Source organism: Rhinichthys klamathensis, unplaced genomic scaffold (genome assembly GCF_029890125.1).
Source record: "Rhinichthys klamathensis goyatoka isolate OS25496 unplaced genomic scaffold, OSU_Roscu_1.1 h1tg000093l_1, whole genome shotgun sequence".
In the NCBI taxonomy this organism is placed as follows: domain Eukaryota; kingdom Metazoa; phylum Chordata; class Actinopteri; order Cypriniformes; family Leuciscidae; genus Rhinichthys; species Rhinichthys klamathensis.
In genome coordinates, this window is record NW_026606632.1 from 2802945 (window position 1) to 2924840 (window position 121896).

The 121896-nt window shown below is 40.5% G+C and overlaps 1 protein-coding gene across 1 annotated transcript; it reads right to left on the reverse strand.

Annotated features, from left to right (window-relative positions):
* Window positions 1–23747: 23747 nt before the first annotated feature.
* On the reverse strand, window positions 23748–117340 carry kcnj3a (potassium inwardly rectifying channel subfamily J member 3a). Its single transcript, XM_056252240.1, has 4 exons — window positions 117271–117340; window positions 114241–114909; window positions 112489–112705; window positions 23748–24765 (listed from the first exon to the last, which is right to left on the reverse strand). The coding sequence occupies exons 2-4, from the start codon at window positions 114901–114903 to the stop codon at window positions 24173–24175; spliced, it is 1473 nt and encodes a 490-aa protein (XP_056108215.1). The 5' UTR covers window positions 114904–114909; window positions 117271–117340; the 3' UTR covers window positions 23748–24172.
* Window positions 117341–121896: the final 4556 nt, after the last annotated feature.

The window sequence follows — 121896 nt, forward strand, 5'->3', positions numbered from 1 at the left end:
CTTTGTTCCCTTTCGAGGGAACTCGAACTGCGTCGACTACGACACTTTGGGGAACGCCCTTAGCGTAATGCATCTGAAGTATGAATGAAACTAATCCAATCCTGATTGGTGCTGCGTCATGACGTAATGTGACGGCATACACGGAAGCTACAAAGGGACGCCGGCACACAACAGAGTTAGCTTTTTGCTCTTCAGCAAGCGCTCTGTGTCAAACTGTCCTATTTGGTGTTGTTTGTCCCATAAGAATTGTCCTAAATAATTGCAATATAGAATCTAGTGGCTCGGATCTCACGTTTGCCGAGGCAGCGCGTAGATTACGGGTCTACTCACTCAGCAATAAAGATTCTTTGACTGATCTCGCGTTTGCCGAGGCAGTGCGTAGATTAAGTGTCAAGTGTCAATTTAAGTGTTAATTTAACACTCATATTTTAACACACTTGAGTCTGGAGCCATATAAACTCCCAGGAGAGTTCATTTAACACTGGAGGTTTTGCTGTGTGATGAGATGCGCTCCAGTTCACGTGCAAACTGTAAAAAAATCCAACTCTAATGATTATCTTTTAGTTAACTGGACAATAAAATGCAAAAAAAAAAAAATTTGGCTTAACCAGTGAAAAGAAATTGGTTCAACAATCGTTGGACCAACCTAGTATTAATTGTATTTCATATTAGTAGTATTAACAAGCATACAAGTTGGGTTGGAGGTTGGTGCATGTGCACTGTATTGACCACAAAGTTGGCGCATGTGCACAGACTGGACGACGGAGCCATTCTGAGCATCTGTTTCGAGACCTATGGACATGTACGGCGCTAGGGAGGCTTCAGCACCCCCAAGAAAGAAGCACCCCGATAGCACCCCCAAAAATAATTTCTGGAAGCAAATGTATTCAAGCTGTATTCTATGGAAGCCCTGAACTGCATGCTGAAGGGAAAAAAAAGAAAACTTATCTTGTTATGTGGAGGTATTAAATCGTTATTTCTACATAATATCTCATTATTTCGACATAATATCTCGTTATTTCGACATAATATCTGTTATTTTGACAAATCTCGTTATTTCAATAACTCATTATTTCGACATAATAAGGGGACATTCTAATCTGCATTAAGCCACATTAAGCGTTCTTATAATGGTTTTCTATGGGAGGAAAATGCTTAACGTGTAATTAAACGCGTTGCGTTCATATTCTTTTTTTTGTACATAGTATATAGCCTACTTTACTGTGATTTTTGTATCATGATGATTAATAAATGCATGCACAATTATCCATGAACTTGATAAATTCTTCAGATATGTTTTACTATGCACAAACAAATGTCTTTCAACTTATGTGTGCAAAATTCTGAATTAAATGAAAATGCAGCAATTTGTACAAATAGAGTCTATAGGCCTACTATACGTGTTGTAGCCATTAAATAAGCACATTTAGTTTCATATTTGTTAAAATATAATGGGTTTTTTTTCATCTTGTTGATTATGAAAAGTAAACAGCATGAGTAAGATAGGATGCGCAATATATAGGGAGACATGGAGTGGGTCAGACATGATTTTGACCACTTCATTAAGTTTTGTTTTGTAGAAAGCCTATCTTTAAAGTGAATTTCCTTTTGTATAAATTGTATCTTAATTTTAATATTTTTTTCATCAACCAATTGCCTGGATTTAATTAATAAGAAGACAATATAATCATGACATGGAGGCGCCGGCGCATCACTTGCATTATGTGAGGAGACTTAATGATTAAATGTATTGTTTTGGCTAATTCTCAAATCAAGTTTAAGTTAAAAGAAGTAATCTGACTACATTTTATTTACACAAAGATTTTACTTAAACTTTAGACCGTTCAAAAGTTTTAGATCTGTAAGTCTTTTTTCTTTTAAAGAAGTCTCTTCTGCTCACCAAGGCTGCATGCATTTGATCTAAAATACAGCAAAAACAGTGATATTGTGAAATATTTTTACAATTTAAAAGAAATGTTTTCTATTTAAATAGATTTTCAAATGCAATTGTTACGGAATCAGACTCACAAGACAGGGATGAAGCAAACTGGAATTTTATTGGAACAACAACTGAGCTGGTTGAACTGGAAGCAGGTGAGTGGTAAGTGCAATGCTGAATTGGAGAGTGAGATGCTGGCAGTGAATGGAATGCATCTTCTGACAGGGATGCTGATGGATCAATGAAGGCATGGAAGGATGGAATACAGGATCGCTGGAGACTTTGGAGACAAGGAGGAAGGACGAGAAACTGGAAGAATCACACTGAGGAGACTGGAGACAAGACAGTGGGGAATGGAAAGTAGTCCTCTTTATACAAACGAGACCAGACGGTGAACTGTGGTGAAGTGTGCGTTTATTTAGTGGTAGAGATTAGGGTGATGATGAGGTGCAGGTGTGTGTGATTAGAACTCAGGTGAGGGAACGCGCTGTGATTGGCTGTGAGGGAGCCTGACAGATCTGTAACAGCAATTTATTCCTGTGATCAAAGCTGGATTTTCAGCAACATTACTCAAGTCTACAGTGTCACATGATCCTTCAGAAATCATTCTAATATGATTTGCTGCTCAATAAACATTTCTGATGATTATCAATGTTGAAAACGGTTGTGTAAAAAAAACAATTCAGGATTCTTTGATGAACTGAAAGTTCAAAAGAACAACATTTATCTGAAATCGAAAGATTTTGTAACATAAATGTAAATCTTCTTTGCTTTCACTTTTGATCAATATAAGGCATCCTTTAAAGGCATCCTAATTTCTTTTAAAAAAAAACATTGAACGGTAGTGAATAATGTTACAATAGATTTCTATTTCAGATAAATGCTGTTCTTTTGAACTTTCTATTCAACAAAGAATCCTGAAAAAAAATTACACAACTGTTTTCAACATTCATAATAATTCAAAATGTTTCTTGAGCATCAAATGAGCATATGAGAATGATTTCTGAAGGATCATGTACAACTGAAGACTGGAGAAATTATTTACATCACATGAATAAATTGCATTTTAAAAATGAATCCAAATAGAAGTCTGGAAAGAGTCCAACGAATATCAATAAAAACATACTCATCCGAAATTGTATCCACGGCTGGATCAAGTCGCTATTCAAAATGCAAACGTTCATCGTCAGAGTCCCACTCTTCTTCTGAGGAAAATATGATCTCTTCGTCACTGTCCAGAACGAGCTGATGAGCTTCCTCACCTGTTTATTTTCTTTATTTTATAAAAACACAAGGATTTGTTGTTATTGTGAGTGTACACACATAAAAGTAGACCCTTTATAGTTTATAATGTTGTATAATGACTTATTTGTATGGCCAAAAATTACGGAGTATTTTAAGTTGTGCACGCGGTCATGAGGAAAAAATCTAGCAGAATGCGCTTCAGGCTCAGAGGGTTAAGCAAAAGTAAAAGTTTCTCAAAATAAAAAGAATCCAGTTAAGTACAGATAGCCTTCTTGAAAAATGTACTTAAGAACAGAAACTAAGTAAAAATACTTTGTTACTGTCCACCACTGGACATGGGTCAAAGCAAATAAAGCACAGGCTTTCTTCTTCCTGAATGGCGCAAACATGTTGATCACGTCACTGATGCCTCAGTGGGCGGTGCAAGCGCAATCAGCCAATAAATTGGTGTGATTCTATATGGGGTTCAAACAATCATAACACCTGGAGGGTGTTCCCCTTAGCATCACATTTTGTTTACACATCACATTTTAGTATTGGTGCTCGGAACCTTAACCAAAGTGGCACTATTTATGAGCCGTACACCGAGCCGTGCAGTGAAAAAGTGCTATAGAATACATGAACATGAAAAAATGCTACATAATTTGATAAATGTAAATAAGATTTTTAAGTTTTTATTTAAGAATCTGTACATTTGTGATGTGTATGTGCTTGAGTTAATGTGTTTGTGTGTGAATAGCTTCATGTGCACTCAATACGGATACAAAATGTGTGGGAGTGTGTGTATGTGACAAGACTTAGGGACGCAGGTGCACCCCATCTGTACACTCCACAGCAAAGAGTGCAGCTGCTGTGAATCAAATATTCTCCCTCATCTCTGCAGCCTAACTCAGACTAATCACATGTACGTCAGAGCGGCCACACAGAGGTGCTCTCACAAGGGACAGGATGAGGAGAAGAGAGAGATGAAGAGAAGGATGAAAGGGGGGGATGAAAGCAAAGAAGGAAGTGTGGATAGAATGTACTAAAAGAACAATAGAAGAGAAGATTAATGAAAGACTAATGATTGATAATTATTTAATAAGATCTGTTACCCATACATTCTGTGATGCCTCTATATTAAAAAATGAAGTGCCATTTCTGAAAACATCATCTATATTGTATACCCAAAGATGTTGCTTGTTCTGAGCTTTCAGAAAATAACAGGTACGTCTCTGGTACTTTTGAGATTTCTTTTTCAAATCAACAATGACATGTTCCACAAACAGGGTACAAAATATTAAACTGAAAAATGTATCTTTTTTGTATATTTTTTACAAAGTGTCAGTGAAAGGAAGTACTTAAACTATAAATAAAATGTTGTTTCTCAACCAGAAGAGGTCAGTCTAATTATACTTATATTGGCTCTTTTATTTAATGTTTATTTTTATATATATATTGCCAACATCTGGAACATTATGTATGCGTAAAGTTTGAAACCCTGAGTTATGTAATTTCATAATTTTCTAGCAATAAGCATCAAATAAACAAGAAATAATGTATAATAAAAGTAAACAAAACAGTTAACAAACAGTACAATTTGTGTAAAATTTTGAATATTTAATAAGATTATTTACTTTGTAATGGAAGTTTGGGAAATCATGGGAAATCATGCTACAGGACAGCAAGATACAACAACAGAAGAAGCTTTAGGGAAAGTGCCAGACATCTGTCTGCTTGTTGAGTCTTGAGCCAAACACTTGTGTTTCTAATTGAATGAGATAATTGAATAGCATTTTTTCGAAGAAAAGACTACTCTTGATACAACATTTGACATGATATTGCATTTCAGCAGAGCACCTTATTCAGCAGATACCATATGGGTAGTTTAACTTTATATCTCTTTCTCAAGGACAGACAGAACAAAACCAAATATGTGAGAGATACTATTTGGAACATACCACAGCTCGAGTAGATTAGAAAATTTAAATCCATGCAAGTTACACTCGGCAGTCAACAACACAACAAAACAGCCACACTCAGCAACTAACACAAAAGTCAACACTCTAAATTTAACCTTGGACAGTTCGAGCTGCTCTTGCTGAAATGAGGAATAGAGCTTTTGTGACTGCAAAACAAATGTCTGACATATTAAACTATTAGTACAAAGAAACTGTATGTGAGAACATTTTAATGAAATAGAGCAGCTTTTGGATGGAGTTAATTTACATTAATTATTTGTTTAAAATTCTGTTTATTTTGTTGATTGTTGCATGCATAATGGTAGTCATTGCCCCAGCAGAGACATCTTAATGATTTGATGTAGTAAAGCCTCCAACAATTATGTGCCACCTTTACATTAATGAACAATATAAATCTGCATTGCATTTCAAAATTTGGATGACTAGTAAATTCCTATTACTTAATTCTGAAAAAAACAGAGTTTCTAATGATTGGACCAAAAACCTCCGCACGTACTAACCTAGAATACTGTCTAACAATTGATGGCTGCTCTGTCAAGTCTTCGTCTTTGGTTAAAGGGGTCATATAATGCCATTTTTGTATAAGCTAGTATGATTCTATAGGGTCTAAATTAAAAGTTTGTAATATACTTTAATTAAAAATTCTCATTAGTATTGTAAGAAAACACTTATTTTACTTGGTCAAAAACATCTCTGTTTTCACCACGCCGTTTCAGTGCATATGACTTTAAATGATAATGAGCTTTGCTCACCCCGCCCCTCTGTTCTGTGCGTACACAGTGTGTAACACAATAACACAATAACCATAACGCGTTGTTCAGTATAAACGTGGGATTATGAATTATATTGAGAACATCATACATAGAAAACATGCCGTAATGTACCCTAAGTGTAAACAGACGCATTCATTGTGAAGCGTGCAGCTAGCGATTTGCAAAGATTAATATAAATATTAATATAAAGTTTAATAAAACGTTACACTCACTTCAGTTGTTCTAGAGGTTCAGCAGGAACACGAATAGCTGGTACCGATCCTTTTTTCATGAGCAGCTTCTTAGCAAATCCAGCTTTATACTGACCCTCCTCGTTTATAAAGCAGTCTGGTGAGAAATGATTCGCGCAAACATGAAAGCATTGACGTTGCTCGTGGGGAATATTCCCAAACTCACCCACTGCGTCTTCAGCGGTTCGGATTTAGGAACATTAAAATGACTGCTGTGTTCGTTATTACACCCAAGAACAGAACACCACAATCGCTTAGACGCCATTCTGCTCATAGACAGTGCTCCAGCATATCAACAATGACCGCGCCGGTCCGCGCAGACTATGATTGACAGCTCCCTCACGAGCGAGGGCGGGTCTGTGTTGAAACGTTGCTGTCGTTTGCTGTCAATCAACAATCGTGGGAGGGGCTTCCGAGTGTGTGACGTCACAAGCTCGAACGGCTTGATTTGAGACAGGGGAAAACATATCAGGAGATTAAAACAAAAACACTGGATGAATTTTTATCATTTTATGATGGTTGTGTACAGGCACTGCCAACACACATTTCAGTACAATCAACTTGTAAAAGTGCATGTACCATTATATGACCCCTTTAAGAACCTGGGTGTGCTCTTTGATACCAATCTTTCATTTGAAAGCCACGTTTCTAGCATCTGTAAAACGTACTCGGTTACTAACGTAACCTCGGTTCACTCTAGAGAGGGAACAAGTACTGCGTAATAGCTTACGCTAGGGGAAAACCTCTTTTCCACGAGATATTGAAGCCAAAAATTATCCTTAATTTTTTATTAATGTAAAACGCTTTGCAGCAGCAAGCAGACACAGGCGATACAGCTCGCGCGCCTATTGGCTGCTCTTGCGGCAAATGCAGCAGCCTATCGAGAGAGACTCTGCGTGACGTAATGACCAATGGGGGCAACTCGCGCCCATATCGTCACGTCCCGCCAGAAAGGGCGTGGTCTCACTCTATAAATATGCTCGTTAGGCTGGTACAAGCTGGTTTTCATCGCCGAAGCGAACCAGAGCGTATTCCAAGCACGGCAAGATACGCAGTACTCGTTCCCTCTCTAGAGAGAACCGAGGTTACGTTAGTAACCGAGTACGTTCTCTTACGAGAGTATCTCTCGTACTGCGTAATAGCTTACGCTAGGGGAACACAATGCAACACGCCGTGCGTACAGGGATCCAACACCAAAGTCCCAGGGGCCGAAGCCCAGGGCTCATATAGTGCATAATCACCATAAACTCACATAGAGTGGAGGAAGAGAGGCTGGAAGCGTCATTCCTTATAAAATAGCACCCAGCGGGGCTATCATATGACAATAAAACGCGCAGCCAGGGTGAAAGCTTTCAGCCTGATCTGGGTGGCCATACGTGTGTCAACACTCATGGGGCTGCAGTAAACTCAGCATCTGGGCCGCACAGCGGGGCAGATGGCACTGAATTTTTTTGACCGCCAAAAGCTTAGCTTGTAAGGCGGGTACCTCCAGGTTATAGTATTTCATAAATGTAGACGGCGAGGCCCAGCCCGCGGCCGTACAGATATCTTGCAGGGAAACCCCGCTAGACCATGCCCACGAAGAGGCCACGCCTCTCGTGGAGTGCGCTCTGACACCCAAGGGGCACTGCAGGCCCTTTGCAGTGTAAGCGAGCGCAATGGCATCCACTATCCATCTGGATAGGCTCTGTTTTGAGGCGGCAAGTCCCTTGGAGCGCCCGCCAAACAAAACGAAAAGCTGCTCAGTCTGTCTGAAAACAGACGAGCGCGACACATAAGCTCTTAATGCCCTGACGGGGCAAAGGAGACTCGCGTCCTCCTCCTCATTGAGAACCGGAAGGGCGGACAGGGAAATTACCTGGGCCCTAAACGGTGTATTGAGGGATTTCGGCACATACCCGTGCTTAGGTTTGAGAATGACCTTCGAGTCATTAGGCCCAAACTCCATACATGACGCGCTTACTGAAAGCGCCTGCAAGTCCCCTATGCGCTTCACTGAAGCGAGAGCCATGAGAAACACTGTTTTGAACGAAAGGTGTTTCATGTCCACCAGCTGGATTGGCTCGAACGGGGCGCCTTTCATGGCCTCCAGGACCGTGGAAAGGTCCCAAGTCGGGACTGAAGGGGGCCTGGGAGGGTTTAGCCTCCGAGCTCCCCTAAGGAAACGCACGACTAAGTCATTCTTCCCCAGCGACTGGCCAGACACCGGTTTTGCAAACGTTGCTATGGCCGCCACATAAACTTTGAGCGTGGATGGGGTCCTGCCCTTATCCAGTAGCTCTTGAAGGAAGGAAAGCACTTCCGAAACCCCGCATTCCACAGGTGAAAAACTCTGGGCTTGACACCATGCAGAGAAAACAGACCATTTCGAGGAGTAGAGCCGCCTGGTAGACGGAGCTCTAGCCTGCGCGATCGTGTTTAACACTCCTTCTGGGAGGCTAGCGGGTACCCGTTGATGGCCCATGCGTGCAGGGACCACAGCTCCGGGCGAGGGTGCCAAATCGAGCCCTCCGCCTGAGAGAGGAGGTCTCTCCTCAATGGTACAGGCCATGGGGCAGTGCTGGTCAGCTGCATCAGGGCAGGGAACCACGTCTGGTTTGTCCAGAGCGAAGCTACGAGCAGCACTGGGCATCCGTTTTCCCTGATTCGTTCCAACACCTGAGGCAGGAGCGAGACAGGAGGAAAAGCATATAGGGGGCAGCGGGGCCAAACATGAGCCAGCGTGTCCTTGCTTTTCGAGAAAGACTTCGGGCAATGAGCGTTTTCGTGGGACGCAAATAGGTCCACCTGTGCTCTGCCGAATGTTTTCCACAGCAGCTGGACCGTCTGCGGGTGCAGCGACCACTCCCCTGCTGGAACATTGTTCCTGGACAGTCTGTCTGGTCCCACATTCAGGTGACCAGGCACGTGCGCTGCTCTCAGTGAGAGCAGGTTGTGCTAAGCCCAGACCAGGAGGCGTTCCGTCAGCCTGTGAAGGTTTCGTGACCTGACGCCGCCCTGGCGATTTATGTATGCCACCACTGACATGTTGTCCGACCGGACCAAGACGTGGTGGCCTGTTACCTGGGGACAAAAACGCCGTAGCGCTTTGTCGACTGCTATCATCTCCAAGCAGTTTATGTGAAGGAGCTTTTCCCGTTCTGACCACAGTCCAGCTAGCGGTCTGCCCTCGAGCAGCGCTCCCCACACCGAGGTGGAGGCGTCCGTAGACACCACCTTCACACTCGAAGCGGTCCCAAGACTCACACCTGACTGATACCAGTCGGTTATTTTCCAAGGTTCCAGAGCTGAAACACACTGTAGGTCAACCCTGAGGCGAAACAGACCCGCTGTCCATGCCCTGGGTGGAACCCGCGCTTTCAGCCACATCTGCAGTAGGCGCATGCGAAGCAAGCCCAACTGGAGTACAGAGGCCGCTGAGGCCATCAGCCCCAGCATTTTCTGAAACCTTTTGAGCGGAACTATCGAGCCGTGGCGGAAGGATTTCGCGACGCGCTGAATATTTAGTCCGCGATCTGGTGACAGGCGTGCCGTCATGGATAGCGAGTCTAACACTGTTCCCAGAAAGGAAATTTTCTGACTGGGAGACAGTGAGCTCTTCGCCCAATTGACTGTGTGGCCCAGCTCCTCGAGGTGCTCGAGTAATGCGGCCCTGTGTTCTATGAGCTCCGATCGTGATCGAGCTAGAATCGGCCAATCGTCCAAGTAGTTCAGGACTCGCATGGCCTGAATTCTCAGGGGTGCGAGCGCCGCGTCCATGCACTTCGTGAATGTACGAGGTGCTAGGGACAGGCCGAACGGCAGGACTGTGTATTGATATGCCTGGCCCTCGAAAGCGAATCTCAAGAATCGCCTGTGATGGGACGCTATTTGTATTTGGAAATAGGCGTCTTTCAGATCTATTGACATAAACCAGTTCCCGTGGTGCACTTGCGCGAGGATTTTCCTGGTCGTAAGCATTCTGAACTGGCGTTTCACAAGCGCTCTGTTCAGCTGTCGCAGATCTAAAATGGGTCTGAGACCTCCATCTTTTTTCGGTACCAGAAAATATCTGCTGTGTAGGCCCCCTTTGCTCTGAGCTTGAGATAAAGGTTCTATAGCACCTTTGCTCAGTAGTTTCGCTATCTCGGCTCGAAGTAGATGAGATACACCGTCGTCTCGACGCGCGCCGTATAACGGCGGGGACGTCGAGCGAACTGTAGCGAATAGCCTCTTTTTATAGTGTTCAGCACCCATTCTGATACCCCAGGAAGCTGTGCCCACACTTTCGCGTGAATAGCTAGGGGTAGAATGAGATCTGGGCTCTGGCCGAGACATAGTGACGGCAAGGGAGCTCCGGCGTGCTGTAACGCAGACACTGTGTTTACAGTGTGTGAGGCGGGGGCGCGCCGATCTCGGCGGGCAGCCTGGCCGCGCTTAAAACCCTTATAGCAGTTTGCTGAGGGAGAGAGAGCGGGGTGAGCCCCGTGGGGCTTAACATGTCTGTGAGTGAATGTGGGCGCAGGACAGCGGGCACATTTACTGCACTGAAAAACACCGTCGGCCTGAGCTGACTGAATGCGTGTTGGTTTCGTTTTTACAGAACCCGTGGGACATGTGGTGTGTAGTGTTTGTGGGCACTGAGACGTAGGCACATTCACTACATTTAGTGCACAATCGACATGAGGCGATTTTGTTTGTGCGAGCCCTGCAACTTTGCGGGCTGTGTTTGTGTGTAGAAATGAGCCCTGGGTTGTGGGCATTTTCAATACACTCATAACACCATCGGCTGTGGCCGGAATACCAGAAAATACACCGTTTATGTGATTTATCTGGGTCGCCGTGGAAACAGCATTTGTGTGCAGGCAAGCGGGCATGGTACTGGCTTGCTTACTGCAAAATACACTGGAACAGTCACATTTTCTGGAACTGAACGAGCGAAAATTTCAGTGGAAGCCTGGCCACGGCGAGACTGAAACACCGTCGATTTCCTAGGAGGCTAGGAAGACTTGTGTTGGTTTCGTTTTACAGAAACCGTGGTAGTGTTTGTGGGCACTGGGTTGTGGGCACATTCACTACATTTAATGCACAATTGACATGCGTCGATTTCATTTGTGCGAGCCCTGTACCGTGGCGGGCTGTGTTTGTGTGTAGAAATTAACACTGGGCTGTGAGCATTTTATTACACTTATAACACCATCGGCTGTGGCCGGAAAACCAGAAATACAATGATTACATGATTTTTCTGGGTCGCCGTGGAAACGGCCTTTATGTGCAGGCAAGCGGGCCGTGGAACCAGCTTGTTTACTGCAAAATACACTGGAACAGTCGCATTTTCTGGAACTGAACGAGCGAAAAGTTTCGGTGGAAGTCTGGCCGCGGCGAGACTAAATTTTTATCTGCTGCGAGAGCCGGGATCTAACACAGGTCTCTCGCGCGAAGGCAGATAAGAGAGCGTCATCACAGTTTTGTGTGTGTCGGCGTTTGTATGCAGGTGTGCGTGTTACACAACAGGCTCATTGCTGCAATAATGACATTTTCAGCCGCTCAAACTAGGAGCTGAGAAATGTTTGAGAAATGGAGATTAGTCCGGCCTCGGCGGGGACTAAAACACACTCTTTTCTCATTTGCCGGTGACGCACGCCCATGGGGGGCGGGGTAGATTTCTTATAACGTAAAGAAAGCTAGCCGCGGTTTTAGGGCTCGCGGTCTTGATGCTGGCCCGTTTCCCTGACGACTCGCGCGGCAGTTGCGCGGGCGCCTCCCAGTCGAGGCCGATGCTTTCCAAGGCCTGAGAGAGCAGACGCATCAGCTCAGTCTCAATGCCGGCTCTCTTACCAGTGGTTTGGCGGGAAACGCTAGCGGAGGGGAGGTCCACGGAGCTCGCCCAATCCTCGCTATCAGATGCCAGAAGAGAACAAGCCTCGCTGGGTTCGTCGAACTCGTGGACGGACGCGGAGGCAGGCGGCGGCCGTTGTCCGTCAGTGAGCGACTCGAGCGAAGCCGGCGAAGCTGGTGGGCGAACCGGCGAGCTTTGGCGGGCTGGAGAGACCTCGGGAGTGCGCTGGACGCGGCGCTTCTTGCGGCGCGGCACCACGGCGGGCTGTGGTGAAGGCTCGGAGAATGATGCCAGGCGAGTCCTCAGAGTCACCATAGGCAAAAGCTCGCAATGAGGGCATCCGCCGTCAGCGAGCGCGATGGCCGCGTGATCCTCACCCAGGCAGGACACACAGATGACGTGACGGTCCCCGTCGCTGAGTGGGGCGCGGCACGAGCCACAGGATGGTATCTTTAAAAAGACGCAGCTCTTTTGTGATGAGAAGTGTGAGTCGCATCAAGTAAGCGAGCAAACACTCTTAGCAGAGTAAGGATACAAAGTGATATAAAAGGATATAGAACGCTGGAAAGCGCAGCAGGTACGGCAGTTGAAGGCGGCGAGGCCAGCGACTCCAGAGCTCGTCCCGCTGAAAAGCTTGCTTCGACGGCGCGGCTTCTCACTCCGGATCCAGCGATGCGTGTGCTTAGCTGAAGAGATGAAAATCAGCTTGTACCAGCCTAACGAGCATATTTATAGAGTGAGACCACGCCCTTTCTGGCGGGACGTGACAATATGGGCGCGAGCAGTGTTGGGGTAGTTACTCAAAAAAGGTAATTAGTTACTAGTTACTAGTTACTTCTGTAAATTGTAATGAGATTACTTTACTAGTTACTGCGTTTGAAAAGTAACTTCACTACTTATTACTTTACTTTCCCGTTTCTTAATTTATGGACAAATATCATAGCCCTATCATCACTTAGCCTGTCTACACAGTGTTTATTGTATAAATATATACAAAATGGCATGTAAAACTATATGAAAGAACAATATCCCTGTCTGCACAAGGAAATATATCTCACTGTAAAATCCACAAACAACAGGATAAAGGAGGCTATGGTGCGGTCATTTTAAAATGGGGTCAACACACAAGTTTTAAAACACAGGCTTTGGGAAACATGAGAATAAACTCTTCTCCTGAGAACAAAACAAGCTTTTTATTCGACTCATGGCAATAAAAATAAAGTGGTCAATGAAAAATAATAAAATAAAGGTCACTTTTACATTTTTAATATTAATTTAAAATGCATTTTTCTTGGCGATTCAATAGTCGGCAGGGGAAGCATTCCTCTACAATGAACCCTGCAACAAGCCTGTTCATTTTGTTTTGTGTTACCTGCTGTGCTCCAAGACTTGAGAAGAGTTTTTGTAACAGCGCGCGCGGCGCCGAATCCGAGGATGAACGACTTCAAGAAGCCGAATCTGCCCGAGCATGTAGCCTACGTCTCACCGTGACCGCACCGGCACACAGTTTGCGTGTCTAAATCAGTTGCTTATGTTTACAAAATGAGCCTACAATAGCATAATAAGCATTTTTAATAGAAAGATCCATGTTTTATAAAATGTCCACGAAACTTAATGAAATGTTTAGTGAAATTAGAAACTATTTAAGAGATCGTTGATTTAGTTCTATAGTCTACATACTACATACATGTTTTTATATCCACATTTTGTTCTAATGTCACAAGTAATAATCTCAGGGTTTACTGGATTTTACGTACACGATTCTTTTTGTAGTGTTATTGGTGGTGATGTAGCCTACTAAAATAAACATCGTCACGTGTGGACCTTTCTTCTTCTCACCGTTGATTCCTGATGGTTAAGAGGACAATTACTCGAGTCGCCCCGTCGTTTCACAGAATAGTACAATGGCGAGCGCGCCGAGTATAAACGCCTCGTCCGTTTGGGGAGGTGCGCGTGCAGTCAGCGGAGACTCGCGCTGCAGAGACCCCCTGTCTCCGTCTCCGTCTCCATTTCCCTCTCTCCTTCGCACCGGCAGCTATGTCACTCAAATCGATCTCTATGGCAACGGTGCGCACGCACCACTAGACAGAACTTTACACACAAGCAAACACGGCTTGGGTAACGCAGGAAAGCGCGTTCCTATAGTATAGTAAAGTAGTGTAGTTACCGATATTTTTAGTGTAATGCGTTACTTTACTTCGTTACCCAAAAAAGTAATATCGTTACTGTAATCCGTTACTTTGTAACTCGTTACCCCCAACACTGGGCGCGAGTTGCCCCCATTGGTCATTACGTCACGCAGAGTCTCTCTCGATAGGCTGCTGCATTTTTCGCAAGAGCAGCCAATAGGCGAGCCTGCGAGCTGTATCGCCTGTGTCTGCTTGCTGCTGCAAAGCGTACATTAATAAAAAATTAAGGATAATTTTTGGCTTCAATATCTCGTGGAAAAGAGGTTTTCCCCTAGCGTAAGCTATTACGCAGTACGAGAGATACTCTCGTAAGAGAACCGCATTCTTCCATCTTAAAAATGTATCTAAATTACGACATATGCTTTCAATGAAAAATTGCGGAACAGTTAGTTCATGCATTCATGACATCAAGGCAAGATTATTGTAATGCTCTTATGGGTGGTTGCCCTGCACGCTTAATAAACAAACTACAGCTATTTCAAAACGCAGCAGCTAGAGTTACTAGAACCAGGAAGTATGACCATATTAGCCCGGTTCTGTCAACACTGCATTGGCTCCCTAGTAAACATCGTATAAATTTTAAAATATTGCTGATTACTTACAAAGTACTAAAGGGTTTAGCTCCGCAGTACTTGAGCGAGCTCTTTACGCATTATAGTCCTTCACGTCTATTGCGATCTCAAAACTCTGGCCAGTTGATAATACCTAGAATATCAAAATTGACTGCTGGCGGTAGATCCTTTTCCTATTTAGCACCTAAACTCTGGAACAGTCTTCCTAACATTGTCCAGGAAGCAGACACACTCAGTTTAAATCTAATTCCTTACAATGGATTTGGTAACACTTGAGTCATTACCATCCAAAATCTAACAAAAACCTTACAATGACTTCAGTCAATATTAGGGAGTTATCATGCTTTTCGCTTTAGAATATCCAAATAATTAATAAATCCTTCTGAAGAATTTGGTAATACTTGAGTAATTACTCGTTGGTTATCTTCACTTTAGAATTAATTATACATTATGCATTATTTACATTAATTATTAGTTAATAGGGCTTAATAGTTCTCTGGGAGGTATGAAAAAAATAGTAGTTACTGATTAGCTAATAGTGAACTAGCACATTTATCTGTGCGATATTACTTAGTTAATAGTAGTTACTAGATTGTTAATAGTGTGTTCCTGTGTAGTTAATTATTAATGATGGAACAGTATTCTAAAGTGTTACGTTCTTTCTCATTTTAACTGTTAAATATAACAATATAACTTCTGCATCACCATATATCTGATATTATCTATCACCTTAGTCTGGCACTGCTAGCTCCTAATGTAAATCACTATCGCTAGGACCAATCATTTGAAAACACTGCTATTCTGTTCCTATAAAAACAATAAAGAGGTTCTCCCCACTCAATGACACAACAGGTTCTCCCTACTCAGAGACGCACCACCAAAGAAACCTATTGAAAGTTCCCTGGTTATTAGCAATTCTTTTGTAAGGAACGTGCAAATAGAGACTTTAGCCACGACAGTAAAATGTTTACTGAGAGCCAGAGCACCTGACATCAAAGCAAATTTAAAAGTTCTGGCTAATGCTAAACGTAAATATTCTCAGATTGTTATTCACGTTGCCGCTAATGTTGTCTGACTTTGTCTGTCGAAGATAACTAAAAAGAACATTAACCCTCTGGGGCCTGAGGGGGTTTTGGGGCCCTGGAGAAGTTTTGACATGCCCTGACATGTGTGCTTTTTTCAGTTGCTTATAAACAGGTGGCCGTGAATGCTGCAGTTCCCCCAGAGGTGGCTGTGAATGCTACAGTTCCCCCAGTGGTCCGGTAGTCTCTGTCCCTGAAGCTTCGGATCCGCCCTGGCCCCCTGAAGCTTCGGCTCCGCCCTGGACTCACGCTCCGCCCTGGAGGCCTGCCCGGCCTGCTTCGCCCTGGACGCCTGTCAAGCCTGCTCCACCCTGGCCGCCTGCTCAGCCGGCACCACCCTGGCCCTCAGCCAGGACTCCAGACTCGCCGGAGTCTCCCTGGTCTGTCCCTCCGGCACCGCCCTGGTCCTCAGCCAGGATTCCAGATCCGCCGGAGCCCACCTGGTCTGTCCCTCTGGTTCCACCCTGGCCCTCAGCCAGGAATCCGCCAGGAACCGGATTCAGCCAGGAATCTGGTTCCGCCCTGGCCTCCAGAGTCTCCCTGGTCTGTCCCTCCAGCACCACCCTGGTCCTCAGCCGGGATTCCAGATCTGCCGGAGCCCGTCTGGTCTGTCCCTCCGGTTCCACCCTGGCCTTCTGCCAGGACCCCAGACCCGCCTGAGTCTCCCTGGCTCAACTCTCCCGTCCCTCCCTGGTCACTTCTAAAGACTTTCTGGTCCGTTATGCTGGCACTGACTTGGCTCCCCTCCCTCCCTCCCTCCCTCCCTCGTCTCTGTGTTTTGATCTTCCCGTCGTACCTGTTGGGAAACTGTGTCATTTTCTTGGTAATTAAGAGGATAATTAACTTTTTGATACTATTTGATATTCACACTATTTGAAATATTTAACATTGAATGTATTTTCAAATGTTCTAAATATCACCTATAAAAGCATTTTTCCTTAAATGTGCTTTTCAAAAGAAATGTAAGTCTCTTTAGCTTCCTTTTTTTCCTCTTAATGTTTATGTGAATTTGTATGTCACTGCACTCTCTGTTCAAACTACGTATATATATTTTTAAACTGTGCAAATCAGTATTTCACCTTGTATTTATTTACCTTGATAGTTCAAGTTTTGTTCTTGCCACAAAGCACATGAAGTATTAGAAGTATGAATGAACCTACCATTCACTACTGAAACTTTTCTCTTATCTGTTACTGATTATACCACCTCTAATATCAGATTTTTCCAGTCATAATTATAAGGGGAGTTTTATGTGCAATTTCCAAATCGTCAACTCATATTTATTATAATTCCGATAACATATAAAGGCCACCTTGTAGAAATTACCAGGCACTAAATGCAGTGTTTCCCGAGAATGACCCAGCTCTGAAATCAATATAGCTAATTAACAGACAGTTCATTATTGACTGGTTTTATAGACAGCATTTAATTTGGTATTCGTTCCAGCCTCAATCCTCATTCTTTTCTTCATTGATAATGACTACAGACCTGCAATGGAGAGTCAGAGTGATATAAAAAGACTTCAATAAAAGAGTTAGCTAGAAGAGAAGATGATAGTGAGGGGTTGGTCTGATGGATTGACTCTATTTAGTGCTAGAGCTTATGGCTGAAATGGATCTCAATCCACCTATCATTTATTATACAGCATTGATGATCTTTAAGGGTGCAGGTGTACAACACTCAAATAACACACTTTTTTAAGATGCTGTGGCTAATGGACATAAGTGTAGGGACCTAAATGGCAATCCATGCAAAAACATCTCTTGGGAGAGGTGCTCAGTGAGGATGCATTAACCTGATTTAGACACCACCTCAACACTTTAACCCTCTGGGGTCTGAGGTGTTTTCGGGGTCCTTGAGATGTTTTGGCATGCTCTGACATTTGTGCTTTTTTCAGTTGCTTATAAACATATTAATGGCACAGGTGAAATTACACTCTATATAGCACACACAGGGCTACCATAATATGTGAACAACATGTTAATACATGTTTGTATTTTTGAGAGAATATTGTTTATGCGTGGTTATTGAAAAAACTAAAAACTAAAGTTTCTAATATAAGGCCACAAATAACATACTAAATATTTGTCCACAAGACTTTTGACTAGTGGATGTTGTTGCCTAGAGTTTTTGCTTTGAATTGATCTGAAAATCATTCTGCCTAATCATTCACATAAAATAATAGATTGTTTTAAATTGTGAAAAACATTTTTTTGTTTGCAAAGGCAATATGCGGATGGGCGGAACGGCCCAACCCCCTCATGAATAATTAGGCAGTTCTCACCTGAGCAGACTGCATACTAATGAGCCTTTCATTCAGGGGTGTCACACAAGAAAGAATGCAAGGACAATATATATATATAAATAAATAAATATTTATACACACACACACACACACACACACACACACACACACACACATATATATATATACACACTACCGTTCAAAAGTTTGGGGTCAGTGAGAATTTTATTTTTATTTTTTGGAGGAAAGAAATCAATACTTTTATTTATCAAGGAATAATTCATTTGATCGAAAGTGACAGTAAAGACATTTATAATGTTACAAAAGATTCTAACCCTAACCCTATTCATCAAAGAATCCTAAAAAAAAAAAAAAAAAAAAAGTACAACTGACAGACCAACAACTGTTTCAACATTGATAATAATAATAAATGTTTCTTGAGCATCAAATCCTCATATTGTACTGATTTGTGAAGGATCATTTGACACTGAAGACACTGACACTGGTGATGCTGAAATTCAGCTTTGATCACAGGAATAAATTACACTTTACTATATATTCACACAGAAAACAGCTGATTTACACTGGAGATAATATTTAATACTATAACTGATTTTTGTTGTATTTTTAATCAAATAAGCGCAGCCATGGTTAGCAGAAGAGAATTCTTTTAAAAGTATTTAAAATCGTACCGACCCCAAACTTTTGAACGGTAGTGTGTATATATATATACAAACAATCAAAATATAAATGAAAGCCAAAAGCACATTTTTAGTCACACCTTTTAGCCATCCACATCCCATTTTTAGCCATCCACCGCGGTCAAAATAAACCAGTCGCATTTCAAAGTCGTTCGCGAAACGACCGCCAGGTGGCGCAAAGGGACATTTAGCAAAACGTAAGTGGGGCTAATGTCTGTAGCCTATAAGGATGAAATACTACAAGTTATGGTAATTTCCAAATAAGCCTACAACAAACATTTATAGCCTACTCCATAATTGTTGGTCATACAGATAAGATATAATCTTTTAAAACTGTAAAAGGCTCAAGTATAGGCCTACACTCACAGGCTAAATGAAAAAATCGCTCATGTGAGAAACAGACGTTCGGGTATTTCTCAGTGAGTAAATTCATAGCCGAGCGGTAGAACTTACGGTTCATCATCAAGATGACGCGGGTTCAAATCCCGCACAAACATGGTCTGCTGTATATTTTAGATTTATTTAGATTTGTCTAGCTCTAAAACTCTGTTACACCATACAGTTTTTTTTGCTTATATTTATAAAATACAATTATCATGCATTTCCATTTTACACTATAAGGAACAAAATAGTAGCTATCCAACAGAACGACTTTGCATCTGTATAATAATAGGCTACCAATCGTAATTTCAAAAGCAGTTCTGTAAAAAAATTAATTATATATAGCCTATATATATATATATATATATATATATATATATATATTTTTTTTTTTTCCAGGGCTGCCAACTCTCACGCATTGAGCGTGAGCGTAGGCTACTCACGCAATTTACCCAAATCTCACGCTCTCACGCCACACCCCCGATTTCTCACGCTGAAGTGTCAACCCGGTCGGTCAAATTCCTAAAAGATATAGTTTATCTATAGATCTACCTGTTGAGATCACGAGTGGCTCAGCCACTCGTGATCGACTAGTTATACCGCAAATTAGTTAAAATATCCCGTAATCTATCTAGAGCGAGCGTGCATGCGAGGCAGACCATGCGCGTGCATGGCAGAGAGGTCTGTACAACCTAGAGTTTTTTAAAAACATGGTTTTAAGTAAAGTGTGATTTGCCAGGGGGGACTAGGATTTCCTTCTGGTCTAAACATCCCTGCTTCTGCTGAATTATTTTAACCCCCCCCCCCGTAATTTTTTGGTCATACAGATAAGAGTAGAGTAGGCTTACATCGTTCAAAACTGTAAACTTGTATTCATATAGGCTAACGAGAGGTACAGAGGATCTACTCAAACATGCAATGTAAGCGCTTCCCAATGAGAAAATGACAAGACAAGGGTGAAAATCTCGCTCTATGTAGGCTAAATCGCCCTGAATTAAAATGTAAAAACAGATCAAATAATGTATTTGTCGAAATGTTGTGATATTGTTTCATTTAAGTTCATAATTATTCTATAAATGTTATTTAATTTAGCAGCATTACCACGAAGCACCGTGTTTCGATATTTATTTGAATAATACAAAATAAAATAAAAACTTAATTCACAAATTGCATGCCTTGTAAGGATCCAAAGATCCCTGTAGAATTTAATATTGAGTTGAACATTTTGTTCATGACAACAAATTAACAAGCGTTTTTTCAGGTTATATTTAGTTTTGCTTGGAAAAAGCTGCCCCAAACCAGTTTTATTTCATCAATTATTGAAATAATGAAATATTTAGTAATAAACTTTTATGACAGAAATATCACTAGGCTACATGTAACTTAAATCATTTAATTCCTTCATTATCAACACTGTCTAGAATAGGGATTTAAGTGTGAATTGCGACTTCTCTTTGTGTTAAGTCAGCCTCAGACTCCGATAGCCTGTGGGGGGTTGGAGGGACAGTTGCTGGACAAAGGTGTTAATGTTCCTCTTTCATATGGAGAGTGTCGGATAGCCAGCCTGATGAGCAGGCAAAATTATTGTAAGGATAAATCTGTGTCCAAATGTAGACCCCATATCTTATTAAATTATAAATATTGTAGTTTATTTATTGTAGCCTATTTTAAGTTTTTTTCACACAAAATTTCAATTGAAGTGATTGTAAGGTGAATTCAACAAGGCATGCTGTGTCTTTGAAGCAACAATTAAAGGTTAAATATTTTTTTCGTGATTTGTATGGCTGACACGCAGCGACATATACAGTATTATCAGCTGTATGATGTGTTTTTACCCTGAAATGATTAATTTCGAGAGAGAGACCCGCGCGCGTAGCGAGGGAGACTAAAATAAACTTGTTAAAAAGAGATCCAGCGCGAGAGAGGCAAAGAGAAACGCATGTTTTTAATTTAATCATGTTTCTTTGGACAATTTTCGTTTTGTACTGTTTTAATTGTTTAATTTAGCTGTAATTTCTTTGGCAATACACATTTAAAATGTCGCAAGAATAAGATTAGCCTAGTGTTTCTTATTTTGCATCGCAAAAGAAATAAACTCTAAACCCGATGCAACCCGATGAAAAAATGTAAACCTTGAAATGTTCGAACTTGGTTTCAAACTTAAGTAATTTTAGTGTTCTTTTACATTACACAATAATTTAGCAGACTAAAGACGAGCTTCTTCATTTTCATTTTCTGATGCAATCGGCTGACAATCTTCCTTCATCAGTTTTTGTCGTTTGTGCAGCGGCTGCGGTTCTACAGGAATGTAGCAAATTTATGTTGTAATGATAATTAAACAAAACTCTTGACTTTAAATAAGTAAACAGTTATAAACAGTTACCTATTTAAGCATCAAGGTGGGAAAATATAAACGCTGTAGGACAACATCGGTTAACAACATGTATGCTGCATTGAGATTCGATCTCGGGTCTAATGAAGCTCCTCGAAGCTCGTGTTGATGCGTTAACCACTGAGCTATCGTCTGTACACTGATTAAGTGGTAAAGCCTCATTCATGTAGCCTAAATGTTTTTTATTGCAATGTTTTATGTTGAAATGTTTTCATTATTTATTCAATTACATTTCAGTAGCCTAATTTCAGTATTGTGATTATGAATTATTTTAACTACGTTTCACTTGTTGAATTCTTCGGTGCGGCAGCAGATTACGCATTAGAGAGAATAAACCGGAATAAACGAACACTTTTCAGAGTCTATGATTGTAGCGCCTCTTAGCGGTAAAAGGCAGCAAATACACCACACATTTTACCGCCGCGGTGGAACGGCTGATGTGGGCATTGTCATGGCTTGCCGACATTTGCGTTTGAATAGCGCGCGTCCTCCGTGGGCGTGTCAGATTAACGCGTAATGAAGTGTAATGAGCTGGGAAAAAAAATACTGACAGCACTCTCTTTTCATACAGATTGCATAAACTGAGAATATTTGTTTTTTATATAAATTACTTCATTTAAAAGAAGAGAATTTAAGCTTCATAAAGAAAAACCTCTCGTGCCTGTGTGACAAGTAATCGCGGAGTTACAGTTAATCTTAGGACGCGTTTCAGAATGGACTTCACTGACAGAGAGAACGCAGAACTCGCATCATGTTTGTTTTTCTTTATTTGGTGAAAAGCACAACACTTTGTTTTTATTGTGAGTATCCATAAAAAAAATAGAAACTTAACAGGATCTAATGATGTACAACACTTATATGTAAGATCAAAACCAACCGAGTATTTTGAGTCTCTTTTACACTGATAAGAAAAAAAGCAAGACAATCGCGCCGGCGCGATAGCCGACCCCAGGGGGTTAAAGGATAAGCCAATCAAGACTTCTAATGCTCGGTTCTACTTCACTGATTGCACAGATGCCGAACTTTACATTTAAAATCTGAAAGAACGGCGGCGGTGGGGGGATAAAATTAACCTTCCTTTAAATCCTTTTCAATAAAGGAAGAAGGTGCACTTAAGTCCAGGGTTATTAAAAGTTAAAGAGGCAGAATCAGATTTTTCATTCCTTGATTCTTCACTTGACTTCTTATGAGGAAATAATTTAATAATGTGGATAGTGGGAATTATATTGAGCCCTAAAGTCCCGAAAGCACATCAAAGACTGTCAAGTAATATGCTTTAGAAACTATTTGCTGTAAATGACATTGCAAATGTCCAGTTCTTAAGGTGAAGAGTGTAATTTTTGTGCCACTAGTGACACCAAATTTAGAAGTACAATTTATTAACAAAATATCCTCCACTGATGAAGTGTTCTTTAAAAAAAAAAAAAAACATTTTGTGCAAGCTGGGCACATTTTTTATATGTTATTGATGAAATGAAAAGTACATTCACCGTTGTTGTGCAAGAAAAAAAATGATTAGGTTACAACTGGCACCCCATACGACAGAACCACAGTGTTTAATCTTTTTAGAGAAATCAACCTAAGAATGGCTTATACATACATATGTACCTGGTGTTGGAGGCAGTATTTTAACATTTAAAAATTTGCACACTTTACCTGTAGTGAAATGTGTATTAGATGTCCCAAGTTTAAACAAGACATATGAACAAATTTGTGTTGAAATTCCAGGTAATTTTGCACTGATTTTGGTACTCATCAGCCATTAAATTATTGCTCTGTTACAGTAAAAGGAATAGTTCATCCAAAAATGGAATTTCTGTCCTCGTCTTCTTTCAAACCCATTAATGTGAAGGAGAAAATGTTCAGCTTGGAATATAGTGTACATTCTTTTGGACCTTATTTTTTTTGCAGGTTTCTATTTATTTTCTATCACATACTTCTGTGTTTCTCAAAAGAAAGCAATACGGCTTTCCAACAACCTGAGGGAGAGAAACAAAAGCATTTTGGGGTGAACTATTCTAAATGAGGTGACAGATACCAGCTTTTACCAAATGATTTCCCTATTTTTTTCCTTTTCTGATATTCTCAGTAAATATAAAAGTCATAAAAAGCTCAGTAATGACAAGTCTCAGTAATGTTGTTTCTTCAGTGTTCATCAATAGCTTTACTATTCTTAATAATCACTTATCTAATCATGTTTATATATATATATATGTGTGTGTGCACATGCATTGTAAGATAAGCTTAGTATAGAGGTATTATGGTGAACAACTTAACTGTATGACATGAATAATCGCTAATTAGCCATGTAGGAGGTATTGTCCGATATATCACCATATGGCTTGGAGGAAATAATATTTGCTAACATTTCCTTGGCAAATAAATATGTACAGCTTGTCATGCCATCAGAAGGAGAGAAATATTTTAACATGCAATGGAGGGTGTCATCCATACCAGATTGTGCTTGTAGTAACAACAATCTGAAAGAGTCTCTTTACTGCATATGAACCCACCACAGGAACAGATGTTCTGAATTACATTAACCTACATTAGTATCATAAATGGTGTATCTGTCTATATACACACGCTAAATATCTTGAATTATAAGAGGGCCCATTTGACTGTTGCTAATGAGAAAGTTATTCTATGTGAAACGATCAGAATTCATCTTTCGGAGTTTGGGTGGCAGGTGTCCGTCCATGCGACCTCCTCCCCCAGCCATTCTCTGAAGTTTCGGCGGCAAGTCTGCAACCGATTTGCTGATGGCCTCTGTGGAAATCTTAGTCGCCTTGGTAACCTGCATTTCCTCTGAGACCCCAGGCACAGAACTGATGCGTTGGAGCTTCATGGGCAGTTCGCCAAGGCTGTATGTCATCTCTGATGTGGTGGAGCTCATTCTCAGTAGCTTCCTGGGCAGCCCTTCTCTACCTGTCATTTTCTGTACCTTGGTTGGTAATTTACTGGTGTTCTCTAGATCTTCCAGCAGCTCCAGACAGTCCTGGGAGCTGTTCTTCTCTCTACTGTTGCACAGTGATGGGGCCATGAGTGGAGAGGACATGAGCAATGCCTCATCCTGCTCCTTTGCGCTGTAGGGAGGTGTGGAAACCTCAAATGTAGCGTGGAACTGAGAATAATCCACTTTAAAGAATCCCTCCTCCAGAGAGATGACCGGGAAGAATCTGTGGCCCCAGAGCACCTCGTCCTCCGTGTACGATGTCCGTGCTTGACAAGTCATGCCTTTGAGAGAAGACACATGAAAAGGAACAGATGGAAGAATGAAAGAAATGGTCAGGGATTAATCAATCAGATAGAATTGGGAAAGGCATTGCTTTACTCTGGAGTATCATACACAACTCTCTTGATTAGTACAGTGCTTGGAAGGCATAACTGTATTGATATTCCTCAAAATTTCTGGTTGAGATTGGTTCTAAACTTCTAAACCTATACGTATTAAACACATTAAACATGTGAAGATGACTTGACCCTTGTCTGGAAGATACATTGTGTATAGACATTTTTTCAGTAACAAGTATGTCCTTTTGTGGTTTGACAGCTTTAAGTAAATGCTATAGAAACTGCATAATATAAATCGCCTTTTCTAATCTTTAAGTTTATGCTACTGCACCTAGGGATGCATCGATTAACCACGATTACCCATGATTTAAAACGTCACGGTTAATTTATCGCAAAGGCTCGCCTACACAGAGTGTTTCTGTTGCACAGAACGGGACTGTTGCAACTTGCACAAATCGAAAGCAAAGTTACTCCAGATGGACTCCCGCAAAATAGAATAGGCACTCATAGGCAGAGTTTCTATTTATAACATGCTTTTGCAGTTTGTGCAATGTAGCCAATCACAGACATATGTGTTGATTTCTAAAATGCAATGGCCAATCAGATGCATTTAAGATAGATTCAGTCACAGCTCAAAATGTTTGAGTTTTTGTTTAGTACTGAATTCTGCAAGCTGGTGAATCCTCTTTTTATAACAAAAAAAGTGTGGACATTATGAAAGATTCATTGTGCAGATTCATTGGTTATAAGTGAGCTTTGTGAGACCACAAACAACTGAGATATCAGCTTTTTAAAGGGGTCATCGGATGCCCATTTTCTACAAGTTGGTATGATTCTTTAGGGTCTTCATGTAAAGTTTGTCACATACAATGGTTGTGTAAAACAACACCCTTTTTACCTCCTCAAAAACAGCTCTGTTCACAGCGACCCGTTTCGGTGCATGTCTCTTTAAATGATAATGAGCCACTGCTCACCCCACCCCTCTCTTCCATGGGGGGAGTCACACAAGACACATAGGGTGCTTCTCATTATCCCTCCTCGTCTCCTCGCTCCTCCGTCCTCCGTCCTATGACCCGGAAACCAATCGAGCTCAGCCATCTTGAAGGACATCTCAATTCTCTAATTGCACCGCGAGGAGGCGAGGATCGAGGAGTGAGGAGGCTTCCAGAGGAGCTATGAGCGAGGATACACAGGTGTAACCTTTGCGGAAGAGTTTTATCGACTAAACATGACGCACGTATCAATTCTCCTCCCACTTCACATCTGTCACAATCATTTAAATTTATACTTTACTTTTGTAGTTTACATAAACCACACAACTCACATATTTCAACAAGGTATCTTGCTTTATTATTATTTATTATGAATTTCTTAAATAAACAAACTTTAACAACATAAGGGCAGATGCTTTGAGCACTGCTGATGACGCAATGAAGTGGCGCTCGAGTGATCAAGTATTCCAATGTATAAAAAAGCTTTCATTCAATTCCTCCGTCCTCATTTTTTTCCCTTGCAGCCTTCCCTCGCGTCCTACAGGGGGTGGAGCTGAGACGCGAGGAAAGGAAGCGAGGAAAGGAAACGAGGATGCACAAATGAGAAATGAGAAGCACCCCTGAAGTGCTGCCTTGGCAGCCTCCCTTGGTGGACAGTATACAAATGGCTGAGGGCGGAAATATGCTTTGCGGGACAGTCCATCAGTACGGTGGCCGAGAGAGCTCAACGCGCTGCAACTGAAGAAAACGCATGCAAATAGTAGAAAAAACATGCAAATAGAAAACAACGAGTGCAAATAAAAAAAACCACCTGCAAATTAAGAAAACATCTTCATCAGTTTCACAACACACGTGTGCTCCAAATACTCACAACACACGTGTGCTCCAAATACTCACAACACCACCAAATACATAAACGTGCTGCAAATAACACAGAGCACAACGGAAATGTTTCCAGGGGAACCAAATAAGTGACGAACCCGACTGGGACGTGCTGGCATAGATATCCATAAATCTATGCGTGCTGGTGCTTACAGCTTAAAATTATACTTTATTTATTTGTTTATTTATTTATTTGTTTGTGCAAAACATACAGAGATTACATTTTTTATGACATACAACTTGTATACAATGTACAAAATGTATTAACAATATGTTCAATGTCATCAGAATACAAATGAGAAAAGAACAATGAGCTGGAAACTAAAATAAATAAATAAAAAAGATAAAGAAGAAAAACATGAAGGAAAGATATTTATCTATAGATCAGTTACACTGTACAAATTGTTTCATGTTATTACATTTTCATAAAGAAAAGTTTCGTAAGAAATGTTAGGTAATGTAGGGTCCAACATTTTTAAGTTGAGACACAGATATATAACGCATATTTTAAAAGCTTTTTTTGTAAACTAAAAATAAAAATGTATTTGCATCCGTTATGTTAACAGCATCATATTTCTGTCTTAAGACCAGCTGCGTTGTCATGGGAACATCCCACATTGTCTTTAGTTGCTCCCTTCATCAAGTGCGTTCCACACGGCTGCCTAACAGCACACTAGAGCCTTGCTCACTCCAAAAGGGCTCTGCAATCTGCCCTTCGAAGGGAGTATGGCATAGGGAAGCTCACGAGCAATAAGCACGTCTCAGCCGGGTTCGTCACTTATTTGGTTCCCCTGGAAACATTTCCTTTGTGGTCTGTGTTATTTGCAGCGCGTTTTCTGTATTTGGTTGTGTTGTGAACTTTTGCAGCGCGTTTCCTTATTTGGAGCACACGTGTGTTGTGAAACTGATGAAGATGTTTTTTTTTCATTTGCAGGAGTTTTTTTCTATTTGCACGCATGTTTTTCTATTTGCATGTGTTTTTTCTATTTGCATGCGTTTTTTTCTATTTGCACGCGTTTTTTCTCTATTTGCATGTGTTTGCTTCAGTTGCAGCGCGTTGAGCTGTCTCGGCCACCGTACATCAGTGGTCGTGGGCGGAGCATGAGCAATATGACATCATATTGCTCAGAAAATCCAAACGGCTTGATTATTGAGAGTGTTTAGGCTTTTTGAGGATTAAAAAAAAGGAGTGAATGGATTTTTTCATGGTATGGTGGTTGCCTCCAGACACTGGAAAGACACATTTATATGCAAACACCATATAAAAGTGAATTTTGCATCCGATGACCCCTTTAAGGATTATTAAGGGAGTGCGCTTTGCGCGCATTCTGCCATGCAAAACCATGCAGACTAGAAACCTCTAATGCTTATGCACGACTGCTCTTTGTAGATTTTAGCTCCGCTTTTAATAGGCTTCAGCCGCAGTTACTCCTGGGTAAGCTTGTAAAAAGTAATGTCAACCCTTTTATTATTAAGTGGCTCTTGTCTTTCTTAACCGATCGTACTCAATATGTAAAAGTATACGGAGGTTGAAGATGATAAATTCAATATTTCGTTTTAGTGAAGAAAAAGGAGTGCATGCCTCGAGTCCAGTGAAATTGACTACGATATTGAGAAATCATGTGCAATAACGAAGAACAAAGGAAAAGACCTTGTAGGATGAGAGAAGTAGGAAAACATAAAGTGATAGATATGTGGAGAAGAGATACGTGTGGAACAGAGGTGTGATTTGGGGAATACCTGTTGAGGTTAACGTTGGATGAAATAAAGGCAAATTTGAAAGGAGGAAAGATACACAAAGATTACAGTCCTTTAGAGATGGAATAAATCAAGACCGTAAAAGAATACTGTTGGAGTTTGAGGATGAAATATTCCCAAACAAAGTATGTCTAGGTTACATGACATATAATTTGAGAGAGTATGTCCCTATACCTATGAGGTGCTTTAACTGGCAGAGATTTGGACACACTGCTTCAACTTGTAAAGGGAAAAGAAGGTGTGCTAGATGTGAAGAGGACCATGATTAGGAGAAATGTAGAAAAGAGATTCAACCAAAATATTGTAATTGACCAAAAACAGAAAGGATACAAATAATAGTAAAGGCAGCAGTAAACCATTTGAACTTTACTGAATTATCATGGAAATAAGTGAGAAATGAATTAAGTGCTAAAGCAAGTCAAGAAGCATCTTTTTTTGGCTGATAATATGGTTCTTATATTCAACGCATTCTCACCCCAAGGCGTCACTAAAATGACAATTTCGACCATGCTTCAATATTCGACGCTTTAGGCACCCTTTAGCGTCAGTTACATGACGCGATCCTAGGGTGTCATCTTACTGACGCTTTACCTAAGCGTCAGTTAGATGACGCGGGTAGGTTTAGGTCTGGGGTAGGGTTAGGATTAGATAGCGTCATCTAACTGACGTTAAAGGTAAAGCGTCAGCAAGATGACGCCCTAGGATCGCGTCATGTAACTGACGCTAAAGGGTGCCTAAAGCGTCGAATATTGAAGCATGGTCAAAATGATTCCCAAGGCGTCAGTTTCATGACGCCTAGGGATGAGAATGGGCTGTTATATTACAATTGAATGCAATGGGTTGATTTTATTTAGTTAATTTATTTTAGTGTATTCTGACGCCTGAGGGGAATGGCTGCTAGACGAAGCGATTTAGGGTGGGACAATACATTTACCATTTACGGCTGGTAGAGGGCGGGGCAGCCTTTTGAATACGCCTGACAGAGTCCAAATGTGTGGTAATCCAATCGCTGCAGCCATGAACTATGAGAACGCTCCTCAAGAGTCAGAAATGTCCGGTCAACTAACTAGGGTAAACTAAACCCTAAACCAACTTTTTTTAGTTAATGATCTGTAAGAATGGGGCTTTTTTAGTGCTGATTATTGATTCGAGTAACTTTTTTGACATTTGGGTATAAAGTGTTTTAATTCTACAATATATGGTGTAAAAACGTCTGAGTGCTGCCCTCTTCAGTTTGAACGGTGGCTACTGCAGTTGAATTTTCCTATTGGATGTTTGCAGTGCTTCATGACGTAGGCGGTGAGAGCTGATGTAAGCAGGTTCCAGCTCACCACGCCCTTGGTACGAGCTACCACACCCTTGGCAGTATAAAAACCATCTTGTTTCGTCAAAACCACTGCGAGTCAAGAGTTGGAATTATGAGTATTGAAAACGATCAGGACAGAGTATTTTAGCATCTATTTAGCATAGCATTTATATAGTTATTTAGATTATTTTGTGTAGCCTAGTTAGTAGCATAGTACAGTTAGGATAGCTTCAAGTTAGTGTAGATTTATCTGTATTTAGTACAGTGGTCAGGATGGTAACGGAATAGAGGTGGAAATGGGCTTCTCCACCTGCATGGACTCCACCACCGCGCAGCGGCGTCTTGATGTGAGTGATCATGGATATTTTAATCACAATTTATGGTTAGGCTAAAGTTAATCCTCTGGGGTCGACAAACGCGCCGGCGCATTTTGCTGGATTTTTTCACATAGCGGCAAAATATCAATATGAATTGATATATTGATTCAATCAATGGCTATTGACATCAACTCGACAAAACTCATCAGATGCCGATCGCGATGCGGGAGTTAAGACCGCAGTTTGAGCCAGCGGCTCGAATTGATATGGCCCTGTGTCCACAGACGATTCACCCTCCTCCACTTCATGTGAAAAGAAAGTGAAAGAGAAAAGTCCTCGACTTCAAATGACCGCTCTGTTGCAAAGCTACTTGCGTTACTCCAGTCACTCTCCATTTTAGAGTCTGACAGCAGCTGTCACTGATTTTTATACATTAGTAGTGTTGAGAAATTAATGAATGCATAATAATCCTGATTCGACTTCAGTCTAAAGCGCAAGTTCTGATATTTACGCTACGCCATAACGCACTACGCTACTTCCGACGTCATAAGTTGCGATTTAGGCGTAAGTAGACTGCGTATGGGCGTTTGGCCAGGAGCTAGAATTTTACTTTGTAACGTGTTAAATATGAATATTTTGCTTACACAAACTCATCGCTTTTCTTCAGAAGGCCTTTGTTAACCACCCGGAGCCATGTGGAGTTATTTTATGATGGATGGATGCACTTTTCTTTTTTTTTTTTTGCTTAAACTGATGGTTGCAATCCACTGCCATTATAAAGTTCGGAAGCGTGAGGGTGTTTTTTAATATAACTGATTGTATTCATCTGAAAGGTGAAAGTCATATAACTCTAGGATGGCTTGAGCGTGAGTAAATCATGGGGGAATTTTGATTTTAAAGTGGACTACTCCTTTAATTGTGATTGGTCATGTAATGCAAATGATATTTTTTTCCAAAGCAAGTGTTGTGAAAAAGGCTGGATAATTAGTAGAGTAATTGTCAAACAATCACAAGTTACTTTCAGCTAATTAAGGACAAAAACAGTGAATTCCCGGTTTTATAATTGGTTTTCAGCTCTTTCTCAAACTTCTCAGCACACAGCCCACTTCGTATTGCTTTTAATCAATGCACAAATCCTAAAAGTCTAAAAAAGCCTAAAGTTTGATTTGGTGGGCAAGACAGATATTTGGCTGCTCACCCCTGTCTATGCATCCAGCATAGATCCAGTATCACCTGACATTAATGCAGTGACGACACTCTTGACCATGGGGTCAGTTGCATAAACTGCTAAGACTAGTCTTTCAAGTTTGTCATCCATTTTTTTTCTTTAAGACTGTTAATAACTGTTTCATAAAAACATAGATTGGTTTAATTTGATACTAAAAAGTAAGACTGATTACCCCTAACTAAGGCTGCGTGTCCAGCCTAGCTGTTAGCGCTTGAGAGCGTATTGTCAGCGCAGTGGTTTTTTTTTCCACTTAAGACACTGTGCTTGTTGAAGGGTTGGTCAAAATCCCTTGCCTCTTCAAATACATATATAATCATATATCATTTTGAATGGTTATATACTTCCTTTATAAAAATCAATAATCAAATATATTCATTATCACATAATAATTTTTATATTCTTTGTGCCTGTGAAATTATATTTTCTGGATGCAAGTAACCAGTTTCTTTTAGGTGCATCCCAATCTTACTTTGAGATTGCACGTAGTACACGCAGGACACGAAGGCCACGTAACCCACAAGGCCGTTTGTCTCTTTCTCTGGGATCAGTAGAAAGGTTAGAGGGTCCTAAAGGCAGCGTGGGCACATATGATTCTTCGCTGGACATATGGTCAAGCTATATTGAGCGTTACTATCAAACTTTAATTGTTGTATTAAAATGTATTCTTTCCAGTATATTTCCTTCCTTGGGAGTAAATGCCAGTGATCTGTTTTTCTCCCAAACGAGTGAATGTTTTAGCAGTATGTTTTGGTATACTTAACTGATAATAAGGAGCTCAGACTCTCTTCAGCCTTGATGGGAGCTGTTATTTGCTAGTGTCTGTTATTTGTGTGTGTGTGCGTATGACATTCTATGTAGGTTCTGGACGGTCGGACCAGACACCCCGGCGCCCTTCTCTAACCTGCGAGGCCACCACAGGCCTAAATCCAATGAGTGGACGACAACTATCTTTACTAATGGCGATAGGCACCCCTATCTCCTCACATGTGTTAAATTGTTTAGGCTCTTAATGTTTCTTAGCCAATGAGAATCATTCAACCTGTAAGCAATGACGTAGCTTAGACCTTGGAAATGGTATAACTGCTGTGATCTTTGTAACTGTAAGCGGGGAGGCCTACGAACTCCTGTGTGAGTCTTGAAGCTGACTTCTGCTGATGAAAATGCAAACTATCTTCAGTAAAACTTTTCTTTAATTTTTTATAATTCTGACTCCGGGTCTTCATTCTTCATATCTGGTTCTGGGTCTTTGACTGTATACCCCTTACAGTTATGGTGGAGGATGCGCAGGCAATTATTCTCGGTGACACCCCTGGCAAATCAACAAACAAGGTAGTAAGCTTTTGTTAATTGTTAGGGCTGTCTGACTGGAAGAGATTTTGAAGGAGAGCGGGAGAGCTTCACTCCGATGAGGCGAGTGAAGCTTCACTCCGATGAGGCGAGTGAAGGAGTAAGTTAATTATACTACTGACAGTATAAGAAGTCGCTGAGAGCGTCGTTAAGGGTAACGGCAGCAGACAGCGCAAGCGAAGCGTGCTCTGTGGGGGCCCCGCTGGGCATTACTGGTGTAGCACCACCCCAGCAGAGCACGTCCCTGGGCTAGAGGTCCAGTGGCACCGTAAACCTGCTCAATCTCTTCCATCTCAGATAGGGGATCCCCGAACTTAGTGAAGTGAATCAGGCAGTTAGGGATACTAACAATAATAGGGTTGTTTGCCAGGGATGCATCAGGAACAATTCCGAGAGAAAAATTTAAAAAGTTGTGACCCAAATTGGCATGGACCAGTATATGTAACTGTGATTTTGGAGTATACTTTGCAGTTTCATCACGCAGAAGCCAAGCTGTGTTGTTCAAAGATCGCCGCCTCCATTTCTGCAATAACTTCAGGTGAGTATGAACCATGATTAAGATATGGCAGAAAAATGTAATAACTTAATCAGTAACCTGAAGAGTCCTGAAACAAATAGTGAGTCAGGAAAAGCAAACGCTGTAAGCAGCTGTGCTCTAAAGCCCTCACTTCAAAGAAATTAGCAGAAATGATTAAGTAAATGGTAGTCAGGATTTTGATTCTGATTGGAAATTTAAAAAAAAAACTTGACTGGCTACAAACAAACAAAGAAACTGAAAAATTAAAATGTTTAGCCTCGTATTGCTTACGATGATTACAAGAAGCAAGTGAAAGAAATTCTGGGTCAGGGATAATTTCCCTGGACAAGCGACTAAAGTTAAACAGACACTTTGTGAAAACAACTTAGAATATTTTGCAGCTTATGAAAATTAATGTTCTGCCAATAATAATGATGAAGATTATGATTGGGTTATTATGATTAAATCAGCCACTGGTGGACTGTAAAAGAATACAGAGAACTGCTTAATCAGTAGCTCTGTTTGCATTCCTGAATGGGACACACTGCTTCAAGGGCGTGCAGTAAGTTGGAGCCGTTGAGGCTGACACATGAACCCACCAGATGACAGAGAGTGTTTTAATGGTGGTCATCAGGACCATTTAATACGTAACTCTAAATTCCCACCGAGAAGGTGTTTAAAAATGTGATAAAATGACAACACATTTCTGGTAATAATGTGAGTTTGAAAGTAGATCAGTGTTTAAATGACGATATTAAAGTTGTCGTCTGAGAAAGAACAAGAGATAAAACAAGGTCAAAAGATTGAAGTCTTAAAGTGAATCCTTTTGAAGAAAAGATCTATAATACTAATTTTTAGTGAATTGATGAATACAGGTTGATGTAAAATTAATGACTCCAACAAATGTGAGTTGCAAAATATATCAAAGTAACTTAAAGGATGATTGTGTTGTAATTAAACATTTTAAAAAGGTTTTAGATGATATAGAGAGACTAATCTCACAGATGATTTACAATAACTGCAAAAGTATCACAAGCAGAGAGTGCTTGCCTCGTCAAACTTAGTGTGAATCCTAATTGGAGATTGATAAACTCCAAGAGAAAACTGAAGTCAAATATTAAACTATGGTTGAGAACTTGACAATTAAAATTGAGATTGAGAAATGTGAAACGTTATTGAGAACTAGAATAATTATTTTTATGTAAAACAAATAAGCAGAAGCCGTACTGAATTAACAGTTGCTAAATGCTGATTAAACAAACAGCTTGAAAAGTTGACCATGAAAGAACTAGAAGCTGATGTTTAGTTTTCAAAAGATAAGTTTGTTATTGGCTGTAATGAAACAGTTTGCTTATCTGAATCTGATGTGTGCTGTGGCTGAAACTGCCAGTGCAACAGACTCAATCTGAGTGGAAATTTGTAATGCCTAAATTTCCTGATGTGTGGGCAAAAGACAAATATAAATAATATGTTCATTTGAAACCGTATGTAATATCTGGCAAAGATGCCTTAAGCTGGGATAGAGTTAAAAGATGGTAGATAAAGTTAGACGTTCAGAGTGCAGTGTACCAGTCCCTCCCTCATTCAATGTCTCTCTCTCAGTCAATGTCAGCTAAAAGCTGTTACCTGAGTCGGTGTCATAAGTGATAATAAGCTATTTGTAGTGACATCTTTGATTAGGTTATTTTAGGACCAGTAACTTCTTTGTCTGATCTTAGTCCCCACCATGAAACGGGGGAGGGGCCGACGGAAAAGTACACTGAATGTACGGTTGTGATCTAAATTCACTGAGTATAATCCAAGTAGCTAGGTTGCTGCTTTTAAGATAGTTAATGGATTTAAGTGATTAAATACTGTTGTTTTTGACCTGTCTCCCTATGTGAACACTATTAGGCAATCGGAATGGCTCTGGTGACTCTTGAACGTGCCTTTCCTAAGCTCTAGAAAACAGCTGAGTTCTGTTGAAGCAAACAGCCTGTGATGGGAAAGAGCGGTCACCAGTGGGCACGAGTGGCTACTCAATGACGGGTAAGACCTTCTATTGGCCAGACAGGGGGCAACCCAAGCCAGAGTGGATCACGTAAAGTCACTGGGCATCTCAAGATGGAGGTGTTTATGTGAGAAAGGTATGAGAGTGGAACGGATGACTGTGAGGCCAGCAGCATCCTTTATCGTTAGGGCGGATGCGCTGTGAGGAGTTACAGACAGTCTGACCCCGAAACGTGAGTGTTCCTCTAATACCAATCACCAGAAACCGCATTCATTGTATGGCTTGTTTTTTTTTTATTGTGACAAGCGTCTGCAAATATGCCAGGGGAAAACACCCTGATGGAGATTATAGATAAAGGGCTAACAGGAGTGGGCTTTCAAGAGCCAGCTGAGGCCATGAAGTGATTCCCATTAGTTGTTGTGGAGACAGTAGCAAAACTTTTTATGTACTGGTTTGCCTTATGGGCAAGGAAAATCATAGTGTTGATTTTGAACTAATAGGTCTATGACATAGTTTTAACTCCTGAAGGTCGTTAGACATGGTGGTGGCTAAAGATGAAGACAGCTCTTGTAGATTTGAGAAAAGTCTGGATAACAAGGTGAATGGTCAAAGGTTATTGTAATTAATTTAATATTACATTTTGTCTAAGTTACAGCCTTAGAAGGCTGTTGAAAAAGATTATTTATTTATAGTGAGAGAGACTGCTTGAGCGGAGGAAGGGATGGTAACTGTGTCTGTCTTTCCATTATTGGCCTGCTAGATCAAGCTGAAGCAAAATAATGATAATGAAACAAAACAACCCAGCTGACCTTGTTAAATTCTAATGAACAATGAACAAGACATGCTTTGAAACTGGTTGGGAGACCATGTAAAATTAGGTAGAAGCTACCGGAAAATGGGAAGTTTAAAATCTTATTTAAAATTTAAATCTTTTAGCAATAATATAAAGAAAAATTAATATTGAAAATGAGCAGTTAACATATGTGTGTCTAGGATGAGTGCGTGTGATGGTGACAGCACTTTATGTCTTGTATGTATTAGTTTGGGGTACTATTATTTCCTGATTTTGAGGATATTGTGTCATTAACCTCTGGAATTAGTGTTTTATCATTACAGATGGGTTAAGTGAAATGACCAACTTTAAAAAAGTTGATAATTCTAAGACAATCTGATGAAAAGACAATGCAGAACATGGGACGAGCTTTAATTGGAGTGGTTTTCCAGCTCTGTCTGCTATTGGTAATTATGAATGCTTTTGTCATTTATGATATTGAACTGAATTACTCTCTGGATTAGTATTTTATATAAATTGGAATTGTAAAGAAGATTGCCGTCCATTATGGGGTAAAACTCTTGTCTAAATTCAACTGAGGGTCTAAATTTAAATAGACAACTAGGTGGGATCATAAGGATAAACGTAGGAAAAAAATATATATATATATAGACTTGACGGCAGAGAGACAAAGTGACACATTGGCTAAGTCACTATCCAAATTATCCAGAGTGAGCTCCCTCATTTTTATTGAAAGGCCGGAGGGCGAACAAAGAAGGAGTGAATATAACTTCTAAAAAGAAAAGGTTTTATTTCTCAATCCCTTGAATGTATGTATGACATTAGATGTCTAAGAAAACTACAATGTAATAAAGGTAAAAAGAGAAAGCAGCTATATGGCTGTGGGCTGGGATCTGAGTAACATAATATTTTGGTTTCTGTAAAACTGTAAAGATAAGTGGAACTGAGACAAATACTGTGAGAAGTAGTTATAATGAAAAATAAAGTTGAAGTTAATGATAAGAAAACAAGAGTATTGAAGAATTAATAAAATACCATGATTCCCCTAACGAGGGAACTTTAAGTGTCACTAGGCTGACAGTGGTGAGAGACTCGGATGCAGAAGGAACTGGCATTTAGGGCAAGATGGAAGAAATATAGTAGAAAAAAAAAATGTATGTAATGAAAATACAATTTCTGATAGGATTTATGGAAGTCAAATTAAGTTTAAATGGTATGAAAAAGGTTAGGGTTAGACATTGTATGATTGACAGGGATTCAAGTGATATAAGGATAAGGAATGAACAAAAGCTTTATTAAGCAGAATGGGGAACGATCCTATATTTTAGTGGTAAAATAATGACTGAAATGATGATGTGAATTTGTTTTATTTTATTTCTATTTTTTGAAACAAACAAAAAAGGGTATAAGATGTTATACAATTAAAATGGTACATGCTATGTGACCGTAAACTGAAGGATGATTTCAGTAAAGACTTAAAGTGCTTACATCGATTATTATGGGTCTTAATTATTAATATTTTATTGTTTGTTGTTTATTTTTAGTTAGACAACCATTGTGTTTTGAACCTAAAGGGTCTATAAAAGGGGTAGTGAAAATAATGGATTAACCATCCAACTTTGTTTATAATAAAAGGATTTGGAAATCATAATTTTATAAATAAAAAAAACTAGTGCATATATTCTGGTATTCATGATTATAGACAATGTCTTTATTTAGGATCTGAGTAGTGACTGTGGATCTAGCCCATGCTAGTAGGAATACAGCAATAGTGCTTGCTTATTTAGCCTGGCTTCCAATATGTACTTGTTTCGTAATCAGTTATGTGTTTTATAAAAATTTTAACCTGACTGATAAACTGAGGAAGAATGACATTGATGTCCTGTTGTGAGTGGAAGGTGGGAGAGCCTCTTAATGGGGACTGGAATTTTTAGTATCCAGCATGTCCATGACGAGGTGAAGAGACAAGTGTGACCCATCAGGGGAGCATGCGTCACCACTCCTCCCTTCCGTAGTGACCTCACTGGTTAGACCAGACGTGGCGGTATTGGACCCCACATTGGTCTAAAACGGGGGACTGAAGGGTTGGTCAAAATCCCTTGCCTCTTCAAATACATATATAATCATATATCATTTTGAATGGTTATATACTTCCTTTATAAAAATCAATAATCAAATATATTCATTATCACATAATAATTTTTATATTCTTTGTGCCTGTGAAATTATATTTTCTGGATGCAAGTAACCAGTTTCTTTTAGGTGCATCCCAATCTTACTTTGAGATTGCACGTAGTACACGCAGGACACGAAGGCCACGTAACCCACAAGGCCGTTTGTCTCTTTCTCTGGGATCAGTAGAAAGGTTAGAGGGTCCTAAAGGCAGCGTGGGCACATATGATTCTTCGCTGGACATATGGTCAAGCTATATTGAGCGTTACTATCAAACTTTAATTGTTGTATTAAAATGTATTCTTTCCAGTATATTTCCTTCCTTGGGAGTAAATGCCAGTGATCTGTTTTTCTCCCAAACGAGTGAATGTTTTAGCAGTATGTTTTGGTATACTTAACTGATAATAAGGAGCTCAGACTCTCTTCAGCCTTGATGGGAGCTGTTATTTGCTAGTGTCTGTTATTTGTGTGTGTGTGCGTATGACATTCTATGTAGGTTCTGGACGGTCGGACCAGACACCCCGGCGCCCTTCTCTAACCTGCGAGGCCACCACAGGCCTAAATCCAATGAGTGGACGACAACTATCTTTACTAATGGCGATAGGCACCCCTATCTCCTCACATGTGTTAAATTGTTTAGGCTCTTAATGTTTCTTAGCCAATGAGAATCATTCAACCTGTAAGCAATGACGTAGCTTAGACCTTGGAAATGGTATAACTGCTGTGATCTTTGTAACTGTAAGCGGGGCGGCCTACGAACTCCTGTGTGAGTCTTGAAGCTGACTTCTGCTGATGAAAATGCAAACTATCTTCAGTAAAACTTTTCTTTAATTTTTTATAATTCTGACTCCGGGTCTTCATTCTTCATATCTGGTTCTGGGTCTTTGACTGTATACCCCTTACATTGTTATGATATACTACAGGTCCTTCTCAAAAAATTTGCATATTGTGATAAAGTACATTATTTTCCATAATGTAATGATACAAATTAAACTTTCATATATTTTAGATTCATTGCACACCAACTGAAATATTTCAGGTCTTTTATTGTTTTAAAGGTGCCCTAGAATGTTTTTTTTATTTTATTTTATAATGTTTCCTTGGTGACCCTTATAATGTTAGTATGGTTTTTGGATAAAAAATAATCATAATTTAGAAATAAATGGCATTTTTCCTAGCCTGCTTTTAGCCTCTGATTTGAACACTCTGTTTGAAGGGGCGTGTCTGCTGTGGGATTCAGTGTAACCGCGGCCACTGCTGTGATTGGCTGACATGCTTGCATATGAAATAGCTAGTACGCATTACATGTGAAACACTCTCGAATACGTTTACTACTGCTATTATACGTTTTTACTATAACAGCTATCGAGATTAACAGAGTGTTCAAATCAGAGGCTAAAAGCAGGCTAGGAAAAATGCCATTTATTTCTAAATTATGATTATTTTTTATCCAAAAACCATACTAACATTATAAGGGTCACCAAGGAAACATTATAAAATAAAATAAAAAAAACATTCTAGGGCACCTTTAAAACAATAAAAGACCTGAAATATTTCAGTTGGTGTGCAATGAATCTAAAATATATGAAAGTTTAATTTGTGAGATGTTTTTAAAGTATTTAGATCTATTCCCATCACATAAAATGTTGCCGTGATGAGCATTGAGCAGATGAGTGTGTTGATCGCGAGAATGAAGATCTTATCATTGCAAAGCAGTTTCTGCACTCTCTCTGCTTTCACCAATGCAAACACGATGATGTAAATACAGTAAGAGCTTCGTTGTGCAGTAACGTGCGTCATTGATTTCATAACGAGTTGTCCAGATAAACTCGCGCTGTGTGGAAAGATTGTTCTTTGATCGCTTTCTGTATATAATTTGTTCACAATTTAAATACGATTATTTTCATCCTACTAAAAGAAACGATGTGAAGCTGATATTTTAGTCACTGGCTTGACTTACTGATGCATAAACAGTATTGAACGATTTTGAGAGAAAGATTACCTGTCTGAACTTGAACAATTACACATCAGAAAGTGTTGCTTGGTAGCTCGATCCGAGGCCAGCTCTGTATTGGCCCAAGTTGAGGAAACAGTCGGTGAAAATGTTTGGAAATTTCCAGAGAAAATAAAATTAACCCATTGTTTCTTCAGAGGCTCAGATGAAGGAACTAAAAAATACTTTTGTGTTCATGTGTACATCCACACTGAGCAACTGCCATGCTTCGGCTGCGCAGTTCCGCCTGGCATTGAGGGCTGGCATTATGCAAATATTTGGAGACGTACATATTAATGATCCCGACTATTGCGTCACAGTTGGTATTGTGTGAAGAACCGACCGACCAGGGGTGTTTTTCATAAACGTGAATTAAATGAGAACGCGAAAACAGTCCAGTTTGAGATTCACTCTATGTCATGTCCATGCACTGAACTCTTGTTATTTGACTATACCAAGGTAAATTCAATTTTGAATTATAGGTCACCTTTAATACTGATGATTTTGGCATACAGCTCATGAAAACCCAAAATTCCTGTCTCAAAAAATTAGCATATTTCATCCGACCAATAAAATAAGTGTTTTTAATTTTTTTTAAAAGTCAACCTTCAAATAATTATGTTCAGTTATGCACTCAATAGTCAATACTTGGTCGGGAATCCTTTGGCAGAAATGACTGCTTCAATGCGGCGTGGCATGGAGGCAATCAGCATGTGGCACTGCTGAGGTGTTATGGAGGCCCAGGATGCTTCGATAGCAGCCTTAAACCTCTAGGTGCCACGGTCGAGTTTACTCGACAAGATGAGGCACTGAATAAAACGGCCGATTTTGTCAAATTGGGTGTCAAATTTCGTTCGACCTCCCCTCCACTGGATGGCAGACATGTCATACTTCATCCCCGAATCAAAAAAACGTCATGTTTCTATACAAAATGTTCGAGTTACAGCGCATTGAATCAGTGCGATCAAAAGCGGAGCTAGTGTGCGAGTGAGCCATGTTATCAGATCCTCCTCACAATCGCGGCGACAGTATTGTGGTGGAGACTTTGTCTAATGCCACTGGGTATGTTAGACGAGGTCGAAGTATTCATAGGACAGTTAGGAGGCAACGTGGAGGCAGGGTGGGGAGTCGCAATGACAATGACAGTAGTCCGAGCAGTGCACACTCGGCGCGCGCGCGAGGCAGATCTGGCCGCGCTGCTCATCATCTCACTCATGATCTGTGCGAGTGAGCGTTTGAACAGGTCTTGTCTACTTGTGTTTGTATGTCATATGAATAATATATGTGCCCCATACATGGAATCAGAGTGCCTACTGTATTTAGTAAATGGAAAATCTCTACAGCAAAAGGCAACGACTACATGCATTCGGTTTGTTTCTACCATTTATTAGTAATAATTTACACAGTTTGTTTACTACTTACTATATACCTGAGCATTCAGTATTGTGCAATATAACCTACAGAAGGTGATGGACATTTTGGGGGGAAAGAAGTGCTGCATTTTATCATTAAAACATGACTTTTCATGAAAATTCTATAATCCAAGATTGCCGCCACCATATGACGTCATAATATGCAAATTAGATGGAAAAATATAATCCCTACATAAACTTTGGGTCATCCTTAATATTTCTCTAATTTACAGAAAGTCTCTATCTTTTATCACTTTTAAGATATAGCCTTTTGAAATTGAGATGTCAAAATCGAACGTTTTAGGAAAAAACCTCTGGCGCCTAAAGGGTTAAGCTCATCCAGAGTGTTGGGTCTTGCGTCTCTCAACTTTCTCTTCACAATATCCCACATATTCTCTATGGGGTTCAGGTCAGGAGAGTTGGCAGGCCAATTGAGCACAGTAATACTATGGTCAGTAAACCATTTACCAGTGGTTTTGGCACTGTGAGCAGGTGCCAGGTCGTGCTGAAAAATGAAATCTTCATCTCCATAAAGCTTTTCAGCAGAAGGAAGCATGAAGTGCTCCAAAATCTCCTGATAGCTAGCTGCATTGACCCTGCCCTTGATAAAACACAGTGCACCAACACCAGCAGCTGACATGGCACCCCAGACCATCACTGACTGTGGGTACTTGACACTTGACTTCAGGCATTTTGGCATTTCCTTCTCCCCAGTCTTCCTCCAGACTCTGGCACCTTGATTTCCGAATGACATGCAAAACTGAGCAACAGTCCAGTGCTGCTTCTCTGTAGCCCAGGTCAGGCGCTTCTACCGCTGTTTCTGGTTCAAAAGTGGCTTGACCTGGGGAATGCGGCACCTGTAGCCCATTTCCTGCACACGCCTGTGCACGGTGGCTCTGGATGTTTCTACTCCAGACTCAGTCCACTGCTTCCGCAGGTCCCCCAAGGTCTGGAATCGGTCCTTCTCCACAATCTTCCTTAGGGTCCGGTCACCTCTTCTCGTTGTGCAGCGTTTTTTGCCACACTTTTTCCTTCCCACAGACTTCCCACTGAGGTGCCTTGATACAGCACACTGGGAGCAGCCTATTTGTTCAGAAATTTCTTTCTGTCTTACCCTCTTGCTTGAGGGTGTCAATGATGGCCTTCTGGACAGCAGTCAGGTCGGCAGTCTTACCCATGATTGCGGTTTTGAGTAATGAAACAGGCTGGGAGTTTTTAAAAGCTTCAGGAATCTTTTGCAGGTGTTTAGAGTTAATTAGTTGATTCAGATGATTAGGTTAATAGCTCGTTTAGAGACCCTTTTCATGATATGCTAATTTTTTGAGACAGGAATTTTGGGTTTTCATGAGCTGTATGCCAAAATCATCAGTATTAAAACAATAAAAGACCTGAAATATTTCAGTTGGTGTGCAATGAATCTAAAATATATGAAAGTTTAATTTTTATCATTACATTATGTAAAATAATGAACTTTATCACAATATGCTAATTTTTTGAGAAGGACCTGTATATCTGCGGAAGTGTTACTTGTATCTTTATATTTCACAGATAGTTTGTTTCTGTATTGTTTGTATATAAAAATGTAGATAAAATGTAAAGTATTTGCTCTGGCTCTTGTTTTAAATTATTTTGTTCCGTTATTTTGCTTGTTGGTGTAATCTGTTTACGTTGTACTAGTATAATGTGACAGTAGGTCAGTATGGAATTTGTCCTGCCCCTCTTCCACTGTGATTGGACAGCTGAGTAAAAAGTGACAGTAATGAGCGCTGTGTTTTACCCAAAGTTGAACATTCTTCAACTCTCAGCAATCAGTAAAAAACGCCTCGTTAGGCTCCTGGTGTTTTAAAAACATGGTGCTCTCATTGAAAATAATTGAAAAAATACACTAGCCGCGGGAAAAAAATGCTTTGGTGGAAACTGCTAGCTGGTCATACTAGTTCTTGAGCCACATTCTTGGCTAAGTTTATGCAACTGGCGCCTAGGAGCTGTATACAAACCCCACAAACCCCACAACACCCAGTCTACAATGGCAGCGACAATTCTGTCCACACTGAATGGGTGACGTGGCACATCCATAGTCAATTTGAAAACATTTTATTTTTAATTTATGGCTATGTTGAGCAGAATAAAGCATAAATATAATATAATGATTATTTTAATCATAAAAATCAGGCCTATTGAACAAATCAATAACATTTAGGGGAAAAAAAGTTTGAAATATTGTAAATATAATTTAAGACATTTGATATTTAAGACACTGATATTATTTTTTATATCAGTTGTGCAAATATAAGTGGTCCTTTGCCTCTTATGGAGGAAAAAAAAATTTATATGAAACCTCTCACTAATAATTGCCTGATTCACAATAATCCATAAATTTAATCTTGTCAGCCTCACTTTCTATTGTCTCACAGTGCTTAAGCATTCAGGCACCATCAAGCCAGAACAAATAGAAACAGATTAAGAAAATTAGATTAGCTAAATGTTGCTCTCTCTGTCTCTATGTGTGTTGCATGCTGGCAGTGAGTGAACAGAGTTTGGCATGAGTGAGGTTGTTATGTTGGAGTTTTTCCATTTTTGTTTACCTTTTTGTCATGATTATTTGGGCTGACTTCGATCAGTGAGTGAGGAAAATGGGGACAAATGCGGGTGATTTATTGCAACTGACTATTAGGCTGACATTATTATGGCTGTAAATGCATGCCTGATGCGTCTGTGTCAGTAGAGGATTGCCTGGTGGCTGTGAGTGCTAAAGTCGGTGGCATTAATATCAGATATTCCTCTTGTATGAACAAGGCAATAGTTATTTTCCTATTTTCCTCAAAGCCAAACGGTAAATTATTTAATAGAGAGCAGCTTAATGATCAATGAAATGTTTGTGCCCGTTTTGCCTCTGTCGAGCCCATCAAAGAAGACTGTCTTGTCAAATGAACCCCCATTTGTTCAAAATTAGAAACTCAAGGAAATAGTGCAAAAATCTAGCCTGGGAAAACCCGGACAACTTCCGGCAAATTTAGATTTGCTCTGAAAGTTAGTCTGGCAAAGAGCTCATTCAAGCCCATTTCCAATCCGTCGAAATCGAGGCACCAATCAGAAACGTTGGGGTGGGCTTTACACGATGACGACAGCGCTGGGATTTTGAAGCAGATTTTGTAGCCTACATTACAAAGATGGATGCCGCCGTCGAACATCACTCGTTCGAATCAGCTATCGGTTCTGTTTTAAGCGATTTGAACGTTTCCTTTTTGTTAAAAACCGAGCAAAAAACAACACTCGGAGATGTTTCTCTGCCGCTCTGCATACGCAGGGCCGGCCCGAGGCATAAGCGAACTAAGCAGCTGCTTGGGGCCCCTGGGCCACCAGGGGGCCCCCCAATCGAGTCGAAAAATCGAAATCGATATTTTTTTAGATAACTTAAACAAGTGACATAAATGAATGAATTAATATGAATGAATGAATAATTAAAGACAAAAAAAAAAATCTGATTTCATGATCAATATAGCCTACCTCCCTACAACTGCTGCTGTGTCTGCCAGCGTTTAAGTCATGCGCATAATCTAGACAGACACCTCGCGCGTGCATAGACAAGTCGTGCGCAACTGCGCATAGTCGCGGACTTGCGGTGATGTTAAGGCATGTCACAAAAAAGGACATATCCCTCTGGTGCCGAAAATAGAACGAAGAAAATGACACAGGAGGAGAAAAAAAGAGCAAGATAAAAGTATGTTTGCATGATTACTTACGTTATGTTTTGTGCAGCAATTGACCCATTCCTATCTACGGCAAGCCCCGAGGGGAAATATATATTGCATACACACATATACAACGAGCGCCAGTACATCATTACCGGTATTATAGTAACAAACTTTGTTGGATTCTGTCATGTACAATTTAACAAAGTCTGTTACAATAATAATAAAAAAAAGATTTTGTGGACAGTTACACTGTATTTGTTATGATAAGGTGGAAGCAGGATCCAATTGCAGCACACTTTATTCAATAAACTCAAACTACATAAAGACTCAGGCTAGGGCAGAAGACTCAGGAACAGAACAACCAACATCAATGTTACAACAACAAGAACTCACTAAGACTGGACTGAAACACAGGGCTTAAATACAAGGCCAAACAAGCTAAAAAAGACAACAAGGGGGCGTGGTATACATGAACACAAACGAGGAGCGGGAAAATTGAACAGGACTGAACCAAAAGCACAAAGACAGGGGGAACACAGACAGACATTACAACATAGCCCCCCCTCTATGGGCGGCTCCCAACGCCCATCAAAACTAGAAACATAGTTCGGGAGGGTGGTGGAGCGGAGGCGGTCCCGTGGGAGGGATGGAGGGCCAGGTCCTTGCAGGGAACGGGACCGGGGTCTTGCAATGGCGGGCCTGGGCTATGGAACGTGGGCGGACCTGGGCCATGGAACATGGGCGGAGCAGGCTGCGCAGGCAACCGGGGCAGAGCAGGCGACCAGGGCAGAGTAGACCCCTCGGGCGGCCACGGCGGAGACGTTTTTTCAGGTGGCCATGGTGGCACTGAGAACCTCGGAGAGACCTCCGCGGCCCCCCTAGCAGGTATACTGAACCCCCCCAAAATATTAATGGGGAAATTGACAGGAAAGGGGGGGTCCGGCAGCAAAGAGGGTCTTGGGCTGGGCAGGACCAGCGGTGAAGAGGGCTTAAGACTGGGCAGGACCAACGGCGAAGGAAACTCTGGGCTGGACAGGACTGGCGCAGGATCAGTGGACTCTGGCGCAGGATCAACGGGCCCTGGCGCAGGATCAACGGGCCCTGGCGCAGGATCAACGGGCCCTGGCGCAGGATCAGCGGGCTCTTCCTCGAAGACTGGCTTTGCAGGCGTGACGTGAAGATCTGGGCTGAGTTCATGGGCTGTAGCCGATGTGTTTGCTGCCCACACACACAAAAAAGGCATGGACATCACAATGAGCCCGGTATCTTCCAGAGCAGACTCAAGTGCAGCATGAACAGTCTCTGGCAGGGCGGACAACAAATGCTCAGACTCTGGTGGGCAGGCAACTGGTTCAGGCCTTGGCGAGCAGGCGACGGGCTCGGGACTGGACGAGACCAGCGGTGAGGGCTCTGGCTGGACAGGCTCTGGCTGGACAGTGAGCTGGCAGGGTGCTTCATCAGCCAAGCCCACAGTAAATGCCGAACCGCTCAGCAAAAGGGCCAGGTCGACATACTGCTCAATAGACCCGTTTGGGTCATGCAGTGGCATCAGGTAGCTGAGCGGCTCAGAAAGACCTCCACCAAAAAATATCATTAGGCACAAATCATCCATACCAGACAGGTGAGCCAGCTCCAAAAATTCCCTCACGTAGTCCTCAATCGGTCGGTCTCCTTGGCGGAGACCAATCAGTTGTGCTGCTGGATTCATTTTTGGTGAGTTCTTCTGTTATGATAAGGTGGAAGCAAGGAGGAAGCAGGATCCAATTGCAGCAGACTTTATTTAATAAACTCAAACTACATAAAGACTCAGGCTAGGGCACAAGACTCAGGAACAGAACAACCAACATCAATTTTACAACAACAAGAACTCACAAAGACTGGACTGAAACACAGGGCTTAAATACAAGGCCAAACAAGCTAAACAAGATAACAAGGGGGCGTGGTATACATGAACACAAACGAGGAGCGGGAAAACTGAACAGGACTGAACTAAAAGCACAAAGACAGGGGGAACACAGACAGACATTACAACAGTATTGAGACAGTTGAGAAATAATAATATTTTTACAGTTTTCAACAGTAATTGTCATTGTTGAACCCTTGCTCTTATTATGTTTTTGATTTCTCAGTTTTCTCAAGAGTTAGTAAAAGAGTAAAGAAAAAGTTAAAAAACATTTTTTTATTAGGCTATCTATTTTTTATTAAGTATTTATTTTTGTATTTATACATAACCTCACTGTATTAATTTATAATGTATCATTATTGCGTGACATTTGTGTCAATAATCGTCAAGCACAGGTGACTGGGAGGGGAGGGGCCTCCAAATCAAATTCTCTTAGGGCCCCCAAAAGGCTCGGGCCGGCTCTGTGCATACGTCATCTTCTTCATCGCTCCGATTGGTTTTAGGTCTATCCGCGACGTCCGTTGGTGACGCCCCTCTGGAAATGATTTGTCTATGACGCTTTGCCAGACCATAACTCAGTTACAACTGAGAATGGTCTGGTTTTAACCAGGCTAGCAAAAATCTAGGGAATGATGTGATGTACTCAGAGAATGATTCTGAAGGTAGGACTAAACTTTAATCAGTACAACAGATTAATACTTTTCTTGACAATACAAAAGGACTTCGCAAGCCCAGTATCGAGTCGTATTTTTCAGATTTAAAACTATTTCTGATATCTTGTACTGTAGCTAAGCAGAAGGCAACATTTGATGAGCTTGATAGACCAAAGCGGTACTGCCTTAAGAAGCTTCTCTGTAATGTAAGAAGTACTTTGCATTTGCAAGGTAAAAAGTGATATGGCTTAGATGCATTTTTATTGTTACTTTTTTCTTTTTCTCATGCCATCCTAGATATTTGTCACTTTCAATATCAATGGGTGTCGTGATGCTGTTAATAGGTTTAGTCTTTTTAATTATATTATGATAATGAGGGCAAGTATAGTTCCCTTTCGAGGGGACGAGACGCTGCATTGCTGATGACACTCTGGGGAATCCCTTCAGCGTCAGCACTCCTGAAGCACATGTGCAACTTAGTCCAATCTTGATAGGTGCAATGTCAACCCGTGAAGCTATAGGAGATGGCATCACAGCTGTTGTCAGCTTTCTGATCTTCAGCAAGCGCTCTCTGTCTGTCCGAGTCTTATTTGGTGTTGTTTGTCCCGTAGGAAAAGGGGGACATCATCAATCACCCCATCAAGGTCTGTCAGAAATCTTGGAGTAGTATTTGATGACCAGGTGACCTTCAAAGACCACATCACAAAAGCAACTCGATCATGTAGGTTTGCACTGCACAACATCAGGAAGATCCTCCTAACCGAGCATGCAACACAACTTCTCGTCCAAGCCCTGGTCATTTCTAGGCTGGATTACTGCAATGCTATTCAGGCTGGACTTCCATCATGTGCAATTATACGTCTACAAATGATTCAGAACGCTGCAGCTTGTCGAGCCCAAAAGGGCCCACGTCACACCTTTCTTCATCTCTCTGCACTGGCTACCACTCGCTGCTTGCATCAAGTTCAAGGCATTGACGCTTGCTCACAGATAGACAACAGGCTACCAGAAGCCTATGATCGGTCAATGAGCGATGGCTCGTGGTACCATCACAGAGAGGCACAAAATCACTCTCCAGAACATTCTCATTCACAGTTCCTTGCAGCTGGAATGATCTCCCCTCCCTAATCCGGAATGCCGAATCCCTGACAACATTCAAAAGACATCTGAAAACTCATCTCTTCAATGAGCACTTAACCTCATAAAAAAATTAAAATAAAATAAAAATCTTAAATGGTTTGTGAATAGTGATTTATTGTCAATATGTGAAGGTGGAACTATGGTGTTTAACTGGCGATGTCTGGTGGTCTTTTTTATGATTTTGAGATTTGTTTTGCATATGCACACTAGAGCATTGCATGGGTAGAATATATTGTATTTTAATGGTTTAGTATATGTTTAATTTAAGAGTTTTAAAAATAAGTCTCTCTCTCTCTCTCTCTCTCTCTCTCTCTCTCTCTCTCTCTCTCTCTCTCTCTCTCTCTCTCTCTCTCTCTCTCTCTCTCTCTCTCTCTCTCTCTCTCTCTCTCTCTCTCTCTCTCTCTCTCTGTTGCATGCTGTGAGAGGGTTGAGAGTTGTGTTGGGTGAGACCTGAGCTGTGTCAATTCACCTAGTCTTATTTACGGTTTATGGCTGGTTTTCTTTTCTTCGTTATTTGTTGCATGGTTTAAGTTTGATTTAGATTTAGTTTGATTATTGTTGTAGATATTCCTCAAGGAGAGATGGCATCTCACGAGGAGATGAGATGTCATTGTCCTTGCGCAATGGCTTTAGGTGAGTGCCAGAGGACGGCGTCACATTAGAAGATGTGAAGATGTCATTTCGACTGGCGGGGAAGTAGGACATGAGAATATTGTGTCCGCTTCTCGCATGAATAAAGCCGTTGTTGTGTTCTTGAAAGAACAAAACTTTGTTAATCGTTTAATCAAGAATGGTCTCATTATAAACGACAACTTTGTTCAGGTTACCCCGTTACATGCGCCGACAGCGAAAATTACAGTATCGAATGTTCCACCTTTTATTCCGGAAAACACAGATGCAGATATCGTATCCAGTTCCGGATGTTGGAATAGGAATTAGTACAATTTGGGAAATTTCCCAGTAGTTTCAAAACAATTACGCTAGGCTGTAAATGCCTGTCTCTGAAACACGTCAAATCTTTCAGAAGACAGGTGTTTGTTTCTAGACTCCCCTGAGAACAAGCTGGATGTTTCATTGTTTATTTATTTGTTTATTTGTTTGTTTAAATCAGCATTAAGAAATTCATTCACAGAACACAACAAGTTCATATTTGCTGATTTAAAGAAGGACCTCCCAGAAGCCATGCCGGCTTATAAATAGGGTCCTTCAAGACACATAATCAGCACTAAGAACAACAAAGAATAATCCACCCACCCAATACCCATTCACACCAACAACAACACCATTCACCACAAAATATCCTCCCCCAACCAGCATACATCGCGCATCTCATCCATCCATCAAACAAAATCCAATAATAGGGGTGATCAAACATATGGAGCCTTCAGCCTTGTGGGGTCAATCATGCATAATGTTGTAACAATTTGTGTTTAAAATGCTTTTAAAATACATCAAGAGAAGGTAGTTCCTTTATAAGATTGTCAATCTCATTCCAGATCCCAGGACCCTTACATGCTATAAGCTAGTACACTTCAGCTTTCGCTTTTTCCCTCGTAATAGAGTTCTCCTTCTAGTGTTATCGTCATGAGTAGACGAGGTGACTGGAATGAGATGGCAAAGTTTTGGATGCAATTTATAAACTACGTTATACATAATACAAGCATTTTGCAAACTGTTGCACTCAGCGAGCTTCAAGAGCTTATACCTATAAAAAAGCTTCTATTTGAACGAAATATAATAAATTTAGTTTTAGATACATTTATAGATAATTTGTTATATTTAAACCAACTATCTACTTTAACTAATTCCTAATTAACAAGCTTTTGTAGAATATCAAAATTATGAGACAAAAAAAGATTAGTGTCATCTGCAAAGATAACCTGATGAAAAATATTTGATGAACTTATAATGTCATTTACATACAAAATAAAAAGGAGTGGACCTAATATGGAGCCCTGGGGGACTCCACAAATAATATCTGTGCATTCTGAATAGCTATTGTTTATTTGGACAAATTGCTCCCTATCAGTTAGGCAGCTTTTAAACCAGCAAAGTGCCTTCCCTCGGACAGTGTTGCAATTTCCCAATTAGAATTTCTAAATCAATGGTGTCGAAGGCTTTTGATAAATCTAGAAATACACCAATACCAATCTCACCATTATCTATAGCGTCATTGATTTTTTCGATGAGATCCAGAATTGACAAGCAAGTAGAGCTCTTTAGCATTCCGAGTGTGACGCAAAGGGAGAAATAAAAGCTTTAGCGTAAGTTCTGCAGGAAGACTCAATCAGTGCGTCACGTATTACCTCACTTCTAACCAATCATGTGCTAACACTCACAGTATAAAAGATTGGTACTTACATTTGTCTGAGTTTGCAGATACTGACGCTGCCAATTGACCCTTCGCAGGGAGCTTGATTGACAGGTGATCTGACCAATCATACTTCGCCATCCGCCATTTTGTCCGACAAAGCAGTCAGGAGAGTTAGTAGATTAACATGGGAGGATTTGAAAAACGGAATGTACTGATGCCTTTCTGCGGTTAAAACAACATTCCTTCTTATGTTCAGTTATGTTTATTTGATGCTATAAATGAACTAGAAGGAAGAGATGATCGGATCACGAGCAGCTTTAACTGATGCTCTACAGCGATCTGTCACGACACATTAAAGAGCCACAAAACGGTATTTATTGTTTAAATTTCTTTTAAAAAATGACCAAATTTGAAAGGTGAGACTTTGTTTAATATGTTTAATATCAAAAGTAAACGAAAAGTAACCTGGTCTGTCCTGTCTGTCAGTGTGTTGTCAGTCCGCGATGTATTTTTCACTGCATGAGAACATGGTGTGTGTGTGTGTGTGTGTGTGTGAGAGCAGCGTAGCCTTTCGGACATAGCGACAGTAACTAAGGGGGGCGGGTCTTTGCGTACGGTCAATTACCTCCATCCTCCCCAACCACCACCGAGATGGTACCTTTCCCTTCATCCTCCCCACCACCACCAGGATGGTCATTTCCTTTACCTCCAGGGGGGTCGGCTGTGCCCCTGCCTTCATCTTCAGGCAGGACATGCAGATTCCGCTACCCTCGCATTGCTCGCTAAGGACGGGGCCTACGCCAAAGAACTTTATAAATTCATGCTTGCTGAGCTGTTAATAAATATACGCTTGTTATATCAATTTATCTCCCGAGTCTTTCTGGTAGAACTTATGGTGTATGCAACAACTGGTAGTTTAAGGTGCTTAGTTAGAATGCAGTGATTTAGGTCACAAAAAGTTTGCATGCCCACATAGAGAGCGTGCACCAGAGGATAGGCAGTCTCAGGAGAGGGAGATGTGGCGGAGCACACTGCTCAAGAGGAACTAGCAGGCTCATCTGATGTAACCGATTCTGATGTGGCGCCATCCGGTATGGAACTACATGAGCTTGTTGTTACTAACACAGATACTAATGTGAATGAACATCAGCAAAATGAAAATAATGCAAATCCTGTACAGAATATCAATCCAAATGAGCAGCAGGATAACATTGTGGTAATTGCAGAGCCCAGTTCAAGTAGATATGAGGAGCCTGTTTGTTTGGGTACAAGAAAGAGAGAGTTGTGTCTCAGCAATTATGGTAGTGCAATAGAAGATGTTTCATCTGATGAAAATGGTTATCTTCTTGATTATGTGTGACTCACAAGGAGGTTCTGTATGTGGACCTGAAGGTGATTCTCAAGATATGTCCATTAAAGATCATTCTTTGTATACATTAGAGGGAAATTAATGGCTTTCTTGATGAGACATTTGGAAAACAAGTCAATATAAAAGATTTTTTGGTAACACTTTACAATAAGGCTCGTTAGTTAACATTAGTTTTCTTTGAAACGCTACCATTTTGCCCATCTCTTTTGTTTCCAGAAAACTGTGCCACACTCACACAATGTGTTTCGCTGTGGGGCGTACAAAGCCCGAGTTAAAATGTCATTACTCACAAAAGGTGGAACGTTTGTGAAAGTAACTCGCTTAGCTGGCAATGCAAGGGGAAGAACAGGGACAAGTTCACTGCTAATTACTATTCCGTGCTCAACTATTTCATTGGCTTTGTCAACACTGTCAAGAAACACTAAAACGGCACTATTCATTCTGTATATTGTCATCCCTTCAATAATAGTTTTAACAAGAACAAGACGAACTAAGTAATTGTTCGCCCAGTAATTTCAGCGCTCAGATTTGTACCATGGCTAAGTATATATTGGCATTTTCACCACATCCCCCACTCTGCTTCATTATCAGTATCACTATGGGTTTATTGCAATAAAATGACGTGTAGCTTTTTATTCTGCATTATCTGCTCGTTCATGTCTATCCCTCCCTCCATTAATATTTAATGAACCCACCCTCAAAAGATCAATATATAGGTTTAGGAAGGAGAGAGAAAAGACAACAGCAGAAGAAAACAGTAGAAAAAAAGACAAGAACACCATGTGATGCATGGCTTATCACATTAGAAGGCTTTTAGCCTCTTCTTTTTGTCCACCTTTCTTCATTTTCTAATGACTGTAACATGTTTTTTTAAACGAAAATGTTTCTTTACACTCAACTGATTAAGGCACATTATTTTAAAGAAATGCCACTGACCCCTCAAATTTTTCAACATAAGGAATTATGTATTAAATAACCATGAGAAAATCCATGTGTTACTGTATTTGTTAATCTTTGTTAACGTTAGTTCCCTTTCAAGGGAACTCGAGCTGCATTTGAGACGCGGTGGGAACGCCCTGTGTGATTGCGTCATGAAGCACGTGTATAATCAGTCCAATGGAAAGACGAGACGTCATAGGTGACGTCATTGACCAGGAAACTATAAAGCACCCCTGAAAACAGACCGCGACAGCTTCTGTGCCTTCAGCAAGCGCTCTCTGTATACTGTCCATGTCTATTTATTGTTGTCTGTCAAGTTACAAAATACACACACAATATATATATATCATTATGGCGAGCACGGAGCACCATCTATGGTTAAATCTTTCTTGATATAAAGGATAGAGATAGGTCTGTTCTTATGGACGCCCCATTATCGCCTTCAAGTCTGATCGGCGACGCTATAAACTGTGTCGTCGATATGTTTCAAGAAACGAAAAAACAATCTGTGGCGTTCCAGAGGTTTCTTACTCGTCGATCCAATGTCCCCGAGGCTGCTCGAAATATAAAAGACTGAGCAGTCTCGACCGTCTACGAGCTCCTCACAGCAGCACAGAGTGCATCAAAAACAGAGCGTCACCGCTCGGGCTCCTCCACAATCTGTGGATCCTGGGTGGCGGTCGCAGTCCACGCCTGTTAAAGGTAGACAAGATCTGAGGACTGTCATCACTAAGAGAGCTTGGACTAAGAAGAAGTCCTGACGCCAGGGTCGTCAGACTTCTGAGGGTGGTCCCCTCCAGGGAGGGACGGTTTCGAGAAATCGTTCCTCCTCGGTGCCCTCTGGGGGGGCGATTCTCCGAGGAGAGTCGCAGCGCTGCCACTTCGGTTGTTACCTGCCGGTTCGCCGTTTCAGGGCACCGAGGTGTCAGCGTCCTCATACGATCCTCCGAGGAGGGTCGTAAAACGGTCAGTTCGGTTGTTCCCTGCCGGTTCGCCGCTTCTGGGCAACGAAATGATTGTTCAACCGAATCCAGAGGCCAGTCTCGAGAGACTGGTTCCCTTAGAAGAATTTCTGGCAGCGTGGAAACTACTACCAAATATTTCTCAATGGGTCCTGCATATAAAGAAAAGGGCTACATAATTCAGTTCGGTTCTCGTCCGCCCAGATTTCAGGGGGTCCTTCCCACAGTGGTGGACTCCGAGCAGGCTCTGGTGATAGAGCAGGAAGTACTGACGCTTCTGCAAAAAGGGGCTATAGAAAGGCTGTCTCCTCCCAGCAGGGAGTCAGGGTTTTACAGCCGTTACTTCATCGTTCCAAAAAAGGATGGGGGGGGTTGCGTCCTATTCTAGATCTGCGTCATTTAAACAGCAGAGTTCAGAAACTCAAGTTCAAGATGCTTACACTCAAACAGATTGTATCACAGATTCAGTCTGAGGACTGGTTTGTCACAATAGACTTGAAGGACGCTTACTTCCATGTATCTATCCATCCTCATCACAGGAAGTTCCTGAGGTTTGCTTTTGGGGGCGAAGCATACCAGTACGGTTCTTCCGTTCGGCCTAGGTTTATCACCCCGCACCTTTACAAAATGCGTGGATGCAGCTCTGGCTCCTCTGAGACTCCAGGGAATTCGCATACTAAATTATATCGACGACTGGTTGATCCTAGCTCAATCCGAGCATATGGCAGTTCGACATCGAGATGTCGTTCTGTCTCACATAAAGAGGTTGGGGTTGCGGCTAAACGCCAAGAAGAGTGTGCTCCTCCCAGCTCAGAGGACCACTTTTCTATGGGTGGTGTGGGATTCGACAACGATGCAAGCACGATTGTCTCCAGCACGTATTTATACGATTCTCACAGCCATAAAGAGGGTAAAGCTAGGCCAGTCACTCACTGTGAAACAGTTTCAGAGACTGTTGGGTCTCATGGCAGCTGCGTCCAACGTAATTACTTTTGGCGTTCTGTACATGAGACCCGTGCAGTGGTGACTCAGGACCAAGGGGTTTTCTCCGAGGGGAAATCCGTTCCGCATGATCATGATTCCGCACGCGGCGATGCCTACGTGCCTTGGTCATGTGGAAGAAACCTTGGTTCCTCGCCCAGGGCCCAGTGTTGGGGGCTTTTCGTGTCGACACGTAACGCTATCGACGGATGCTTCCTTCACAGGATGGGGGGCGGTCATGGGTGGCCGCTCGGCGACAGGTCTCTGGCAGGACCATCAGCTTTCTTGGCACATAAATCGGCTAGAAATGATGGCGGTATTTCATGCACTCAAATACTTCCTGCCAGACCTGAGAGGCCACCATGTGCTTGTACGCACAAACAACACATCGGTGGTCTCCTACATCAACCATCAGGGGATTAGCATTAGACACACTTTGTTCGACTTTTGCCCTGAAGATTTTTTGTTCTTAGGAGGTGATTTCAATTGTACTGAGCTCAACCTAGATAGGAATCATATTGAGCCTCACTTGGCTTCACGTAGTCGTCTCAGTCATATCATTCAAAAAATATGAATGATGTAATATTTGGAGGTCTTTTAAATGGCAATAAAATAGACAGTACACTTGGGTTCACACACGTGCTGATGTTATATCTTTAGCCAGACTGGCTAGATTTTATAGTTTTATCACATTAACATGTTTAATAAGTGTTATATTAACTTGGAGTCAGAGGCGCTGCAATAGGGCAGGCAAGGCAGGCAATTGCCTGGGGCCCCGCATTTTGAGGGGGCCCCCGAGGGCCGATCATTTAAACAATCAGAAATGTTCATATTAATATAACACGCAGTGACGCAGCAACACCTCCGCATCCCCCTTAGTGGGCCCCCCTCTCTCGCAAGGCTGCGTATGCTTTTGCTGCTTCTGGCGCCTTTTTCAAACTGTCGCAGCGCTTACTCGAGTTTCTGTCTTTCTTTTACTGTCTGTACCCGAAAATGCATGAATTCGTGTATTAAAAATGAAGAGGACATATCCATCTGGCAGCCAGAAGCGGGGGAAAAAAACAAGATGATGGGGAAAAGAGAAAACATGACTGCGGTAAGTGATGGAGAATGAGATGATGATGATTAACTTAATTGACTTAACATTTACGTTAAGGATAATTAATGACAAACAAATAGTTTCGTCGTTCAACTCACATTTATTTTTCACAGTAGTGCATATCGTTTTAAAGCACATTTACAGAAAATACGTATCTCGAGTGATCTGTTATTAGAGGTGACTGTTAAGTAGTAATGGTAGCTATTTTAAGAAATGTACAAAACAAATCACACAATCCACGTTGTTAATTTCAGTTTAGTTTCACTTAAGATTAATTACTAGTAACGTTAATATGTGACTGAAAAACTGTGTTTAGCTTAGCTAGGGGGTTGCACTTAGCAACAGTAAAGTGTTAGAAGGCTATTAATGCAGGCTGAAATAGATTAAGTTACCGTTAAAGGATTAACGTTAGTTCACCTCAAAATGAAACTTTCCTACTAATTTACCCCAATGCCATCCAAGATATCCATGTCTTTTTTTTCTCAGTGGAAGAGATTTTTTTTTTTGTTGAGGAAAACATTTCTGGATTTTTCTTCGAATAATGGACTTCAATGACAACCAACCAACGTTTTTAAGTCCAAATCAATGCAGTTTCAAAGGTCTTTGAAGTGCTTCAACGGGCTGTGTACGATCGCATCTGAGGAAGAGGGTCTTATCTAGCGAAACGATAGGTCATTTTCAAAAAAAAAAAATACTTTTTAACTACAACTGTTCGGATTGAGCTGATCTGCAACGCGCCAGGAACTACGTCATCACGTTGAAAGGTCATGTTCGATGTCGCCGGCGCCGGCGCCGCCCCACTGTTTACAAAAGGGACCGTGCGAAGGAGGATAGTTCAAATTGTATTGTATGTTGAATGACATATTTATGTCTTTGTGTCATATTATTGTTTAAAATGGTCCGTGGGGCGGTACTTCCGACGGCGCCGGCGACATCGAGCGGAAGTATAGTATATATAGTATACTTCTAGATTTGTATGGAAACTTGAGCATTGCTCTTCGTCTGCTTCTAACTCTTCCTGTCACCGTTGTCTCTGGTGAGAGAAGTTTTTCAGCTTTAAAGCTGATTAAATCATACCTCAGGTCAACAATGAACCAAAAGAGGCTCTCAGCACTGGCACTAATTTCCATTGAACGGAACATACGAAGGTCTTTGGATATGGAGGACATAGTGACAGCATTTGCCGTAGCTAAGGCTCGTAAGCAGCGTTTTTAAGGTGACAATACATTATTAATATGAAGATTAATGTACTGTATCTTGAGAATTATATTGTATCTTGATAAAACATAAGTACTTTAATGTTGTAAACAATAAACAATTTATGTTCTATTAGATGTGTTTTGACTACTTTTGTATGTTGTATAATTATATCTCTAGGTAACAAAGATGTATTTACAAAAAAATATTTTAGAAGGGCCTCATTGATTAATTTTGCCTGGGGCCCCCACTCAATGTTGGATCGCCTCTGCTTGGAGTGTTGTCAGATCCTGCCGATATTTAAAGGAGAGCAGTTCTTTTCTATCAAGATCTTTATAGAAGTGAGCTTAAGTCAGGGGGTTGTGTGGAAAGGGTTTTCTTTGGCAGTTTAGCAAAAGTCTCAGAGGAGGTTAATGAGGTTTTTTCGGGAGTGTTGACCCTGGGAGAGCTTCATAAGGCCCTGCAAAGTATGGAGTCTGGGAGGGCACCAGGAGTGGATGGCCTCCCAGTTGACTTCTATAAGGCTTTTTGGATGTAGTTGGTAGCGGATCTGCTGGAGGTACTCCATGACAGCTTGTCGGAGGGCAGGTTGCCGTTGAGTTGCCGAAGAGCAGTAATCACTCTTATTCTAAAAAAGGGGGACCTTACTGATATAAAGAACTGGCGCCCTGTCTCACTTCTTTGTAGCGACTACAAACTGCTTTCCAGGGCCTTGGCTAATAGACTGGCTGGAGTATTGGATCAGGTCATCAAACCGGACCAGGCATATTGTGTCCCCGTTAGATCTATTTTTGATAATGTTTCTTTAATTCGATTTAGAGACATTTTTCATGTCTCTAAATTGTTAAATTGGCTTGTTTTCTTTAGATCAGGAGAAGGCTTTTGACAGAGTTGAGCATTCTTATTTGTGGAATAATTTAACAGCTTTTGGTTTTTGCCAAACATTTGTAGACATGATCAGAGTAATCTATAGTGATGTTAAGAGTACACTGAAAATAATTTGGTTTATGCACTCCATTTCAGGTTCTTAGAGGTATCAGGCAAGGTTGTTCCTTGTCTGTAATGCTGTACTCCTTGGCATTTGAGCCGCTACTTCAACAAATAATAAATAATTTATGTGGTTTGTGTTTACCAAACTGTAATAATAATGTTTGTTTGTCAGTGTCACGTCTAGTTTTGGTTTTTGGTTCATGTTTCATGTCAGTCATGTTTCCTGTCTTGTCATGTGATTCCCTGGCCCTCATGTGTTTCCTGTAACCACTGTTGGTAAGGAAATGTTTGTATTTATGTTTAAGTTTAGAGTTCCATGCCATGTCTTGCCTTTGTTTGGGATTATTTTATATTATTTGAATAAACTGCATTTGGGTTCTCCAAGCTTGCCTTTAGTGTACCTTGAAGACTAAACCTTTACTGTTTAATGTTATTTTTTTAGTTTTATTTTTCTTTATTCATTTTCATAATAATTTCATAACATAATTTGTGAAGTCAGACTATGTTTGTACATGTGTGCTGGGCAGAGAGCTGGTAGAGTTATATTAGAGGTATGCAATGTTCACTCAGCATATATGTTCCAATGATGATTATACTTCAAATGTGTACAGCTGGTATGCTCTTTGCAAGGAAAGGAATGTTTCAACTGATGCAAATGTACCATTTGTACCACTAATGTATACACTGAAGAAATAGTTTCTAAAAGTGGACAGTGGATTGTACCATGTGCATTAGGTATACATTTCATCTTTAAAACCCATAAGAACCCGGACCAATTTCCCCTTATAGGAAAATTATGGGGCATATAAAACAGACTAATTGGACCACTTAAAACATGTTTCTGCCGTTGTTTTTTAAAAACAACCACTCCTTGTCAAAGATCTGTAATGTGACATATATGTCACATTGGGCGTTTATGGTGCATTTTTAATGTGACATATATGTCACATTGGGCTTTTATGATGCATTTGGAAAAAAAATAATTTGGTCAGTTTTCTTGCTAAATAACATTTTTTTTCTGTTTATTTTCTTTTCCACAACATTTTCTAAATTATTACTTTTCTGTGAAGATAAAAAAAAAAAAAAAAAATTTCAGAAGTAATAGTTTTTGCATTTTATTTGCTTTGCCACATATTTCAAAACCACACAACTGTGACCATTACATTTTACAACAACTGTTTTGTAACTTCAAAAGTTAACCTTCTCAGTTATACGGTTTAATCATAAATACATTTTTAGAATATTTTTTCACAACTCGAAAATGTGCAAAATGAATAAAAATAAATAACTACCTCACACCGGAGGTCAACATGTTGAACATGCATGTAGTGCAATAACATTGCAAAATTCTACCTTTTCAGGTATACGGTTTAACCAGAAATACATTTTTTGATTATTTTTTCACAACGCGAAAATGTGCAAACTGAATAACAATAAATATGGTGTTTTGTACCATATGTTGCATAGCTGTTTTAGTTACAGGTATGCAACATATTTTCAAAATACATTTCATAAAAGGGTAAACCCTAAACCAACTTTCTTTAGTTAATGATCTGTAAGACTGGGGCTTTATTATTGCTGTTCATTGATTCAAGTCATTTTTTAGACATTTGGGTATAAAGTGTTTTAATTCTACAATATATGGTGTAAAAACATCTGAGTGCTGTCCTCTTCAGGTTGAACGGTGGCTACTGCAGTTGAATTTTCAATTTGTGGTGCCCTGTGAGGTAAGCAGGCACCAGCTAACCACACCCATGCCTACAGAGAGATGCGTCTCAGGTGCACGCCCCTCCGTCCGCTGGGCTCTGCCCACTTTTACAGCATTTTTCAAATATTGCCAGTGGGTGGAGTCAGGCTCTGATCAGGGGCTTAGTTACCCTTTAACAATGTTATTAATTTGACATTTTTTTGTTTAAAATATGCTTTGAATTGAGCAGCAGAATATATATAATACTAAAATAATTGAATCAGCTAAATTATTTGAGCAGTTCATTAGCATTTTTCTTAATGTGACACATACGTCACATCAAAATTCCACCTACTGTTTTACTGTTAAAAGCCCGATGTGACACATATGTCACAACAACATTTGCAAAACTTGTTTTATATCAATTTGTACAAGAAACGTTTTAAAATCAAGTCAAGTGTAATCTAGGATATGTTATTAAAACATTAGAATTGTTGCATGGGTTAAAATTTACCTTTAGTAACAAAAATAAGCATCTTTAAAAAGTGCTGACACTGCAACATGTGCACACAAGACAGACCACCATTTTGGAAATGTTACCATGGCAACAAAAATGCACACATTGTCACATGACTGAACCTGGATGTTCCTTATATGTCCCTTAGGGACTTCCTGGGTTGAAAGTGAGGTATAATCGTTTAAAAAAACCTTTTCCAATGATCATTAGTGTTTGTGACACCCACGTCACATCGGGTTCTTAAACATAAGCAATATGTTTTCCTACCTTACAAGGAAGTTATAAGTCTCTCTGTGATGTATATAATGCTATGCTTGTGTTTGTGCTGCAGAAGCTACTGAGCCTATTAGCATTACTAAAGCAAAATCTTCTGCTCCTATGCTACTATGGTGAGCAATCTTCGTCTTCACCTTGCTGTCGTGTTGGGTTCGTATAGAGCGCACAAGGTTATGCGCATGCTCCAAGTCTTCTTCTCCTTGTTTAGTGTATCTCTGTGGCAGAATTACAGTGCCACATACTGGTCTGACATGTATACCACATCGTTTTCCGTCGGTTTCAGTGGTTTCGTGTGTACGCATATATTTCTTGAAACGATGCCGTGTTAACGGAAAAAAAAATTTAGAACGAGAAAAAAAAAGATCGGATAGGGAAAGCTCTGGCTTCGTGTGGATGTGGCCTGAGGCATTAGGGGGTGAGGAAGGAGAGAAACCTAGAAACCATTTACAGCTAGCATGATGGGGTGAGAAGATAGAGAAATGGGGAACAGAGAAATCTGGAATGACCTCCTCTCATATAGCCTTATTCTTATATGCCTGTGTTTCTCTCTGTCTGACACATGATACATAATAAATCTTTTGGCAAAAGTTACTGGCTTCCGTGATTCAACAATAAGAGGGGCAAGAAGGATTTTCAAATCTACAGACCTCATTACAGTCAGCTTATGCTGATGATATTGTAGTAATTATTAGCAGACAGTGTTGGATTTAGAGTGTTATCTTCTGCTAAGGTTAATTGAAAAAAAAAAAGTGATGCTTTACTGTTACTGTCTGATGGAAAACCTTGCCTTACTGATGGGTTGTGTTGGGGCAAGGGAGGTCTGAAATATTAAGGAGTTTATTTGGGGGTTGACAGTGTGTTACAGAAAAAAATGGGAGTAGGTGGAAAAAGTTAAAGGGTGCTTGAATAAATGGAAATGGTTATTACCAAATATATCTTATAGAATGGGCTTTTTCATGTTTTTAAGACTGAGAATTCTTATTCTCTCCACTGGCTATTTCGGAACTGTTGTTCCTTGGGGCCCGTTTACAGTACATACTGTAATTTACCGGGGTTCAGTCCCTCATTTCGGGAATCCAAAGTGGGCCTCATTTTAAGCATGTGGAGACAACATCCAAGCATTTGGTAATCAGGTCTACACCATGGTGTTCTGCATGTTCTTAAAATGACCAATGATGCAAAACCTAAATGGAGATCCTTATATAGGCCACCATTATCAAAGAGGTTAGGTGACATAGAATGGAGAATTCTCCATGGTGCCGTTGCTGTGAATTTATTTATTTTGGTGATAAAGCCAGAAGTCAGTCCTGAATTCCATTTCTTTCTTCATAGATAAACTGTTTTTCATGCTTTTATGTATTGTTTTAGATCAAAACCTTTATTTATGAAGTTAAATTAATTGTTTTGTAGGTTTAACAAAAGTTTTTGTACTTTTGTAAGTCTTTGTTCATTTTGAGTATTAAATGTTTTCAGAAAAAAAAAAAAATCTGTTATTGTTGAATTTTATTTTAGGGCAAGCTAAATTGGCTATGTATGAAGAGTTCAGATGCAAAAGCCTCTAAATGCCATCTGAAATTTTCTTCTAAAATGATCATTTTTATCAAGCTCGTATATTTAAGTTAAATAATTTCACTTAAATGGCAAGAAAAATTACCCATTTATTGTCATTTAAGTGAAATTACTGAATTTAAATATACGAGCTTGATAAAAATGATCATTTTAGAAGAAAATTTCAGATGGCATTTAGAGGCTTTTGCATCTGAACTCTTCGTATATTAGCTAGAAAAACAAGGTAGAACAAATTTGGTCAAATTTTCACAGATTCGCGTTTTTGAAGTTTACGCGGAGATGATAACGTCTTTGAAAAATTTGTCAACGGTTGCACCTTGGAACCTATTTCGAGGTTTGCGTTCTCAAGCACCAAACACTTTTGTTGTGCGAATAAGTGGGACGGAGCGCATTAAGGGTTTTCTGTTAGAACGGTGTCGTGTTAGTGGCCCCTAAGCTAATAACTAATGATCTTTGCAACAGAAGTGAATCAATCAAAACTAACTTTAGCTGGACAATAACTTAATTCTAGAGCTGCTGTAAAGCCAAAACAATCTGTTACTTTAATTTCCTATTATCACTGTAAAGCTGCTTTGAAACTATCTATATTTTTAAAAGCACTATATAAATGAAGGTGACTTGACTTGACTTTTGAATTAATATGGTGCAGTCATGGCACATTGTGTGCAATATGTGAAGGTGATTTGGTTTTTCTTTATAATCTCAAGGTGTTATATTTTTTCTAATGTGCAATATGTTGAATGTATTGTATTTGTAATGCTTTTGTAAAGGGTTATTGAGTAGAATAAAGTTTTTTTTTTCAAAATCAATTCCTCTCTCTCTTTTGCTGAACCTTAGTGTTGAAGAGCTTTTGCTTTGAGAAATTAATTGTCACATTTTTATCCAGTTTACATGCAAGATTTGTTTTAGTGCTTTATGTAGCCTATTTCCACATGTCGAGTTATAATACAATGCATCATGCAATCTAAATATGCTAACAAAACCAACCAGTGTTATAAACATATGAAATGCTTTCAAAGACTTGTTGTCCAAGGATTTGTTGTCTTTTTGGTTATCTGTGTTCTTCTACATTTAATGTCAGTGTAATAATAATAAATAATAATAAATAATACACATACAAATTAAAGAAGTGGCTTTAAAAAAAAAAAAACTATATCACAGATATTTCTGATATACCCTGATTGGACAAATACAACGAGGGTCACATGAAATGAGCTCAACATTAGTCTCTTTCAAATTAACACAATCTAGTTTGAGCTTGCTTATATCTCACCTCAATAAAAAAAAGTACAATGTCTGTCACGAAAAGCAGATGACCTCAATACAAAAAGTAACAAGGAGGAAGAGAATCAATAAAACCCGCACAAGAACAGAAGTAAAAAGCCCATGTTGTCAGCATGGCTGACTTCAGCCAGCTGACTTTTATGGGCTAAGTATTCTGATTTTCAAGTACAAAATTACTTTCTGAGTGGACAACCCTGAACTCATCAAAATGTTACAAAGGTGGATTATAGAAAGTTCATGTGTACTGAATACTCTGGTTATTTGCCTGTTTATGACAGTAACATATACACTTTGTTTGCCATATAACTTTAGTTACCATATTATTGCACAATGTTAGTAAATGTTATTTAATTCATTAACTAACATTAACTCACAATAAGCAATACATTTGTTACTGCATTTATTAATCTTTGTTGATGTTAATATATAAAAATTGTTAAAAAACGATTAATAGTTATAAAAAACTATTAATTGTTAGTCCACGTTAGCTCAGCTCAATTAAAAATTATTAAAGATACAACTTTTAATTTTAATAGTATATTAGTAAATGCTGAAAAAAAAACTAAGATTAATAAATGCTTACGTATTTTTCTTTGTTAGTTTGTTAATTAAAGGTGCAATAGGTGATCTGGGAAATGCTCACTTAAGGCTACTAGCATTGAAAGCATACGGCCCCACCCTCCCTGCAAATCACTGTCCAATGCCACGGCTCCTCCAAAACTCATGAACGCTCACAGACCAGAAGCAAGACGACCAGAGACAACATTATTGGATTACATCATGTGTCATTCACTTTGAATGAGAAAACTTTACAGTACAGTGAGTAACAGTACTACAAAAAAATTAATATAACTTTAAAAATGTTATCACTGATTGGTGCGTGTAAACATGTGCTTCAGACACCAGTTCACGTGAAGCATTCCTATAGCGTCAAGCCATGACACTCATTCGAGTTTCACTCGAAAAGGGAACTACAACACTGTGTTTCTATGGAAACCTTATTTTGCCATGTGCACATGCATAGCTCTTGCATCCAAAGCTGTTCTCTCATACGCATATGCTGATGCTCCCATTAATAAACATAGACTGTTTACCTCAAATCTGTCAGTCTGAGGGTTATACAGGACAGTCTGAGGGTTATAACCACTATTTCCCAAAGACAAACAGTGCATTCTGGATGTTTCACAGCCAGTTGCAACACATAACCCACGTTTGTGATTGTGTTCAGCTGGACGCAGGGCTGCATTGTGGTGTGGAGCATACTGTAAGAGTGCCAAAACTCCTATGTGCTTTATTCATACAGCTAAATTAATTAATGACCTTGTCAGCTAACATGTATAACAGCAGATTTTTTTTATCAAATAATCTGTGCCGAGTTCTCCTCTGACTACACATACACAACATGATTTCATTTCTAAACTACCCAAAGATGAAACTCAGTAAACAACACACTAATGTATTTTCCTTAGGCGAAAAGGGAACTGTTTAAAATTAAAGAATCAGTAATAACTGCTAAATGAAGACTTCCCATGTGCTAATTTGAATAAAAACCAACTGGAGACTGGAGCTAAATAAAGGAAGCAGGGTCTTTATGTGTGTCTGTGAGGTTAAAGGCGAATAAATTCAGCAGTAAAATCAGTCAGCAGAGGGCACCCTTGCCTGATCTCATTAATGAACTTTGGAAACTTTAGTGGTGTTTATACTAAGTCAAGCATCATTACTTCATTAAATTCAAATAATAATATTATTTTAGAATTAGTTCAAATGCATTGCTCTGCAATACATGTTAATATTTTTTCTTTATTTATTGCTTTCTTTTTTTTCTTTAATTATGTCTTTTTGACAATTAACTCCTAAAATATGTGTGTACAAAATCACTAATGCAGAAAAAACCAGGCATTACTCAGGATTCAAAGAAAGGCAGTGACTGGAAAGTGTTTGTAACATCCTTTACTTAACAGCTGGAAATGAAGGTGAATGGAGCTGACACACAGGAATCCAATCCTTCACACCCTTAGACTAAAAGCAGAGGGATTCCCTTGATAATGTGCAGTGGAAATTCAGTCTTTTGGGATTAAGGCAGCAGAAGGATGGGGGAAAAAAATCCCAGTGCTTCTCACGCAGTGACCTGGCATGAAAGCTAACAAACACTAATCATTTCATGTGCAAAAATATACAAGGACTGAGGAAGATGCTCGGCCTGCATCTCCTTTCTGCAATACATTTATCCTTCTACTAATTCTATTTGAATTTGAGTTACACACACATGGCTTAACCATCAAAAATATACATTTCCACAAGCAAAATAAGGTTCTATGGTGTAGAGTAGACCTATGGAAAGTGTGGAAATAAAAGATTAAGATGAATGTAGGGAAGGTATTTACATTTGCAGTGTTCTCAGCAAAGCAAACCAAAACAGTGATGTAACGATGCTGTTTCTATCATGATTACATATTCTTTCATGATTTCATATTAGAGGAGGAGAAAAGAGAAAAGTGGGGTAAGCAAATGACATCTTTACTTCAATTTTCAACAAACACATGAATACATCTCAGAATTCTGTTTTTATTAAGACTTACCAAAACTCATAAATACAGCTGTGCAGTTATATGTATTTTTATGATATGTACACTCACCTAAAGGATTATTAGGAACACCATACTAATACTGTGTTTGACCCCCTTTCGCCTTCAGAACTGCCTTAATTCTACTTGGCATTGATTCAACAAGGTGCTGAAAGCATTCTTTAGAAATGTTGGCCCATATTGATAGGATAGCATCTTGCAGGTGATGGAGATTTGTGGGATGCACATCCAGGGCACGAAGCTCCCGTTCCACCACATCCCAAAGAAACCAATTTGAAATGATTCGAGCTTTGTGACATGGTGCATTATCCTGCTGGAAGTAGCCATCAGAGGATGGGTACATGGTGGCCATAAAGGGATGGACATGGTCAGAAACAATGCTCAGGTAGGCCGTGGCATTTAAACGATGCCCAATTGGCACTAAGGGGCCTAAAGTGTGTCAAGAAAACATCCCCCACACCATTACACCACCACCACCAGCCTGCACAGTGGTAACAAGGCATGATGGATCCATGTTCTCATTCTGTTTACGCCAAATTCTGACTCTACCATCTGAATGTCTCAACAGAAATCGAGACTCATCAGACCAGGCAACATTTTTCCAGTCTTCAACTGTCCAATTTTGGTGAGCTCTTGCAAATTGTAGCCTATTTTTCCTATTTGTAGTGGAGATGAGTGGTACCCGGTGGGGTCTTCTGCTGTTGTAGCCCATCCGCCTCAGGGTTGTGCGTGTTGTGGCTTCACAAATGCTTTGCTGTATACCTCGGTTGTAACGAGTGGTTATTTCAGTCAAAGATGCTCTTCTTTCAGCTTGAATCAGTCGGCCCATTCTCCTCTGACCTCTAGCATCAACAAGGCATTTTCACCCACATACTGGATGTATGTGCCGCATACTGGATGTTTTTCCCTTTTCACACCATTCTTTGTAAACCCTAGAAATGGTTGTGCATGAAAATCCCAGTAACTGAGCAGATTGTGAAATACTCAGACCGGCCCTTCTGGCACCAACAACCATGCCACGCCCAAAATTGCTTAAATCACCTTTCTTTCCCATTCTGACATTCAGTTTGGAGTTCAGGAGATTGTCTTGACCAGGACCACACCCCTAAATGCATTGAAGCAACTGCCATGTGATTGGTTGATTAGATAATTGCATTAATGAGAAATTGAACAGGTGTTCCTAATAATCCTTTAAGTGAGTGTATTTCTTGCAGATATTCATAATGTGACTTGTTTGTCCTTTTATTTATGGACGTGGTATTATCTAATTACCAGATTTCACAAATGAGTAGTTATTTAGTAGTAATTTACTCTTTAGTCATTTACTCATCAGTTTGTGATAATTGGAGAGACTACATGAAATATTTGTCCTTAAAATATTTATTTGACAGGTCGCAGGGCAATTCAAATGAACTACTTCTGGGGGGTGAGGTCAATACAAATATTTAAAAACTGAAAGTGAACAATTTTATTATGAATTACTCAATTACAATACAAGTTTAAATTGCAAACATAATGTTTACATAATGTAAATAAGCACATGTATTATTGTTTTCTATCTTTCTGTCTCATTCACAACTTTTTTTTTTCCATGGTCCTGGCAAAACAGGAGCTGTTTACTCGTGATCTTGACTTAATTTTCTCATCAGAAAAAGAAAACTGTACATCATTCACTATTTCTCTTGTCAGCCACAAGCCATTTAATGAGCATCTCTCAAACATCATTCTATAACCACGCAGAGCTCCCTGGAGCTGGTTGACAATGAAACTGACCAGTTGTTCAGTCTCACTATATTGTTTATGGTGATAAAGTTGTACCCTCTTTCTAAAATGATGTTGGAGTGGCCTATCACTGATAGACACATTTAAGCTTGAGTTAGTCAATGGTCAAAGTAAATACTAGTTTACTAGTGTATGCCTATATATTTTAACTGATGAGTTGGAAAGAGTAATGCAATAGTAATAATAAGAGTGTTAGGAATCTACTAATTTTTCTAACTCTACAAATGTACTTGCATGGTTTTTTGATAAATTTGTTTCTATGGCAACAGCAGTATTAGATACCACAATGGAACTTTTTTTTTCTTTTTTCTCTTCATTACTGTGTTAAGACAACATATCTGCCTCAATGGTATAAAACCTCATTCTCATACAACTAGAAGAGCAAGGGGACCCTCCATGCCACGGTTCATGAATTCGCTGACTCCTTCTTGCCTTGTATTGTTTTGTGTGCAGGTGGGCGTGGTCGCTGATCACTACTGCTGATCAGCAATACCTATTTATACTCACAGTTTTCGTCTTGTGTTTGTCTGCCTGTCTTCAAGTTCCCCGTGTTGCACTTTGGATTCTGTGTTCCAGTTCCGTTCACTCTGCCTTCTTCCATGGAGGAATTATCGTCTAGTTCCTGAGTCTGTTCGGAGATCGTGATGGACATCCTTCATCCCTTTACCACCACGGGAGACTGGGTTGTTCATCGGCATCCCTGCGCTGCCAAGAGCGATTGTTCCCGGACACTTGCACAACCTGTCCACTCATTATATTTCAACTGACTTGTCTATAATAAACATCCTTTTACTTGCTTTTGAATCCACTGTTTTACTTCACGTAACAGAACGATCTGACCAACCATGGATTCAGCAAGCACACCTGAACTGAGTGAGTTCCTTTCCCGAAGCACAGCGCGGATGGATCAACAGTAGGAGAACCTGGCCATCACCGAACGCGCAGTGCAAGCCTTGGTAACGCAGGTGTCCGAGCTCACCCAACAGCTTCAACAACTAGCGGGTTCCCAGTGCACCACCCCCACCGCCTGTTCCCCCCACTCTTCCAGCAGTCAGCCGTCAATCGGAGCCACGCCTACCCACTCCTGAGCCTTGTTCTGGTGAGCCAGGTTTTTGCAGAGCGTTTTTGACCAAATGCTCAATGTTTTTTTTTTTTTCTCTCCAGCCACAAACCTTCAGTACTGAGCAGTCTAAGGTGGCTTTTGTGCTGACTTTGTTGTCGGGGCGTGCGGCTCTGTGGGGAACGGCAGTGTGGGAGAACCAACATCTGTGCTGTTCCTCGTTCCAGGCACTATCTGAGGAGTTGATGAGAGTGTTTGATCAGGCAGTCGCGGGACGAGAGGCGGCTCGGCAACTCGCGGGTCTCCATCAAAGTAACAGATCTGTCTCTGATTACTCGATTGAGTTTTGCACTCTTGCTGCCGAGTGCCACTGGTACTAGTAAGCGCAGTGGGACATGTTCCTGCATGGGCTGGCTGATCGTATCCAGAGGGAGATATACACTCTGGATCTTCCCAAGAACTTGGATGGACTTATTGAGCTGACTCTACAGGTGGACTCTTGTCCAGGCGTCGCCTGGAGCAGCGAACACGTACGACCTTGGTTCCCGGGAGTTTTGAAAGTCCTCAAGCCAGCGGCAGCGATACGGTCAGCCCCGTCTTCGATCACGAGCCCATGCAGGTGGGTAGAGCTCGGCTTTCCCGGGAGGAGAGAGAGAGAGAGACGGAGATCCAGAGGACTGTGCCTCTACTGTGGCGGAGCTGGTCATTTCCTGAACGCCTGTACCGTAAAAGACCGGGCCCGGCAGTAAGTATGAGGCTACTGTCGGGCAGAATCTCCACGGAAAAGACCTCATTTTCAACTCTCCTCCCGGTAAGACTGCTATGGGCAACCCGGTCCCACCATTGCCAAGTCTTATTGGACTCTCGAGCCGAAGGGAATTTCATGGGCTTGACCTTTGCCCATAAACTCCAGATTCCCATCACATCACTCACGAACAGGATTTATTTTTAATGCACTTAATGGTCAAGAACTTCCCACCATGTCTTTCACTACCGGCCGTTTGACACTCATCACGTCAGGCAATCATACTGAGGAACTCTCATTTCTTCTTCTGGACTCCCCTCTGGTTCCCATAGTCCTCGGTCATCCCTGGCTTGTCCAGCACAGCCCTTGGGTTGACTGGGGACACAATTCTGTGTCGGCTTGGAGCACTCAATGTTATGCGTCCTGTCTTGTCTCTGCTTGTTCGTCTGTGTCTGGTTGTGTTTTGCAGGAGTTTGAATTTATCAAACGTCCCAGCAGGGTACCTCGACCTGAAGGAAGTTTTCAGTAAGTCCCGGGCTGCTTCTCTTCCTCCGCATCGTCCTTATGACTGTGCTATAGATTTACTCCCAGGTAAGTCTCTGCCTAAAGGCAAGTTATACTCGCTTTCTGCTCCAGAAAGGGAGGCCATGGAGAAATACATTTCTGATTCTCTATCATCCGAGTTCATCCGTCCTTCTTCTCCAGCGGGGGTGGGGTTCTTTTTTTGTGGGGAAGAAGGATGGTTATCTGCGACCGTGTATTGATTACTGGGGGTTGAACAACATCACTGTAAAGAATACTTACCCTTTGCCATTGATGTCTTCAGCCTTTTAGCGGTTGCAGGGAGCCTCTGTCTTCACAAAATTGGATTTACGCAATGCATATCATTTGGTTCGCATCAGGAAGGGGGATGAATGGAAAACCGCGTATAACACCCCCAGGGGCCATTTTGAATATTTGGTTATGCCGTTCTGGCTGTCCAACTCCCGAGCGGTTTTCCAGGCACTTGTCAATGACGTGCTGAGAGATATGGTAGACCAGTTCATATATGTCTACCTGGATGACGTATTGATTTTTTTCTTCTTCTCTCCATGAACACGTTCAGCATGTCAGACGAGTGCTTCTGAGGTTGCTAGAGAATGGGCTTTTTGTCAAGGCGGAGAAATGCGCTTTTCATGCACAGTCTGTTCCTTTCCTAGGTTACATCATCTCGTCTGAGGGAGTGCGTATGGATCCTGACAGGTTAAGGTTAAGGCTGTGGTAGATTGGCCAAGTCCAGATTCCCATAAGGCCCTACAGAGGTTTCTGGGGTTCGCCAATTTCTATCGACGATTCATTCGCAACTTCAGCCAACTAGCCGCTCCTCTGACAGCCTTGACCTCCCCCAGAACGATGTTTAGGTGGTCCAATTCAGCCGAAGCTGTATTCGCCAACCTAAAGAGCCGCTTCGTTTCAGCTCCCATCTTGATATCCCCTGATCCTTCACGTCAGTTTGTGGTGGAGGTCGACGCGTCAGAGGTGGGGGTAGGTGCAGTTCTCTCCCAACGCTCTTCCACAGACGACAAGATGCACCCTTGCGCGTTTTTGTCCCATCGTTTATCACCTGGCGAACATAACTATGACATTGGTAACAGAGAGTTGTTAGCAGTCAAGTAAGCGTTGGAGGAATGGCGTCATTGGTTAGAAGGGTCGGGGGTACCTTTCAGCGCTTGGACCGATCACAAGAACCTGGAATAGATCTGCCAAAAGACTCAACTCCAGGCAGGCTCGGTGGGCACTTTTTTTCGGTCGTTTTGATTTTTCCCTCTCGTACTGCCCGGGTTCCAAGAACATCAAACCCGATTCCTTATCTCGTATATTTGATCGAACCTAACGCCTGTCTACTCCTGAGTGCATTTTATATGAGAGACTATTTATCTCCACACTCACATGGGAGTTCGAATCGAAGGTTAAGACGGCCTTAGAAGGGGTAACGCCTCCGCCCGGTTGACCACCGAGTCGGTTGTTTGTGCTGGAGGGGTTACGGTCCAACGTTATTCAATGGGGTCATTGCTCCAACGTGGCTTGTCATCCAGGAGTAAACCGCACCAGTTTCTTGGTAAAGCAACGATTCTGGTGGCCATTAATGGCTTGCGACATTCGCAGTTTTGTCTTGGCTTGCTCAGTTTGTGCCACTGGTTAGACTTCCCATCGACCCCCGATGGGTTACACCGCTGTCTGTCCCTTCGAGACCCTGGTCTCACATAGCACTAGATTTCATCACCGCCCTCCCAAGGCAAGACAGTCATTTTGACTGTAGTGGACCGATTCTCGAAGGCGGCTCATTTTATTCGCTTGCCCAAATTACCCTCTGCCAAGGAGACAACGGTGACTGTGATAGATCACGTCTTTCACTTACATGGCCTCCCAATGGACGTGGTTTCCGACAGGGGGCCCCAATTTGTGTCCAAATTTTGGCAGGCGTTTTGTAGATTACTGGGAGCCAGAGTCAGTCTGTCTTCGGGTTATCATCCCCAGAGCAATGGCCAAACCGAGAGAGCCAACCAAGATTTGGAGAGAGTGTTGCGATGTTTGGTGTCTAATAATCCTAAGGCACACCTGTGCAATAATCATGCTGTCTAATCAGCATCTTGATATGCCACACCTGTGAGGTGGATGGAATATCTCGGCAAAGGAGAAGTCCTCACTAACACAGATTTAGACAAATTTGTGAACAATATTTGAGAGAAATAGGCCTTTTGTGTACACTACCGTTCAAAAGTTTGGGGTCAGTGAGAATTTTATTTTTATTTTTTGGAGGAAAGAAATCAATACTTTTATTTATCAAGGAATAATTAATTTGATCGAAAGTGACAGTAAAGACATTTATAATGTTACAAAAGTCTTTTGAACTTCCTATTCATCAAAGAATCCTAAAAAAAAAAAAACTGTACAACTGACAGACCAACAACTGTTTCAACATTGATAATAATAATAAATGTTTCTTGAGCATCAAATCCTCATATTATAGTGATTTGTGAAGGATCATTTGACACTGAAGACACTGACACTGGTGATGCTGAAAATTCAGCTTTGATCACAGGAATAAATTACACTTTACTATATATTCACACAGAAAACAACTGATTTACACTAGAATAATATTTAATACTATAACTGATGTTTGTTGTATTTTTAATCAAATAAGCGCATCCATGGTTAGCAGAAGAGAATTATTTTAAAAGTATTTAAAATCGTACCGACCCCAAACTTTTGAACGGTAGTGTACATAGAAAAAGTCTTAGATCTTTGAGTTCAGCTCATGCAAAAACAAATGTGTTGCATTTATAATTTTGTTCAGTGTGTGTATATATATATATATTATATATATAGAGAGAGAGAGATGCCCTTTTGATATCTATTTAGACTTTAACAATCCAATCCATTCGATAACATCAAATCCCACCCTACATTTTATCTCATTGTGTTGCTTGTTTCACTTTGAAATACAACAGATTATGGAAGTAAAATAGGTTGTGAATGGCAGTTCACATTGCCGTTAATAATAAATGCTCTGGCATATGACAAATTTACATTTGACTTCATGTAATCTGCTGTGCAGCTCTCAAGAGATGAGCAAATTGCAACTCTCCCTAATGTGTCCCATTAAAAACTTTCTTTGACATTGGGAAGGAACAGCTAAAGTATCGCTTGTTTCTACTTTAAAAAGGCTATTGATTCCTGCAGCTTCAAACCCAAACCTTTTTTATTGGAGTGGTTTTCCTTTTCATTTAAGTAAAGCTGAGGAAGAGAGAAAAGGTTTGTATGTATGGTGTCACTAGGATAGGCAGAGAGAGATACAGAATAAATGAGGTTGTAGATCAAGTGAGGTCAGAGAAAAGGAGCGAAAAGAGCATTCCTTTTCTCATTCCCTTTGACAGAGGCTTTTCCAGGGCTCTGACAGGCGTAGCATAACAATAGGACAGAAATAGCAACCATCTTTCCCAGAGGATCACCTCACAAGGACCCACTCCAGCAAACAAAATGTTCATGAGCCCATGTGTTTATCTGCAATTGATTAAAGTGCTCTTCAGAGGTGTTCAGACACAATCAATCAATAGTACTGAAGGCCCAAACACAAAGGCTACAGTTCTAAATTGACCGGGGGACAATTCAGACATTTATGTGATAGTCATCAAGTAATACTTGACCCAGAATGCCACAGTAATTAATACCAATTTGTTTTATAACAAATTGATACCTAATTGTTTGATCTATGTTTCAGGGTACGGTTTCACGCCAATGATGCACCAGAAACAGAAAAGTTTTTCCTTTGTATTTTTAGCGTACAGATAATATCGTGTCAAAACGATCCCCGTTCACACAGATCCACAAAAATGACAAAAAACGCTGTATTATGCTGCCAGGCCAGTAGTTGGCGATGTCACTTTGTAAAGAAATACCACGTACCTATACTGCTGTGCAAAGGCAAAAGACCGTAACTTCGTGTTTGGTTGAAAATTTGTTATTTATATTTTTGTTACATTCAAGACCTCCTTTATCATGTGGATAAGTATCTTGAGTCAATTCTGTTGTTTTTTCGAGAAAATAATGGGTTGTCTTAACAGTAACTTCCAAAAGCCCACGAGAAACCAAGGCAGAACACCGTAACACCAGTTACGGCTCTTTGGCTTTGTTTTGGAACGCTCATATTGAGTTACGGTACTCTGCCTTTGTTTAGCCGTGTGTCAATAGGAAGTTACAGTGCCGGTGTTCTATCAAATATACCTTTCAGAATGTACGGTGTTCTGCCTTTGTTTTCTCCATTCAAATTTAAATGACGATGTAGCCTGTGCACTTTGTACAGAACTATAGCCCCTCTCCCAGTTCGGGTAGCGGACCTGGTTGAAACAATCATGCATCTAGCTGGCAGAGTGACAAAACTTCGCCGGCGCCTTCAGCACCGCCCTGAAAACGGTCGAGCCATGCTGGTGCATACAACATCAGACCAGCTGTTACAACAAGCGGGTTGTACCTATCACACCGCCCGGAATAAATCCGCGGGACGAGCAAAGTGCACAAGCACAATAATAGAGCAGACAGCTGAAACCACCGCTACTGAAAAGACGCAGAACATAGAAGGTTGTGCTATAAATGCATTAGTCGTCTGTCTAGGTAGTCCAGAGCGCGCTCCCCACTGAGTCTCAAGGGGGAAAGCACTGCGTTCGTACTTCGTACTTTTCGTGAAAGTACGAGGAGCATGACACCTTCAAACACGAATAAAGGCTATAAACCAGTATATACTATAAACGAGTCCCCGGATCGAATGTGTGCGAGGATCTGTTTTATAGTGATCATTTTGAACGTGAGTTTATCAAGTCTAAGATACTCTTTACCGCTCTGGTGATATTTTGTCATGTCTAATGTATTAATAATGCCACCAGAATGCAACCAAAGCACAGGATAGCAATAAGTAGATGTCTATAAGAAATTGTAAATCATTCAAAATAAATGTCATGATCACTAGATTGTATACAGGTGTTACTATAATGATTTTGTTAATGGTGATTAGCAACCAAATATTGATAATGTGGAAGTTACTGCCTTTTGCCTTGGCATGACTTCTCACTTTTTGCTGACAATACAAAGGCAGAGTACAGTAACTTTAAAATAGTGGTCAAAAGTCAAGTTTTAGCTCAAGATTTTTTTATGTAGATAATTTTCATTACTAAAACATCTAATTGCCAGATTTCCAGTGTCCTACCTATAATTAATTTGGCGGGACAACTAAAAATCTTTAAAGTCATTTTTGTCAGTTCCACACTCTAGCGAGTTAAGGTCTTTTGCCTTTGTAGGGCAATATAGACTTGAACATGTAAAGACGTAGTATGTATGCACATGACATCACCGTTTCCACAAATTTGCGTTTTTGTAGTTTACACAGAGACAATAACTGTATCGTTTTCAAAAACGTTGAATCCCATTTTCAAAAGTTTGCGTTTTCAGGCCCCCAAAATGCTGTTGTCTTGTAAATAAACTGCCAAAAATGCATACAAAGTTTTTATTCGAAAACGTTGTCGTGTAAACGTACCCTTAACTTTGTTTTAGTTGTGTTCTTGTTTGGTTCACCACTGTTTCCAGTTCAGTTTCCAGTGTTTGTTCCTGTTTCCTTTGTCTATGTGTAGCCAAGTCAATAGGGGGCGCTGCTGTGGGTATCCGCAGTAGGTGCAATATGCCTTTAAATACACCACTTCCTATGAGTGGATTGGTTGCAGTGCCTAAATTGTTTGGCCTGCAGGTGGTTGTTAGGAAGGACAATTTCTGGTAGATCTCTTTTAATGGGTGTTATGGCTCTACGAGCAGAGAGTTTTTAGTAGTGGTGGGCAGAACGAGGCTTCGTGGAACACTGAAACAAATCTGCCGTATTGTGTCGGGGATTCGAAAAACAAACTGACACCCATCTCCACGGTGATTCCTAGTGGTCAGAACAGTGTTTCAAATCTATTGCAAATTTTTTATTGAAAATAAAATTTTCAGATGCAATTATCTAATCATCTAATAAGATTGCCAAGTGTCTATATTATTTTATCAATTGTCAGGGTTTGTTTTGTTTGTTCTATGAATGGCTCAGATAAACAGGCCAATAAGAGACTATTAAATGCAGCTTTTGCGTAAGTTCTGCCGGGAAGACTCTATCATTACGTCACTGTTTACCTCCACTTATCCAATCGTGCTCTAAATACTCGTAGTATAAAAGGTCGAAACTTACACATGTTTGAGTTTGCAGATGCTGACGCTTCCATTCAGTTGATCGCGTCAGTTGCCGACCAATCATGTCTCAGGACACGCATATCGTATGCGATTATTCCGACTCAGATGAATTCGTTCCGCCATCTCCTCCCACTGCACGTCACAGTTCCCGGATTCAGTGCCGTAATTCCTCATGGCTGAACTGGTCCTCCGAAAGTATGCTCAACACTCTCGAGGACGCCGGCATACCCACCAGCCAAGGTCTTCCAAGAGAGGATCTACTCCTTCTGGCCCAAAACACCCTGGGCAATCCACCAGTTGTCATTCCTTCAACCCCAAAAGCCTCAACATCATCAGCTCAACCAAAACAAGCCGGCAGGAAAAGATCTGATAAATCCTCACCTCGTCCATCTAAAAGATCATCACTGCCTGCTCAGGTGACACCCTCTCCGCAGATCGCCGATCCTTCAGATACAAATTATCAACTTCTTTTCGCAGCCCAAAGCCTTTCCCAAACAGTCAAAAGATTAGAGTCTAAAATGACGAATTTTGAACTGTCCTTCGTCAATCCTAACCTCTGCTCAGATCCCGGCTCGAACTCTTCAGTCATTCTACAGTCCCGGCCTTCCTTCGGATCAACTAACCCCGCGAGCATGCCTTCAACATCAGCCACCATGCCAGCTCCTCTTCATACGTCTCAGTCGCCATTTCACTTCAACCTCTCCACAGCAACCCCAGCTCAAGCGTTCGGTAGGCGTTTTGTTTCTCCCGCCGCCGCTACAGTGTCTCCTCATCTAAGAACAAACATCATCCAAGGTAAGGACATCAACCTGACTACACTACTACTTCTCTCACCAGCTGCCGACAGGAAAATGGTCGACTGTGGTGACGAGGCAGTCCTTTTAAAAACTTCCGATCCACGGTTACAAAGCAATCTTTCCTTCGGCGAATTTGTAATCGCTTTCAGCATCTACAGAGACATCCTATGCCAAGTTTACCCAGAAAGAAGGGAAGAGTTAGACTAGCTCTACCTATCCATGATGGCGGACTTCAACCAAAGATACGGGGGCACTTTATTTTACGAATATCACAAATCATTCTCTACTAAATCTGCGTCCTTCATCACTCTTTATAATTCAAGACTCGACTGGTCCGTTACTGATACCGAACTGCTCGTCCGCCATTTCGGCTGCCAAAAAAAGCTTGGCTTGCGCTATTTGCAGCGCTCACGGACACACAGCTATTTTCTGCCCTAAAGCTTTCGCTAGCCACGACCCGCCTGCTGTCCGTGGTGCTGAAAACGTAAGACTCTCTTCCAACAACAGAGGTTGCCCGGTCGCAGAACCTAATGACGCTCCCATATGTAATCTATTTAATGAAGCCGTTTGCTCATTTTCTAATTGTAGATTTGCTCACAGTTGTAGTTTTTGCAAGGATCCGCACCCCAGAAATCTGTCTGCCCACGCCGGTACAAACCTCAAACCCGAGGGAAAGCCCCATTCCGGAGAAAATTCTGAACAATCATCCATCTACCCCCATCAACATTTCAAACCTTTCAAGCTACCTCTCTTCTCACCCTGACCCGTCATTTGTTGACTATTTAATCACCGGTCTGTCCCAAGGGTTCCGGGTGGGCATCCTTTCTCATCTTACTACCTCTTTCCTAGCAAAAACCTTGCAATCAGCCACGAATAAACCTGACGTCGTCTCAGCGCTGATAGAGAAAGAAGTTAATAAAGGATACGTTATTGGCCCTTTCGCTTCTCCTTTTTCTCCTTTTCGGATTAACTCCATCGGTGTCACCACTCGTAAATATTCTGGTAAAAAACGTCTTATATTCGACATGTCTTCTCCTCATTCCTCCAAAGTAGCAAGTGTCAACGAATGCATTCCCCTACCACCCTTTTCTCTACATTATGCATCGGTAGACAATGCTATTCAGTTAATCAAGTTAGCTGGCCAAGGCGCTTGGCTGGCTAAAGCAGACATAACATGCGCTTTCAAAACCATGCCAATTCACCCCGTCGACTGGCCACTTTTCGGAGTCAAATGGAATTCAAAATTCTATTTCGCCATGAGGCTCACCTTCGGGTGCAGAAGCAGCCCCCATATTTTCAACAGTCTCTCCGAAGCTCTGTGCTGGATTCTGCTGAATGTCTGTAAGCTTCCTTTCGTTTTGCATTTACTCAATGATTTTTTGCTGATTGATTTTCCATCTTCCCATTCTTCCATCCTCGACATACTAAGACAGGTATTTAGCGACGTCGGCGTTCCCCTCTCTGCAGAAAAAACACTGGGGCCCTCTACTAATTTAGAATTCTTAGGCATTTCTCTCGATACGGTAAAAATGCAAGCTTCTCTTCCTCACGAAAAGCTTCTAAGGATCCGGTCTTTTCTGGAAAACTTCTCCTCTCTACGAATCGTCTCGAAGCGTGACATGCTTTCATTGCTCGGTCACCTAAATTTTGCCATGAGCATCATTCCTCAAGGCAGGGCTTTTATATCTCGCTTGCTAACACTGGCCCATTCCGTGCAACAATTAAGCGATCCGCTCCAGTTAGATGAAGGCTGTCTGTCCGACATTTCTTTTTGGTCTCGTCTGTTAAATGAGACCATTGAAAGTGAACCATTGAAATTTCGAAGTGTTTCGAAACGTTTCAAAACAGTTATGACGTAATGAAGCCTCGTTTACTGAAATCATGTGACTCTGGCAGTTTGATACATGCTCCGAACCATTGATTCGGAAAAAAAGATTCGTAAAGGTTTTGAAGCTTCATGAAGCAGTGTTTTGAAATTGCCATCATTAGTTTTTAGTGCTCACATTCATAATGTTTTGTGATCATTTTGATGTGTTGGCCTAAAGCCAGAAACCTTATAGTGACAATGGGTCTCATTCATGAAACATTCGTAAATATACAAGTAAATATGCGAGTGATTTGCGCGTAAAGAGACCTTCCCGAAAACTCTTCTCCTGATTCACAAATACTTCGTAAACATCAGATGTGATAATGAAATGTGTGTGTGTGTTAATGAATTCCAATCAGTCGTAAATGGGATGCGCGTGCACGTTCATTCTCAATTACCATAATCCCGCCCATTAACCCTCTGGGGACCAGAAACGCGCCCGCGCGTTTTGCTGTTTTTTTTTCACATAGCAGCAACATAGACTTAAAATACTCCGTCATTTATGGTCATATAAATAAAATCAATACATGATTATAAACTATAGAGGGTCTTCTTTTTTTGTGTACACTCACATTAACATCAAAACCGTGTGTTTTATTTTAAATAAATAAAATAAACAGGGTGCGCTTTCAGCTCACTCTGTCTCTGCAAAAATCTTTCTGAAACATGTCTGGAAAATTAACGGAAACTCAGCCAATACTTATCACACAAACATGAAACATACCTCTAAAGAACGCTTTAAATTTCTACTTTTAAATAAAACAATTCACATTTAAAACAAATATTCTCCTGCAATGTAAACTGTATAAAACTAAAGAGAAGTACAGTTTCTCCGGTCTCAGCTCATTATCGTTAATTTGTTCACACCCACTCGCAGAGCGCGCTATTCATAAGATAATGTGTTGAGGCCATATGCAAAATAGAAACGCCCCCAGGCAAATGCCTTAAAAGCAGCAAGTTTCATAATAAGATTCACTCACTTTCCTGCGCATTTGGAAGATGACACGATACACCGGCGCGGAAGCTCTTCAGCTCGTCCTGGACAGTGACGAAGAGTTCACATTTTCCTCAGAAGAAGAGCGGGACTCCGACGATGAGCGTTTGTATTTTGAAGAGCGACTTGATCCAGCCATGGATACAATTTCGGATGAGTAAGTCTTTTAGTTGAACTTACATTAGTTGACAAGCTATTTTATATAAACATGTACATATTTTACTGGTTGGACTATTTCCAGACTTGCCATCCAGTAGCCTATTCAGAGTATTGAAATTTAAAATATATCTTAATAGGCAGGTTTTACTTCCATTTAAATTGTCTAGCCTATAGGCTAAATGCTGTATGATATGTAAAATGATATTTAAAAAATATTATCTATGTTTAGATTATATTTTGACTAGGCTATAGTGTTTATGCTGCCTCATTATCATCAACTAAGCGTGTGCTTGCATTGCCTCGCAAATATCTGTTGTAAATGTGCTGAAATGTGTAAATATGCCCAGTTGATGAAGTGCGCAAATGTGTTAATGTTTAATGTTAGTGCTATCTCCGGTAATGGCACATTGACACGCATATACAGCATGCGTCTACCATTTTTCACATCAGTTATTCATACTATAGGCCAATGGTACTATACTTTGAAATATTTATGTAATAATAGATTTCAACTTTTTTTAAAGGAATGTAGTTGCAGCATCACTACCTTCACCTGCCACTCGGAGGGCGCGCAACACAGTCGAAAATCAGAAAGAGTAAGTAGATATTTACCCACTATTTTACAGATGTTAGTTCAATTTTGTTTATATAGGCTACTTAGTGATAATATATTTATTTATATTTGGAGGTTGGTTGATAATGTTACATATGTTTTATTTATCAGCATGCTAATACCTATCAGTTATGCATGTGCTGGAATAGTAGGCCTACTCTGTAAATTATGATAATAAGTTTTCAACTTTTTTTGAAAGGAATGTAGCTTGCTCACTCTCACCATCAACTGGAACTCGCACTAGGAGGGCACGCAACAACACAGACGGAAATCAGAAAGAGTAAGTACATATACCCACTATTTTACAGATGTTAGATCAATTTTGTTTATATAGGCCTACTTAGTGACGATACAATATGCATATGTGCCTGTGTGGCTTTGCAAAAATTGTGTTGTTGTTGTTATGCATGCTAATATTACAATTAGTGATTGGTAATGTTAATATAAAAGCTTTTTTTTTTTTTTTATCAACATGCTGATTGTCCATCAGTTATGCATGTGCTGGCATAGTACTTTGTTAAACCTTTATTAATATTATTATTTTTATAGGAATGTGGTAGCATCACTCTCACCTTCACCTGCAACTCACACTGGGAGGAGGGCACGCAACCGGTGTCGTTCAGTTTTGAGAACAATTGAAAATGACAAGTAAGTACACGTATTCCCTTTCTTTCAGATATTAGTATAATTCTGTTTACATATTCCGGTTTTGTCTGGGCAATATTACTTTTAGTGATTGAAATACAGTTTTTTGTGTAATAAACATGCTCACAGTTGTTTGTTTGTTTTACAGCTATAAAGATGATGGTGATCATCAGACACCTGTTGCAAAGAGGGCCAAGACAAACATTCAAACAAGCAACAAGCAGTCCACTCTGTCATGGAAAACAGAGACTGACATTGATCTGGTTCCACAGACTCTGAGATTCCTGCCAGCACAGGAACCTGGACCACAACTGAGACCTGCTGACACACACACTCCTCAGAGTCTCTTCAAAGTGTTTTTTTCTGAGAATGCAGTGTCAAATCTGTGCCACAACACCAATGCTCAGGCTGCTGGTGCAATTGAAAAGGGCCGCAAATTTAAATGGACTGATGTCAGCATCAGTGAGATGTACCGCTACATTGGGCTGGTGTTTTACATGGCCATGGTGAAGATGAGCTCCATCAAGGACTACTGGCGGCAAGACAGTCTTTTCTCTTTGCCTTTTCCTGCCACAATCATGACAAGAGAGAGATACCGCACCATTTCATGGAATGTGCACATGAGTCACCCAGATGCAGATAAGGAGAATGACAGAAAGAGGGGCACACCTGAACATGACCGTCTTTTCAGGGTCAAACCTCTCATGGACACTATCCGTCATGCTTGTAAAGCCATTTATCATCCTAGAAGAAACTTAGCTGTGGATGAAAGAATGGTGGCATGCAAAGCACACACAGGCATGACACAGTACATGAAAGCTAAGCCAACCAGATGGGTTTTCAAGTTGTTTGTTCTTGCAGACTCCTCGAATGGATACACTTTGGACTTTTCTGTGTACACAGGAAAGAACAACTTTCCCACAGGCCATGGACTGTCATATGATGCTGTAACATCTCTTTTAGACTGTAAAGTTTTAGGCTCTGGGTACCATGTGTACATGGACAATTTTTACACAAGCCCAAAGCTCCTAAAAGACTTGTTTGCAATGAAGTTTGGTGCATGTGGTACTTACAGGGACAACAGGAAGGACTGCCCACGTGATACAACTAATTCACTCTCAAAAAAATCTGCCAGGGGATCCATCAGGTGGATTCGGGATGGACCTCTTGTATTTGTGAAGTGGATGGACACACGTGAGGTATCTGTCTGTTCCACCATTCAGTCTGCTTATACTGGTGAGACTGTGCAGAGGAGGGTGAAAACGCAAGATACATGGAGGACAATGACATTTCCATGTCCTGCACCTGTGACTGCCTACAACAAACATATGGGTGGTGTTGACCTGTCCGATCAACTCTTACAGTACTACACTGCACAACACAAAACAATGAAGTGGTACAGAAAGATCTTTCTACACTTCTTGGACATTGCTGCCACCAATGCTTTCCTAATCCACAAAGAGTTATGTGGTAACATGACCCATAAACAGTTCATGGAACAGCTTATTGCAGAGCTCTGTGGTGTGTCACAGAAAGTAGCACCAAAACAAACCAGTAGTGACCATGTGCCGGTTCCAGGCGCTGAGCTGAGCTCAGATGCAACGAACATTTGCACAGTTGGTCGCAAGATCTGTGTGCTTTGCAAAGGACAGCTTGGTAAAAGGCAGGACACACCTTGGAAATGCCAGGCATGTAATGTTCACTTGTGTCTTCAGTTGAACAGGAACTGTTTTCAAAAATGGCACCAAGACATGTAACTGTATTCTCAAAACAATTGGATTGCTTTGATTTCACTACTTAAATCCACCTTTCCGAACTTCCGCTACTAGCCTTAGCCCACTAGCATAGCAGGCGTGGTCTGCGAGGATAGCGATCTGCCTTTACTTGTGCCTTGCCTTTACTCACATTTGATTTGCTTAGAGCCCGCATCAATGGGGCATAAGCATTTACTGTGAGATACCTGTCTTTAGTTTTGTTTATTTTACTCACATTTGATTTGCTTAGAGCCCGCATCAATGGGGCATAAGCATTTACTGTGAGATACCTGCCTTTAGTTTTGTTTATTTTACTCACATTTGATTTGCTTAGAGCCCGCATCAATGGGGCATAAGCATTTACTGTGAGATACCTGCCTTTAGTTTTGTTTATTTTACTCACATTTGATTTCCTCAGAGCCCGCATCAATGGGGTATATGCATTTACTGTGAGATACCTGCCTTTAGTTTTGTTTATTTATCGCTCACAATTGCTTTGTTTATAGCCGACTGATTATTTATTTATTTTACTCACATTTGATTTGCTTAGAGCAAATTTAGAACATTTAGTTTCTCCACATAGAGGAATTACAATAAAACAGATTGAAAACCTTTGAATCTCCTCTCATTCTTTGTTCAGGCTGCCTCACTTGATGGGCCATTAGCCATTGGGAGAGTGTCTGTCACACCCCTGGTCTGAATCTCATTAATATTGATAGGCCATTACCACTCCCACGCATAAACCTCTTCTGACCAAAAAACTGTCATACAAAGTATAAATGAATGTTATTGTGTTATGTGAACGATCAGGCAGGGTGATTTTCACATCATTTTGAAGCCAGAACTCGAAGCGACAACATCCATTAGTCAAAAGTCTTGTGGACACATATTTAGTATGTGTTTTGTGGTTTTATTTCAGCAACTTTCATTTTTATTTTTTTCAATAACCACGCATAAACATTATTCTCTTAAAAAAAACAAATATGTACATACATGTTGCTCACATATTATGGTAGCCCCGTTTGTGATATATAGAGTGAATTTACACCTTTGCCATTAACATGTTTATAAATAACTGAAAAAAGCACAAATGTCAGTGCATGTCAAAACATCCAAAGGGCCCCAAAAACACTCTGGTCCCCAGAGGGTTAAATCCGACTGACAACTATGTATGGGGATCATATTATGACATGAATGCGAATGAAAAAAAAAAAATTCTCAGATGCAGAAATTGAAGTTTTATTATCAGAAGTTCATTCAAAACGCCACATTTTATTTTCAAGCGTACATAGTGGCGTATCGGGTCCTAAAAAAAAAGCAAGCTTGGCAGCATATTGCAGATGCAGTTAATGGAGTTTCATCTGTTAATCGAACATTCCCAGAAGTGAGAAGAAAATGGTTCGACATTAAGCTTGAGAGCAAAAAACGAATTAGTTCACTTCGGAAAAATAGTATTCAAACTGGAGAAGGACCACCATCGCAGATGCTATTACTGGCTCTCATAATAAGAAAAACCGTATGTAATTACTATATATAATATTGCTGTGCAAATATGTACCCAATTAAGGTGAATTAAAATGCAGCCTTATTAATGAGCAAAACGTTCGGGTGTTAAGCGCACTATTTACGCGTGGCTGGGAGCAGGTGTAGATTTCTTGTGTACCAACTAACATTTGGAAAATACGAACATTTTAATGAATCCGAAAATTTACGCCAGAACCACTTTACACACGATTTACACAAAAATTCGTTCTGCTCGTGTTTCATGAATGAGACCCAATGACTTTGATGCAAACAGTCTGGGATAATACCAGAAGTGTGTAATCATTTGGTTGCCTTTTCCTGTTTAGTTGATTTTTAGAAGTGTGGTTTAAATGCCCTCATGCTGGTAATGTTGAGTTGGATGAACTGTGGATGCTGAATGATCGGTACAGCATACTGCATGTAAGTGTTTACAATTTGTTGTTAAAGCGGATAGTGTTATTTTGTGAACTGATCAGTAGCACACCCTTTTGTACACATCAAGACAAATGACCCGTAGAGAAGTATTAAATTAGTATTCCTGTTTTAGGAAGTGTGAATGGCTGTTGTGCTCCCCATGGTTTCCGTAACCAGCTAAAGACAATTAAGGTACTTATAGTGATAGTTTTTAATGTTTTAAACGATTATCTATAACAATTACAGTTGTTTTTGAGGATGTGGTTTGTTTTGCATGGGTTGACATGTTGTGTATCTTTGGTTTATTTACTATTGTCTTTTCTTTTTAGAGTTCAATTTGTTTTGGCAATTGATAACTGTTTACCCTACCTTGTTTATGTTTTTTATCAAATAGTTTATGGTTTTGTGATTGTTAATATATATATACATATATATATATATTGGCCCATGACTAGTCAATTGCACTTTTTAAATGGATTATTTTTGTACTATAGCTGGGCCATTACTTACAGCTTTGCATATTGTAGCTAAGGGGGGGGGGGGGGGGGGGGGGTTAGGGTTAGGGTTAGGGTTAGGGGGGTAAAAAAGGGGGGGATTTGATTTCACTTAAAAACAGCTTTTAAGTGAAATCAAATCATCATTTTACCAGCGTTGCCCAGCACAGGCAGCTATACCACACCATGTTACAGCACAGTAGGGCTATTGCAAACAGAAACAAGTCCAGATAAATTTCATGGCAGCACATTTTTTTTAGCAGACTTTGCTTTCCTAGTGAGAGTGAGCATTACATGAGTGAAGCATTTGGGCAGTGAGCGACTGTCCATCAGCTGATTTGCTGTTAATAGGACAAACAATGTCTTATTTTTGTTAAAATGTGTTATATATTTGTGTGTAAGTGTATTTATCTGCTCTCAACTTTAAAACTTGCTGTTTTAGAGTAGTGGTGGGCAGAACGAGGCTGCATTTATCTTGTCTGCATTTATATAGCGCTTTCACTGACCCAATGGCCACCAAAGCGCTTTACATTTTGCCTCACATTCACCCATTCATACACTCATTCACACACCGACGGCGGTGTCAGCCATACAAGGCGGCATCCAGCTCGTCGGGAGCAGCTGGGGTTAGGTGTCTTGCTCATGGACACCTTGACACTTGGCCAGGTGGAACCGGGGATTGAACCACCAAGCGTCCGGTTTGTAGACAACCTACATGAACCACTGAGCCACTGCCGCCCATCTTTGGACCCAGCATTACCTAACACATTTTTTTTACCTATGAAACTTATTTAAACATTACATGACAAATGTGTGAAATATATCACGAACAAAACGTCTCGGGTTATCACTATAACCCTTGTTCCCTGAGAAGGGAACGAGACACTGCGTCATTGAAAATGACTCTTTGGGGACACTCCCTTAGCGTGCGCCTCTGAAGTATGAATGAAACTAATCCAATCCTGATTGGTGTTGCGTCATGACGTAACATGTGACGGCACATAAAAGTGACGCCGGCACACACACACATTAGCCTCGCGATGAAGCAAGCCGCTCCTAGGCATTGAGGGGCGTGACAAAACGACGCAGTGTCTCGTTCCCTTCTCAGGGAACAAGGGTTATAGTCATAACCCGAGACGTTCCCTTTCAAGGGAACTCGCACTGCGTCGTTGAAAATGACTCTTTGGGGAACGAATGCCCACTAGGCCACGCACCTAAAAAGGCCTGCCCTAGAGTGAAACTGATCTCAGGCACTAGCTAGGACGAGAGCACATGTGCGCCAGGCGTACTAGGGAGGTGCAGACTAAAAACCTGATAAAAGCGTGCGGGGTACCCAACCGGCTGCGTCACAGATCTCCTGGAGAGGCACTTCCGAGAGGAGGGCCCTAGAGTACGCCATGCCTCTAGTAGAAAGAGCCCTTACGGCCAAAGGTGAAGGCAAATTGCGCACCTTGTAGGCATACTAATGGTTTGTATCGCCGGGAGCCCCTAAAAGGTGACCCAAAACACACTACAGTAGGTCCGACCTCCTCCAAGAAGAGGACCTCTCAAGGTAAATACTCGAAACTCTAACTGGCAGAGCAAGGAACCTCTCCTTTTCTGCCGACACATGAGGTGGATGATTAAATACTTGCAGGACCATGGACCTAGCCATGTTAAATTGCACTTAAGGCACATAGCTGGGTCTCGGATGCAGGAAGGCCTTAACTCCGCCGGGGGCACACCCCAAGCAAGCTGGCGATAATGCCAGGGCTTGGAGATCTCCCAGTCTCTTTAAAGAAATAGCTAAGAGAAAGGCTATGTTGAACGTGAGGTCCTAGGCGAAGCCGACTGGAGGTATTCGAAGGGAGCCAGGGATAGCCCTTCGAGAACCACCGCCAGGTCCCAGGAAGGAACCCTGGACCTGACTGTTGGTCTCATCCTCCAAATACCATGGAGAAATAGTATGACCAGTTGGTGCCTCCCCAAAGGCCCAACATTTAGTGGTGCATGGAACACCACAATGGCAGCCACGTACACCCTACGTGTGGATGGGGAGAGATTCGCAGAGAAACGATCTTGAAGAAACTCCAGAACTGAAGCCATTGGGCAGTTAACTGGGCCTGACTCAAGTTCTCTACACCGAGTGGAAAATCATTCCACTTGAGGCCATATAATCTCCTAGTAGACGGAGCCCTAGACCAGCATCTAGGTACTGAGCCCCCTCAGAGGCCATACCCACAATTTCCACAGCTCCGGACGAGGATGGAATATAGTGCCCTCCGCCTGAGACAACAGATCCCTCCTCAGAGGAATCTGCCATGGCGGAGCTATCAGGAGTGAAATTAAGTCCGAAAACCATACTCGGGCCAGCCAAAACGGGGCTACCAGAAGAAGACTGAGGCCCTCCTGACGGATCCACTCCAGGACTCCCGGGAGCAGAGCGATCGGGGGAAACACGTACAGGTGAAGCCTCGGCCAGGCCTGTCCCATGGCATCCAACCCCAGTGGGGCTGGATGAGTGAGGGAGAACCAAAGTGGACAGTGGGACGTCCCTCGAGATGCAAACAGATCCACTTCCATTGGTCTAAACCTCTGCCATATCAACTCCACCACCTCTGGATGGAGTCTCCATACCCCGGGCCTCAGCCCCTGCCTCGACAGGATGTCTGCTCCCTGATTCTGAACCCCCGGGACATACACTCACCGGCCACTTTATTAGGTACACCTGTCCAACTGCTCGTTAACACTTAATTTCTAAGCAGCCAATCACATGGCGGCAACTCAGTGCATTTAGGCATGTAGACATGGTCAAGACAATCTCCTGCAGGTCAAACCGAGCATCAGTATGGGGAAGAAAGTTGATTTGAGTGACTTTGAACGTGGCATGATTGTTGGTGCCAGAAGGGCTGGTCTGAGTATTTCAGAAACTGCTAATCTACTGGGATTTTCACGCACAACCATCTCTAGGGTTTACAGAGAATGGTCCGAAAAAGAAAAAAAACATCCAGTGAGCGGCAGTTCTGTGGGCGGAAATGCCTTGTTGATGCCAGAGGTCAGAGGAGAATGGCCAGACTGGTTCGAGCTGATAGAAGGGCAACAGTGACTGAAATAACCACTCTTTACAACCGAGGTATGCAGCAAAGCATTTGTGAAGCCACAACACGCACAACCTTGAGGCGGATGGGCTACAACAGCAGAAGACTCCACCGGGTACCACTAATCTCCACTACAAATAGGAAAAAGAGGCTACAATTTGCAAGAGCTCACCAAAATTGAACAGTTGAAGACTGGAAAAATGTTGCCTGGTCTGATGAGTCTCGATTTCTGTTGAGACATTCAGATGTTAGAGTCAGAATTTGGCGTGAACAGAATGAGAACATGGAACCATCATGCCTTGTTACCACTGTGCAGGCTGGTGGTGGTGGTGTAATGGTGTGGGGGATGTTTTCCTGGCACACTTTAGGCCCCTTAGTGCCAATTGGGCATCGTTTAAATGCCACGGCCTACCTGAGCATTGTTTCTGACCATGTCCATCCCTTTATGGCCACCATGTACCCATCCTCTGATGGCTACTTCCACCATGTCACAAAGCTCTAATCATTTCAAATTGGTTTCTTGAACATGACAATGAGTTCACTGTACTAAAATGGCCTCCACAGTCACCAGATCTCAACCCAATAGAGCATCTTTGGGATGTGGTGGAACGGGAGATTCGCATCATGGATGTGCAGCCGACAAATCTGCGGCAACTGTGTGATGCCATCATGTCAATATGGACCAAACTCCCTGAGGAATGCTTCCAGCACCTTGTTGAATCTATGCCACGAAGAATTGAGGCAGTTCTGAAGGCAAAAGGGGGTCCAACCCGTTACTAGCATGGGGTACCTAATAAAGTGGCCGGTGAGTGTATATTGCTATTATAGATCATATTTTCCCTTAGGACCCTAAAATAATCTGATGCGCCAATCTGGATAGAGGGCGCGATCTGAGTCCCCCTTGTCGGTTCAGATAAGCTACCACTGATGTATTGTCCGAACGTATCAAGACGTGGTAACCCTTGATGTCTGGGAGGAAGCTCCTCAGAGCCCTGAACACAGCAAACATCTCTAGGCAATTTATATGCCAAGAATGATGATGGTCCTGCCACAGACCCCTGACAAAGCGGCCGTCCATGACGCGCCCCAGCCAGTAAGGGAAGCGTCTGTCGAAACGGTTTTCCGGCGACACGACGCCCCTAACACTGGCCCTTGGGACAAGAACCAAGGTTTCTTCCATATTAATAGGGAACGAAGGCATCTGCGCGTAACCTTTATTATACGAAACGGATTCCCCTTGGGGAAAAACTCCATGGCTTTGAGCCACCACTGAAGGGGCCTCATGTGAAGAAGGCCCAAAGGAATTATGTCGGATGCCGCTGCCATGAGGCCCAGCAGTCTCTGAAATTGCTTTACAGTGATGGCCTGGCCTAGCTTTATCCCTGACACCATGGCCAAGATGGATTCAATACGTGCGGGAGACATACGTGCCCGCATCTTAACCGAATTCCATACCACGCTCAGAAGAGTAGTTTTCTGAGCTGGGTCCAACACGTTTTTCTTAGTGTTAAGTCTCAACCCCCGGTTCTGAATGTGGCCAAGGACGACATCTCGATGCCGAACTGCCATTCCTCGAGACTGGGCCAATGTGAGCCAGTCGTCGATGTAAGTCAGTATACGGATGCCCTGAAGCCTCAGTGGAGCCAGAGCCGCATCCATACACATAGTGAACGTGCGGGGAGAGAGTGCTAGGCCGAACGGAAGAACCCGATATTGGTATGCTTCGCCCCCGAAAGCGAACCTCAGGAACCTCCTGTGACATGGAAGGATGGAGACATGAAAATAAGCATCTTTTAGATCTATCGTGACAAACCAGTCCTCGGATGTGATTTGGTTCACGATAATGGGAATAGTAGGCATTTTGAACCTGAATCTCCTCAAAGAACGATTCAAAAGCCTTAGATCTAAAATCGGCCTCAGTCCGCCATCCTTCTTTGGAACTATAAAGTACCGGCTGTAAAACCCGGACTCCCTGTCTGGTAGGGGAACACTTTCTATGGCCCCTTAATTCCAGTAGAGTCTGTACCTCTTGTTCCATAACCCGAGCCTGTTCTGGAACCACTGCAGTCGGTACCACCCCAGCAAACTTGGGAGGTTGGTGACCGAACTGCAATATGTACCCATATTTTATAATATTCAGGACCCATACAGATTTATTCGGAAGGCGTTGCCATTCTTCTACAAAATCTACTAAAGGAGAACCAGCCCCTCGAGACCGGCCTCGGGTGTTTTTCGAGAACTATTCTCGAAAAAGTCGAAAAAGATTTTGTGACCATAGTCGGTGTGTCTTTCTCTTTATACCGGACAAATTTAGCCACAGATGTCTCTCCGTAGCCACCATAGTTGACATAGAGCGGCCAATGGCACGTGCCGTCTCCTTAGTGGCCCGGAGAGACAAATCTGTGGCTCTTCTCAACTCCGCGAAGTCAGCAGGAGTTGGTCCCTCGCCCTCATTTAGATCTTTAAGAAGATTGGCCTGGTACGCCTGCAAAATCGTCATAGAGTGCAGGCATGCACCAGCCGCCATATAAGCCCGGCCAACCAGTGCAGAGGTGAACCTGCACGGTTTGTTGGGCAGCGCCGGGGCTTTAAGCGGGCTTTGAGGTTGCGAACGGTGCTGCAGGAATCTCTTGTCTAGCTTGCTTTGACGGGGAACATCCTGCTTATTTTGTGGCCAGCTAATATACAAATATACATACATATATATATTTTTTTTTAAGTCTGGCCACATGAGCAGAAACATGAGCCGGCGAGTGTGACTCATGTTGCTCGTTCCCGATGCTGAGCACATCTACTTCATCAGAAACAGATAGCTCGAGCACCGGGCACTCGTCACGGGCCGAAGAAGCCGCATCGCGGGCTTCTGCGTCGTGAACGAGTGTCATAGAATCTGCAGATGATGAACGAAAAAGTGCCTCAGCAGTCTCGTTCTCATCCGCGAGATCCTTCTGCAGTACCCACGATCTAAGCCGCCGTGCCGCCTCAACGGATCGCGAGCCTGGCCATCATCAGAAAATAATATAGCCAAGCGGGAGCGCAGCACTCTAATAGGAAGTGCTTCACAGTGTTCACAGGCAGCCCTCTCGAGAGCTGCCTGTGCGTGCTGCGCCCCTAAACAATACACACACAACTGATGCGTGTCCCCACCCGTAAGATATCTAGGGCAGGAGTGCACACACGTAGTGTATTGTTCACTCGCCATAATATAGAGCTTTGCACAGACAAAACAACACCAAATAAGACAGACCGTTTCACAGAGAGCGCTTGCCGAAGAGCGAAAGCTAATGTGTGTGTGTGCCGGCGTCACTTTTTTGTGCCGTCACGTTACGTCATCACGCAACACCAATCAGGATTGGATTAGTTTCATTCATGCTTCAGAGGCGCACGCTAAGGGAGCGTCCCCAAAGAGTCGTTTTCAACGACGCAGTGCGAGTTCCCTCGAAAGTGAACAAACCTACTTGAATTTCTCTGTTTGTAACTTAACTCAAATTCTCCTGCCATCTAGCTTTAAAATGAATTGCGAGTTTTCGCATGACCATCGCATGTACCCTTCGCTAACGGCCTTGTGGAAGGGCCCTTCGTGAAGGGATCTGTTCACTTTCGTTTGGAACACCCCTACAAATGGAGTCCCCTTTCCAAAGTGGCCTTCAAGGGTGCAAAAACACCATTTGGAATTTGCCCATAGAGTGGAACGAGCGCAGCGCACACACAGCAGAACACTGAGCAGTCGCTTCGAAGTTTTCCATCTTCGGAAGCAGAGCTGCTCAAAAAGTTACAAAACATGCTGCGCCAGTGTGAAACCTGATTGCTGAACACGGAGGTGCGGGACGGCATATTTTCGGCCCAAAACAGAAAATGCCATTTCGGCCGAAATTTCGGTGCATCCCTACAATTAATACTACACTTTTTCAACATGATGCCAAAACATTGAAGATGCTAAATTTAGAATGGATATTGGACAAAAAGGGGAAACAGGAAAAAACTCATCCTCTAAACAATAAATGATACATAATATTTCAATATAAAATAATATAAATATTAGGGGGAAAGTATGTGTAAGTTAAAGGCAGAATAATGCTATCTGGTTGAAATAAATGTATAAAATCAAATGTTATACATAGTATAACCACCAGATGGCAGCATTGGCCTAATTTTAAACAGGGTTGAGCAAAATCTTGTTGCTGAAAACAATGTTGTCAGACATAATGACTTACTTTTATTAGGTATTACATTTGGATATATCTTTAGACCTTATCAAAGACTACTTTCTGTCACCGGTTGTTTTTTTGTGTGTTTTTTTTCTTACAATGTGTTTGAATCTTCCAGCTCAGCTAACTGGTAAACAATCACCAAACAGCACCATGACTGGAATCGATATAACCCAGGGTTATTGAAAAAAATGGTCTATGTTGACATCTCTGGAAAACTATATTACGTTGCTTCATGCATGTTGCACGTTGCAAAGTGAAATTTCCTGTGAGTGCTGCTTAAAACACTTTCAGTTTTATCCAAAACAAATGAACATTAATCTGGCAATGTTTTATTACGTTGGTTGTCGTACGTATCATGCAGTTCCGAAATGAAATCTCCAGTGAGTGGAGATAAAAGGTTAATGCTCTATCACATTTAAAAATATTGTACCACCTGCTCTAAATCCTATACCAGGGTTCCTCAAATCTGGTCATAGGGGCCACTGCCCTGCAGAGGTTAGCTCACAACCTGATTAAACTCACCTACCTGTGATTAGGCTTGTTTGAGATGAGCAAAATCTGCGCAGAACCGATCACCGTTGATCACCGCGAGATGCATGCTGGGTAGAAATGTGTTCGAGTATGGTCCGACTTGCTCTGATGTCATGTTGACGTTGTTGAAAAACTCGTGCGACTGCGATGCGGCCGTGTTGTATTCTGCAGTTATGCGCAGTTGCTCTCTACCCACAGCGCTGATCAAAAACATGATGGGAAATGACTTGCTGACAACACAGCTCAATTCTCATTGGTTTCAACAACCATGATGTGTTGATCTATTTTAAAATGTTTGATATTAAAACTCTAATATCATGTCTTTATTTGTATAAATTACTTGTGGATATTCCCAAACTCTCTGACCAGTGATATCTCTATATGGGTTATGTGATTGTTTTCATATAAAAAAAAACCAACTATAAAAACATGTCTGTATTAAAGTAAAATTAATGATAAACACGCCTTTCGGATGGAATTAAATAACAAGTGCTTTGTTTCTCTTGTTCATTATAATTATTTTCATATAAAAGCAACAGAACTTTAATTACATGCAGTTTATTAGCAACACAGTGCATGAGTGTGAATGTCCGCCTATGATCTCTTGTTGTCTGATCCACTACGAGAAGAGAAAACTGTCTGTCTTGCCTACAATTTTTTCACTTCTCTCCTCACTGCAGCCACGTACTCTCGCCTACATTTCAGGCGAGGCATATCGTAAACGAGCCTTAGACCTTGATTAGCTTGCGCAGGTGTGTTTGATCAGGGTCGGAGCTAAACTCTGCAGGGCATTGGCCCTCCAGGGCAAGATTTAAGGAACCCTGTCCTATACCCTGAAACAAACCGATAGTGTTAACAAAAGCAAATGTGTATTCTGAAGCAACCATTCCAATACATAAACGTTTTTAGAGTTGTACTACCACTAGTGGTAATTTCAGGTATGTTAGGGAAATTTGTACAACTGTAGGTAGAAGCACATTTTTCAATGATTCTGTGTTGAAAATGGAACCCTTGTGTTGTATGCATTCATCTACTGATGCTTCTGGATACATCTTCAGTGATATTTCTTGAATCCTTAGGTCTTTCAACACCATACACCCTCCTCAAGGTGACCCAGCCAGGACTAATTAGATCCCAGCTTGTGTGCAGATGGCTAGCTACCACTGACACCATAGCTCTCCCCTTTTCAGCCACAGCCATCTTAATGCCCTCTCTCCCGCTTCAGTGATACTGTGGATGGCTCTCCTTTTTCTCTCTCCCTCAATCCCCAAATTTGATGAACTTGGAAGCACATTATAACAGTTTTTTTATTTTTATTTTTTAGGCTTAAGTTATATATCAGAGTAGGGATAGCAAGACTTTATATTAGCTTAGGTAAAGATAAAAAAACACTAGTTTGCTTTTGTTTACACAGCTATACTTCTGAAGAATCAGACACAAGCTTTACGCCTATAATGTATTCACCAACCCCAAAATCTCAAATGTTTACATCATAGCTACAAAAGAAAAGCAAAAATAATAATAATAAACAAGGTAGCAAACAGAAAAACATCAGTTACATCAGTCATCAAACAAGAACAGTTAAGTGTTCAGGGAATCTGGACTGGAAAAGTGAATGATTAAACTTAGCTGATGGTGAAGTCGACAAGGCTGGGTAATGGAGGAAATGTCCTTGGAAAAGTCAGTACTTTTAATTTGATAGTCCCAATGTTGAAAAATAGGAAAGAGTCCTCCTGTCTTCCACAAGTGCAATCCAAACCCTCTAGTGTTCACGTTAAACGTCCAAGCGTCATAATCCAAGCACCATTTCACAAATCAGAAAGTTAGACGAAGCAAGAACTTTCACCCATGTAAGAAACCCAGGAATAAAAAGGAAACACGTTCCTCAATCCTAGGACCTTACAAAGTCACACAGAATAGCCCGAGAAAGCCATTGCTTCCTCTATCCACATGCTTGCCTACGTCTTCAGGTATAGTACCTGGTTAAATATTAATCTATGAGGATGATTAGCGCCCCCTAATGGTACAGAGAAATATCTAAGATAACAGTGTTAAAGCTGTTACAACATCATACACTGTCTGAATAAAAAATGTTATGCACTGTGGATCCGCTTTCCACAGCTCGGTACAGGTCAGTTTCTTTTCAACTGCATTATCTCACCTTAACCAAGCTACATGTAGCTTAATTCCCACCACCTTGCAGGTTCCTCCACTGTTGTTCTTACCTCATCCTGAACTTGGCAGCACCCTTTCTCTCCTCTGCTGATTTGTGTGGGACCACTTCCTCCAACCTCTTGTGCTTCTGCCTTGCTTCTGCCTCCTTAACAGCCTTCTCAGCCATCCACTTCTTGCCAGTCTTCACTTGGATCTCTTATTTAGCCACATTCGGATCACTTGAGTCCTGGTACTGTACCAATTAGCTGGGTTTTGTTACCCTAAATTCCTCCTAAATTTGAAAGGTTGTTCTTGGGAGAATGCCATGCTGATACAAGCAGGCTTTAAGCTTCCTGGGTTGGCCAGATTTGTCCACAGATTTCAACCAGCCCGCCAACTCTGAGCAGATTTTCTGGATGGATTTTGTCTCTTTTAACTTTGCCTAAAATCGTACTTCTCTGTAATAGTTGCGATGGCTGTACCTGCAATGCTAAACCGGAATTGTCCTCCACCTTCCCTTTCCTCAGAACCATAGATCTTGATTTGACTGGTTTAAAACGCTTCCGGGCCCACTCCACCAGCTTTTTGAGCCCCTGTAGAATCCATTGGCAGCCTGGGACTGATTCTGTGGTGACTATAAGATCATCCATGAATGGTTAGATGGTTGCCATTGAGCAGAATTTGTTCTTGCCAGTTTGACGTAACTGTTCCTGAAGAGACTCTCATCCTAAAATTGCTGTAGTATCTAGCGATGAGGTTTCTGACTCTACTGGGAACATGATATTTGGCCAGTGTAAGCTGTACCAACTTATGTGGATTGGAGCCATATGCATTTGCAAAATCAAGCCACAACACTGTCAGGTTGCCCTCTGGCCTCCCTGAAAAGCTGTGTCACCACACCGTTATGCTCCAGACAGACTAGATGCCACCCTTCTTGATTGATGCATCAGTACTGATGTTATTCTTTAGATATATGCTCAGACGGTTGGAGATGACACTAAATAAAATCTTCACCTCCACACTCAGAATGGAGATGATTCAAAACTGATCTGAGTGGAGTATCCCTCCTCTGGGATCCACACCCCTCTGCCACTCTCCACTGCTTAGGAATCCCCTGCCTTCTCCAGAAGACTCTCAAGATCTTCTACAGATGAAACCATAGTTTGGCAAAGATAACTGGAGTATGTTCGACAAGAAAATACTATTTCAGTCTTTCTACTTTAAAATGTCATTGTGGCGAGCAGGACGAGGCCGAGGGCAGTGAGAGATCGGCTCAAGGCCGGTGGCGTGATTGATGAGCGACACCTGCACGATGCACCAGTATCGTATATCTCAAGGAGGAGCGACGACAGTGAAGGATGAGATAGGACCAGGCCTGGACTTTTATGCTATGTTTTGTTTATATGTGGCGGCAGTTGTCCTTGAGGGGCTGCCGCCTTTTTTTTCGTTTTGTTGTTGGTTTATTCTTGAATTATTAAAGTTTGTTAAATGTTCGCCGGTTCCCGCCTTCTTCTTCCCACATCAACTAACCTCGTTACATTGGTGCCGAAGCCCAGGAGGAAGGAGGGACACGCTGTCGGAGAGCCCTCGCTGTGCTGAGGAGGTCGGACTGGAGCAATTGAGCGATTGAAAAGCAGGTGGGACGGAGAGCTCGCTACCGTGCTCCTGGGTTCGAGGAGGGGTGGCTGCCGTCCACGAGGGAGCGGAGGGAGGATCGTCAAGCATTCCCCTAAAGGATGAACAGTACCATCGCATGGTACTGCGAGTGAGAGTCTCTCAGCTGGTTGAGGACCGAGTGGCAGCGTGTAGAGTGCAGTCTCGTGAGTACCCCCTGGCCTGCGAGGGTCGATGGGGGTATGTGGCGATCAGGACAAGGCCGAGGGCCGTGAGAAAACGGCGCGAGGCCGGTGACGTGATTGATAAGCTACACCTGCCTGATGTTAATGTTTAATGTTTTTTAAATGTTTGCCGGTTCTCGCCTCCTTCCTACAACAACTAACCTTGTTACATTCATGATTAATTAAAATGTGTTACTTGCCATTTCTTTATTAATTTCAAAATTAATACCAAATGAAAACCAAATGCTTTCTGTAGTTATGTATGAGTGTTTCACAATGCTGTGGAGAAATTTAGAAATGCTTCAGTTTAGTGACAAGTGTAGGCTTTCGAGGCTAAACTGTGCATTACCAGTCCTGCAACAGCATTTTAATGGGGTTTAAGTCCAGACTTTTATTAGGACAGATGTCTTAACATTCTCCAGGAGATTTCGCTGATGCTAAGCAGAATTCATAGTTCCTTCAGGCTTCCAGGTTCTATTGCAGCAAAACATGCCCAAAACTTCACCACCATGCTTGACCTTGATGTCTACCAAAAATGCCCACTTTTTTAATCATCTGTCCATAAGACATTGTACGATCATTCCAGTACTACAAATGTGAGATGAGCTTCTGTGTTTCCAAGTAGAACAATGGTCCACCTTGTTACTCTATTATATGTATTGTATGTATAATGTGTGTATGTCTGTAAGTATGTTCATGTAAGTATGTTTATTGTAACATTTATATGCCTGATATAGATTTAAAAAAAAAGACTTTTACTTTTTGACGGGTTACTGACTGTGTTCTGATGTTTGCAGTGCAGGTGGGCTAATCACAACATTTATGACTGTAAAACCCCATGAGCCCGTCCCTGAACTCTGTACAGAACAAATCATTTATACAACAGAACAACATCAGCTGCACTGCTGAGCCAATTATTTTTCTCTCTCTCCTTTCTGTCTATGACAGATCCTTGGAAGATATTTTTCCTCAGCAAACAGGGTTCACATGGGGTTGTGTGCCATCGCGCACCCTCAAATAATGTATCTTCATTCACCCAAGCCATAGCAAATCCCTAAAGGGACAATTACCAAGCCATTTTCACCCGAAAGATGACCCACAAACAGACACACACACACAAACAAAATGCTACTACTCTCAGTTGTCTTCATCGTCATATCAGATAGGGGCTGCTTGTTCTTAAGCATGACCAGTCGTTGTTGGGACTGGGGCAGCATAGACTGTCTAAAACAGTGAGGGGTTGAAGCTAAATAAAAATGCACTATATATGTAACTGTTATTGTAGGCAATTTTTGAATTGTTTTGTAGTCAATCTGTAATATGAAATACTGTCCATCCAGTATCCAGTGACAATAAGCAGAATATACTTTGCTTCTGACTTGGATAGTATATGTTAAAATTAAGTGTTATTTTATGTGTTTTTGAGCGTCAGCATTGGTGTTCAGCTTGAATGCCACGAAAAACGCAAACAACAACAAAACACATCTCAAATGGGAAAGAGCTTATAGATTCAACAAGAAATCTGAGCTATCTTTTTACAGACTGCTGAAAGCCAAAAGAGAAGCAAACGGACTGCTGCAATTCTCAGAAACAACTGGAATCCAGGCAGAGAAATGTGGATTTGAAATTACCGTTTTTTTTGTCAGATATGTTGGATGTTGGGGTAAATTTGTTAAATATTGTATTTACAACTCATAGATTAAATATTTACCATCTTATTTTCTGTGTGACTGTAAAGTTTTGTCAGCATTTATTAAAAAACATCCATTTGATGAGCCTTGAGTTGATGAAACCAGTTTTATCCCATCTTGAAGTATGACAAAGCGTCAATTTTTGTTTCTTTAGAGAATCGTTTCCATGCAGCTTTACAGAAAGTCATATTGTTATGTCTATAATGCCTTAGTATTTTAACAGTTTTAGAGCTAGGCTATATATAACAATGTTATAAGTAATCATGCAAGTTTAGTTCACAGGCTTTGCTTTATTTATTTCCCAGGCGTCAAATCAGACACATAAATGTCAGGAAACTCGATTCCTGGCCACATGCCAATGTCCATGGACCACTGGTTATTTGGTAAGTTGTAAGGATCACTGTCGAGTCCAGCTGCCTTTAATAATTTGTATTACTGTTTTCACAGTTTCCGCTATTAAATCCAGTCATGTTGCAGTATGCTTTGCCACTCAGTCCGGCATGTTCTGGTGGGAAAGTGACATCAATGCATACCCTGGCGTGAGTTTGGGGTGTGACTTCTGTGGCAGGAAGGCTGAGCCAGAGGGTGTCAAGCCGGTGGGACAATGGCTGATGCGTTACATGGGAAAAGACATTTAGCTCCGGTTACAGAAGTGCAAGCCAAAATTAGCTGCATTTAGACCTTCAAAGATGAAACAGGTTATGAACACGCCAAAGTAACGGGGCATTGCAATGCAACACTCTACAATACAGAATCATCAAGCACCCGTTCAGAAAGACAAATAAACCAGTCTATAATGTTTACTCAGTCTAAAACAAATGTGCTGGGTGCAGATTAGGGATGTTCCCGAAGCCGAATACCTTATTCAAAAAGGCACGGATAATGGCTTCAAAACGAATAACGAATTCTACCAAATAATAGAACAAATATTCAGCAGGCAGTCAGTCCTCGTGTTTGCTCAATAACAGGTGAGCCAGGGGACAGCACGATATTTCAGCCAACATAAACCTCTAAAATCACTACGCAATCATTAGTTTGTGAAGTGAATGAGTGTAAACTCAATGAATGAAATGAGTGCAAATTAAATTTATGAGTCACATTTTTTTTAGTTGTCGTCTCTGTGCGTCTCTCAGAAATAAGAGCTTGGCAAGAGTAATAACTAAAATACTGCATCACACAGATTTTAAAATCATTTAGACCTCATTTCAGTCATAGAGTTTACACAATAACTAAAATACTGCATCACACAGATTTTAAAATCTGTGTGATGCAGTATTTTAGTTATTACTCTTGCCAAGCTCTTATTTCTGAGAGACGCACAGAGACGACAACTAAAAAAAATGTGACTCGTAAATTTCATTTGCGCTCATTTCATTCATAGAGTTTACACTCATTCACTTCACAAACTAATGATTGCGTAGTGATTTTAGAGGTTTATGTTGGCTGAAATATCGTGCTGTCCCCACACAGATTTTCTACAATTTGATATTTAAATTATTTAAATGTTGTATGATATGATACACAAATGAACGAAATAAGCACAGAATGATTGCAAATCAAATAGCCACGTTGCAGTCTCGGCATTAGAGGTCTAGACGAAGCAGCCGGGACCCGTTCGGGTTCGGGTTTATATTTTAAATGGTCAGCCGGGTCCGGGTTGGGTCCTAATCTATTGCTTCGGGTCCCGGGTCTATTTAACATTGTGTGCAGGGTTTGAAATGAACTTTTTCACTCACTGGCCAATTTGGCTACCTAATTTGTAAATTACAGGCCATTCAGAACTTCTACTAGCCAAAAAAACAGATTAAGCCAGATTAACAACGTCACAGTTTAGGGCCTATATAAATATTTGTTTAAACAATTTGAATTTCATACATTAATTTCTTATTCAAACAAAATCCTGTCTAGCCATCTTCTCCCTTCCTTTTTCATCCTCATCACCAAAAGATTATTTTTGGTGAAACATCAAACACCATGTGGAACAAAACAAACCTGTGGTCTCAGGATAAGCCAGGGTCTGCTAAAATTGTAGGATGTTGGGAAATGACAATATCTTTTCTGTTAACCAAATGCTCAAATGTCCTCAGAGCTCTCATCTTCAGCTGTATCAGTAAGGAAGTGCTGTTTTTCAGCTCGGTCTTTGCGTGTGAACTGTGTGAACTCTGATCTGCGAGAAGTATCGCCACATTAATTATTTTTAAATCTCCGCTTCAGTGCAAATGAATTCCGCGCCGTTATTTGTTGCGTAGTGACGGTCATGTTTAAGTAAGCCAGATATGCGCAGATTCTGCGCAATATGCTGTATTTAACATATCACGATGACTCACAAGTTGAGTATTTGCGCTAAATCTGAGCAGATTTGGCTTACACAAACTTCCCCAGCAAAGTGAGTAAATATAATAAGTAACACGCCAAATTGGCTAGTGATTGGCAAATTGGCTAATTGGCACAGCGTTACCTGGTATAGTTGATTTTTACCCGCACTTGGCGGATTGGCAGGTGTTATTTTCAAACCCTGATTGTGTGTAATACCCAAATCGATCGGACTCGGAGAACACCCGGCCTTGATCAGAGTCAGTCAGCACTGCTTGTGTGTTTTTTGTAACTTGCAACTTGTAAAATTAGATAAGAAAAGTGTGAGCTGGGAAATAAGGTTAAAAAAAACAAATTGCGCTAAAAAGCTCTTCAGGTTGTTCCAGGCAGCTAACGGTGGCAGCCTCAAGCGCGTCATGTTTCTATGGCAACCAGAGCTTCTGCAGTGACACACTGACTTTACCAATTGACGATTGGCTCTTTTACTTAAAAGGCGGGACTTATTCCGCCAAGCCGCACTTTACACTTTCTCCCATTTTTATAATAATATAAATAAACCGTCTTGTTTAATCTTAAAGTTTTGGTGGTCAGACTCGGCGCAGAGAGCACAGAGATGATAGCAAATAAATAATGTTAACGTTAGCGGCCATGGCACTGAACGAGCAATCGTTATATATAGTTCATAAGGGCAAACATTCAAAGTTATTATGCGATTTAACTCGAGTCGAAATGCAAATCTGCAAAGTCGCATTTGTCATCCGTCACCGTGACATCAAGTGGACTTTTGCAATATTGAGTGGATTAAGCTTGGAATAACGAAAGGAATAACATGGATACAACTTTCTTGTCGGAGGATTGCATCACAGTCAGGTACAAGGAAGGGAGATGACGGCTACTAAAATTAGGTAAGACAAAAAGTTTTATTTTTCGCAACGGATTTATTGACTTGTTAATAGCAATTTAGTGTGGAATATGGGGTCCAGTCGGGTTTGTGTCTTCCCATCGGGTTCGGGTCCAGCTTTCAAATAATAGACGGGTCCAGGTCGGTTTCGGTAGTACATTTATGACATTTCTCGGATCTGCACGGGTCCGGGTCCAGTTTTTGAAATAATAGACAGGATTTTTGGACCCGTGTAGATCTCTACTCTGCGTGTCTCTCAGAAACCATCTCTCGGTTAAAGGACAAGTTCGGAATTTTACACTTAAAGCCCTGTTTAAGTGTAAAATTCCGAACTTGTCCTTTGTATGAATGTATGAATGAATGTATGAATGAGTGAGTGAATGGGTGAATGTGAGGCAAATTGTAAAGCGCTTTGGTGGCCATTGGGTCTGTGAAAGCGCTATATAAATGCAGTCCATTTACCATTTACCATTTGTTTAAAGATCGTTTCTGATGAAATAGAACGGTTAAAGGACAAGTTCGATATTTTACACTTAAAGCCCTGTTTTAAGATCGTTTCTGATGAAATAGAACGGTTAAGATTAAAATTTGGACACATGCTGTTGGCCCGAGAATTTTCGGTTTATGTGGTTGCATCTTTCATCATGTTCTGTAATCAGCTATTTTACATAGAGTCTGGCCCCACTTATTTGAGGTTTTGGATGATTGTCATAACTCTGTACACAAAGTTCCTCTGGAAAATATATATATATATTTTTTTTTATTTAACATTTACTATTATTGTTTTAAATAGAAGATATCACTTCCAATTAATATCACTCAAACTTGGGTCGCCTGAAGCACAACCACACTATACACTCACCTAAAGATTATTAGGAACACCATCATACTAATACTGTGTTTGACCCCCTTTCGCCTTCAGAACTGCCTTAATTCTACGTGGCATTGATTCAACAAGGTGCTGAAAGCATTCTTTAGAAATGTTGGCCCATATTGATAGGATAGCATCTTGCAGTTGATGGAGATTTGTGGGATGCACATCCAGGGCATGAAGCTCCCGTTCCACCACATCCCAAAGATGCTCTATTGGGTTGAGATCTAGTGACTGTGAGGGCAATTTTAGTACAGTGAACTCATTGTCATGTTCAAGAAACCAATTTGAAATGATTCGAGCTTTGTGACATGGTGCATTATCCTGCTGGAATTAGCCATCAGCGGATGGGTACATGGTGGCCATAAAGGGATGGACATGGTCAGAAACAATGCTCAGGTAGGCCGTGGCATTTAAACGATGCCCAATTGGCACTAAGGGACCTAAAGTGTGCCAAGAAAACATCCCCCACACCATTGCACCACCAACACCAGCCTGCACAGTGGTAACAAGGCATGATGGATCCATGTTCTCATTCTGTTTACGCCAAATTCTGACTCTACCATCTGAATGTCTCAACAGATATCGAGAGCAACATTTTTCCAGTCTTCAACTGTCCAAATTTGGTGAGCTCTTGCAAATTGTAGCCTCTTTTTCCTATTTGTAGTGGAGATGAGTGGTACCCGGTGGGGTCTTCTGCTGTTATAGCCCATCCGCCTCAAGGTTGTGCGTGTTGTGGCTTCACAAATGCTTTGCTGCATACCTCGGTTGTAACGAGTGGTTATTTCAGTCAAAGTTGCTCTTCTATCAGCTTGAATCAGTCGGCCCATTCTCCTCTGACCTCTAGCATCAACAAGGCATTTTCGCCCACAGGACTGCCGCATACTGGATGTTTTTCCCTTTTCACACCATTCTTTGTAAACCCTAGAAATGGTTGTGCGTGAGAATCCCAGTAACTGAGCAGATTGTGAAATACTCAGACCGGCCCGTCTGGCACCAACAACCATGCCACGCTCAAAATTGCTTAAATCACCTTTCCTTCCCATTCTGACATTCAGTTTGGAGTTCAGGAGATTGTCTTGACCAGGACCACACCCCGAAATGCATTGAAGCAACTGCCATGTGATTGGTTGATTAGATAATTGCATTAATGAGAAATTGAACAGGTGTTCCTAATAATCCTTTAGGTGAGTGTATTTTTAAGCACTTCCTACGAGACTATTGGCTCTGACAATTAGAAGATATTTAAATGTTATAATTATGATAAAAAGTAATTATTTTATGAGTTATAGAAGGGATATTTTTTAAATGATAACTATGAAGGGAACATAATTACATTTAAAACCTCATCTCAAGTAATGTATGAACTTCCGGGTTAAGCCACGCCCACTTCCAAACTTATCTGAATACAGACACAAATAACTTTGAGATTGTTACAGATAAAGAAACAAATATTGGCTCCGCTTCACACCCCTATTAGAACACGTGAGCTATTCCTAGCTAGCAGTGTTAACTTCAAGTGGTTTGAGTTAATGTTTCTAATGTTAATGGCTTATTCACTATAGTGAAGATTCGATTACACAGAGTGTTTAGTTTAATTGCACTTTAAGAAACTTTTTTTTTTTAGTGAGCTCAAATTAAATAAGTTCACAGTACTCAATACTATTTCTAAACTTAAATGTATTGGGGCAATCGGTTTCCTCAAATGAAATGAGTTTTCCTTACTTGTTGGGTGTTACAGTTTATGCATTCAAGGGCCACTAGCTCATCTCAGCATATTAATAATTCAAGCTATAGTTTTGCCAGCAAGATGTGCTATATTCCATCCATTGGTTTCATCATTTATGAAACTTCTTATCATTGGTTGCAGAACCGCTGAGGAATTCTCAAAACTTAAAGTCTGCATTTATGAGGGCCTTTATAAGGATGATCTTGTAGGGTTAAATTAAGCATGGTGGTGGCTCTGTGATGCTCTGGGGCTGCTTTGCATCCTCTGGCACTGGAAACCTGCAGCGTGTGGAAGGCAAATAGATTCATTGACTTGAACCCCTTAGAAAATCTCTAGTGGGATTTGAAGAAGGTGGTTGCAGGACGCAAACCCAAGAATATTACTGAACTGGAGGCCATTGCTCATGAGGAATGTACTAAGATTCCACAGAAATGCTGGCAGAAGCTGGTGTCTGGTTATACATCTCGTTTGCAGCAGGTCATAACAGCAAAAGGGTGTTCTACTAAGTACTAAAGATGCTTGCCATTAAGGGGTTGAATAATTTTGAGACTGCAGGAGTCATTAAAAGTGGCATTTTCAGTTGAATTTGGGGAAACCACTTGAAACATTTGTTGGTTTGAGCTATTTCAATTACTTTTGTTGGATTTTTTCATTGCAAACAGCTTAAAATTTTGCCAATAAACCTGATTTGCAATGGGGGTTTAATCATTTCGTTTACAACTGTATGTATACATGTATATAAACATAGAAAGCTCAGCCTCTGAAAATCAAAAGAGAATAATGAAAGGTGTTACTCCAAATTTCCTGAATTAGAACACAACTTTTTTCTCAAATAAAGTAGCTTAATTTCACTGAAAAATATTTAGTATAGACTTTATCAGCGACCTTGACAGTCTGGGGAAATTATTTTTCATGACATTCAAAAGAGTTTGTGTAGTTTTATTTTAAAGAGCTCCTGCATTCACTGACAAAATTTCTCAAATCAGCATGACGGATTCGCAAATCTACCTCCAAAGCTTTTGTTGTTGTGTCAGAACTATTCAGGAATAATTGCTGAGCGAACTAAGAGCTCTCAAAATACACATCTCCTTGAGAAAAAAAGTGCTCTGTAAGTGTTAAAAAAAGATGAGGTTTGATGCGAATGAATGTTTCCTCATCTGTTTCTAGTACACACGCACATGGATCACACAAAAATAAATAGTGGCTGACTGAAATGTATTTTTCAACATCCAATGCTAATATAGCAGACGATACATATTTATGGTATAAACTAATATGTTTTAATATTCTGAAATACACATACTGTATAATGAGTGCAGAAGGACATTTTATTGCACAATATGTATTCACAGAAAATATTTGAAAACGTTTGATACAATTTGGAAATGACACAAGGAGGAACTAATGCATCTGTTAACACGCCAAATGTGTTTATTAATACCAGATATTTGTACATTTTGCGCTCACCTACTCCCGTTTGAGTTGAGGTTATTCTGTTGAGACTGTAGAAACTGCCAATATGAAATAAACCATCAATACTTGAACATAAAAGTGCTTCTTTTCTGTATCTCTAAACCTCTCTCTGTACCTCTGCCTCTTTCTATGTTCTGTTTGATGCACATTCTTGCTCTGCTGTCTGAAAAAAGTGCTTTGTACACACTTTTCAGGGCTTCATAATAATCATATGTTCAAAGGCTGCATGGAAACAAAAAAGGAGGGGGAGGGGGAGGGGGGGGTCAAAATGGGTTGCCATAGAAACAATGTTACAGCCACCAGAATACTGGAGAGTCTTGGGAGAGTCTTTCACTGTTCGTCAGTTATTAACGTTGTCGTTTGCTCATGCCACACGAGTCCCCTACAGCAGAAATGCTTGTCTGATATGTCTTAGATGTTGGGGATTGGACTCAATGGCTTCTGCAGTGATTGAATCGATATCAAAGATATGTGAAAGATATAAAATGCACTGCACAGTTAATTTTACAATCATTTTTCAGGACCAGTATATTATATAAATATCTCACATTTATGTTGACTGAATTTAAAATGTATATATTCAAAAGTAGTTCTTGAAGATTGACTTTTTTTTATCAGAACATGGTTATAAAATGCATCAATTACTCAAGTATTACATAGTCACTCTGCAGGAACTACTAGTGATTTGCACACACACACACACACACATATATATATATATAAGCCAGTTATTTACGTCTCCAAGGCGCTCGAAGAAACCTAACTTCCAATGCTACCTGAAAAATGATGTGCAAGTGTACGACAAAAGCTGTTTTAAATGCAAAGGGTGGTCACACTAACTATTGATTATATTTAGTTAATAGAAGTTAATTGATAAATAAAATCTATTTATGACATTATTTTTGAAAGCATCGTCCCTTTACAGCATTTTTACAAGTGCCAAAACTTTTCATAGTACTGTAGCTGTGCAGGCAGGTTTCTTCAAGCGTCTTGGAGATGTTGCTGCAGTTCTTCTGGATTTAGTCTCTAAAGCCTGGAACACACCAAGCCGACGCCGACGAACTAGCGCTGATGAAAGCCGACTGTGTTGTCGCCTCGCGTCGGGGTAAAAAGCTGCACTTGAATACACCGAGAGAACTACTTTGATGACTTCGCTTGCTGTTTTGCTATTATTCTCGTTCATTGACTTTTTCACTAAGCTGAACAGCCAATCAGAGGTCCCTCTTTCCAACATGTCGAATCGGCCGAAACAAAGCTGACGAGGACCAATTTCAGCCGACGGCACGGACCATGCGGAACACACCGAGGAAACTTAGTCGGCCGACGCACAAAAACTGCCCGACGGCCGACCGCTTGGTGTGTTCCAGGCTTAAGTTGTTTTTCTGTTTTTTCATGTAATCCTAGAAGGACTCGATGGTGGTGAGATCAGATCAGATACTAACGTGCCTAAGACTTTTGCACAGTGTATATATATATTAGAGCTTCACACTTAATCATTTAAAGATCGCAATCTCGATTCAAACACCCACGCAATATCATTCCTAAGTGACAGCGATTCGCCTGTGTCTATTAAACTTTTGACAAAATCATACCGGAACATTCAAATCTGTGTTCGCGCTGCCGGTGAGCCAGAGAGAACGGTGGTTATGTATAGCCTAGGTATGAAACAACTTCACAAACAGTATTTTTAACCACACAGTTGTTATTTCTGTTATAAATATTCATATTGACACAGAAGAACTGAGATAAAAGTATATAGTTCGGATATAAACACTGATGTCTACGGAAGCTATCAAAATAGAGTAAATCACCTTTAGAAAGTAACATGGCGCTTCAAATAACAATTGTATCGATTACATCGTTACGCCACTAGGTGGCGAGAAGGGACAATAAAAAAAATGTATTTGTCATTGAATCATTCATTTCAGATTCATTAAAAATAGGTTGATTTTTTTTTTTTTTTACTTTAAAATAATGGTCCTGGGGCCTGATGTATAAACGTTGGGCCCGCACATTTCAATGCTTTTTTGTGTGTACGCAACGTTTATACATCAATTTTCCACGCAAACATGCTGTGTTTTAATGGTTTAACTACAGCGAGGATTGCTTGGCGCATGATAATTCTGCTTTGAGTTGTGTTTTAAATAGTAGATCTAACAAAATATTTTCACAGGAATAATGATGCACAGTTAATCCGTAATATATAGACAATATATAGTTCATATATAGTGAATGAATAATGTAATGTAAAAAAATAAATGTTCTTCCTTAAAATACAGGGTGCATAAGTCAGGACACCCCAATGTTAAATTCCCATAGAGGCAGGCAGATTTTTTTTTTTTTTTAAAGGCCAGTTATTTCATGGATGCAGGGTACTATGCATCCTGATAAAGTTCCCTTGGCCTTTGGAATTAAAATAGCCCCACATCGTCACATACCCTTCACCATACCTAGAGATTGGCATGGGGTACTTTCCATTAGATCATTTCTCAATGCAAATCAAACCTAGCTATTAGGCTTACTGAAATAAAACCATGCCAATCTCTAGGTTTTAGTTTTTAAAATGTTTTGTCAATGATGAGCCGAGTCAGACAATTATTTAAAATAAGGCCTATCTGTTTACATTAAAAATCTTAGATTGAGAATAACTCTTCTCTGAAAACTTTCACTGAAATGTTTTCTATACGATATTGATTTATTTATTCTAAAACAAGGCAAGGATACTGAATGATTTTTAGTAATGTAATGTAACGGCACATAGACAGTCCTTATCTCATATTTTCCTAATGTCTTGTGTTAAACATGGTATCACGTGGATGGGAATATGCATGGAAATGATATGCAGATGATGTTATGCATAGTAACGAGGCGAAGTAAGCTCAATATATGGTTATTTCAGACTGGGTTTTATACAGGGAATTTTGCACAGGTTCTGGCGTACGCAGGGTTTTATAAATCTGAAAACTTTTGTGTATACGCAAAATCTAGCTTTTGTGTCTATGCACACTTTTAGGATGACATACGTAAAATGTTATACATGAGGCCCCTGGAGGAGGATAACGAGATATTGGAAAAGAGTACTGTATTTGAGACTCCTTTGGGTTGTTGACAAAATGGCAAATCTGTTAACATAAAGGCATTATCAATAAGCCGGCATGCTATTAGTCACCAGTTTTTTTTTTAACACTATTAGATCGAAAACTCGTAGTGCTGGCCAACCTCCAAAAATCCAACAGTACTATTTTATGTTTTATAATAATCTCAATAATCCTAAATAAATAGAATATAATTATAAAACGGACAACCACCCGTTAAAATTAGCTTTATATAGTATTTTCAAAAGCTAAGGCAAATAAAGTGTGTTCCAGAATGCAATACGAGTGCTTTACTTTTTTTAAACCTATTAAGCTCTGAACTTTTTTATTACCTTAAACAAAAAAATAAAGGTAAATTGTAGCACACTGAGAGCTAAATGGACATAATAAACAACAATCAAATAAATATGAAAATCAGATATACTGTAGTGTAGGACATACTGTCATTTTGATTTTAATACATGTGCGTGAACTACTGAGCCTAGTTAAATGTTATCTTTTCATCCTAAGGGATACACACTGACACCACACTGGTTTTACCAACTTCCCCAAGCAGCATGTCTACAATTAAACTTCATTGCTGATCAATAGAAAAAAATCAATCATGTGCACTTCAAGGCCAGTGAGACCCAATGCCTTCTATTTTAGTAACTCGCTTTAACAGGATGTGGTAGTCTTTCTAAGTGAATAAACAGTACAATGTCCCTTGTTCTTGTGCATGCAGCTTAAGGCTGGAATACTCTACACAACTTTTAAAATCAGAACAGATATGGACAGAAGGTCAGAACATATACACTTGCTGACTTTGTAAATGGTTACAGCATACCTGTCAACACTCCCGTTTTTCCCGGGTTTCTCCCGTTTTTTAGCCCTATCTCCCGGACCCCTCCCGGTTTGTTATTTCTCCCGGGAAACTCCCGTAATTTGCATGGCCCAAACTCCTTTATGAATAATCGGACCAATATGTTTGTCTAATGTTGACCACTTGCCAGATCTTGTATTAAATGCATTATATTCACACAATTAGGGGTGTAACGGTACATGTAATCGTATTGAACCGTTTTGGTGCGAGTTCGGTACGCATTCAAACCGAACGATTCCTTGGACCATTTTTCTGCCGACAAAATCCGCGCTGGCGAGACGGCGCGACCACCACAACGTTGCACAACATCAAATGGCAAACGTAATGAAAGCGGAACGAAACTGCGCTACTCATTATATTGTGCTTCACGGACACGGACCGTTTATCAGTTCGGACCAGCAACATCTGTGCAGCGCGAGCCGATCTCGATCAAACACAGCGTTAAGAGATCCAGTGAAGAAAACATTTGAGTTCGCCACTGAAGTAATAACATCGCTGCGAGATCTAGTGAGAAGCATTCACATTTCTCCATTATTAACCGTGGATCTCTATTAGATCAAACAGGGCTGACGTGGAAACCAGGAGAAACATTGTGCCGTGAATGATCTAGTTATAGGTTTTAAGTCCACAGATCAGCAACATTCACCATGGATTTACTGTAGTAACACTGTCTGTAACCAAGTTTGGCTGGAATAGTGAAATGCTTTCAAGTACTTCACACATCTTTTTCCAGCACTTCAAAACTCAAATATTATCTAAATATTATATATATAAATATAGGCCTATATTTAAATGTTATTTTTAATGTGATGACCAAACATTATTTGTTCATCCTTCAAAGATTACCCCCATTTATAAACTTGAACGTTTCAAGATGTAGGAAAACTCAAACTTATTTAAAAATAAAAGTCCCCTATTTTTTCTTTTAATAAATAGTAAATTTTACTAATAGTAATAGTAAAAAAAAGTACATTTTGTAACCCAAACCCCCCAAAAAAAAAAAAATTTAGTAAATTTTATCACCCCCCCCAAATCTCCCGGATTTTGAAAACCAAATGTTGACAGCTATGGGTTACAGAGATAATCTGAACATCACACTCTAAATGACGGATGATCACACACTGTCTACCAGTCATGAAAAAGAAATTACGCAGAAACATGCACTTAGTTTTTTAAGAGACGCATGGAAAATGAAAACGACGTGTTCTAAAATCAGCTCAAAATATCAATATGTCTGATATCCTCTGATGGATGGGATGAAAATCTGAAGCTAAAAAAGTCTACTGCCCAGAATAGTTACAACTAGGGTTGACTCATCCAGACTGTAAATCAGGGCAAAAACCAGGGCAAAGGTTGTGTAGTGTATTCCATCCTTTACATTTCAGAGGCCTTTTAAATTTAAAATCAAAATGCGAAAGACAATACAAGATTAAAGTAGCAGACAAAATAACTTACCGGTCGTTTCAACAATACCCTCCAGAATCACAACTATTTCGAACTGTTCCGTCTGCATGGATCGCTGCGAGAGCTCATAGAAGGGGCTCTTGGTGTCGATCACATGACAGATTGTGAGTGGTGACACGAGAAAGAGTTGGTCCGCTCCGGTGCTGAAGCCCACATCCAGCTCCAGCTGATCCAGGGGGAGGAACTCGCCCTCGGGCGTCTGTCGGGACTGCAGGAGCGAGAAGAGGGGAGACGGGGCGTAAACATCGCTTTACAAACTGTACGGTGAAGTGAGCTGTGAGGACAGACAGTCAGTCATCAAAGGAGAGACAGGTAGGAAATCAAATTAAAGTTCAACGTTTACAATAAAGGAACCAATGTTATATTTTTATTTTAGTTTTAGTTTTTGATGTCAGGGAGATACTATGCAGCATGTCTCCTGGTTATTGTACGAGATTTTGGCCGGTGTATTTAAATATAGGCCTGCATATAAGGCAGCCATAACCCATCTGGGTCTAAAGGACTGAAAACACATTATTTTGAAGTTATTTTTTTTTTACACTGTTCTTACTGACATCTTTAACATTTAAATTAAATAAAATCTCTTTTTTTTAATTAAAAGAGAGGATGTCAAGTATCACATCCAAGCATTAGCTGAGTCTCTAGATGGACAACAGAGGGCAGAGTAACACTTTCCATTACAGTACTCATATCAGACATATTTCAGGTAAATATTGATACAGCAGCACTAATAAAGTTTAGCAGCTACAGTATAGAAAATAACCACCGGTCAAAAGTTTGGAATATTTATTTTATGTATTAAAAGAAGTCTCTTATGCTCACCAAGGCTGCAATTTTTTGGTTTGCAAATAAATACAATAAAAATACAATTAAACCAGTAAATTAATTGTGAAATATGATTACAATTTAAAATAACTGTTTTCTATTAGAATATATATTTTAAAATGGCATTTATTTCTGTGACGGTTGTGTGGAAAGAAACCATGATAAAGAAATTTTCAGGATTGTTTAATGAATATGAAGTTCAAAAGAACAGCATTTATTTGAAATAGAAATATTTTGTGACATTTTAAATGTCTTTACTGTCAATTTAATGTGTCCTGGGCTGGCTGAATAAAAGTATTATTATTTTTATTTTTTCATTTTTTATCTTTGCCAAACTTTTGAATGGTAGTGTATCACAGTTTCCACAAAAATAACAAGCAGCAAAAACTGTTTTTAACATTGATGCTAATGTTTCTTGAGCAGCAAATCAGCATATTAGAATGCTTTCTGAAGGATAATGACACTGAAGCCTGAAGTAATGATGCTGAAAATTCTGATTTGCCAGCAGGAATAAATAACATTTTAAATAAGTTATTTTAAATTGTAAACATATTTCACAATATTTCTGTTTTTTTACTGTATTTTTGATCAAATAAATGCAGTCTTTGTGAACATAAGAGACTTATTTTATAACATTAAATTTAAAACATTTTAATTATTCCAAACTTTTGACCAGTAGAGTTCATGTTTTGAAATATATGCCAACACAAATGATTAAAACATTTTGTTTTCTCTACAGTGTCCATATTAGACAGAGATAGTTGCAAACACACAAAAAGTATATTTACATGCAGCTTCACAACATTATATTAGGCAACACATTACTGTATTTACATGCTGTTAATGTATATATATATATATATGTAGTTAGTTAACAAGTTAACAATTTCTCAAATGTGACAAAAGGCAGGCTATTACCTTGAGTATTTTGCATCGGATCTGTGCTGAAACCATGTGACTATTGCGCAGATTTCCCACCCTGAACATCAGCGTGAGTTTGCCGTCACGCATTGAGATGACTGCGTTTTCACTAAACATCAGAGTCTCTGCCCTCTTCTTCGGTTGAGACATCTTAATAAACATACAGCCTATTAAAAAGGCATCCACTATGGAGCCCAGGATAGACTGAAATAGGAAGAGAATGATTCCTTCTGGACATTTATCGGTGATGTATCTGTGGCCATATCCTATAGTGGCCTCTGTCTCAATGAAGAAGAGGAAAGCAGAGGGAAAGTTATAGACGTTGGCCACGCATGGCGTGTACTTCTCATCGTGGACTCGGTACAGGTCACCTCTGATGTATGCAATGATCCACCACATTGAAGCCATGAATAACCAGGCCACTGTGTATGTGAGGATGAAGATGAAGAGGTTCCATCGCCATTTGAGGTCTACTAAAGTTGTGAATAAGTCTGAAAGATATCTGCTGGTCTCTCCACCCAGGTTTCCATGCTGAACGTTGCATCGTCCATTCTTGTCCACGAATCGCTGTCGTTTCCTCCTCTTGTCCTTCTGATGGCTGGAGGATTTGGTGGTCACTACCTCATAGTCGCTTCCAAATTTCTTACGAAGTGCAGACATTTTATCCTGCAGAGACAGCAGTAAAACTATCTTGACTGTCTGATATTTTAGCAGTGTATTAGACCTGTCATGACCTTTTCAGTGAATAAAGATGTTATGAGTAAAACCAAAATAGAAGAGACTGAAAGTTAGTTGTCACATGAAGAAGTTATCACTTGGTCTTTATCTCTTACCGTACAAGCTTCTGTGTCAAAAGTCAAATTACTGAAAGGCTGATATGTCAGGTGGGGGCAAGTTTTCACGCGTGTTTTATTGTAAATGTATTCAGGTTGATTTATTACAATTTCACTGGAACAGTGGTTTTATAGGTTACAGTTTATTTTAATATTACACAGATACGTAGGGTACAACAGGGCTAAAGGCTCCACGGGTAAAAGGCTCCCTTGATTTTATTTTCCTCTAAACCAGTAGATGGCACAAAAAACTTGCGCAGCACTTTCCAAAACATACGCTTTTCAAGATGCACGTGGAAATTTGGCTGATCCCTGACATGATTGTTGGCAGCAAAGTTGATTCTGCGATAATTTGATATATTAATATGGTAACATTTGATGTTAGCAGCAAATGAGAATAATTTAAATTATTGAATATATTTTGAGACAAATGTCTTCTTAATGATTTTCAATTAAAGCAATAGTTTTTCAATAACGGAAGAATATGTAAAAGTATGGTATTTGGGGTAAAAGGCATAATAATCAACATGATAATAAAGAGCTGGCTGACTTTTCCATTTGTTGACATGACATGGTTAGATTGAGATAGTATAGTATCATATATTAAGTTGGGTGTTCTCCTTAGAGATAATCACCATAATTATAATCAAACCATCATATTTAAAAATATGATATTAATCACATCATATAATAAAATATGATTTAATGTTACTACTCTAAATCTATATATCTCATTCAATGCTTTCAGGATCTTTACTTTTAAAATAATTTTGTTTATGCATTTTTAAAATATATTTTTATATTAAGTGTATATTTTAACGACAGTGTATTTATTGAACAAAAAAATAATTATTTTATTATCAAAATAAATAGAAAATAGTGCAAACTTTGCTAAAGTGGTTATTTTGAACAAGTACTAACTTAGACATTGTTAAAACGTATAATTTTAGCTTACATATTTGTATAAATAATGTGTGCCTTTTGCCCCATGCTGGTAAGCCACATGGGGTGTGTGGTAAAAGGCCCCCCTCAGCACCTCATACATTTATACGATTTTTATACAAAATAAATCACTTTTAGGATTTATTTTCAGACAAAATCTGTTGCTCCATTAATGTTCAATACAAGCATATATTTTTATGCAAATAATACACTATGGGAATACTGAAAAGCACATTTTTTCTTTAGCCCCGTTGGAGCCAACTAATATATATATATATATATATATATATATATTAGTTGGCTCCAACGGGGCTAAAGAAAAAATGTGCTTTTCAGTATTCCCATAGTGTATTATTTGCATAAAAATATATGCTTGTATTGAACAAAAACATTGTATTGAGGAAAAAACAAAAAAATATAAACATAAAAAAAATATTAAATGGTAAAAATGTATTTTGGTGTATTATATGTACAAGTTTGCTATAGTAATAACAACAGTAAATGATGGATAATTATAAGCAAGTAATCCTAAACAAACCCCAACCCTAAAACTAGTATCTATGTTTTATATATATATATATATATATATATATATATATATATATATATATATATATATATATATATATATATATATATAAAACATAGATACTAGTTTTAGGGTTGTAAAACTAAAACTAGTATCTATGTTTTATATATATATATATATATATATATATATATATATATATATATATATATATATATATATATATATATATATATATATATATATATATAAAACATAGATACTAGTTTTAGGGTTGGGGTTTGTTTAGGATTACTTGCTTATAATTATCCATCATTTACTGTTGTTATTACTATAGCAAACTTGTACATATAATACACCAAAATACATTTTTACCATTTAATATTTTTTTTATGTTTATATTTTTTTGTTTTTTCCTCATTGGCTGTTTCATTAACTGTTTTTGCTCCACAATTTTTTAATTGGTTACATTTTGTAAAACCTAAATAGCCTTAGAAACATTTTTGTGGAAGATAGCTTTTGTACTTTAGATAGAAGAAAGTTAAAGTATGGACGGCAGATTCCATGGTTATATCCATAATTAACCCCTTGGCGGTGGAAATATTCAATTCATAAAACATAAACATTGACTTTCAAAACCTGAGAAATAGTCAGAGGAAATTGTAACGATAGACCTGGACTAATGAAAATTTGAAAAATAATAAGAAAAGACAATAGTCTTACCTATATTTCACCATACAGTGATTTCTCCTCTCTTCTCATTACCTGCGTATCATCTCAGTTTAAAGGGAAGCAGTCGTTTGTTTATTTACGGAAAAGGAGTAAAGAGACATGTTCCTTCGTTGGAGATGAAAGCAGGAAACTCTCCACAGGCGCTGTCCAGCGGCTCGGGTCCTGAAACACTCAGTCTGTCTTCACTCATCTGTTCATTTGAGTTTCACAAACCGATGCTCAGAGTTCTGGATGAATTTCGTCAGTCCGATCACAGATTAGCGCATCCGTCTGTCCAGCGATTTGCCCAACAATTGATGGATACAAAAAACTAGTCTAGATGCGTTTCAACATCTGGCTGGATTTTCTCCACCTCTGTATGTTCACCAGTAGAACATTTGCAACTTAATCAGATTATGTTGCTCAGAGCCTGTGTGGTGAACCCAAACTGACGGGCGCGCCTCGGACAGACAGATTTACAAAATGTTTTGCTCGCAAACCCAAAGCTCTTTTGTTCCTGTGTTATCTAGTTCGTTGCAAGAGAATGAAATAAAATAGCCGAAATGGTTGCAGGGACGGCCAGGGTGTCCTTCAGACCCCTCAGCGCGAGTGTGTGAGGCTGCTCTTTGTCTCTTCAGTTCCCCTGTACACTGAGCGTTTCTCTCGCAGCGTCTGAAGCTCCTCGCAGGATACTGAGGTGTGTGTTATTCAACAGGGGAGGGCGGAACTTCACAATGACAATTCGCGTTTATTGGCTAAGGAAGTTATAAATACAAGGAATTTGGCTTTAGTTATTCATGATAGTGCAAACAATCAATATACCATACACATGCCAGTATTCAGTACATGCACAACAAATACAATGTAATGCACTATAATAGGGATGTGTGGTGTAAAGCAGAGGTCATCAACCTTTTTAAGCCCAAGATCCCTGACCTCGGCCTTGATGAAAGGCGAGAGCAATGGAAGAGTTGAGCGGAAAAAAAAAACAAATAGCCCAGATTGCACTTATTTAATTGTGTTTGAATTTCAGATTTTTTTTTTTTTTTTTTTTTTTTTATTGATGCAACCACTTAGTGAGCAGATCATTGAAGTGCCACTGTTCACTTTCATGCTTATCCACTGAAGCTTCTGAATTTATTAGGCTACATGTACCATTGTCATTTTATAAACTAGAACTTAAAATGTGTGCGAACAAAATTCTCAATTAAGCTAAGTGCAGTTCTATGTCCCATCCCATCTTATGCAGCATTATTTGTAAAACTACTATAAATCATGATACTACCATAACTTAAACAATTGAGTAGCCTATTAAAAAAATGTATAGTGCACTGTAAAAATAGAGTACTAATATTTATGTCTTCACTTCGTAATTTTCAAACTTTAAACAATCAAGCTTTTATTGTTGCCGGTTTTCCGGCACATAGGCCTATGCTGCCGGTTTCAGAGTGAAGCAAGTAGCCTAATTTATATGCTTGCAACTCATGATTTGGTGTTTCAGCGCCTTAGAGAGGCTCGATGGACAGTAAATTAAACAAATATAGTCAAGCATAATGTAAGCTATTTGTGTATTTTATTTTTCCATTTTTTTCGGGAGCTCAGATCTAGGCTACCAGTCGATCGCAATCGATGGTTGGCGACCAATGGTGTAAAAATATATAAACAGTAATTAATAACTTAGTTGACATTAATTCAAAAGAATACACGTTCCTGATCTTAACTTTATGTATACACACTTTAAAGTAAAGGTTCTTTATTGATATCTATGGATACATCCTTTAACGTCCATGGCACGTTTTTATTGGACAAAAGGTACTTATAGCGGAAAAAGATTCTTCCGATTATTAAAATGTTATTTTGTGTTGAGATAAGTTATCCAGTTATCCAAATGCAATACACTGCACATCAGATGCATTTGAGTCTTCACATCCGTGCAGCAATGGTACAGAATAAATGAAGGCTACACACACACACACACACACATTCATGGATTACTCCAAATGCAACTGAACATCAGGGACGTTTTTATCCTCTTTGCATTCAGCATATTCACCTTAAGCAAATTATGGTTTCTGGTTACACAACAAATCAAACACACTAATGCTGAAAACCTTTGAATCAAGCAACATCAGAGATAAAGCATGATTTATGTTATAGTCTGTTGTCAGATTGCTATAATCTTTCTTTTATCAAGATCAAACATATTGTTGTTGTTGTGTGTGTGTGTGTGTGTGTCTATTAATAGCTTGTGTGGATGCCAAATGTAATTTACCCATCAAAGGAGAGCGATGACCAGCCACCTGCCTGACATATCGCTGTAGTCTACCTGCCTAATTTGATTTGTGTTGACAGTCTGATTTACTGAGGCCTTTTGAGGATGTAGATTTAGACACGTTAAAGAATCTCAATACTTTCTGTAAACAGAAAAGCTCTTTGGATTACATCTAGCCTAAGTGAGGCAGTCAGCTGAAATGATCTTTTCTATCATAGAGTCGTTTACACATTTTTTCCTTCTGAAATGTGTATATATATATATATATATATTGTACATACATTATCTTGATTTATCAAGGCAGTAACAGCATATTTACACTAAAATTGTTTTTATGTTGTGTGTGTGTGTTCCAGGTAAACCCTATATGAGGACAAAATGTCCCCACAAGGACAAGGATTTTGGATATTGCCATCTTTGTGGGGACATTTTGTCCTCATAACGTAGGGTTTACCTGGACCACATGGGGACATTTTTTGGTCCCCATAAGGAAAACAGCTTATAAATCAGACTAAATTATGTTTTTTTAAGGTTTATGATGGGTAGGTTAGGGGATATAATATACAGTTTGTAGAGTATAAACACCATTATGTCTATGGAAAGTCCCCATAAAACACGAAAACACAACGCCCTTGTGTGTGTGTGTGTGTGTGTGTGTGTGTGTGTGTGTGTGTGTGTGTGTGTGTGCGTGTGTGTGTGCGCGTGTATATACCTTGTGTCACAAATCAAGAGAAATTTTCCATTCCACTACACCTGTAAAAATGAGCAGCAGCTCTTCCCATCATTCAAGGACAAATAGATTATTGATCTACTTGTTAAAGCAAGACACAATAACCGCTGAAACTGACTCAGAAGTTTAGCTACTGGAAGTATAGTAATAGCAATATGAATGCTGTCTTTACATCAAAGCTAAAAAACAAATTCTGATTTATCTGCCTCTCTCTGTCTGTTTTTTCCTTTTAGATAGAGACAGACTTAGCTTCATTGACATGACGCATATTGTGCCACTGAGAAGTTGTCACCAGAGTTATATCTCAGTAACTGGAAGGTTTTGAGTCAAACGTCCAATTACAGAAATGTCAGTTGTCAAGAAGTGTTTTTTTTTTCTATATTGGTTTCAAACAATTAAGTATTAAATTACAATATCTTTAATGAATTTTGATCTCCAAACCCGCAAAACCGCAGTGGTGTTCAAACAAGAGATTATAATGAAGATAACTTTTAAATGAAAATGTTATGCTTGACTGTTTTCATGACAAGGGATTATTTTTTTTATTTTTTTTATTACCAATTTTTTTGCTTTATATTTTTATTACTGTTTATGTTTGGCTGAAAAGTCTTTGGTTGAGTAGATTTAAATAGGCTTTAAAATATTCCATTGTGACATCTTACACTAAAAGAAAAGAAACCAGATTATGTTTAGGTAAATCTCTTTGCTGGCTGTGCATTTCTTTCTCTCTCACCAAAAAAAAAAAAAAAACCAATGATCTCTTTGTCCCATTGTGCGACCTGGGGCCTGTTTCAGAAAGGAGGTTAAGTGAAAACTCTGAGTATGTTAACCCTGAAATGAGGGAAACGTCTCAGGTTACGACTGTAACCGTAGTTCCCTGAGAAAGGGAACGAGACGATGCGTCACTTGACGCTTTGGGAACGCCCCCAGCGTGCATGCGTCTGAGCATCAATGTCAACTAGTCCAATGGAAAGAATGAGCGTCACGGGCGGGTGACGTCATGACCAGGAAGGGATAAAGGCTCACCCGGTGAAACGCGGCATTAGCTTCAAAAAGTCGAAGCAAGCCGATCACAGGGAAGCAGGAAGTATGGCAGGGTGACGCATCGTCTCGTTCCCTTTCTCAGGGAACTACGGTTACAGTCGTAACCTGAGACGTTCCCTTTCGAGGGAACTCTCGATGCGTCACTTGACGCTTTGGGAACGAGAATACCCAAAACGCCAGAATTCCAAGTACCTGAGTGTCAGTCTGTTGAAACTAAGCACTAAGCACCTGAGAACCTGGGGCAGCATCCAGGTCTAAGCTGTAAAACCTAACGAATGTGAGCGGTGAGGACCAGCCTGCCGCATCACAAACGTCTTGAAGAGAAACTCCAAATAGTAAGGCTTTAGAGGCCGCCATACCCCTCGTAGAATGAGCTCTGACCGCCAAAGGACACGGCAGGTCAGAGTACTCGTATGCAAGTGAAATAGCCTCAACTATCCACTTACTAACCGTCTGTTTAGAAGCAGGAAGACCCTTCTTAGGTGATCCAAAGCAAATAAATAACTGGTCGGACTTCCTCATTGACGATGTCCGATGAACATAAGTATCCAGTGCTCGCACTGGACACAAGAGGTTCAGCCTTTCCTGGTCC

Excerpts from the sequence above, each read along its gene's own strand:
- kcnj3a (XM_056252240.1), bottom strand. The coding sequence starts at position 114,903 with ATGTCTGCACTTCGTAAGAAATTTGGAAGCGACTATGAGGTAGTGACC. Across the intron at positions 112,706-114,240 it reads TCCGATGCAAAATACTCAAG|TCCCGACAGACGCCCGAGGG; the intron begins GTAATAGCCTGC and ends TCGCTCCTGCAG. Across the intron at positions 24,766-112,488 it reads GGGTATTGTTGAAACGACCG|GCATGACTTGTCAAGCACGG; the intron begins GTAAGTTATTTT and ends CTTCTCTCAAAG.